This window comes from Haliotis rubra, unplaced genomic scaffold (genome assembly GCF_003918875.1).
Source record: "Haliotis rubra isolate DU_JTF1 unplaced genomic scaffold, ASM391887v1 Scf75, whole genome shotgun sequence".
Taxonomy (NCBI): domain Eukaryota; kingdom Metazoa; phylum Mollusca; class Gastropoda; order Lepetellida; family Haliotidae; genus Haliotis; species Haliotis rubra.
Genome location: NW_025767468.1, coordinates 1,491,983 through 1,636,161, shown reverse-complemented (window position 1 = coordinate 1,636,161; position 144,179 = coordinate 1,491,983). Strand labels below are relative to the sequence as shown.

Here is a 144,179-nt window from a genome sequence, read left to right as displayed (position 1 = left end):
TACTGGAAAGTTAAATCATTAACTCTACAATAACTATGTATGTGATAACTAATCCAATGAATAAATGCTTTGTCTTCACTTACCTATTTCATGTATCGATGTCAGTGTCACATGTGTTCTCGTCACGATATAGCTGAAATATTGGCGGTGTGACGTTAAATAATAACTCACTCACTCACTCAATCATTCCTGAGTCCCTAGCATGGTGATCTACCATCAGTTGCTGGTGATCTCCAGCCCGTTTTTATATTGTATTGTCTGTACTATTTGTCTAATTTTAAAAGTTACTTGCTCGGTTTAATTGTCTGTGATACTCTATTTATTTTACTCTCCTTTGTCGACAGTGTTGTTTGGGGTTTTGGGGTATTTTTTTATATTTTAATTGCGTTTATTGTTAATATATAACATTTTACATTCATAATATCGCTGAAATATTGCCTATGTGACTATAAATATTAACTCACTCACTCAATCATTCCTGACGAGGTAAGAACATGTATACGATAGAAAGACAGCTGCAACTATGCATTAACAAACATTGGATGGATGGTTGGTTGGTTGGTTTGTTGTAACTCCATATTCCGGCAATATGGCGGCGGTCTGTAATCGAGTATGGACCACACAATCCAGTGATCACCAGCATGAACATCGATCTCCACAATTGGGATACGATGACATGTACATGTGTCAACCAATTCAGCGAGCCTGACTACGCGATCCCGTTATTCTACTCCTATGACAAGCATGGGTTGCAGAAGATCAGTTCTCGGATCTTCACGGATATGATCATTTCTAGTGAGTGAGTTAAAGTTTTAAAGCCGCATCGGCAGTATTTCCGCAATATCGTGACTAAGAAAGTTGTAAATTCATAAATGAATAAAAACAAATTTCCTGAATTTAGTTACGTGTCTGCAAAGGACAGTAAAACAACTAGATTATCACAGATATAAATTTAAAACTAATAATTAAATCTAAAATATTTTAACTATAAATGACAATACAATGTAAAAACAGGCTATAGATCGCCAACAACTGAAGGTAGATCACCATACTAGGGACCATGGGGACTTACAGTACATTTGCTACCTGCATGGACCCTACCTGCACTGATCATCTCTAAGTAATGATATGTCTGTGTACTACATGAGCAGTTTCACTTCAGGTATAAACTCCAGACTTGAATAAGCGTGATGTTATCACTGATTTCTGGTTATCCCTGCATGTACGCATTACCCATTTCTCTCTTACATCTAGGATCAGTGGGTAGCCATGTGGTTAAATCGTTCACTCGTCACGCCGAAGACCCGGGTTCGATTCGCCACATGGGTACAATGTGTAAAGACAATATTTGGTGTCCCCCGAAAACTTTACTCGCTGTTACACCTAAGGTTTTCTGTTTCGTCAGATAATCGAGATAGGTTATTTTCTCGCAAGGTCATTTTATGTTCGTATTATTAATAACCAGGCTAGCTATTCTCGAAACGTTCGTAGCCCTACGAACTTCTTAAGCCCATACTTAACACATTGGCTACGATCAAAGTTAAGAATTCGTAGGGTTACGAACGTTCCGAGAATAAGGGCCCAGCTCCACACCTAAAAGTTAATAAAAGATGATCTTTATTTTAATGACTACATGAAGATTTGAATTGTTCAAAATATGGCATATAAAGACATTCAGACAATATATTGCATATACACTCTTCAAAAAAAAGAAACGCACGCACGTTTTCATCAGTTTATTTCTATGTATTTTGACAGCAATCGTTATTTAGAAAATTCCTATGTTTGAATCCCGCTAATCATGTCGTGGTTGTTGTCTATTGCGCGCAAACGTATTCCAAGATATGTTTGTAAACGTTCGTTATAAAAAAAATGTAAACAATACATGAAAATTGCATTCAGAAAAAAGGTTTTCCACGTAGTGCACGTGCAATGTGCCGGAAACATGAGAAAATACATTGACTATAAAAGGAAAGCAAATTCATCACTTCATTGCGAAATTTACTACCTAAACGAAAATTTTAAAATGCCAATATTGAATGCTACTGACTGTAATATCGCCATTGAACGTTTGGAAGCAGGGGAGTCACAGTCTGCCGTTGCAAGGCACTTCAACGTCCACCACAGCACCATATCTCGATTATGGCATCGATAATACCCTGGCTTCATATGGCTTCAGTTCGGCCCAAGATGGTCCCAGAAGTAGGAGACCAAGAATGACTCCTGCTCAGGACCGATTCATCCGGGTGTTTCACCTACGTCAGCGATTCGCTGCAGCAGCGGACACTGCATAACATGTGCTAGGTCTTCGAAAAATTTCCGACCAAACCACCAGAAATCGTCTAAGAGAAGTGGGAATTCGAGCATATTGACCGAAAGTTGGACCTGTCCTGACGCGACTACACCGACAACGACGTGTCCAATGGTGCAACAACGAATCGCGTTTCCTCCTGCAACGACGGGATGGGAGACAACGTGTGTAACGACGTTGACACGAACGCTTTGCGCCGAACTGCGTTCGACAGGTGAACAGATTTGATGGAGAAAGCGTCATGTTGGGGATCCATGTCCGAATAGATCAGAGCTAGTGGTGGTTGAAGAAAATCTTACATCAAATCGCTACACACTCATTCTCAATAACGGGGTACAAATGCTGTCACCGCCAAAGCTTTTTGTCATTAATTGGGGCTTAGAATATCTCTCTTCATAGCATATTACTGCAATGCATAGAAAATATTACATGCGTAGAAATAAGAGTAAAATGTCCGTTTCCGCCGCCAAGTTAGGGGACTATGCTCTTTTTTCACGTAGTTTACGTTACATTTAGAAGATGAAGTATGCCAGATGGGAAAAAGAAAACAATATATTCAAAGCTTGTGTGTGGTTAATTATAACTTACTGCTTGATTTGCCAGAGTATGTAATCTCCGTTACTGAAATGTTCGTTACGCGGGGATTCGAAACTACATAGCTTGTGAAGTTCTTATACTATTTTGCAAATATCATGTGACTCCTATCCCATCTGAGAAGTCAAAGAGGATGTATGCAATGACCAAAGACTTAAAACTGAGAGCCATCTGAAACAGGAAGTAACGATGTAACGAACATTTCATTTCAAAATATAAAATGGACACCATCATAACTGTCTAGTTATTAGTCACATTTCGGAGTTTACAAAGTAATGTCACTCTGTCTATCCAAGTAACGGATATTTCTGTCGCTTCGATTGCATTAAAATTGAGCTACAGTCCTATTGATTCCAAAAGTTTCGTTGCTAGTCTCATGATAATAATTACCGTATCATTATTTGAAATTTATACCCCAAAAAGATTGCATGATAATAAGTAGACTTGAGAATAGTTTACTTTTCTGCCTTTAAACAATTACGATTTATGAAGATAATATAATATCGATGTTTAGTTTGCCAAAAAGAATAGCTCCCAAGCATGTTTATTAAATCTTTATATGATTGTTTTCAGTTTTCAATATCATGAAATTTGTCCAGTTTAAATCTATTTGAGGACAAGACAATGTTTCTGAAGACATGACGTTCCCTAAAATGTTCGTTACTGGTTTAAATATAATAACTTGTTTGAGTGGCATTTTATAAGTTGCATTGCTGTCATCCACTGTTGAATATCACTGATACAATGTTCAAGCTGTAACTTGGAAGCAACTACTTGGGTAGGTTTTGTTCCTATATACAACTGGTTGTCGTCTGCGTATCCATGGAAGTTGACATTGTGCTGTCGGATGATATTTCCTATTGGCAGTATGTAAATGTTAAAAAAGGAGAGGACCAAGGACAAAGCCTTGTGGGACACCACAGCGCAGCTCACATTCTTGTGATCTGGATCCATCAATTTGAACTTGAAGGTATCTGTCAGTGAGGTACGATCTGAACCACTGAAGTGCAGAGCCGCCAATACCAACTGTTTGTTCCAATCTCTGAAGCAATATGTCATGGTCAAAAGTATCGAAAGCTGCAGAGAGGTCTAGCAGAACTAAGAGAACTGTTTCCTGATTGTCCAGTGAATGCATGATGTCATTTTGGACAGACAGTAGTGCATTCTCGTTACTTTTTTTCCTCTTATAGGCAGACTGGAATTCTTCTCCAAGGCTGTTATGATTAAGATGCTCCCTGAGACGTATGGATACAATTCTTTCCAAAACTTTAGCAAGAAATGGGAGATTGGATACCGGGCGAAAATTGTTCAGCAGTGTTTCATCTAATGTCACTTTTTTATGAGAGGAGTAACAAGTGCTCTTTTGAAGGATGAAAGAACTGTTCCTGGGTCGAGAGAACAGTTTACGATGTCGGCAATAGGACCAACCAAGGGATCCCTACAGTTCTTCAGCACAGATGTTGGTAACACGTCCAAGGCGCAGGTTTTACTTGCTGCCTTCACAACGAGACTGTCGATCTCTGTGGCTGTGACAGGTCTGAAGACTTTTAGTGTTTGACCTGGGAACTGTGGATCATACTGTAGAGGCGTTACGCTTGGTTCACCGGCAGATAGAGCAGAACGTATGCTTTGTTCGATTCCCCACATTCTGACAAATGTATTTCAATGTCTTGGTTTTTGAGATCAGAGTCGCATCTTCTACCCAGTGACTGTGTTCCGTTTTCCAAGGTAAGTCATGAAGAAATCCATGCATAATCCTCATTCCAAATACTGCATGCATAACGCATCTTGCATCCCGTGACTGTGTGTTCCGTTTTCCAAGGTCAGTCATGAAGGAATCCATGCGGTATCCACAATCCTAATACTGCATGAAAGCCCAGCTAGTGAGTGAGTGACTGTGTGTTCCGTTTTCCAAGGTAAGTCATGAAGAAACTCATGCATGATACTCATTCCAAATACTACATGCACTGCATGTTTACATCTTGAACTAAAACAATAGCACCGAGCTTTGGTTTACACATTTTATCCCTTTCTCAGTTCACAATTCACAAAATCTAACCTGGCGTCCTATGACAGATTGTATTAGCTTTTCGCCAAGATGAGCGAGGCATGATTCGGGAAGACAAAAAGGAAAATATGGAAACTATCTAATTATCGCAATTTGTTCATGTTTATTATAAGTGACGTACAACAGCTTCAGACTTATGTGTCCACATTTCTCAACATGTGAGGTACAATCAAACAGTGAGTGAGTGGCAAGTGAAGTCAAGTGTGTTTATTCACCCCTTTGGACCGTTGGCCCATGTATACATGTACATTGCAATACATAATTCATACATAATATTTAGAATAGTTACACATTCAATGATGTTTGCCTTCTTTTAAGGCTATGAAACATATATTTATATACTTTGAGCATTTGTGTAACTATCATTGTCTGTCATCATGAGGATCTTAAACTTGAAGAAATTTGGATTATTACAAAAATACAATGGAAAATACAAAGTATAATGTTCACACGCAAGCAGAAAATGATATTCATTTTCACGTCTAATTCACAAAGTGGACATATTCTTAGACAAGAATCCACATTCCACCATCTGCTTTCATTTACTTTTAGCCTTAATAAACCATCTTGTATACAAATTACGATATTTCTTTACAGTGATGGCAGTAAAATATTTTTCTGGAGATAAAAGACTTTTGTACTCCTTATATAATCTATATCTTGTGCAATTTTGTAAAATACTATTCCAAGATTGATAAAACCTATTATAGCAACATCTTTAAAGCGTCGAAGAAATATTAAATTATTGCCAACTGATTGGCTAATCCGTACAAAACCAAATCCAAGAGTAAACAACAACATACGTATTGATGAAGCATAGTTTGAATATGAATGATTATCTAAATTAAACAACATGTCATATGCTTTCTTAGGTATTCTATTATTTGGCATTTCAATCAACTTCAGACAATACTTCACAGCCCGACATAAGGCATTGATATATAATGCATATCGGCCACATTCGCCGTAAGCTATAGCATTTGGCGTTTGTCGACCAACATTTAGAAATCTTTTACATGCGATAATATGTACATTTTCGATTTTCTCAAATCTATTAAGTCCCCACACCTCAGAGCCGTATAATAAGAAAGGTTGAACCTGTGAATAATTTTGTTTATAAAATACAGTAGGGTCAACAGTATTGAATTTATTAATTATTTAATTTAAGTTATGGAGAATTTCCATCAGTGCACGTTTACCTCGGAGAGCTAGATCAAATGCGCATAGATTCGTTTTAGAGGTAGAAGAAAAAATAATACCAAGATATCTGTATGTATTAACAGTTGTAATCATTTCATTTTTATAGAACCATTTTTCACATTTTGCCAACCACCAGCCCTTCTAAATACAATAATAATAGTTTTATCTAGGTTGACACTTAATCCCCAAGTGTCAGCAAATTTTTCTAAAATATTCAGTTGTCTCTGCAATCCAGAGACAGCATCAGATACTAAAATGACATCATCAGCAAACATCAGAAATAATATTTCAAGCATATCAGGAAATAATTTAACACCATATTTTTCATTCAAAACAATATCATTTGACAATTCATTGATAATAAGGAAAAAAAGGATTGGACTTAATATACAACCTTGTGAGTGAGTTTAATTTTACGCCGCACTCAGCAATCTTCCAGCTATATGACGGCGGTCTGTAAATAATAGTCTGGACCAGACAATCCAGTGATCAACAATACGAGCATCGATCTACGCATGGGATACGATGACAGGTCAAAGAAACACTACGCAAGACTGCACCTATAACGGTTACAGCATCCCAAAGGGCACACTGGTAGGTTTCCGTAATGAGGATTGGTCGGTTGGTTGGCTGTAGTTGTCTAACGCCGCACTGAGCAATATTTGAGTTATATCTATATAGCGGCGGTCTGTAAATAATCGAGTCTGGTCCAGACAATCCAGTGATCAACAGCATAGTCATCGATCTATTAAGGTATTCTGCCTTTCTTGTTACTCTCCAAGGTCTACAATACCAACCAAACATATCCTGGATATCCAACATAGGCTTATTTCAAAAGCTTGACCATAGTTGGAGCTAAGTGAATGTTATTGCCGCTACTACCACATTATACATGTTTTACCACTGGATTGAAAGTGTGCTGTCACTGAAGTATTCTCTGTCAATTAATTGTGTAAGGTCATTGTAAAATCATTATTATTTGTCAGTGTGTTTCTGTTTGATTACTTTATTAATTTCTAACATTTCACACTGAATTCTTTGAATATAGAAATCCTGGCCGGGATCATACTGATCCGTCTAATTACAGACCAATTTCTTTAACGAGTTGTGTCTGTAAAACCATGGAACGAATAGTAAATAATCGATTAACATGGTATCTTGAAACCAACAACCCTAATAACAAATATTCAATGTGGTTTCAGGAAAAATCGTAGTACCATTGATCATTTGGTACGATTAGAATCCTTTATCAAAAAATGCTATAGTCAATAAACAACATGCAGTATCGCTATTCTTTGATCTCGAGAAAGCGTACGATACCACCTGGAAGCATGGCATTTTAAAGGATTTTCATGATTTTGGTTTAAGGGGTCGTTTACCTCTTTTTATATCACAGTTTTTAAAAGACAGGCAATTTCAAGTCCGAGTGGGTTCTACCCTGTCTGACCATTATAATCAGGATGAGGGTGTCCCACAAGGCAGTATTTTGTCTGTCACATTGTTTAGCATTAAGATCAACAGTTTATCCAAGGTTTTAAATGATTCCATCGATGGATCACTTTTTGTGGATGATTTTAATATTTCTTGTCGTGGTAAGAATATGCATACCATTGAACGACAACTACAGTTGTGTTTAAACAAAATAAATAAATGGTGTCTTGAAAACGGCTTTAAATTTTCTAAATCAAAAAACTAATTGCATACATTTCTGCCGTAAATATAAACCACATAAAGACCCGGAACTGTTTTAAATGGCACTCCCATCAAGGTTGTAAAAGAGGCCAAGTTCTTAGGTCTCATTTTCGACTCCCATTTAACTTTTCTTCCGCATATCAAATCTCTAAAAACTAAATGCCTGAAGGCACTCGATTTATTGAAAGTCGTGTCTAATTCAAGGTGGGGAAGGGATCAAGCTACGCTCCTATACCTTTACAGATCACTGGTCCGCTCGAAGCTTGATTATGGCTCCATCGTATATGGTGGAGCCTGCAAAAGCAACCTAAAACTACTGGATTCTGTCCATCACCAAGGCCTAAGACTTTGTCTTGGGTCTTTTAGAACCTCTCCTATTGACAGTCTTTATGTCGAGGCAGACGAACCTTCTCTTAACCAACGCCGTATAAAATTATCATTACAATATATTACAAAATTATATTCAAACGAGTCTAATCCTGCATTTCACTGTGTCTTTAATCCTCTTTATGAGGATTTGTATAACAAAAATCTTCTCTTGTTCCTCCTCTTGGGCTCAGAATTAAGCCATTTATTGCTGCTGCCGGCATTGAGCTGGAAAATATAGCTCCTTCCCGTCTTCTTTCTTCTCCTCCTTGGCAATTGGTTAGGCCACAAGTCGACCTAACACTCACTAAATTTAAAAAATCAGAAACTAATGACTTACTATATAAACAAGAATATAATCAATTAAAAAGTACATATAATACATATAAATCCTTATTTACAGATGGGTCCAAGGATGGTGGCGCGGTTGCTTGTGCCACTGTCATTGGGTCCAAAACAATCTCTTCCAGATTACCCGATGACAGTTCAATTTTCACAGCAGAAGCAAACGCAATACTAACAGCTCTTAAATATATAAATAGACACCCTAAATATAAACAATATATCATATTTTCAGACTCTCTTTCTTGCCTTCAGGCTATTAAAAATATTTCTTGTAAACATCCACTTTTAATAGAAATTATAGAATTATATAATGATCTTGCAACTGGCCAATACGACATCGTCCTCTGTTGGTTACCCAGCCACGTTGGCATTTCTGGGAATACAATGGCCGATTTTGCTGCCAAGGCAGCACTCAACAAATCTGTGACACCACTTCTAATTCCATACTCTGATTATAAAGCCAGCATTAGAACATACATCCGCGATCTGATGCAAAAGAAGTGGGATGCCCAAGTAGGTATCAATAAATTACATGCAATCAAACCAACTATCGGTTACACTTACTTGGGTTGTCAGTCCAGATTTGAAGAGGTCATCATACGACGATGTCGTATTGGCCACACAAGATACACTCATGAATACCTATTGAAAGGTGAGGATCCTCCGTTTTGTATCCCTTGTGATGAAGGAATCACGGTCAAGCATGTCCTGCTTGACTGTGTTGAATATTCCATCACAAGGGATAAGTATTTTAATGTCAAAACATTGAAGGATCTCTTTTATAATGTTAACTATCATTTAATAGTTGAATTTTTAAAAGAATTAGATTTGTTAACTGATTTGTAAATAGATAAATATTGTATTATTGGTAATTTAAATTAGTGACTGAGATTGTTAGTGGCTGTACCCTCAAAGGGGGTTGAAGTATTGTAAAATGATTGTCCTCCTGAGAGGGTACGTAAGTCCCAAAACATTTCAAGTACATTTAAGTATACCAGGTGTTTTAATTGTAGTATTTTTGTCATTTTAGTGTATGGCTTATTCTCGGTATAAACGCCAATGGCTGAAGGGATGGTATAAATCCAGCTAGGGTCCATGCAGGAAGCAAAAGTGCTGTAAGTCCCCATGGTCCCTAGTATGGTGATCTACCTTCAGTTGTTGGGGATTAATAGCCTGTTTTTTATATTGTATCGTCTTGTATAGTTTATATGTTTTAGATTTTGTTACTAGTTTTATATCTATATCTGTGATAATCTAGTTATTTTACTGTGTTTCGTTGGCAGAATTTTATAATTTCACTTAACTTGTTGATATATTTATAACTTGCTTTAGTCACGATATGGCTGAAATATTGCCGATGTGACTTAAAATCTTAACTCACTCACTCACTCTTTGAATATAGATTTCTTGGTTAATCTAATATTATAATCTTATATAACAGTGATTCATTAACAGATGATTTTGATATTTTCTGATTCGTGCAGTGGACAGAGATTTCTTATGGCGATGGGAAGAATCTTGTAGCTCTGTATTCTTGATTGGGTTTTTATGGTAAATTTTAGCTGATTTCTTTTCTTTTCTCTCTCAATGACATACAATTATATTATACAATTGCAAGATATTATACAATTTGACAATGTGACAAATGCACATTTTTCTTGAAGGTTCGGTTAACTAATATGTTATCTGTGTATGTATATCTGTGAATAATATATGTCCGTATAGTATTTTCAAAGCATTTTAAAACAAAATGAAATGTCTTGAAAACATGTTACGTCAATCGAATATATGTTCTTTCAAAATAAGTTAGGGATTCATGAAAAATGCATGTTAATGTCGAATATACGTGTTCCAGTTAGTGAAAGTTAACATGAAAACACATCTGATAGTTTGCACATGCCACGATTGTACCGTCACACTCGTGATGTGTCAGTTCTGATTTTAACACTTTCAAGTAAGGTCGACTAATCTCTTGGGGACCATTATTTCTATCGATTCTGCTTACCTTAGGGGGCGGTGGGTAGCCTAGTGCTCTAAGAGTTCGCTAGTCACGCGAAAGGTCCCTACAGGAGTACAATGTGTGAAGCCCATTCCTGGTGTCCCCGCCGTGATATTGCTGCAATATTGCTTAAAGCGGCTTTAAGACCATACTCACACACACTCACTCACTCACTCTGCTTACAGTAGAGCTGTGATTAACTAGATTCCTGTCCATAGTCACAAATCAGTTGAAGTTGAGCAACGTTCAGCGCGAAGAGTCTTTGGATGGGTGACCGTGTTTGGCAGCTTGACTCCTGAAAGTTTCTGGGTCGTCAGTCCTGCCCCACAACGAATTCCATGTGAGTTTGTTCAAACATGCCTCTGTTCGCCTAGCAGAAAATGAATACCCAGTGGGATAAGCCATGTGACTACTAACCTTCCAGCGGCTCACATCAGCTTGGGCTATCCGGGGTAATAATAATAACGCTATAAAAGTGGACTGTTATTATTATTATCTTATCAATATCAGCGATTACAGGTTTAGGTTAAGATGTGTTACAATTCGCGCTTTGTATTTTGATAAAGGTATACAGCTACGCTGCTTAATCATCTAGGACAATGGGTGACTACACGACAGAACACTTGTCTACCACTTAGGAAAAATCTCATCGCTTATGTGTGTCGCACATTGCAACTTTCAGAGTCTCGGTTTGAACTGCAACTTGTATGGAGGTGGTTGTAAGAGAAATTTACTCTCATATGTGCGGGGGTCGGATGAAGGGAAAGGCTCAGATGGATCAGGAGTCAGGTCGAAGTTTTGCAGGATGGACGTCAGTCCAAGAAATATCCTGACTCGGGACAGCTTCTCACCAATACAAGAACGCTTTCCGATACCAAACGTCAGCAATCTGCAATGAAAGTCTTAAAATCATGTACGTTCATTTAAATAAATCTCCGTATATGATTTTGGTTTTAACGATCTTTGCTTGAAAATCAGCCTTTTCATCAGTTTGGCAAATGTTTGGCAAGACCAGTCTGTCTAAGCTTTCATTCCCCCATCTGTGTGATTTAACTGAAATCATGTTCTTTCTTGTCTCATGCATGTTTACCTCTTACGCTTCTCATCCTCCGGTGGAAGCAGTTCGCCATGTTCATCCAAGAATCTGGTTGGGTCAAACGTGAGGGGATTGTCCCAAAATGATTCGTCGTGGTGTACACGCCATACGTTGTAAATAACCTTTATAAAGAGAGATTCAGATCAGTTTTGTTAGCAATGTAATGTGCCTTAATATCAAAGAATAAACTTGTACTGCAATACTCTAGGGTAATCTCATCACCTTTATCAATCTCAGAGGAGTGAGTGTGTGAGTAAGTTGAATTTTATGCAACTTTAACCAATATTCAAGCAATATCAGGGCGGAGGACAAGCTCACGGACGGTAGTAAAACCTTTTTGTCATTGCATGGTGTAATGATTTTATAAGATTGTGTTAGATAATTACACGGTAATATGTACTTGGACAAATGTGGTTGTCATTTAGGAAAGTATTTTGCGAACTGTAGCCCTTCATCATTACAGAAACCTACCATTGTGCCCTTTGGGATTCTGTAACCATTATAAGTGCAGTCTTGCGTAGTGTTCCTTGGGCCTGGCAAACTGACAGGAGTGTAGTAACGATGTGATTCTAACTCCACAGCCCTAGTATAGGGCATTTTGTTCCGGTCCTCCAAACCCGGAAGTCGGCCTTTCCCAACCACCCTCTGGATCTCCTCCTGGATCTTCTTCTGGACCTCAGGGAAGTTTACCATTGCAGCTAGGGCATTGTACATGGTTGGTTTTGTTGTGAAGATTCCTGTCCACATAACAGAAAAAGGTAGTTTGGACCTGGAGCCTGTGAACTATTAATGTCAGGGGAATTGATCATCTTCCTTTCATAACAGGAAAGGGTGCAAAGTTATATCTGCACACAGACAGTTTTAGTAATATTTGTCCAGTATTACCTCCAACAAGGGCATCCATCAGAACTCCTTTTACATTTTCATTCGATATCCTTCCCTCCTCACGTTCTTTTAATAGCAATGTGTAGAGACAATCGGGCATTGTATCTTTGGATTCCTACAAACAGGAACAGCATTTTGAAATTATGAAACGCGTTGCATACGATCCCTTATATACTACAATATTAGATGCATTTCTGTATACAATGCTATTGTCTCCACAGATTCATTCAGACGTCATTCACTTGAGATAATGGAAATTTCATGGAATCGGTTTGTGACAATTACCTGTGAAATTTTGTCAATTATCTCAGCAAAATAGTTGAATCCGTTCTTCATGGTTTGACAAGCTCGTCTCAACTTTGGCATTAACTTCGTACTAAACGGGACATTGTCCATAAGAATCTGGTTCTTATAGTGGAAGAGATACTCAAAATCAGCGGCAACATTTTGACAAATCTCCAGTGTCTGATGGCCAGGCTGAAATCTTTGTCCACAAACCTGAAAAGAAATATACTTAGTCCAGTTGAATGCTTCGGTTATAAGCGTAAATATCTGTAGCAGATAGTCAGTTAGTTGTACTACTACTAATATGTTTCCTGGTTACCATAGATTAAGTCTTCAGGTGAAGTCAACAACTTACCAAAACCAAGATCATGTTGCAGACATATTGATTCAGATCATCCCACGGGTCAAAAGAGACCCCATTTCGTTCTCTGCACCTTTTGATCATTTCTTGTATTTCTGCTTGGGCAAGATGCTCAACATTGTTCAGTGCAGTTCCATATTGTTTTATTCCTCGAAAGGTCAGTTTTCTCAGGTATTGCTGTCTGTCACTGGCCGTCTGGAAAATCATATCATTCGGCAGCAAATGCTTGCTAAAATAGCTGCTCACCCTTCCACTGAAGATGTCAGCATATGGAGGAGAAAGAAGGAGGTCCCTAATGGTGTGGAACCGGTCCAGAATGAGTGCCGGCGTCATTAGGAAATGGACCGTGAATATGCCATCGTATTGCGAACCCAATCGAGTGAGGTCGTTGACCATTGTAGCTTCCTTTATTTCTAGGAAATTGCCCATTACTAGCAGTGGTTTTGGACCTGGAGGCATCTTGCTATACTTCCGTTTCCACTGATAAATGTAGGCTATAAACAGCACAACAGCTACCCCCAGTATAATCTCAGTTAACATCGTGTTACGGGGTCGCGGATTTTGTGTATGTCTAAAACAGAAAGAGGAAATATTCATGACGGACGTGTTTGCGAAAACATGACAACTGGAAATGAACTAATTTCACTATAACTGCGCATAACCTTCTTATGAAGCTGGCAGGAGACATTCCAGTTTTGAAACTAATGTCGAAACATGTCGAAACATGTTGACCCTGATAGCATGAAAATATAATCAGTAAAACGTTTCACAGAAAGACTTGTTTCAGACTTGTTTAAAATGTCACACATTATAAGGTCGGGTGATCAGTCATTATTCCATGAGATAAATAACAAATTATATGCCAATTTGACTCTTGGGAGTCATATACATACATATACAATACACACAAATAGTTACCTGTCCTTGTCTTCGTTCGTGACAACCAGCAAGAATAAACGTCGTAAAATAGCTTTGTGCTGCGATGTTTGGCCCTTACATCTGTGAAGGTTGACGCAGAGATTCTGGTTCGTTATCTTTAAACACGTCTGAAGAGTGGACCCTATTTATGTACCCAATTTTCTATGACACGTCTGTAATGTGCTCCCAGTTTATTCACCTCAGAGCTGGTTGGGAAATGGAGGACAGCAACCTCATAATCTTATCGTGAATTTATATTTTTAAAGCTGCATGGCAGTAGTTTGAGCTATAAAATGTCTTGTTGCCAAAGAAAAGCCTACGAGCAATAAATATATTACTGTTTCTCTTTAAAACTAGTTTTCGACTAATTTTGTGATACGACTATGACGCATGCAACAATATAGAAATGTTTACACCATTCATTATTTGTTACGAGGCAGGAGTGCAGCGAAAGGGACAGCCAGGTGTACGAGAAGCACGAGCACAAGTGCCGACAAAGTTATGGAGTCATTTACCTGTGCTGTTCTTCTCTTTGCACTCCTCCCTCGTACCAAATAGTGAACTGTGTAAATATTTTAATTGATATAGTTCTTTTCTACTGATATCTGGTTGAACTGATATGTTCACTTTTTAGCTCTGCCATTTTAGTTCTAATCTTTGTAGGAAATCGCTTGTTTTAACAGGAGCTCCGTCTGTGAACTCCAGTCTCGTTGAGTGAGTGAGTGAGTGACTATTTTAACGCCGCTTTTAGCAATATTCCAGCAATATCACGACTAGGGACACCAGATATGGGCTTCAAACATTGTACCCATGTGGGGAATTAAACCCGGGTCTTCGGTGTGACGAGCGAACGCTTTAACCACTCTGCTACCGCACCGCCCAGTCTCGTTGAGAGTCCCATGTTCAAATGATATATACAATCAGTGAATCACTGAAGGCATACTGGTGATAAAAGCATGACACAAACCTCAAACTGCCAGTTTGTATAAAACCAATCACGTCTTTCAAACGATGTTAAGTTACACGGGCAAAAAAGACATTTGAGACTGAATGTTTGATAATGTGAGTCCGTTACAACTGCAAAGTCCAGACACACACACATATGCTTGGCACTAAAACTATAATCCAAATGTATACACAAAGGAATTGCAATCTTATCTCTTTTTAAAAAGATGTTCATTATTTAACAATGACTGCGGTATACAAAAGCAGAAGAAGATAGTGAATTTATGTCAACTCTTAGTTGTTATTGGTTTGTTTCAGATATGGCCACCTTCGCCTCTGTGTCAAAGTCAGTACTTTGTATGGCTACCATTGGCAGCAATTACTGCTCGGCACCGTCTCGGCACAGACTGGATAAGTCGACTAAGTCGCTTTTGGGGAATTCTTCTGGTAGTTGAAGTGTCTGGGGCGTGTTTCCACGTTGACGTACACGTCTATTGAGTTCATAGATGTTCTATCGGGTTTAGATCTGGTGATTGGGAATGCCATGGCAAGACATTGACGTTAGAATTGGCAAGGTAGCGGACCGTGACGCGTGCTGTATGTGAAGTAGCGTTGTCATGTTGGAATAACTAACTCTGTCGTTCCATAATCGGAAGCATGTGACGTGCAAGGACTTCGTTGATGTACCGATTTGCTGTCAAATTCCCCCGAACCACCACTTAATCAGATATTTATGTGCTCATCCCACAGCATGCCATTGCTTCCACCGAATCTGTCGACCTGTCGAATGAAATTAGGGGCAAAACGTTCATTACACCGACGGTAAACACGCTGTCTTCCATCTCGCAGGTGAAGAAAAATCGTCATTCATCACTGAACCAGACTCGCCTCCAGTTTCTAAGGTTCCAGTTCCGGACTCTACGACACCACCGCAAGTGATTGCACCGATGGAAGTCTCTCAAAACAGGGGCGACAACTGGCCGTCTTGGTCGAATTCCCACATCACGCAATCGACTCCTGACAGTTTGGTTGGAAATATTTCTCAAACCATGGATGCCTTGTGCCGTCTCCATGGCTGTGTCAAGACGATGACGCAAGTGAGCAACCCGGATGTAGCGGTACTGGGCTTGGGTAGTAACTCTTGGACGGCCGCTTCTCGGGCGATCTTGGGCGGAATTTTAAGAAACTATCCCAAAGGCGGGATATGGTGCTCTAATGAATATTAAAATGTCGGGCAACTGCAGACTGCGAATCTCCAGCTTCAAGGCGGCCTGTGGCGATGTTTCGATTCGCGGCACTGAATCGTGGCTTGATGAGTTCCTCTTTTCCAGGCAAAAACGAATGGCACAATTAAATACAACGTTTTCCTTTTTAGTGATCGATACCGCATACTTTTCCCGGTTACTTGCACGTGCATTTTGCTTTGCATGTTTTCTTGGTGACGTTTTGTGAATATTTCCTCAAGCGCTTCTAAAACAAGGGAAAAAGTTAAAATTGCCGAGTTTTGGCGAAGAAGCTGTCAACAATCACGCAAAGATAGCGTTTTGGAAAGAAACAATATATTTGTATTGTTTTTGCCGCAGCTACACGAGTCCAATATTCTAAAAATCGCCTAAGCGTTTCTTTTTTTGAATTTTGAAGAGTGTATTACTGAAGGTTTCATAGACATACATCGTTAATAGAAGAGAATGGAAAAGTTCAAGAGTACTACACACAAGAATGTATGCTTGGCGTTTTTCGATCCCATCTGTGTGTTGTATAGGGGCGGTGGGGTAGCCTAGTGGTTAAAGCGTTGGCTCGTCACGCCGAAGACCCGGGTTCGAATCCCTCACATGGGTACAATGTGTGAAGACCATTTCTGGTGTCCCCCGCCGTGATGTTGCTGGAATATTGCTAAAAGCGGCGTAAAACCAAACTTCAGTCAGTCAGTCAGTGTGTTGTATAAGACAAAATATTATGGATGTCAACTTCTTCTTTATTGTATGCACAACGTTTCTGGGCTATTCCTTGCCCCTTCGTCAGGGAATAGCCCAGAAACGTTGTGTATACAATAAAGAAGAAGTTGACATCCATAACATATTTTGTCTTATACTTGAATACCAACTTCTGTATGCCTCTCAAGAACCTCATCTGTGTGTTGGTTGGTTAGTTTGTTGTTTAAAGCCGCACTCAGCAATATTCCTGCTATATGGCGGCGGTCTGTAAATAATCGAGCCTGGACCAGACAATACAGTGATCAACAGCATGAGCATCGATCTAGGCAATTGGGATACTATGGCGTGTGTCAACGACAGGCATGGGTTGCTGAAGATAAATTCTAACCCAGATCTTCACGGGTAGAATCTCGGAGCAACATGGACGGCTAGGTGATGCACCTTTCTTAAACAACATCTGCCAATTTTTAACAAATAATGTTTATTCTCATTATGTCTAAGAAATTTGACATACATTGGTATCATAATTTCCTCTGCTCTACTACAAAGCCAGACCAAAGCGTTTGGCATAATCATGGTGGAATTTGCCCACGGTGTCCGATGAATGGACGTTGGTGAACTGAGAGAAGAACGTGGACTTGGTTTCTGGGCGGTATTTGGAATGGAACTGGATCGCCGCTGCAATGGCATCACCTGAAGGAGGAGGAAACAGGTTTCAGCTTCAGTGATCAACATGATGTATATTGGACAGGTGCGCAACTTTCACAATAATCAATCTATAAACAGGAAGTCAGTCTATAAACAAGAAGAGAAAGTCATCAGTATCCCCCGCAACAGTACAAACTTTGACATGGCAATCAATATTTATAAGGAAATCACAACAGGCATGCATATCAAGTGTGGTAAAGCTAGCATGGAGAGTTTGGGAGATTTGCTCCGGACAAAATAACTTCTTCATAGAGTCACAGTTCAAGTCACGTTTCCATGGAAACACACAAAATAAAATTCACACTCTGGTGTAACAAAAGGCACATCTATGGATCATGGTGAACATGTGTACCAAGTTTGATAAAGCTAGCATGTATAGTTTGGGAGATCTGCTCCCGACAAGATGACATCCTCAGAGTCACAGCCTTAGTCACGTTTCCACGGAAACCACAAAAAATAAAATTTGTATCTGGGTCTAACCATCAAATAGTACATCTATGGATCATGCTTGATATGTGTACCAAGTTCGATAAAGCTAGCATGTACAGTTTAGGAGATCTGCTCCGGACAAGATGAATTCCTCATAGTCACTGCCTAAGTCACGTTTCCATGAAAACCGCACAAAATAACATTCGTATTTGGGTCAAGTCATCAAATGGCACATCTATGGATCATGCTTGACATATGTACCAAGTTTGATGAAGCTAGCATGTATAGTTTGGAAGATCTGCTCCGGACAAGATGACATCCTCATAGTCACAACCTATGTCATGTTTCCATGGAAACAGCAAAAATAAAATTCATATCTGGGTCTAACTTCCAAAATGCACATCAGGGATCATGGTTGACATGTGTACCAAGTTTGGTTACGCTATCACGAATAGTTTAAGAGATATGCTTCGGACAAAATGTGACGGACGCACAGACGGACGGAACTCGTTTCTATATCCCCCGCAACAACGCATCTTCATAATAATGTAAGCAAATCCTTTGGCGACATACTTGCTACAAAATAACAAGCTGACTTATTGCTTCCACGAAAATGTGCTTGCATATATGCGCTGTAGGCGAGTCACCGAACTAAGTGTATCTTTCTATTTTAACATTTGAAGGCTTTGACAATAATTCAGTGTGCCAGAGCGGGCTCGATTCCTTATTGTAACATACCTCCATACCATATGGTCGTTTGGGTATTCTTAGTCAGAGACTTACCAATTTACAGACTTGATCACAAACAATCTGAGCTCGAGATTGTTTTCTTATTGCATTGTAGTATCCAGCAGTGTCCGAAATAGCCACTGGCCCGCTAGCCCGTGGCTAGTAAAGATACAGTCGGGCCAGTAAATCTCCACAGTCACAGGCCCGAATGGCAAGCTGCGTGGATTGGTGGTCACTGAAATTCTTATTTCGATTCGGTCAGACCGCCGTCGTGGTCCAGTGGGACAGAGTACTTGTTGTTGTCTTTCAGTCGACTGAACAAAGTATGGTCGGCTCGAAGAGGTGAGGTGAGGTGAAATTGGGTTTAACGTCTCGCTGGAGAATATTTCGCTCATATGACGACGTGCATGCGTATGTATGTGTAGGTGCGGTAGCTTGTACTAGCCCAGACTGAAGCTGGTTTTATAGTGCTAGCCCACTGAGATACCATGCCGCAGTGAAGCATGAATACCCCACTCAGACACATTATACTGACTCCAAGCAAACTAGTCCTTGTTGTACCCATTAATGCCGAGCGCCAGGCAGGGACCAACAAGTACCATATTTTAACGTCTTTTGGTATGACGCGGTCGGGGATCGAACCCGCGACCTTCCGCTCTCCGGGCGGACGCTCTAACCACTACACCACGGAGGCGGTCGTTGGTTCGAAGAAAGTATGCTGGATCTCTATGTACAATGTAGGTGCAGTAATCTGGAACCAAATCTTAAACCTAAGACTCCATTTTTCCCATACTGAAATCATACAGTTTTGCGTCAAATAAGAAACAGAAACACTAAAACAGCTAAAGAAAGGTGCTTTGTTTGACCTGACTGAAATAGATAAACCAATGGTAGATAGCATGAACACAAGGACTGACAGGTTGTCACCAGTTCTGTTGCCAGCTGTATAGATGGCCACCATCTAATCCCCGTTGCGTCGCCGGGGCGGTGGTTCACAAGCATTTGCTCGTCACGCCGAAGACCCGGGTTCGATTCCCCACATGGGTACAATGTGTGAAGCCCATTTCTGGTGTCAACAACCGTGATATTGCTGGAATATTGCTAAAAGCGGCGTAAAATAAAACTCACTCACTCACTCCGTTATGTTGCCCCAAAAGAGTCCAGCATGAGGTGCATTGCATGTATTCGGCCGCGGCGGTTGAGATGATGGATTATAAACCTACCTTCGGGTTCGTTAGGGAAGTCGGTTTGGTCGTAGGAAAATGGTATTTCCACCGTGTCAAACACTTCCTGACCGTACACGCCACTGTCGAACGTTGTTTTCTGCAATATATTATTATTCCCTGTTTAGTAATATAAATATATATCATAAACTTTTAATATAGGAAATGTCATCGATATGATATGAAACTCTCCATAACGATATGCATCGACAACTCTAGGGCAATATACCAGCAGTGACGCAGGTCTCACACGTTTACCGTATTGCTAAAACCTTCGGGCACGGTTGGTGGGTTGGTTTGTTTTTAACACCGCACTCGGCAATATTCCAGCTATGGGCCAGACAATACAGTGACCAACAGCATGAGTATCGATCTACGCAATTGGGATATGATGACATGTGTCAACCAAGTCAGCGAGCCTGCCCACCCGATCCCTTTAGTAGCCTTTTACGACAAGCATAGTCGCCTTTTGTACCAAGCATGGGTTGCTGAAGACCTATTCTAACCCGGACCGTCACGGGTCTACGAGGACGCGTATGGTGCTGACAAACCTATAATATAATCGGGGCGAACAGGGATTCGAACCTACGAGCGTATGTTTCTGGAGTGCCCTAGTCACGCAACTGTGCTCGGCGCTTTAGACCAACTGTGCCTTACTCGAGCTGAAGGTCTTGTAACTCAAGGAGTGTCTGCACTTAATAAAACATTTTTCGCAGCTGAAAGTCTTAGGATTCTAAGATATATCGATCCCTCACTCGCAGGAAGGCAGCGAATTGAAATCTAGATCTATTCAAAACTTTCGCCAAGAGAGACATTTGGGCATGTTGTTGACGCAAAGATCATCAATGTGCTAAATCTGTTATACTAGATGTTGATGACGTCACCTGTGATGGCGGACGGGTCCAGGATATATATACTGTTATATCATGACTAAGGATATATAACACACTGGATAATCGAGAGTGAAAAGCGGAAGATGAAGGATCACATATATTTGTCATCAACCAGGTCCCGTCACACTTACGGTTTCCGTACAGTTGATTAAAGTGTTTATAAACAGCTGCCACCTTGGTTTGTAGTATCTGAAACCACACGAACAAACCATTAACAATCATTATCAATTTCTTTTCACCACAACTTTATGCTTCAGATCTAGTTTAAGTAGAACATCCGACAAAGTACATTCTATCCCACCTGTTTATCAGTCCAGACCACATCTTACAAGCATAATCCATGATCTGAAAAAGAGCAAAATATCATCACTTGAAATGTATGCGTTATTATATTTGTTGTGAAAATCAAAATGCCTATAAAATTATCAAACAGTATATAATATTTCACAATTTAATCTACATACTTTTGACACCAATAGATTGCGAATGGCAGAGGTTTAACAGTTGGGAGAGTAACATGGAAACAAGGAAACAGCAGATCCTGGCACGACTAAGGAATGGAACCGTCCAGCGGATTGCTTCTCCTTAAACCACTGGGACACCCTTCCACACAGGTGTGATATGGATTGGTGAGACAATTGCTGTGCGATATCGGTACTATCTCTGTTGTGTAAATGACAGAGCTTCTCTCGGAGAGAGGGATTTCCTTGACTGAAGATAGTACTTCTCAATTCTTTTTACCCTGTCTTGCCCCCGGTATTAAGGGTTTGAAACAAGGGACAGTGTGATATGGATTGGCAACAAAATTGCTGTGCAATATCGGGACCGCTGCCGTGGTCGATCTGACAGAGCGTCTTCCGGGGAGAACAAGGTCTGTGGTACGATCTCTAGACTGCGTCAGGACGTTAAAAGACGTTAAAAGATAGTACTTGTTGTTATGCTGTCTGGCGCCCAACAGAAGGGTATAAAAAGGAACGATAGACTCGGAGGTGACTGTGTCTTTGCTGGCATGGTATCTCAGGTCCCCAAATCTTCAATTTCCTAAGTACACAGAATACATTACACCTACACACTTTAACACCGTCATAGGTCCGTATAATTGGTACGAGTAGACATACACATATTCACACGTCGTTATATAACTGCAATAATCTTGGACGTGACGTTAAACCACATTTCACCTCATTACGGCGCGACCTCTATGTCTTCATGGCAGTCCACCAGTGAAGATCCGGTTTAGAATTGATCTTCAGCATCTCATGCTTGTCGTAGGAGGCGACTAACGGGATCGGTTGGTCAGGCTCGCTTATTTGATCGGTCCATGTCACAGAGCAGTAAAAAACAAACAAACCTGTCCAGACGGCCCCCACAGGGTGACCTGGTTCCTCGAGTTGTAGTCATACAAGGCCTTCTCCTGGGGTGTGGAGAAGTGTCTTGCCGCGTCACTGGTCCACGTGCCCAGCAGGAAGTGAACGTCAGTAGCCAGGAGTGTGTCAAGGTCACTCAGAAGGTCGATCATCTTGGCGCCAGCAGATCTATGCACATTATATATTTTCTTATGTAGCTTGGATCCTGATTTAAGTGTTCTTTTGACTGATTTCTGATCACATGCATAATAAATCAATCTATGAGTACTTGGAAAACAAGCTAGTGTCATCGAGTTTAAGTGATTGAAAATGTCACATTGGCAGTAAAGGACGTAACGTGTATGGAGATAGGAAACCCCTCAAAGACGAAGAGTCCTGAGCAAAGTGGTCATTAGAGTTAATCGGCGAAGTTTAAAAGTCCCTTTTTACAGTGAATCAGTTATTTAAGCAAATGGTACTGGTACAATAGTCCAGTAGATTCGACGAATGCTTCACAACAAATTCCTTCTAGCAGTTATTGATACCCAACTATGCTTGGATATATCTGTATACAGCCTTGCCCTACCTGAATCAGTGAGTGAGTGTTAGTTTTACGCCGCTTTTAACAATATTCCAACAATATGGGGACACCAGAAATGGGCTTCACGCATTGTACCCATTTGGGAATCGAACTCGGGTCTGTCCTACCTGAGACTGGCTGTGTCGCTCTTGTTGTAGGCTGCGATGACATCAGAGTAGTATTTGATGGCGAGCACCTGCAAGCTGTTCCTGGACACGTCAACCAGGTCGTACCTGAAAAACATCCATGTGTTCATGTATTGTTGCTTAGGGCTGAATCATGTTTTTTTGTTATTGAACGCCACACTTAACGATGTGACGGGTCACTGGTAATAATCAAGCCTGGACACGACAATCCAGTGATCATCAGCAACGATTCTCACCGTAGTACGCTTCAAACAAGCCTCCAAAGTGCTCCCGAACCATTTAGTCGCTTTTACCATCAGCATGCGTTGCAGGGATCTTCTTCTAACTCTTACCCGCACCTTCGGATGACACTCACCTGAACAGAGTTTGTGCATGGAGCGCCGGCGTTGTAAACGTGGCGGCCACCATATTGTCCCACGCCTTGTACAACATCTCGGGATCGTAGCCCATCTACACGGCGTCAACAATGAAGGATTTATACTACTCCACTTTTGCCAGGGACAATCAGGTATGTCATATATGTAAATATACAATCGATATATAATGCGAATTTTGTTTTTATTTGACTGAAACATATAAATAATCAAAACATAGAAGAAAATATACCCCAACGTTTAACATTAACCTTAATGGGAGAAGGTCCCCTTTGAACCTAAACATTTCAGGTCAGTAGAGGAACGATGTTTAACGAAGTTTGCGGTTTCGTTATGATAGTAAAGATACTTGGCTAGTGTGGACAACGTGGATAGTGGAGATACGGGAATAGTAAAGATACCTGGCTAGGGAAGATACGTGGATAGTGGAGATACGGGAATAGTGAAGAGTGAAGATACGAAGGATAGCGGAGATACGTGGATAGTGCAGATGCATGGATAGTGAAGATACGTGGATAGTGGACATGCGCGGTTAGTGCAGATGCAAGGATAGTGGAGATACGTGGACAGTGGAGATGCGTGGATAGTGCAGGTACAATGATAGTGGAGATGCCTGGATAGTACAGATATGTGGATAGTGGAGATAAGTGGATAGTGCAGGTTCATGGATAGTGGAGATACGTGGATAATGGAGATACGGGAATAGTGGAGATGCTCGGATAGTGCAGATACGTGGATAGTGGAGATACGTGGAAGGTGGAGATACGTGGAAAGTGGAGATACGTGGATAGTGAAGATACGTGGATAATGGAAATACGGGAATAGTGAAGATACGAAGGATAATGGAGATGCGTGGATAGTGCAGTTGCATGGATAGTGGAGATACGTGGAAAGTGGAGATACGTGGATAGTGCAGATACATGGATAGTGGAGATACGTGGAAAGTTGAGATACGTTGATAGTGGAGATACGTGGATAGTGCAGGTACGTGGATAGTGGAGATGCTCGGATCGTGCAGATACGTGGATAGTGGAGATACGTGGAAGGTGGAGATACGTGGAAAGTGGAGATACGTGGATAGTGAAGATACGTGGATAATGGAAATACGGGAATAGTGAAGATACGAAGGATAATGGAGATGCGTGGATAGTGGAGATACATGGATAGGGGAGATACGTGGATAGTGCAGATAGTGGAGATACATGGATAGTGCAGATACGTGGATAGTGCAGTTGCATGGATAGTGGAGATACATGGATAGTGCAGATACGTTGATAGTGCAGCTACATGGATAGTGAAGATACGTGGATAGTGCAGATACGTGGATAGTGGAGATGCGTGGATAGTAAAGATACGTGGATAGTGCAGATATAGTATAACAACAAACATATGTTCCGAGCCTGGCTGCATGTTCTCACCGTTTCGTGGCTGCCTATAGACGGCCGGTGAATGATGGTGACACCAGAAGGCCCCGACGAGTAGACGCTTTGCTAAAGGAAAACAGAAGGAATTGTTTAATAAGATGCTCACAGTCAAATGCTTCTTATGTTTAGTGGTTATCAGGTTTGAATATTGCTCAACACAGCCTTAAATCGTAGTTGCTCGCATGTTCATAGTAAGCTGGGGCATAGGTAGCCCACTCGAGGCGCCGCAGAGTTGCGTACCCATGCCGGAAATCGATGGCTGTCTGTTCGCTTCCAGATTTGCTCATTTTGTTTCAAAGTTTGTCAGCACTACAGTCGTGATTTTGGCTTTCTAAAAAGTGGTAACTGTGTGAGTGAGTATGGTTTCACGTCGCTTTTAGCAATATTCCAGCAATATCACAGCGGGGGACACCACAAATAGGCTTCACACATTGTACTCATGTGGGGATTGGAACACGGGTCTTCGGCGTGACGAGCGGACGATTTAACCACCAGGCTGCCCCACCGCCCCAATAACTGTGTGAGAGACCTCGGGTATATTTCGAGATTTCGTCCCTTTAGCTGACACACTGTGGTAAAACTCGAATACTGGCCAAAGTAGTAATCCCACCTCACTCACTCTAAGCTGAAGTAGCTATCTGAGCTCTGAGTTAGCACTCATGCACGTCAGATAAACATGAGGTATTTCAGGGAACTTATTTTGTCATGGATTCTTCACAGTGGTATTCTAACACGACACCTACCCTGAGATAACCCCAGGCGGCGGAAGTGTTCGTGTTGCCTCCCCCGTATCGCTGTGCTTGATACTGATCTATCCTGGAAACATGTTAAAACACGAGGTAGTATAAATAGCATTACGTTGTTCAGATCACAGGTTTGTTATGAAACGCTGATGTCTACAGTACTCCAGCTATATGTGTTTGACAAAAATAGAGAGAGAGACAGTTTAGTTTTACGCCGCTTTTAGCAATATTCCAGCAATATCACGGCGGGGGACACCAGAAATGGGCTTCACACATTGTACCCATGTGGGAAATCGAACCCGGGTGTTCGGCGTGACGAGCTAACGCTTTAACCACTAGGCTGCCCCACCGCCCCTGACAAAAATAGAAATTCTGCAGTAACTGTTGTCTAATGATTCAAACAGGTCGGCTATCCTTGACCAGACAGGCCAGATTGCTATGAAATTGATTTCAGGACTGACTTTACATGAATATTTATGTTAAACGACAAAAGAAAGACACATTTTGCAAGTATGTGTGCATATGTTTAAGCTGTTCCGATCAACGCACAATTCTAATCAGTCTTCGAACATCTCACCACTCGGTTGTGTTGACAGGTCCTGGCCTCCACCCCTGTTCATTCATAAACTCGTACATGACCTCGTTCTGGTTGATGCCCTCTGGGGTGAGACCTGTGCCCACCATGGTGCTGTTAGGGAAGGACCGGCCAGCTGATGGACCCTGCAACGTTAAACTCTAGCTTAAAGATATTGGCGATCTTGAGGATGAGCAGTGACACTTTGTTTTCATTCACTGACCAGCCGTCATATAGATGGAATATTGCTGAGTGCGGCGTAAAAATAAACTCACTGACTCATTCACTGACCAGCCGCCATATTGCTGGAATATTGCTGAGTGCGGCGTAAAAATAAACCCACTCACTCATTCACCGACCAGCCGCCATATAGCTGGAATATTGCTGAGTGCGGCGTAAAACTAAACTCACTCACTCACTCATTCACAAACCGGGTTTATGTTATGTTTTGAACAAGGTTTAGGTTATAGATTTGGTGTATTATAAATTTACAAACAATTTTAAAAGCAGGGAGTATACGAAATGTGACAATGGATTCCAGGCATTGTACCCATATGGGAAGTCGAACCTTGGACTCTAACCATTAGGCTACCCCAATGCACCGACAGCCACTAAGACCCTGAGGACCTTTTCTCAAACCCTTAAGGGGTAAAATGTGTATGTGACCCAGCTCATCCGCAAATTGGGCGGAGGGGCAACCTAGTGGTTAAAGCATTCGCTCGTCACCGGGTACGATTCCCCACATGGGTACAATTTGTGAAGTCCATTTCTGGTGTCCCCCGCCGTGATATTGCGGGCAAATTGCTAACAGCGGCGTAACACCAAACTCACTCACTCATCCGCAAATCCGTGTACGCCGTTGCTTAATATGTCGTCACCTTCAGTATTGGTCATTGGACCGTGTTAAGTCGGTTCCACCGAAAGCGCGAGTAAAATCTCTAAAAGTCTCATTACAGACTATTTATTGATGCCGTTAACTGTTGGAGCTACTATGCGGATCTAGAATCAAACAGATGCTACAGAGTTACCTGGTTGATCTTGTCCAGCTCGCCGTACATGTCGTTATGTCCGCCAGAATTATGCATCATGCACCAGATGAATGGTTGACCGTAGTAGGAGTGGGTGCGGGGGAAGATTGGGGTCTGCTCGGAGTACAGATCCAGGATAATCATCTTGCCCTGTCGATTGATTGATTTTCTATTTTGAAGTGAGTGGATAGCGACGGAAACCAAACGTAACAAATAACCATAGTCCATTGTGACCATACAATCCACATTTGTGTCGCTTCTTATTACAAACGTAACATTCATTGAAATACTTGGTATCATTGTGAGAATTGGTTTCTATGTAATCATAGGTAATTAGGAATATCATCTTGTACTGTACTGACGAAAATACCCGTGAAGATCCGGGTTAGCTCGGTAAGATCATCGATTCTTAATTGAGTAGATAGATGCTCATGCTGTTGATCACTGGATTGTCTGGCCCAGACTTGATTATTTCCAGACAGCCGAGATTTAGCTGGAATTTTGTTCAGAACGGCGTTTAACAACCAACCAACCAATGATTACTTGATACCTACAACCATTTACTTTTATTTGTCATGCAGTCCACTTGAAGTAGAGCATGTCCAACAATAGTTGAGTGCGGCGTAAAACTAAACTCACTCACTGACGAAACTTCCTTCGCGTGTACTTTCTCAAGAAACAATGGCGAATGTCTCTCCTCCTCTCGACTGGACAGTAATATAATATTTAGTGTTAATAACCTTTGGCACAGCGGTAAGAAGGGCCTTGATTTGAGGATCCTTCCAGAAAGTTCCGAACACAAACAGCCAGCCCTGCATCAACCTGTTGGTATAACAGTGGAAGGCTAATCTACTGCAGCGTACTAAGCCGGTCTTAGCCCTACGTACTAGCTATGATGATGCGCAGTGTATATACACCTTCAGCACTTGGAGATACTTAAGCGTTATATATCATCAATAATTAATTATGACATGAGAATAAATAATGTAATTAAAACAAACAAACGAAAATTATTTTAACAAACACAAGAACGACGACTGGTGTACAGGATGAAAGTTGTTATGGAACTACGACTGTCCTCACCAAATAGCCTGTGAATCTCCAGCAACCATGGCGTTATACACCCCTCGTGCCGCCGAGGCCAAGTACGCTGGGTCGCTGAAACCAACACACTCCAGTCCTACATATATCACTCAAAATAATTTAAGGACCACCCGATTTATGGTCCTGTCCAAGGTTCCATTACAGTCATGAATGTGATATGAAACAAGTGTGTGTTATCTTACTTCTTTTGAGGGGTAGAGTTGGTTTTAATACTGACCCTCCCTTTTGTATATCTAAATTGACCATAAACAATGACGTCAATAAGATGACACTGCGCCTGTTTGTGAGTGGTATACACTAGTGTTGGGAATTGGTTCAAATCTCCTAATTAATGATTGGTTCATTACTACCGATCAATCATCGAAAATAATTGGTTAGTGTCATTTATGAAATTTGTTAATGCACATAAAAATAAGGAAAAAAACATGTAGTTCTTTAAGGGTTTTTTTGGCAATTTTTTAACATCTTTAAAGGTTGACTAGTATGTTGGGAACATAAATTTCTTGGAATCTGTAAGATAAATTTAATCATGACTTGAAACGAGCTTGCAGTGCTTACGAAATGTAACAGACAAACCAACCATGTGAAAAATATTGTTAATGAAAACAAGTGTTCCAGAATGAATGTCTGTTACATTTCATGACCACTACAAGCTCGTTCACAGTCATGGTTGAATTTATCTTAAAGACTCCAAGAATATGATGTTCCTAACCTACTAGTTATCCTCAAAAATGTGAAATTTGCAAATGCATTTTGTGCAATTTGCAAAAACACCAAAGAACTACATGTATTTTTCTTTAATTGTTTGTCCATTAACAAAAATAATCAGGAAGATTTCATAAACGACGCTAACCAATTATTTTCGATGATTGATCGGTTGTAATGAATCAATCATCAATTATGAGAATTTAACCAATTCCCAGCACTACTCCAGGAAGGAGGTATATCTATGACATCACAGAGCCGGCCTATAACACTCACATGCACACAAACTCACCTCGAAGCTGGCGTCATCTCGTTGAAACTATCTGCGTTGTAGATATGATCAATGCCAAACTCGGCCTCCATCTGTGAATAAGCAAACATACTGGTACCACGTCCTAGTTACGGTGCGCACCATAGCCACAAGATGGCACCAATATACCCTAATCCGTTCGTGCCAATATCTGGTAGTACCGATGTGGTCTAATCGGGTAATGAGTGTGTTTGGCGCAACGCCGCTTTCAACATATTCCAGTTATGCCTGCTTAATGTGGATGGAGAGGACGTTTAACACTTGTGCCGACAAACATAGAAACATAACCAGGCACCTTCAGCTGACCGACTGACTATGGTTTTACGCCGCTTTTAGCAACATTCCAGCAATATCACGGTGGGGGACACCAGAAATGTGCTCCACACATTGTACCCATGCGGGTAATCGAACCCGGGTCTTCGGCGTGACGAGCGGACGCTTTAACCACTAGGCTACCCCATCTGCGATCACAGGCGTAACCACGGAGGGTGGTGAAAAGCCGCCCTATACAGCGACGGCCCAAACATAAAGACAGCGCGAACTACGTCACATGTGGACCTCTTCTGAACATCCGTGACCAACTCGTGTTATTCCGGGATAAGCCGAATAGCGAGTGTTCTTGGAGGTTACGGAAAGGGGCGAGTGGTGACGAATGCTACTGAACGAGATTGAAACCAACATAATTTAAGTGAAACATACGGCCTTGATGAACTTGGAACCGATTGTAGTAAACAGAGGGTCATTGAAATCCAGTAGGTAGGTTCTGAAAGAAATAAGGACGAGAAACCAGCTGTTATCACATCTGCTGTCCCCAAAAATACAAAAAACATTATCTGCCTGCAACCATATACAACGCTATACTATATATAATGATTATTTTTCTGTCATATGATGATTAAGTAATGATGACCTTGTCAGTAGATATGTAGGGAGAGAACCCACATTGACGTGAAGAAACTTACTCTGAATAATTGGCATTGAAGTTAGCCCAGCTCCCGAGTCGAGTCACATTGGCTTTGGGGAACACTCTGAAAAAAGTGTTTATGAAACATGAAGAAATTAATTAAAACAACGGCATTGTAATGGCGACCGTAAGGCAATATATAAATGAATGCCTACAAAATATTGTTATCGCGACAATAAACAAACACGTTGTAAGATAACGTACGTGCATAAACATGCAAGGGCAACTTAAGAATCACAATCTTACAGATGTATTCATGGTTGTATATTGAAACTTAAATAAAGTTTAAATTTGTTTTCATTGAACTTTTCATGAGGCATTGTTTGGATTTTTCCCTAAAGCATAGAAAATAAATAATTATATTTACGTGATTTGATAAAAGAATTTTCACTTAAAGTCTATTAATGTATTGGCAAACCACGAGGATTACCTTGTAATGGCGGCTGGCACATGTCCGGCAAAACCCGGAAGTACTGGAATAATGCCAAGTGACCTCATCCGGTCCAGTATCTTGTGCTGGAGAGCCAACTGTCTGTCCATCCAATATTCAGGCAGAGGGCCGCCAAAGCCACGTATGTTTCCCATCCTTGACCTTGTCATGAGATATTGACGTGTAAAAATACGACATGTTTTTTATTTGATGAGGATGATATTTGTCGTGAGCAAATTGTTTGATTTTATTTATAATCGGCTTCGGACCTTCTGAACCTATTAGGGTGTCATCACTGGTGGAAAGATCCTGTGACATATTTAGTTTAGTTTAGTTTAGGGGTATCGGGGATGACGATGCTGATATGTATATATCTACATATGAAGGAAAAATATTCATACCAAGCTAAGAATGCTGGGCCGCCGAAATGAGCCTCCATATCTTGCACCGTGAAGCCCATTGACAAATAGACCTAAAGATCAATGGTAGATAAAGCAATCTCAGATACATTATACTTTCTGCAACAACGTAATGCTAAGATACACCACATACATCTGCTGTTACCCACACTAGTTAAACTTTAGCCCTTAAACAACACACGCTTTGTGAAGGCCATCTGTTCTACTACCTGTGTCCTGTAAAGAATAATGGCAGGTTGATTCAATGCAAGGCCACCCAGTCTACTTACCCTCTGGAAGATGGCCTCCTGTCTGAAGGCCAATGGCAGGTTGATTCCCTGCAAGGCCGTCCAGTCTACTTACCCTCTCGAAGATGGCCTCCTGTCCTGTGAAGGCCAATAGCAGGTTGATGCTTACAAGGCCCTGCTGTCTACATACCTTCTGGAACATGGCCTCCTGTCCTGTGAAGGCCAATGGCAGGTTGATACCCTGTAAGGCCATCCCGTCTACTTACCCTCTGAAACATGGCCTCCTGTCCCGTGAAGGCCAATGGCAGGTTGATACCCTGTAAGGCCATCCAGTCAACTTACCCTCTGAAAGATGGCCTCCTTGTCCCGTGAAGGCCAATGGCAGGTTGATTCCCTGCAAGGCCACCCCGTCTACCTACCCTCTGAAAGATGGCCTCCTGTCCCGTGAAGGCCAGAGGCAGGTTGATTCCCTGCAAGGCCCTGCTGTCTACTTACCCTCTGAAAGATGCCTCCTGTCCCGTGAAGGCCAGAGGCAGGTTGATTCCCTGCAAGGCCATCCAGTCTACCTACCCTCTGAAAGATGGCCTCCTGTCCCGTGAAGGCCAGAGGCAGGTTGATTCCCTGCAAGGCCATCCAGTCTATATGACGTTCCCACTGGTCCCAGTCCCACCAGGCGAAGGAGTAACTGACAGTGCAGACATTCTGGTAGTACCGGAACCTGCAAATTGATGAGGTGAGGTGAGGTGCCAGCATAACGTGCGTGGTTTGTGTGTTTAGCTTGGTAATTGTGTGTTTGCTGCTTAAATAGATCCATAAATGAACACACAATGCAATTTAAACAGTGGCCAAATGTAGCATATGTTATATTTGGGATTACACTTTCTTAGTAAAGTACATATTCTAGTACGTCTGTTGGGTTGAGTCCCATCTGGTGGCTGAGCGGGTTAGGCGATTTGTGTGCTGGCGATTAGGTGCCTGACTCTGAGGGTGTGGGTTCGAATCCCGGATGGGACTTAACAAAAGTATTAGAATCTGTACTTTACTTAGAACACGTAATACCAAATACAACGTTTATATGTTAGAGCCATAAATGCTTGAGAGTGGATCAGATAATCCAATGACGGACATCATGGGCAATGATCTGTCCAATCGGGATACGGTGACATGACACGGTCATCAAGACTGACCACCCGATTCGGTTAAAAGTGTCTTAACTCTTAAGACAAGCATGGGTTGCCTTAGACCAATTCTAAACCGGATTTTCAAAGTAGCATCGCTTGGGCAGTTTGGTTTTCATATCTGTATTTCATTATCCAAACCGCTTGAATAGCCTTATCTTGAATACCTGCAATACATAATAGACATTAGTCTGGCCTATCAGCCTATGTCGCCTATCTGTGGTAAGTCTATCGGGCTTCCACGCACCTGTCATTGGAGGTTATAGTAACCGCGGACACTTTAGGTAATTCTGCTGGCAGGGCGATCTGTTGCCCCGCCCAGGTGAACTGACCCCCACAGTAGTACTTGATGTAATAGTAGAATCCCATGGCAACCGCCACACCACTGGTCCCTGTGATGGACAGCTTCTGCCCCGACTGTACCAGCTGAAACAAAAGGACTATTAATTAGTCACTCTGAACGCGATGGGCCATTGTTTAGTAGGAAAAGAGGCGGGATTTGCCGATGTTCCATTTGCCACAAGGCAAGGCAATTTTCCGCCTTAAATTACACGGGAAGATTGGTACAAGCGGGTACCGGGGTTTGGGACTATAGGTGACTCTGACCATGATAGGCTATTACATACAGAAAAGATGTTTGCCGATATTCCACTTGCCACCATGTCAAAACACATGCAAATACAAGTCAATTCAGGCCCACCATACAGACGGTGAACAAATCCTCAAAACTGAACGGTCGTAAGCGTACAAAACGGCAGTCATAACATCCCGAAACGGCATACAAATCGTCAAAGATGGCGGCGCGGGGAGACGAACAGGCTTTGGTAAATAATGTTTTTCGTCACTATGAGTCTAATCTTGAAAATTTGATATTGGGATGTAGCGCATTAACCCCCTGATGTAGTAAGCTTCAAACCTATGTTCATTCTTCTCAGAGTCAGGCTTGCGATTTTGCACAATGTGGTCCCTCGTTCGATACTAAACAGCTCTGTCAAACTGAATAACTGTTGCGGCATCAAACTCACCCTTCCACCATTGACACAGTAGCACGGCGTTGTTGTATTCCCTTCAAACACATGAAATGTAAACTCACTGTAAAGGTGTCCCTGTCTGCGGGGCCACTGGTGGGGTCGACGTTGATGTCGAAGTCTGAGGATCTGTCCCCCACGATCCTCCTGATGAGGTCAGTGGCCGCCGTGGCCTGGACATCTGGCGAAGTTCGACTCCGAAGATGGTCGAGTGTTAAGAACTCTGTGGAAGATCAGTTTCACAGGAGGAAGTGCGCCTCCAGATCACAGCTAAACGTTGAGAAGCATTGTACAAAGACAATGCATTGACTGATACTTGGCATTTTACATTTACCAGTTCCTTTGTTCTAGGGGCGGTGGGGTAGCCTAGTGGTTAAAGCGTTGGCTCGTCACGCCGAAGACCCGGGTTCGAATCCCCACATGGGTACAATGTATGAAGCCCATTTATGGTGTCCCCCGCCGTGATGTTGCTGGAATATTGCTAAAAGCGGCGTAAAACCACACTCAGTCAGTCAGTCAGTCCTTTGTTCTACTGATAAAATGTCGTGTACACGTTTAGTAAGTATAATTTGTATCATGAGAAGTTGAGGATGGTGTTGTTGTTTTTATTTGCGAGTATGTAGATCTGGTGGATGAGTGAGTGAGTGACTTTAGTTTTACGCCGCTGTCAGCAATATTCCAGCAACATCACGGCTAGGAACACCAGAAATGGGCTTCACACATTGTGCCAATGTGGGGAATCGAACCTGGGCGAGCGAACGCTTTAACCACAAGGCTACCCCACCACCCCTCTCGTGGATGAAGGGGGCAGGGGGCCCTTGTAAAAACGGACCTAAACGCTAAGGTAACTCCCGGATTTTAATATTAGGCTTTCGATCATCCAATCTCCCTCTTTTTTCAGGAATAATATTTATGGTGACTGAAAAAACAAAACAAAACCAAAACAAACAAACAATCAAAAAGGTAAAAGACTAATTATTGGTTGACAAAGTTTTGTTATCGTGTAATGTACCCCTTCCCATCATGTTTCCAGGAGGTGTATCCGCTTGAATTAGCTTGTTTAATAGTAATAGTTGGTACAATGAGAGATTACTTTAACCTCCACGGCACAACTCATTCAAACATACCGATCGCACAGGTTAGCTGAACTATAGAGAGGACCAGGGCCAAATTCTGCAAAAGGAAAGAATATAGTATATTATTTGAATGAAATCGTTTCAGAACATCATGTAGAAAGATTTATATGCTGGTAGTATACTGCAGAGATAAATTGAAAAGGGTCACTTCCGGTTCGACCAACATGTGTTTGAAGAGTGTTCGGAGTATGTTCACTGTGCAGAGTTGCCCCCCGTTGGTGTTCTGGAAACGTATGATCGTTGGTTCCATTGCCGGATCCGGGGGTTAGGGGTTGGGGTTGGGGGGATGAGTGGGTGTGTTTCGACTCCCCCTTTTGAAAATGACTTAAGACCACATAAGACCACAGTTAATGTTTTGCACTGGCGGAGCTGAACCCCCTGACACACACACACACACACACCCCACCCCCTAAAAATTCCTGGATCCGCCTATGGGTTCGAATCTAAGATGCGCACTGATTCAGTTCTAGTTTTTTCGGCTTCAAACCCATTTCATAATGTGAACATTTCGTAATCAAAAATCCGACTGTTATTTCAACAGAAGACACAAAATGTGAAATCAGTAATTAATGAGTAAATATCCAAGTTTTTCGATGTACAGGGAATAGTCTTAGGCTGTCAGACACGAACAATGTGTGCACTAGAGAGTGGCCTTCACACATCGTGCAATATCTACTACATATCACTGCTGTAAGTGTTTACAGTTTGTGTAGATAAATCGCACCATACATATAACACAACAAGCTGTAAATAAAAGTTTGATTTCTATCTCTCTGCGAACGTACCTTCAATGAAGCCATGTCTCGAGCTATTCCAGCGCTCACGAATTAAAAAAATGCTTTCCAAGGTTTTGTCTAGGTCACGTTCAAGGTCTGGTATTTATCTGTGTTATCAATCTGGGTTACACAGCAGGGAAATGACCCAGGGTTCCACAACTGCTAGTCTAAGCTTTGGTGGAATTCCACCATATTTTTCGACTCCTAAATAACATAACTTCAACGATGCCTTAAAGATCCCCATATGTTTTGTCATTAACCTGTATTTGAGAACAATATTCGTCTATTACCGATAACCATCTAGTTGTGTTTATCATAACTGTGCCTGGAGTTTCCTATAGCGATTGTCGGATCGCTGGAGTTTCCCATAGCGATTGTTGGATCGCTGGAGTTTACCATAGCGATTGTCGGATCGCTGGAGTTTCCCATAGCGATTGTTGGATCGCTGGAGTTTCCCATAGCGATTGTTGGATCGCTGGAGTTTCCCATAGCGATTGTCGGATCGCTGGAGTTTCCCATAGCGATTGTCGGATCGCTGGAGTTTCCCATAGCGATTGATGGATCGCTGGAGCTTCCCATAGCGATTGTTGGATCGCTGGAGTTTCCCATAGCGATTGTTGGATCGCTGGAGTTTCCCATAGCGATTGTTGGATCGCTGGAGCTTCCCATAGCGATTGTCGGATTGCTGGAGTTTCCCATAGCGATTGTTGGATCGCTGGAGTTTCCTATAGCGATTGTTGGACATGCTCTACTTCAAGTGGACTGCATGACAAATAAAAGTAAATGGTTGTAGGTGTCAAGTAATCATTGGTTGGTTGGTTGTTTAACGCCGTTCTCAACAAAATTCCAGATAAATGCCGGTGGTCTGTAAATAAACGAGTCTGGGCCAGACAATCCAGTGTTCAACAGCATGAGCATCGTTCTACTTAATTGGGAAACGATGACATGTGTCAACCAAGTCAGCGAGCATGACTACCCGATCCCGTTAGTCGCCTCTTACGATAAGCATGGGTTACTGAAGACTAAGGGCCTATTCGATTATGCTAAACCGGTTTTGGTTTCTGGAAAACCATGCACTCGTTTATGTCGAAACCTAAAACTGGGTTCTAAAACTTCGAAACCATCTCCGAGGCAGGATTCGCAGTTTCGGTTTCGCGTTCTCTCACAACAAACATGGCGGAAAAGATCTTGGTGGCAAAATAGAGCAGCAGTTTCTGTAACCAAAATAATGATAAAAATCAACTGAGAACTAGGAAAATATTATTTAAATCCCCAGTCTATTGAACATGACTATTTTATGTAACTTGTATACATATAATTACTTGTAACAGTATAATTAAATATATTTACTTCCAAAAGCATCTCATCTCTTTATTTAGGAGATAAACGTACTCATTTGAAGCCGAACGCGTAGCGTGAGGTTTCAAATGATTAATTTAGAGACTATCAATTCGGTCTAAGATTCATCTAATTTCCAAACACAGTACGTTTATCTCCATTCTACCATAACTGATTTAAAATCGAACTTCCTCGTCCTGCGGAAGACACTGCGTAATTCGGCATGGGATGAGAGGCGAATTGAACTCGTCTGATAAAGGAGTGGTAGGTTCCTTTCGTATTTTTGTTAACATTGCAACATAAAAAATATTCTGTCCAAAGAAAACATACTACTGTGTATTCAATGCAATAATGTAACACATAAGAGCTTGGTTTTTATAATCATAACCCCACAAGACCGAAACCAGCCTATTGTTTTGTGTGCCGTGTTACTGTACCCCCCTGTCCACACTATAATGGAATCGTCTGACCTACTTATTTTCTTGGGAGTAGACAGTTACGCAACAGTTTGAAATGGCGGACGAGCCAGTGTTTACATTTTGCGAAAGGTTGAAATTCGAAGTGACAGTGGAAAATACTTGACTGACTGTCGAACCTGAACCCTGCAGAATCGAAGAATAGATCCTTTTCTGATCGACCTATGACCTGTAAGTCATCAAAGACTGTTAATTTTTATGACCGGGCCGGCGAGCGTCGATCATGATTTCACGTACGTGCCGCCACCCCGGCATGCGAGGAAGAGTGACAGAACTGCTGCTTTGTGTACCTTCGACTAACTTGGGATTCCTTGGAACATTGTTCTCGTCATTTGGGACTGGATTGTGGCCAAGCTTTTCAAAGTGTACGAACATAGCTGCAGTGACAGCCTTCGGGGAAGGTTGAAGAGAACTAAATTCTCATGGTTACGTTTTTGACATTTTGAACGATGCAACGGGACATGATGGAGTATGAGTGGCAAATTTTGTGTTTCGCCTGACCGTTATCTTGCGAATTTCCCATTCTAAAGGGAAACAAATATACCATTTACCTTCAAACGTTTTGCCGCACAAATAGGGATAGATAGGGATGTATTGTTACAAGGTTTTCTGATTTATATGTTAGATATTGTTTGTTTATGTGTGGGGCTGTGTATTGTAATTGAGTTTGAATATTTTTATAATAGAAGGTAATAATTATGATAGTGAGGTCCCCTAATAATTGTGGTGGAGAAATCGTATAATTGTATTTTTTCGAGTTTTAATAAATGTTTCATCAGTATTTCCATCACGTCTGTTGTGTTGATGTTAGTCATGTTGGTGGCCAAGCTGAAGTAGTGCGGCAGGGTTGTATACGTGCGCAGTGAAGCGCCGTGAAATCAGACGCATTTTCAATCCAAATTGATACCGTCTGATTTTGTGGCTTGACCAATCAAATTCGAGCATTTCACGTAGCCATGGTAGAATATTTGTTAATTCCCTAATAAAATGACCAAAAAATATTACCTTTGGCAATGCTGTCATTCAATTCGTTCCTCATATATACTCAGCAGCAAAAAAAAAGGTCAGTACGAATTATAAATAAGAGAGGCACTGTCATCAAATCATTACAGAAATGGACATAATAAGCGGATCAAAAAACATTTTTGTGTGTACAATATCTTGACACATCAATAAATAACTCAGCACAATTTCAAGACATTACGTGAACGTTTGCAGTTCATTCAGACTCCTTAAATCAGGACTAAGGGCTGACCATTGCATAATGTTGACACCGTTCTCCTGTAGGAAGTCCCGTGTAGCTCTGGCAGTATGGGCCCGGGCGTTATCATGCTGGAAAATGTTGTTACGGTGACTTATGAAATGTGGTATGACGTGGGGTCTGAGAGCTTGGTCGATGTAACGCACCACTGTGATGCCGCCTCCTCTCTCTGGACCAAGGTTCCAGAACACCACACGACCCACTCACTGGTTCAGGCCTATTCCACCCCATACCATGATACTTGCACCACCCTATGAGTCTCTTTCCATAACTCATTGGTCTGAGTAACGCTGGCCACATCGTCGCCATATTCTTGTTCTGCCATCTGCAGTTGATACGCAGTACCGACTCTCATCTGTGAACAGAACAGTTCTCCATTGCCTGTATCGCCAGTTTTGGTGTTGTAGGGCAAACAGTAGACGTTCACGCCGATGACGAGGGGTGAGGATAGGTCCCCGGTATAAGGTCTAAGGCAATGGAGGTCCCTGCTGTTAAGACGTCGGCGTACTGTATCAGTACTGATTAGTCTTCCGTGTGTTCCCACTGTCTGGCGTGCTGTTTCGGATGCCTGCATGAAGGGATTCTGTACATGCTGTCGCACAACATGGCGTTCTTGTCGTCGTTTGGTCACCCTTGGTCTGCCAGTACGGGGGCGATCATTTGTGGTGTTGGTGGCCCGGAAACGTTGCTGCAGCCTGTAGATGGTCCGAACGTTGACCTGGAAGTGATTGGGAACGGCTTGTGCAGTGTGGCCAGCTTCAAGTCTTCCTAGCGCCTGGTTCCTCTGAGCTGTCGTGAGAAGGGGCATCCTGCTGACGTTGTAATGTGAATGTTTCAACCAGGTTTGGGGGTGTATTTTATAGGGCTGGTACTTGTGAACAGCACGTGCAGCATGAGTTGCATGAAAAACATGGAGAACACCGTACCATCTCCGAGATCAGGTTGCGTTTTTGAGACCAATTCCTGGGTTCCATTCTGAGTTTGGGAAGGAATGTCTTTGCTCAGGTTAAGTTGGAGATGTTGTCAAAAATATACAATCAAAACATTAAATGAGTTTACAGTTATCCGTTTCTGCGAAGGAAAATTCCAAACTGACGTTTCTGTTGCTGCTTAGTATATAATAGCTGAGACATTTAGTTTGTATCGATTTTGAAACCGGATGGTGAAACCATCCACTCATTTATAAAACTAGAAACTAGTTTCACTTTGAAACCATATATCCGAAACTAGACACTCGTTTATGACAGGAGAAACCAGTTTCGCAATAATCGAACTGGCCCTAAAATTCTAACCCGGATCTTCACGGGTTGTCAAGTATTGATCCTCATTGATATGGTTGGGGATAAGAAAGATTTTGAAACCTATTAAGAGAGCTTGAGAGAAATTCAACATTGAAAACTGACTAGTAAAGAGAAAAAAAGCGCTCACAAATCTTTTAAAATCTGATATCGTCATGTCTATTATAACTTTGGTGACTTTGGTTTCTAGGCTATACGAGTTACCTCCCTTACCCATTTCCCTTTTTCCTTATCTCACATTTTGACTGGTCAGTAAAATGTTATGGAAATTTTAGGGAGGGTACCTGCGATTGCCAGAACAATGGGAACTGATCCAGGGGTCGGTGTAGGTCTTACTGAAATGCGTGCCATGGGGATATAAAAATAGATCTTATCTTAGTTAGAATGCCCGCTTAAAATTACACTCAGAGTCGGATACAGTGGAAACTGCAATCACAGAAATAAGACAATTCAGGAATAAGATTTACATTATTTGAACCAAGAATTGTACGTTCCGCTAGGTCACATGCTATTAAGCTCAAATATCCATATCAATACTTTAAATCTGAACAATCGTATCGCACGCAATCAGTGCACGCAAGAACAGTATTGATAACCATTCAATACTGTTATCACAGATTTTTACCACTAACATACACGCAGTTATACAACAATCAAGGTTTGAAACGTTGCCGACATCTTCAGCCATCCAGTGCCTTTATGCCATCAGTTATGTAATTTAGGTCCCTATGTACAAGGGTGACTAACTCTTTGTCCGTCCGACTAGACAGATCAGCCGCCAAACAATAGCTTAGTTACTAGGACCTTTACTGCATGCGTGATTCGGTATATCCGCTTACTGTGTTATGGAACCTAAAACCTTTCGTCGAAATCTACCATAAGCAGAGCCAAGAATTTAAACCGATTTGCTGGTAGACAATAGTTAGACCGTTTGACAACAATAGGCAGATTTCAATGTGGACTGGTCGCCCGTTCCTTAACTGCAGTTATGATTATAGCATGTCTGAGGTTCACTTTAGTTCAGAAGCTGTTGACGAACCTTCATTTGTGTGAGGCTGTTGGTGTGTTTAGGAGATTTAAAGTTTGAAGAAGGGACACCAGAGGTTGAGATAGCGTTCTGTGAATTGGATTCAGTCTGTGCATTGGATTCATATTTGAAAAGAAGCTGTTGCAGTTGCGGAATATCTGAAGGTGAAATATGACTCTTTAACGCTTCTTGTGTGTCATCTATATCTTCCACGGAATGTTGAAGACTGATTGGTTTAAATTTTGACAGTAGCAGAGGTTTTATCGAGGATAACGACATATTTGAGGAAAAAGAACTGTCAATAGACCTCTGTAAGGACAGATCTTACACCACAATTTTGAAAACGTCCTGGAAGAGTAGTAGAGACCCGAACAATTCAACCTTGACATTGTCTTCTTCATCATACGATTGTGCCCGACAGTGAAATCGAGAAGACAGATTCAAAATGGCGCGCAGACAATCCATCTTACGTAATGAACTGCCGGGGATACCCAGTCCCCACCCCGGGGATGACAGAAGGAAGAGTCTGTTCCCCATCCTCCCCAATCACAGACGCAGCAGCGTGGCTGGAGGAGTTGCTGGGTTTTTGGCCGCGAGGAAGTTCAAGAAGATGGGGAAAACGGAAGGTTCCCCCAGCCAAGCCCAGGTTAACTATGAGCCCACGTACAGAATGGAGCCCAAGGTCAAGTTCACCGTGTTCACTGTCCACAGTATGTTGAAGGAGATTCTGGATGAGAGGTTGAACGGGTTCAGTTACAACCCCAAGTTCTGCGTGACTATGACTCAGGTGAGAATGATAGGTTTTTTTTGTTAATTGCTCTTTCATAATGTAGTTTTTGTTTTGGTTAACACATGATTACCGAGTCTTTGCAAAATACACATTGAGTATTCTCATGTTTGTTGAAGAACAACAGAAGATCCCTATATTTTTGGAGTAACAAGGCATTCCCAAAAGACGATAACGTGGGCCCATTTTGATCAACGCACATGTTCTTCACATCACTGTATTTCTGCACCTTATGGTTTTGTGGAAACAGGCTAGGTTTTCCACAGTGAATATTACTAACAGGCTACTTTCTGTATGGTCGTGCATGTTATTTTCAGGCGAGGAATCAGTACCCGACTCAGATAATGTTATTGTATCAGAATGTGTTTGAGAACACTGGGTACTATTGTCAAGTAAAATTCAGTCGATTTGGGTCGTTTAACGAAGTAACAATCAATTGTAGATGAACATTTTGCAGATTCCTTATTCATTTCTTCACATGACTAAAGATACAATACTTAAAAGACGAAACAATTTCAAAGAATAGATCAACTATGTCTCCTACAGAACAAACGATTTCGGAATGTTCAAGTGTCAGCCAGTTTCCAGACATAATCTATTGCATAGTGTAGACACAACATGTTTTGTCCTTAGATGATCCGCGAAGCAAGTTGCGTTCGGGTGCCACGGTACTATACCAGAAACCACCCAGAAAACATGAAAACAAATTCAAAGTTATTTTTTGAGCATCTTGAATCACAAAAAAAAATAATTCAGTTTCAAAGCTTAAGCATGTGCTTTTTGTGTTACGCTGTAGCTAAGCACCACTGTTATCACGGGAACAATGGGGTCTGTGCCTTGGTATTTTGCTGCTCAATCATGACATGCCAGGTTCATACTGGAAATCGTTTGTGTGAATGTTAAGGCGATGTTAAACAATATTCCAGTTTGTAGATATTCAGGACGAAGCTAATTAAAGCAGTGGACGATATCATGAGCAACGATAAAAGACTTAGGGTAACATTCATGCATTATTGGTAAAGTCTATCTTGAACAGATTGTCTATCTAAAAAAACAGATTTTTTCATACTTATGATGCAGAGAAATAGAGATCCTAATCTGTGACAATTTAGGATTTGAATTTAACAACCTATCCTATATGGCAAAGGCAGGCTACCTGCTACAACCTCTGGTCGAATAAATATTAGTGGCCTTCTGATCGGCTCTATAGTACACTATACGTATCACCTCCGGATGGTGTGAACTGCTCTATAGTACACTATACGTATCACCTCCAGGTGTGATCTGCTCTATAGTACACTATACGTATCACCTCCAGGTGTGATCTGCTCTATAGTACACTATACGTATCACCTCCAGATGGTGCTCTATATGAACTGCTCTATAGTACACTATACGTATCACCTCCAGATGGTGTGATCTGCTCTATAGTACACTATACGTATCACCTCCAGATGGTGTGATCTGCTCTATAGTACACTATACGTATCACCTCCAGATGGTGTGATCTGCTCTATAGTACACTATACGTATCACCTCCAGATGGTGTGAACTGCTCTATACACTAAGTACACTATACGTATCACCTCCCAGGTGTGAACTGCTCTATGTGTGAACTGCTCAGGTATATCTACACTATAATTACGTATCACCGTATCACCTCCAGATGTGTGATCTGCTCTATAATACACTATACGTATCACCTCCTGCTCTATAGTACACTATATACGTATCACCTCCAGGTGTGATCTGCTCTATAGTACACTATACGTATCACCTCCAGATGGTTGTGAACTGCTCTATAGTACACTATCACGTATCACACTATCGTATCATCAGGTGTGTGATCTGCTATATAATACACTATACGTATCCAGATGTGATATACTGGTGTGATCTGCTCTATAGTACACTATACGTATCACCTCCAGGTGGTGTGATCTGCTCTATAGTACACTATATCTGCTATATAATACACCTCCTCAGGTGTGATCTGCTATATAATACACTATACGTATCCTCTCTATATAATACACTATACCTATCCTCATCAGGTGCTTTATGTGTGATCTGCTACACTATACGTATCCTCATATCTGTACACGTATACGTATCATGTGTAATCTGCTATATAATACATATACGTATCACCTCCAGGTGCTGACTGACGAGATCAAGGACCGCATGAAGCAGATGAGCTGGGACCGGTACAAGCTGGTGGTGGTGGTCATGCTCGGGGAGAGGAAGGACCAGGACGTCATGGTCACCAGCAGGTGCGCCTGGGACCCCAAGGTGGACAGCTTCGCCACCTACACCTTCACGAACAAGACCCTGTTCTGTACAGCTTCCGCTTACGGTATCTACACGGAATAGAGTAGGCAACTGCTGATGTCATCTGTTTGCTGCAGACTGAGGACAATACGACAATATCTGCCACTATCTGGGTAGCATGATACATTAAGTCATCGGGTGTAGAAAAAGAGGCAGATGTTTGTAAATGTGTATGTTAATGTGTACGAGGGCAGCCCGTCGTATCTAAACATATGTTCAGTATACTGGTGACACTGGTGCAGTCTAAGTAAACTTAGGCTCAGTATTATTCGTTACACTGCTATACTGAGTCTAACAAAACCTAGTAGAAGGTCGCGTCAGCTAACCTTCAGTCAGTCACAACACAGTTTACCAAATCGCGAAAGTTAACATCCGCACATACTGTTTGAATCTTTACCTCAAAAACTCGAACGATTCCGAATGCTATTTTCCGCACGATCGCTTCCGAGTGATACACGCAATGAGTAAACAGTCGCTGAAAATATCTTTTTTTTTCAATACTCAAGGATGTCATCTTGCGATAATAGTAACCATGACATTAGAAACCCATAAGCGTATATGCTGCAGGTCAAATATCTGTGTTTTATGCGGATTTTCGTTTACTGAGTTTACTTTGACTGGACACTGATGATACAGCCATACACCGTTGTGTGGAACTCTGTTGTTTCGAACTTCTGGTTGTGTCGAAGTAAAGGGTTGGTCCCTGCGTATACCTTATTTAGTCATTTTACGGTTGTGTCGAACATCGGATAACTCGAACTATTTACGTACGTCCCTTCAACACAACGGTGCTGACTGTAGTTGCGTGTAATGGGCGATGGGAAATGTCAATGCATGCTCGACTTACATCCCCTGGAAGCAATCGGTACTATCTATCCGTGTATATTTTACATATCACCTCGTCTGGATCTGTCCAATGCTATTCTGTTCAGCCCTGCAAATGAGACAGATGCTCCTTTAGTGCCATGTAGCCTGGATATACATGTACTATGTGGATGGTATGACATTGGATATATGTACTGGTCCCTCAGCAAATTTGAAAGTCAGGTGACAGTCTGTATTATACCACTCTTGTCAGGGGATAACAGATTAACTCTTGTAATATAAAAGAGGAGGGTGGTGTTTAACTTCGTTTCAGTAGTATACGTAATGTATAACGCTTGACGAGTAGCTCCAGCCTTGCTCCAAGGCTGTACTGAATCCTGACCCCATGGATGTATAGCAATTTCATCCTTGGAAGAGGCAAGTCTAGATAGGAGGGCACTGTACGGACCCCTGTCTGTTATCTATTAATATTGTTTTACCTTAGAGACTTGTGCAAGTCTAGGATAGCACCAATACATGTACAGGATTTACATTAATACATAAGACGATTGTGAGCACCCTGGTTATGTGAACATTGAAATAACGGTTCAATAATATGAATTCATGCCACAACTAGGCCAGGAGAGTTGATGGCATGATACTAATAGTAATAAACGTTCAAAGTGTATTTCGTGAATTGCTTCATGTCTCTATCAGACGAGTGAGTGAGTGAGTTTAGTTCAAAGCCGCTTTTAGCAATATTCCAGCAATATCACGGCGAGGGACACCAGAAATGGGCTTCACACATTGTATCCATGTGGGGAATCGAACCCGGATCTTCGGCGTGACGAGCGAATGCCTTTACCGCTAGGCTACACCCACCGCCCCTCCATCGTACGAAGAGTCAGTGGGGTGATGTACTATATACACCCGAGTCTCGTAGTGGGATTCGAACAATTGGTCTTCTGAACCGGGGTCCACATGTTCACATGACCAAACCGCGTCATCAAGGTGACAACGTAAGAATTCCATCCCCAGGATGACGCCACGCCCATGGCACAATCATGGGGACACAACAATAATATTCTAAATTCACCACTAATGTTTCATAACTGCATGAAAGACTTTCCATGACAGCGAGTGTGTTCAATGCCTATTACGCCTATATATATTTGGCGAGAATCAAAATTGAGTGAGTGATTGAGCTTAGTTTTATGCCACACTCAGCAATATTCAAGCTATATGGCGGAGATCTGTAAATAATCGAGTCTGGTCCAGACAATTCAGTGATCAACAGCATGAGCATCGATCTACGCAATTGGGATACAATGACATGTGTCAACCAAGTCAGCTAGACGTACCACCCGATCCCCTTAGGCGCCTCTTACGACAAGCATGGGTTACTGAAGATCAATTCTAACCCTGATCTTCACGGATCCGAGAATTACAAACATGCGAAAGGGCGTAACCCTTTGTTAGAATGAGGGGTTCTGCTCACAAGTTCCACTTGCATTCCATGGAGTGCCGGCCAAGCAGACGTTTCGAACTAACACTGATGAGGATGTATCCGTTCCTTGAACATGTACCCACTCAAATATGAGACATATGTCGCTGTGGAAATCAAGATCACGATTAATTGGGGTCTGGCACTTTCAAGGAAGGTAGCTCTGAGACGCTTTACATCTCATTTTTGCAAGAATATAATTAAACCATCCTAAAGCATAGTCTGTCAGTAAAGCATAAGTAGCCTATTTGCCCTCATCTCAGATAGCTCAGGAAGAAGACGAACGGTGACGCTTTGGTTACGGCATTCGTCACCACTCGCCCCTTTCCGTAAATTCGCTATCTCCCGAAATAACAAGAGTTGGTCCCATTCGTCACCACTCGCCCCTTTCCGTAACCTGCAAGAAGACGCTATTCGGCTTGTCCCGGAATAACACGAGTTGGTCACGAATGGAGTTGGTCCATTCCATTCGTCACCACTCGCCCCTTTCCGTAAACTCCAAGAAGACGCTATTCGGCTTGTCCCGGAATAACACGAGTTGGTCACGAATAGGTCCATTCGTCACCACTCGCCGCTTTCCGTAAACTCTCGCTATTCGGCTTGTCCCGGAATAACACGAGTAGGTCACGAGTTTGGTTACGGATGTAGACGAGGAATGCGGATCATAACTTTCGAAACAATCGATGCGGTCATAATACAATAATACAAATTTTTTAACCATTGTTTCTGACAGTATTATTTTAGGAAATTCTTAAAACTTACACGCTCCAGTCTCCGATTATAAAGAATATCGTAACTCTAAACACCCCCTCTGGACCCGCCTCTGTATACTGGCCGAGAGGAGACATCTCTTTCTCGCCTTTCATTCCGGCCGCGTGAAAGTCCTAACAAGAAACGATAGCACGAGACGAAAACTGATATTCATACATCGCTTTCTCGTCTCGCGCTATCGTTTTTTCTTCTCTTGTTATCGCTTTCTTGCCGTCGTAACTGAAGGAGAAAATGTGATGTCCTCTCTCGGTGACCACACGTAACTCACTATGATGAATGTCACTGACACAGACATAACACGCTGGACAAACGATAGCCTTGCTCCGAGGCTTTACTGAAGGGTAAGCCCATGGATGTATAGTAACTCTGTCCTTTAAAGGGGCAAGTGTAGATAGGCGGACAGTTCTAAGAATTCTTTGAGGAAATGTTCATTTAAACTAGATCACAAAAGAGACTTGACTGTGCAAGTCTAGACATATGATGACGATTCCCTCAATAACATTCAGCAAAACTAATAGTAGAAACTTTACAATACGGTGACACAGTCGCAAGTTGTAGGTGAAAAATAAATGTTTTGTACAATAAAATATTCATAGACAAAAGGACAAATTATTGCGCAATCTCAAGGATGTGATTTTACAGGCGCACCGCCACTTTCACGGACACTGTTAGCGCCAATTATCAGTGATACTTGTTGAGGGGCGGTAGGGGAGCCAAGTGGTTTAGGCGTTCGCTCGTAACGCCGAAGACCCGGGTTTTATTCTCCACACACTTTAATTTACACTGTTAAAAAAACAGAAACGCATACCAGTGATTAGGAGAATATTGGATTCATGTTGCTGCAGCAAAAACAATACAAATATACTATTTCTTTCCACAACGTCATCTTTGTGTGATTGTAAACAGATTGGAAAATTTTAACTTTTTCCCTTGTTTTAGCCTTTCTTTATGACTTAATTCTGTAAGTAGGCCATCGGCCCATGTACAAAATATCAGTTTAGACAAGGCAATATGCAAGGTTACACATTATTTACACACATTTGATCTGATCACGAGGGCATGCTTAATAAACTGCACAGTTTTTAGAAGAATACTGGTATCATTACATTGCATTAATTTTTTAAACTTAATGATAGTTGATCAAAATTTGGTAAATATACACTACGTAACGTTACATATGCATCACAGACAAAAAGAAAATGTAATTCATCCTCTGGGATATTATTGTTACACATTTTACATATTGTTGAGGCATATCTATCATCTTTTCGTCTTACATTACAAAGAAGGGGTAGGTGATGAAGTCTAAGTAAGCATATATATCGTCTATATTCTTTAAAATGTACATTTGAAACATACAACTCTACATCTAATAAAGATTTAATGGTCTTGTAGTAAGCTAAATGCGATGATTCATTAATTCTACTCAATATGCTTTGCCCCTTAAGCCTTTGTTTGAACATGGATATAAAATGATTAATATTGCCAACATCATGACTAAACCACACAAATCCAAACCCGTTGATGTTTAACAAACCTTTTACATTTGATGCCAAAGTATATCTACCAGCTGAGTCGAGATTTTTCATCAAAATATAACATTGTTTAGGATTCCTGTCTTCAGACATATGAAGTAATATACACCAGTAACGTACACATTTAACATAATAATCAACACTTACACAATATCTACCACAATCTGCTAATATAGCATTGCAAGAAACATGCTTACCTACACCAAGAACATATTTACAGAAATTTGTATGAAATTTGTTAATTAACTGTCGTTCTTGATAACCCCACACTTCTGCACCATAAAGTAAAATTGGCTTCACTTTGGTATCAAAGAGCTTAAAAAGAATATTAACTCGAATATGTGGATACATGTAGATTAACTTCTTAATATAAAATAATGCCTTGTTTGCTTTGGTTGATAGTGTCTCTGTACATGTAGTCCATGACAGACGTGTAGAGAAGAGTATTCCAAGATAGTTGTAGTATGTAGAAGTTTTTAACTGTGCTCCTTGAAGAAACAATTTTTCATAGTGACGTAATCTACCTCCGTTTCGAAAAACCAATAGCTCTGTTTTACCAATGTTAAGTTGTAATCCCCACGTTGTACAGTAGTCGTTTAGAATGTCAATTTTTCTTTGCAGTCCAATAACAGAGTCATCGAAAATACATAAATCGTCAGCATAAAGCAAAAGTAATATTTCTAAAAATTCAGATCCAACAAATATTCCTCTAATTTCCGCGTTTTCTAGCATTACCTGTAATTCTGATATAAACATCGTGAACAAAAAGGGGCTCAAGACACATCCTTGTCTAACTCCGCTAAGACAGTCAAAGTATTCAGAGACTGAGGTGTTTGTTATTCGGACAGCAGACATTATTTTGGAGTACATATTCTTTAGCACATTAAAAATTCGTCCATGAATATCTTTCTTTAATAGTGTATACCAGAGATGTTTTATATTTATAGAATCAAAGGCTTTCTTAAAGTCCACAAATAAACAATAGAATCTGCCACTTCTCCTTGATAGGTATTTCTGGATTAAACATTGTAACGTAAAAATATTATCAGTTGTGTTGTAGTTTTTCCTAAATCCTGCTTGAGCTTCTGGATCTTGTCATAAAGTGCTGCAAATGTTTGTAGACGGTTGTTTAGAATAGAACAAAATATCTTTCCGAAAATGTCCATGAGTGTGATACCTCTGTAATTGTTGACCAAGTTAATGTCGCTTTCCTTGTGGAGTGGTACGATTAATCCCTTGGCCCATTCAGTAGGATATTCTTCATTAGTTAGGATGGTATTATGTACAATTACTAGATATGGAATTAAAAGATCAGCACATGATTTCACCATCTCTGCTTTGATACCGTCCGGACCAGCTGCTTTACCTGATTTCATGTCTTTTATGGCTGCTTCAACTTCTTGGGGCGATACGTCTCGGTTCAGTAGATACATAATATAACTGTCACTACACACATCGCATGTAGATTCACAGTGGTTGTCTAATGCATGATCAGCTTCTTCTAGTTTTGATTCATCCACTGTATTGTCTGTGAAGTTAAACGTATCTTTAAAATAACCACTCCACTGTTCCTGATTTATTTGTGGTGTGCTTTTCCTGTTGCTTGTCATCTTATTTAGGTTTTGCAGGAATACTTTGCTGTCCTTGGAATTGTCCACTAAATTATGAATTTGGAACTCTTCGTATTTTCTGTCTGCATAAATATCTGTAATTATTTCTTGCATGAACATATTCCTTTAATAACTCTTTGCTTCCAGTTAGTCTAAATGGTCTAATAATTTGAATTTCTGTGATTTCAGGATTTCACATTCTCTGTCGTACCATACAGTAGAGTTATAAGATTTATCATATTTAGGTCTCCTTTCCAAACTACACAACGCAGCAGTGCTTTGAAGAATGTCAGTGAGGTTACCAACTACAATGTCGATGTTGTCGTTAGCTTGCATACGGAAAGCATCCACGCTCACTTGTGTTAGAAATAAAGATATGCAGTTCCTGAATGTTCCAATTCCAGTTTCCTTCCACACATATCCGGGAATACTGTTTCCGTTATTGGCCTCATCATTTGCAAGAGAAATATCTATAGTCACTTAGCCTGACCACCTAATCAAGTTAGTCGCCTCTTACCATCAGCTTGTGTTGAGTTAGGCATACATTTTTACCAGGAATAGACGAGTCAAAGACTTTATTCCGCGTCTTGTTGCCATATTACTATAGAAACGTACAGACATATTAACAGGTGCCTCAAAATAGCGGACGAATGACTCCCGCGTCAAACTTTATGCTACACTGAACATGCTAACACCTTAATCCATAATCTCAAAAGGATTTATGGCCGATTAATTATTTCATAGCGGATTAGTATGTTGCAAGACATTGATTCCATTGTGGCACTGATTGATTTGGTTGTATTTAAGTAAGTAGAAAGCCAGACGTATACAAGGGCTTATGGGAGTGTTAATCCCATGCTAACACCTCGACACAGGGATATTTGACTATGTTCGAACATTTGAAACTGGATATCCACAGAGTGTGTACCTCTGGAGCACAAATTCGGTGTATATAAAGAACAAGATAATATACTAAAGGGGAAACGCCTTTGGAGAGGACACTGACACAAAGATTCTTCCAGTAGGCCTACCTTGTTTTGCCTTCTCTCGACTGACTTTGACTTGAAAGTTGATATTCAGAGACATTCATGAATTGAATCAGTTCAGATAGACTTGTGACGATTTAATAAGAGTCGTTCGTTTTCGTCAGTCATCCGATTAAAGTATTTGAAATGATGAAAAGCAAAGAGCAGAAGAAACCGGATCACCTGACTCCGAAGGTTCCAACCATTGTTTTGGATTCTTCCCTGGCAGGTAAGGATGACCAACACCCAAGCGACAAATCCAGGGTAACGGTCCAAAGCCAGCAGAGTCACCGTGCAAACAACGATGAATCGTCCGTGGGGTTTCTGTCCAAACGTATGTCAAGACGACACATGAGGAGAATGAGCGAAAGAAACGACAGTGTTCACGGGTTGTCTCATGCCCCTACCGCTCCCCAGTGCCGAAGATGGAACCAACGTACCAGCTCGAACCTAAAGGAATGTTCAGCTCGTGCGCGGTCGAAAAAATCGTGAAGCGCGTGCTGCACGAGCATCTTGACACGATTAAGTACGATCAACGTTCGTGTGGTAACCTGACACGGACGTTGGCGGATGACATCAAAGCACGTGTCAAGTCGTTGAAATATGAAAGATACAAGATCGTCTGCAGCGTCACTCTGGGAGAAACCAAAGGTCAGGGTGTCATGACAACAAGCAGATGCGCGTGGGAGCCCAAATTTGACTCTTACGCCTCGTATACTCTGACAAATAAGGATATCTTTTGTACAGCTTGTGTTTTTGGAGTCTACGTGGATTGATACGTCAAAATGCAATTCAAGGTACATTTGCTGGATGTTATTTATGAACACAATCAGTCGACAATGACTTGAGTCCTCACGATCATGATCGTCTCTCAGTGACATACCGGTCCTTTTCAAGTTCCACAGAGTGTTAAAGATTAAAGACTGTGTATCATCCTTTGGAGACATAAATGAATATTGTTCAAATCTGTGTTAATTTCAGATGAATTGAAGGCTATGTAGATATGTTCATATATTTCTTTTCGTTCTAAACGCTTTTTAAAAATGATTTAACTGAGCATCCCTTGCTACTTATGTGTATTGTTTATTGAGTATATCCTTACAAATTGTTACTCTTTGTTCGCTACAGTTTTGATTCTATTGAATATGTACTGTTTCTACTTGGAATACAACATGAACGTATTCGGCTTCTTGTACTAATTTACCCGTGAAGATCCGGGTTAGAATTGGTCTTCAGTAACCCATGCTTATCGTAAAAAGCGACTAACGGGATCGGATGGTCAGGCTCGCTGACTTGGTTAACACATGTCATCGTATACCAATTGCGTCGATCGATGCTCATGCTGTTGATCACTGAATTGTCTGGTCCAGACTCGATTATTTACAGACCGCCGCCATATAGCTTGAATATTGCTGAGTGTGGTGTTAAAACAATAACCAAACCAAACCAGATCTTGTACAAATTACAAAAAAAGGTAAAATGCATGTATTTCGTTTCTCATTTCTTCCGCCCCCGTCCAGCCTGTGGGTCAGTTCTGTTTCCTAAGGCTCCATGAAGATGTTAGTGTTGATCTTCAGTAAACCATCCTAGTTGTGTGCGATGACGAAATCAGACCAGCTTACTTAGTTACCATCGATGATGCTCATGCTGTTGATCACTGGAATGTCTGGTCCCGATTCGATTATTTACAGACCGCTGCCATATAGCTTGAATATTGCTGAGTGCGACGTAAAACTAAACTCACTCACTCACTCACTCACCATCGATGATAATAAATCGATTGTGTCGTCGATACTCCATTAATATGACTGCAGTCATAAAGTTTAAATTTTACTTTGTACGGCGTTAAACTACAAACTTGTCAGCTTAGCAAGCCGTGTGCATGATCCTAACATTAGCCTCATGCTGCGTCTGTGCATCATACTAAAGCAAATTAATAAAATAAGAGGATTTTAGAGGCGTTACAAGAGATTATCATGTTACAGTATCATGTTTTGTCATTGAAAATAGCGAAGGAAAACATCTGTTATGAATGAAAGTATGTGCAGATTTTAATTTATACCATAAAGATAATCACAAAAGCTTCATATATGTTCTTTACCCAATATACCGGTTCTCAGAAATAATATTGCAATACGTATCGTTTGAAAGGCGTATTGCGATGTACCGGTAATACCGTGCAGCCCTGCTCACTCACTCACTCATAGTTTACGAAAATTAAAGGTTCATAACGTTTTTGAAAGTACAGTCAAACACTATTATGTCGAACTTCCGGTTTTCTCGAAGTTAAAGCGGCATAGAACCGTGTTCACTCACTCCTCATTCTACCATCTGGGCAGTCTTCAGAGGAAATTCATAATCAAACGTAAATCACAGGTTTTACCCGTTCATTATCACACAACCCACGATGGCAAAACTCGTGACCAATTTTTAAATGTTTCTCGATATATACCTCGAAAAAGAAACGCAAAAGTGTTGTATATATATACTAGATTTATCATAAAGATTTTCAACAGATCCTAACAAATTGTTTAAGTTTGTCACTGACAGGTTCATCCTGGTTCACATCGAACGCAAAGGGGAAAGTTACCTGTTCCCAATATCTTGTACGAACCCAATGAGAGTATAGAACTGCCTGGAACCAAATCAGATGCAGTTGTGTCACGTGGTACCGGATCTGGGTGGGTCACGTGTTGACCCTTCCGCCTCATAACGATTTCACAGTCTAGTAATGGTGCTTGGCAATGCGTGAAAAAACACAGTCGGCCGATGGCGTTGTTGAGTTTCTTTTCAGCAGAGCATAAAACCGCAAGCCAAGTTTCTGTCAACCCTGAAAAAGCACTTCTTCTAAATTCGCCGTCATGTAGGAACTGCAGGCGCATAGCAAGCCAATTTGTTTCGTGTAAGTCAGATAGGTTGCAAAGTTTGATATTTAGATAGTATTCAGTGTTTAGCAACAACCATGCATGTGTAAACCTGGGCTTTTGTTTATAATGGAAGCTACGCCCCTGAACTGGATTGTACTAGATAGTAGGAATCCGTGATAGATACACACACGCGCATAGAGAGGGACACACACACACGCACGCACGCACACACGCGCGCGCGCGCACACACACACACACACACACACACACACACACACACACACTATTACCTACACACAAACCATATACACACTCCCACCCCACACCCTATCTCCCAAAATGTAACAGTCCACCCCCAACTGTTTCTCAAGTGACATATGTCCTTGACATGGTCCCGCCAAGCGTTTTTCAAGCATGAGAGCCTTCGTCTTCATTGCATTGAATTACACATTCCGAACTGCCAAAACTTAATCCCTGTTAAATTACCTCTACTTACACCACATAAACAACAATAGGGAACTAAAAACAGTTCCCTTTGTGAAATCAAATTAGTCTGTGTGGTTATCAAGTTAGTCTCACAATGTCATGATTTCACCCTTAAAACGACCAATACCGCTCTTCTCACGCCATCTTGGTTTCGTTTAGGTCAAACGTTTTGAATTTCTCATCCTAAAATAGTTTTCAAAGCAGTCGTGCAAATGAGGACTATCATTCATGACAGTTCTTCCGTTGTTCTATTAAAACACGTCGCAAGCGATACACAAACTATTACCAACCTATTGTTGTTTTTCTCCTCGGAGCATTTGTCGGAACACTCCTTCGGGGGTCTCTCTGCAATCAAGTAAGTACCAGGAACAATATAATACCACTGTTTACATACAGACTCCAGTCATGTAAACCAGCGACCTCTAGCGGTGACACTGAACGTAAACATTATTGACCTTCTAAACAAAGGGGGTTATAAACGTATTATTGGCAGGATTTGATTGCAGCGCATGAAATTGTTTGAACTAGAAATTGAAAATAAATATTTCAAAGTAAATCTCCTGTGTTTCGTGGAGGTTATGAGGGCAGTGTTGGAAGAAGTGATCAATCAGTGAAAAACGTCAATTGTATTTCATGGCCGATCGTGTAAAACAGGGTATTAACTGACTGATATCGGATAGCAAGGCACACCCGAGGCATTGAATCGTGTTTATATTTCAGAAAGCAATCACGATATTGATGTATTATAAATCAGTACAGATCCGTGCTGTGCATTAAAGAACAAGTACTGACTAGACTGAGATACTATTGTCTGCTGTGTGGAATATATTTCATTCCGAGTCTGCATATTGAACGTTTGTTTCCAGGTAAACAATATATAGGTTACATATGTAAATATTACATTTCATGTGAATATAATACCTATATAATCTCCCTTGGCAAACCAGAGTATGGATCAAGAGTATACTAAAAAAATTGGGTTTGACCAAAAGCATTAGCTAACCGTTACAAGTTGTAGGACTGAGTGACACTGCAAACCTTAGGGCCAAAACACAACTAAATTTGGAGACATTCCTGTCAAATAACACCACCTTCGAAATACCATTTCTATATTATTTCATGTTTAACCACACTCAAACATGACCTGTGAAGATCCGGGTTAGTGTTAAGATCCCATGCTTGTCGTAAGAGGCAACTAACGGGATCGGGTGGTCAGGCTCGCTTAGTGGGTTGACACATGTCATCGGTTTCCATTTGCGTAGATGGATGCTCATTCTGTTGATCACTGGATTGTCTGGTCAGTCAATTATTTACAGACCGCCGCCTTGTAGCTGGAATATTGCTGAGTGCGGCGTAAAACTAAACTCACTCACAAACAAACATGGATGCATACTGTTTTTTGGCCGGTAATTTACCTCATGTGTATTTAGAGGAAGGTGTTTTTTCGTCACCATATGCAATGGGACCTCGCTATTCCGTACATCCTCGAATCCAGATGCGCCACCAACCTACAGTTTGAAGCTAGGAACAATTGACAATTCCCCTATAGTTGTAATAAATGGTAGTATACATTCAGTAACGGACAGATAACAATTTGATCAGGTAATCCTCGAATGCTCGTCATATCCTGAGTTACTTTAAATGGTCTTGTGCAATGAATGCATGACCCCAAAACGCAGTTGTAGTAAGCGTAATTGATATTTTTTAGTGTTTAGAACAGATATGTAAATCAATAGAAATAATGCTACCTGACTTATGGTGTTTCGTCACACAAGTTTGTCTACTAAGGTTCTGGGCGGAGGGGTAGTCTAGTGGTTAAAGCGTTCGCTCGTCACGCCGAACACCTGGGTTTGATTGCTCACATGGTTACAATGTGTGAAGCCCATTTCTTGTGTCCCCTACCGTGATATTGCTAAGGAGGCGTAAAACTCACTCACTCACTCAACTGTGATAACATTGTATTAAGCCCCGCTGTTATAATACGGCGATATTCGAACATTGACATAAACAGGTATTACTTCACTGGAGGAGTCTTTGCTGTTTTATTACGTTTCCCGGGCATAATTATACTTCAAGAAGTATTTTTAACAAGGTTATTGTTCTTATCAACTCGGGATGGATCTTTTATACTTAGAAATAGAAAACAGGAAGCGGAATCAATCTACCTCCTATTTGATTAAAATGCCTAGACTCTGTATCGTACAAATTAACAATGTATATACCATACTCTGTTTTCTAAAAACATATAATACCTCTCATATATGTCAGAGGGGGTTACTTCATGAGGGGAAAGGGGGCGTTATTTGGGAAGGGCATGTGTCGACTTAAAGACCGCTTCAACTCAATAACAAGCCTTTACTCAAAGATAAAATAAAACCAAGGTAATTGCAGCATACACTTCAGGAGTCTATCAAGTGCGATTCTTTTCATCCTATGTTCTTAATACCCAACGCGGGTGCAACTTTAACAAATAAAATGAGGTCTTGACCTTTCCCTGTCAATTTCCGCTGCCAAATTTATTGCTATACGCAACCCTGGTCAACCGTCATATCCCCGTTTTAACGCTGAGTTACTCCCAGGAGACTTTGTTTTGAGAACGTTATAAATGCTATAGATATATTGATTTGTATACATCATATTCACAACGGATGTCGTATCTCATAGTTTATAAGACAGAAAGTTGGCTTGTCGTATAAGTGCAATATTGAAGTACCACGCATGTGTTCCGCCCAATGGCAAGTGTCACCAGATTTTCAATGCAGTCGAATTATTCCTCGACACACGTGTCTATGAATATATGGCGCTTTCAGTCGCACTTCATTGGCGCTATTCAGTGAGCCAGTCAGTTATAAGAAAGCACATTGCTCGTAGATACTGGCTTTCTATTATTGTATTACATGTAAAAGCCATCGTATTGATCAAACAACAATGTGAGTCATGTGATCTCGGCCTTTGGGGAGCAGACGACAGTTGTTTCTCCGGTCGCCAAGCGAGAGGGACAGTTTCACAGACTGTTTAGCTCCAAGCATATGAAATAACGTAGAGGACATTTTCCCCGAAACTTGTAATCATGAATCGGAAAGGTTCAAGCGTCGCCTCTCTCGGAGCCCCATCCGAAAACAGGAGGATGTCGATGGCGAAAGGATTTGGTGGTTCCAACGAAGCTTTGAGAAGGGCTAGCAATGCCCCAAAACAGAGTGTAAGCAGCGGACCTTCTTTGGTTGGTCTCTTGGCTTCTAAACGCCTGGCCAAGAGACTGACCTCAAGGTTCTTTGACAAGAGAGGGAAATATGGTTCGCGACTCTCTTCGCAAACCCAGATGCAAGTTCCGAAGGAACCGAGTTATCGAATGGAACCACATAAGAAATTTTCACCAGAAAAGGTACACGGTGTTATCGAAGAGGTTTTGAACGAGAAGCTTGGGCGTTTCAAGTATAATCCCAAGTTCTGTGCCAATATTAGCAAGGTTTTATCGGATGAGATAAAGGACAAAGTGAAACTGTTGGGGTATGACCGTTATAGGATTATCTGCCAGGTGCATATTGGCGAAAAGAAAGACCAGAGCATTGTCACCTGTAGCAGGTGCGTCTGGGACGACAACCTCGATAACTACGCCACCTACACCTTTCAGAACAACTTCATATTCTCCACGGCGACGGTTTTTGGTGTGTACAGCGAGTGACGTGGTCGTTCTTGTTCGTATGTATTTCTGACATTGATCTGTATGCATCGTAAAAATGGACAATTCATATCATTGAGTTGAACTTTTAATGAAACAGTGTCCACTTTCGTCTATTTCGTATAATGTTCGAGAGAAACATTGACATTTCTTTTCTGTTGTGTTTTGGTAAAACATATACTTTTTTATGATACGGGAAGGACAGTGAAGAAAGTGCATCACTCATCTGGAATAGAAAGTGTTGAGATGCATTGTATAACATCACACATCCCGTGCTTTTAATACAACCATATTCATAAAGTGTCTGGATACTTCTGTATAGCAGATATGTATGAAGACAACAACCCAAGCTGTTGTGTGTGTGACGGATCCAGGTTTTGAAAAAGGATATTGGAGAGGACTGAAAAGAAGACAGGCAAATGATGTCACGCTTCGTTTGTTTCCTGTTCCGTGTTTCAAGACTCTGGATGTAAGGGAGGCGAAGGGAAATATTAACCTGTTCTTTATACAAATCAGTATGACATTTTGCTGTACAGTGAGCTACTCTGTTCAACAGTCGTCTCGTGTTAGTTCCGTCATTCTGAGTAGTCGCCCACGATTGTTTTGACTTTAAACTTCGATAGATACCGGACTGGGATTGTCAGTAACCAAACAACTTGATCTGAGCAATGGTTATCCGATTATTATGTGTTTAATGCGGGTAATGTAGTTATGTTTTGCATTTTAGGATTTTAAGTTTGCTGTGACGTCTTCTTTGTAATGGTTAGATAACGTTTGTAATGTTATGGTCAAATCTAATTCTATTAGTATAGTTTTGGTTCCAATCCAAGGCATTTTCTTCTGTTAACTGTCTGTATTTCATATAATTCTATTTTTGTAATAGAATGTATTTTCTTTTAATTCATTTATTAATTATGTATTATCATTTTACATATGTATTTATTATTTTTTAAATTTCGTTCTCTCTTTATTTATTTAATTAATTTTTTAATTTATTTATTTAGGTGTTTTTTTGGTTTTTATTTTATTTTATTTTTTTATTTTATTTTTGGGGAGGGGAGGTTGTGTATACTAAGGATCAGTATGAAGATCGTTTTGGATCGTCTGTCAGCTCCACCTGTTTCACTGTAAATGAATTTGTAGTCTTCAAACCGTCACGTTCTGTGCCGTTGTGAGGCAGCTTCAACTTTAATAGCTTTTAATTTGACACCTAGATTTATACCTAAAATCAAATTAAATCTTATCCCTTTAACATTGGTCGTGAGTATTCAGTGCATAATGGAAGGGTTTATTGCCCTTGCTTTAACAGTGTGTGGAGTACAGATGAAATAATATACCCTTATTAAACGCCGCAGTGTTTGGAGTACGTGGTGAATTATATCTCGCTATTTCACAGTGCATGTGCTTAAGAATGACACGCAGCAACTATTATTTGCATAAGACGATAATAAATGAAAAAAAATATTAAACTCGATGTTTACAGAAACCTTCAGTGCCATTTTTTCTCCATGTTTCCTTTAATTTGATGTAGTGGTTTAGATTTACCCCAAATCTGACATGTGAACCGGCATCAGTAGGGCACGAATCTCCTTGAATATAGATAATTATACTTTATCGTGCAGTGTTCCATAGAATAAAGAAGGGTAGGGGCGGTACCACACTAACACCAACGCGCTTCCCGAGTACTCGTGTCCCACGCGCCTGGTATTCCTTGACTTAATTACTGTTTCTGATAAAACTCCACAACCGTGTACGTGAACTTGTAACCATTTTAAAGGGTGTCATCGATTGGTACCCAAAGACTGGAAGTCCTTACGATGCACGTGATCTAACGACGTCGCGCCGTCCCATTCCCTTTCTGGACACCACCGTCAGTGTATGTTTGGAGATTTAGCAGTGCTTGAAATGAACTCGCAATGGCTACCTTTAAAACCTATTATCTACGTAGCTAGGGGCGGTGGGGCAATCTAGTGGTTAAAGCGTTCGCTCGTCACGCCCAATTCCCGGGTTCGATTTCACACATGGGTACAATGTGTGAAGCCCATATCTGGTGTCCCCCGCCGTGATATTGTTGGAATATTGCTAAAAAGCGGCGTAAAACTAAACTCACTCACTCAGTACTACGTAGGTATCACTGAAGGGACATTCCTGGGAGAAATAAAACAACGTTTTACATCTAAAGTAATTGTTATACCCAACTAAGGGTGATGTAGTTGCCTTTAAAGCTTCTCACATTGCGTCGAAAGCTCGTTCGACTTTCCACATCGATGGAATGTTGGAATCCCATTTTTTGTTTTCCCAGCCATGATATTGCTGGAATAGCAGACTTGCACAAGTCTCTAAGATAAAAATTGATAGTTTAAATGATAATTTCTAAAAAATAATAAATAACAGACTGTGGTCTTTACTGTCCGCCTATCTAAAAAAATCAAAGGATAGAATTACTGTACATCCATTGGCTCAGCATTCAGTACAGCCTTGAAGCAAGGCTACTGGAATAGTGCAAAACCGACTTATATCTCACTCTCATTTACTTAATGCGACAAAAGATAGTCTACTGTTATGTTAATGTTATGTAATGTCTACGTTATTCAACCCCATCCCATCTTAACCATCAATCGTTTCCCACAATGTAAATGAGAAATAACAACCCATCTCCCTCTCCCATTATCGTAGATTTCTCTTTTATAGCGCCATGGGTTATTAAGTTAAGTAGATGTGGCGATATATTTGCTGGCGTATTTTCCCATTAATATGAACTGTATTATCGAGTGCTCTATATCCCTTGTATGTTTGTTCTTACCGCGCGTTTTCATAATCATAAACATAAACAACCCACAGTGTATAGTCAAACATGCGTTAAAGGGGGACCACGCTCCACAATATTTTGCCAATTTCAGTAATGGCCTTAGACGCTGCCTGTCGGGACAAGTGTGAAACCGAGAAATATCCCTCTTTTTCATGATGGAAATGTTTATTTGCTATGTTCATCCGTGCGCAATTAATTTGTGTCGACATAGTTACCAATCAAAACACATGACGTTTGAATTGCTTGACTAAACATGCTAGGCTGTCAACAGCCTATCATGTCCCCCTTTAAGTTTAAAATCATCAGTTACTAGATTTCCAAGTCAATACTATGTGATTAACTTAGTCTGTTTTGGGTGTAAACAAAGCTGTGATAATTGCTTTTTCTGTGATATACATGTGAGTAACGTTGCTTGTTTTGTCCAGTGCTATTGTGTGGTGTGTCTATTGTATATACAACAATGTTGTCTCTCGTGGAATCGATTCTACATACATACATTGTACAAAGGGCTTGATTACTACCTTTGAATAAACATTTATCCACGTTTTATTACGTCTTTCTCTTAACTCTGTGATACTGCGGAGTTGTTTACTGCAATAGTTGTACCTGGGATATCTCGAAAGTATTCATATGTCGAATTCATTTTGTAGACCTATTCTTGCAGCCAATATAATAATACAAAGCGATTATGAATCTACAGAGAAATCGATCATGTATGTATTTGTATAAGTACTTACTTTTTTTTGAAAATAGGATTTCCGAAAACCTTGAACGAGATCTAAAGTCAAGCTTCATCTTGCAGAAGGCTATTTGGTGCATAAAAACCGCTTGTATTCTCTTATAGCGAAATCCAATGAATAATGTATGCTTTTCATATCCGTAGAAACGGCTTGAGTTTAATGTATTGCCGTGGTATAGCACATACAGATTAATGACATTTATGTGTGCCATATGTTAGTTAGTTAGTGTTTTATTGTTATGAAAATGATTTAAACCACAATCTTGTTTTCGCGGTTAATCTATTCCAAATATAACGAAATTTATATTTAATTCTAAAACATATTCATACAAAAGTACCGAAATTTCAACTGCGAGAGAACATTAATAGTTATTTCCGTTAATGATTTCCTTAAAACGTAAAATCAAAATATGTTTTCATCCATATGTGAAATTGCCACTTTCATGTTCCTCTGAGATTTTTATCAAAAGAAATATAGAAAACTTGAAAACACAATTCCTTTCAGAAAGTAGTCAAATGTAACATAAAACTTATGCTATATTTGGGATTACACTTTCTCAGTAACGTACAGACAGAGTAACGTACTTAACTACCGTCCAAAAGAACGTATACCACTAGTTTCGAAAGCCAATTAAAAGACAACAAAAAAGATTTCAACAAAATATATTATATTTCATTAGAGTATTCATTCCTGCATTATTTAAACATAAACACAAGTCAGAAATAACAATGATAAAGAAATGAAAAGGAAACAAACACATGAGCCATCAGTTGTGAATACGCAGAACCTGCTCTCATCCGAAAAGAGGACACGTGACCAGTCTCGGACTTGCCAACGTCGAAGTTGCCTTGCCCACTGGAGCCTGTTACGCCGATGTTGTTGTGTCAGTACCAGCCAATGGCATGGACGTCGTGCTCGAATACCATGTTCACGCAGTCGTCGTGATACTGTCTGTCGACTGATACGATGCAAATGCCGTTGTTGCCGTTGCTGTTGCCTGGATGAAGCGGTTCCTGAGGTGGATTACCCAGATGTAGCGGTCCTCCTGGGGCGTGGTCACCTGCGGTCTCCCACTTCTCGGCCTGTCTACTGTCTGCCCTGTCTGGCGGAGACGCTGAAACAACCTGGTGATGCATACCCGGGTGCAGCCAAGGTTCTCGCGATGAAGGCATGTGACCCTCCTTGTTGGGTCATTCCTACGGCTCTCTCTCTGTGTGTACTGCGGTCAGGCGTGGCATTTTTCTTGTGTGCTTTTTTATTCGGTGACAATGCCTTGTGTCATGAGCTGCTTTTATACGGTTTTTATATGCGTTCATTTTGTGAAGCACGTGCATGTTACTTTTTCAGAAAATGAGCGTTTGAGCAAGACAATTCGCGAGACGAGAAATTTGTCATTACAGCGGCGTAAAACTAAACTCACTCACTCGTTGGCGGGTGGGGTAGGATTCCTCACACGGGTTCAATGCGTGAAGCCAATTTCAGGTGTATCCCGCCATGATATTGCTGATATATTTCTAAAACTCACCCACTCAAGTGTTTCAGTATATCAAATTAGGATAAAATTTATATATCATGTGTTCAAGTAGTTATGGAAATTTGCACTATCTACGTAGTATATATTATATATCCACCACATCGTCCCAGTATAACACTGTAGAGAAAACAACATTGAAAGCTGACGGGGCAACAGTTGCACTGGGTTAATCCCGGTATAGTGTGAGCATGCATAGATCACAATAGCCCGACCCCAGTTTACTGTAGTAGCTGCCAGGCTTGTTAACTGTGAATACACACCGACACCAAGGATACCAATAACTCACGGAGAAACACAAGTCTGAAAGGAGTTAATTCATTTCTGAGTGACGACCGTTTGACCTGTCTGTGTGTCTGTTGACTGTAACTTGTAAGGCAGGCCATTTTAAAGTGTCATCAGTCACTACACTGTCGGAGCTGACACTGAGGTGCCAGTATTGTGAGGTGACTGATATTTGGCCCGGGGGTACTCTAGATGTGTTCCTGTGTCACGGATATATTGGGTATAATTATACCGAGCGATGGAATCAAAGACAGCTTGATAGTGCATATATATGTGTGTGAGAACCCGAGTTGCTATTTCACTGAAAGAAAGGCCTAAAAAACCAGGGAGCCTTTTAAATTTGCATTAGGCAAAGGTTTCATTGCATTGTTAGGTTTGATATAACCGATTCTCGCCATCTCCAAGGCGCTAAACCGTCGTTGCAACAACAACAACAACAACAACAACAACAACAACAACAACAAATGCCGTACGAACCAGCTAATAATACAAGCACAGTTCAGATATGATAATGATATATAAACAAAATATACATAATCACAACATTTTAAGAAAGTCTTAAAGTATAAAAGAACAATAATGTTTCTGACTGATAATATTTTGTCTGACAGAAAAATACAGTGTTGCACGATGTTTTGGAAAAATGCCATGCTCATGGTTTGTATTAAGAAATATGACTTTAACAGATATGCAGTCCTAATAAAACATAGGTTTTCAAGCCAATACGAGCTTTAAAGATAAGCCTCGTTCTTCTAAATATCAAAAAATAAACAATTTGCCAACCACACTTGACATTAAGAGTATTGTCGGGTGTGTTTTTTAAATCAGAACCAATGTAGCTTCACTCAATAATGATTGAATGAATGAATGAATGAATCTCTTTATTTCCTCCAGATTATTTTCCGAAGATCATTATAAACATGTACATGAAATATTTACAGCAACATAATCACAGCAATATATTCACAACACATTCATATCGTCATATATATGTACAAAGAAAAGATGAAAGGTCTAGAATGCACAGTTAAGTGAGGGAAGCAAGGAATATAGGTATTTACAGAAGAGGACAATCATACATCTCCATGACATTTCATCAATATCGTTAGTAACTAGTAGTTCACCCCCAGAAAATAGTGACAACATTTCACCTTCAGATAATAATTGTATTTGTACATAAACATCCACATTAAAGAGATCTATAAGTTTTGAAAAGAAATTATTTCTGTTGTACATATAGTGTTCACAGTGTAAAATTATATGGCAGTCATAATCATTACAATATCTTTTTGCAGAGTTCACAATGTTTTGAGAATTTTCCCTTGAGCTGATTTGTACACAAAACTTTAATATATCTTTAAACTGTGGGTAAAAATACATCAAACAATACAATCTATGTACACCAAAGAAATTGTGGGTCAAAGCGATATCTATTCATATCGTGCCTTACACACACGTGAGAAATCCATCGTTCAGTTTCAGATTTATTTATGCAATTAATAGTTATTCTTCGCCATGACGATTTACATGGAAACCTTCAAAAATCGAGATAGTCACTAAGATAATTGAAGAGATTGTATTTTAAACTGGTTTGAATAAGTGTGTCACATATACTGTGTAAGACAGCTGTTCTGTTTTGAAAGGTGGCTAAATGTACACAGAAAATATCCTTAAATGAAGAGTTACACTTGCTGTTGCACAGCTTGCCGAGAAATAATAGTCTACATTTATGTACAACTTCTAAATGCCACTGAAAGACTACATTTATCTATATAACCATCCATGCTCCACAATCCAAGGTTACCTAGCACTGAAGCAGAGGCAAAGCGCTTACCGAAACCCTGAATGCATCTGGCAAAATATCTCTGTGTACTTTCTACCAGGTCATAATCTTTACCTCGAAGAATGGGTAAAAGTTCACAACCGTAAAAGCTCGTTGGAAGTATCATTCTTTTCCATATTTTAACAGAAGAAGTAGGGTGGAGATCTTTACAATTTAAACCAAGACTTTTTAGAGAATTTACAGATTGTCGTGCTTTCTGGCAGTATGAATATACTCTAGATTTTGGGGATAGATCAGACGAAAGTAAAATGCCTCCAGACTTAACACAATCACTTATTGGTATTTCTGAATCACCAAATTTGAAAGAATAATTACCAAGACGTTTCTTATATTTGCAGAAAATGACACAAGTGCTTTTAGAACCGTTATACGTTAGACGCCACTTACAAGCATAGCTATAAATAGTATCAAGTGATGATTGAACACCTTTTGGAGAGGTGGAAGCAAGTGTTGTGTCGTCAGCCAATAGAATACATGGGATATTAATGCCACTTACACAAATGCCATTGTTCAAATCTCTAAGTTCACATATGAAATCATTAATAAAAACAAGGAAAAACCAGGAAGACAAGACTCTACCTTGCCCAACACCTTGCTTGATAACATATTCATTTGATGGAAGGCTAAAAAAAAACATGGAGCGTTTTATATTTGCATTAGGCAAAGGTTACCATTGCATTGTTATGTTTGATATAACCGATTCTCGCCATCTCCAAGGCGCTAAACCGTCGTTGCAACAACAACAACAACAACAACAAATTCCGTACGACCCAGCTAATAATACAAGCACAGTTCAGATATGACAATGATATATAAACAAAATATACATAATCACAACATTTTAAGAAAGTCTTAAAATATCAAAGAACAATAATGTTCTGACTGATAATATTTTGTCTGATAGAAAAATACAGTGTTGCACATGGTTTTGGAAAAATGCCATGCTCATGGTTTGTATTAAGAAATATGATTTTAACAGATATGCAGTCCTAATAAAACATAGGTTTTCAAGCCAATACGAGCTTTAAAGATACCTCGTTCTTCTAAATATGGCTGGGGCTGCCAAAAATAAACAATTTGACAACCACACTTGACATTAAGAGTATTGTCGGGTGTGTTTTTAAAATCAGAACCAATGTAGCTTCACTCAATATCTTTAGGGTAGGGTAACGTAGTGGTTAAAACTAGACTCACTCACTCACTCACTCACTAAATATATTTGCTATCAATAAGAAGTTTAATTTTGCATACCTGTAAAGATAGGTTACCTACTTGTAATTCTTTATCAGTGTGGTTATATCTATAGGTTCAGATTCTACTTTTCGTACTAAGAAGTCCGAAAGGATTACATTATAAATATATATTTTAAAAGTAATTCAAATTCTTTATCTTAAAAATATATTCATTTGTCAATTCTCAACATCGAACCCTCATCTCCTTACAGAAACCTGTCGTTGGTATAATGTACTAAGGGAAGTTTATACACACTGTTGGTATTGCAGCTGAATTAGAGTTAATTGCTGTGTGACTTTAAAAGTACAAGCGACGCTTTATTGTACTGTTAACATTATAAAGACCACATCATGAGAAGATCCGGGTTAGAATTTATCTTCAGTAACCCATGCTTGTCGTAAGAGGTGACTAACGGGATCGGGTGGTCAGGGTCACTAACTTGGTTAACACATGTCATCGTTTACCACTTGCGTAGATCGATGCTCATGTTGTTGATCACTGCAGCTGGATGTTCTGGTCCAGACTCGATTATACAGACCGCCACCATATAGCTGGAATATTGCTGAGTGGGGCGTAAACTAAACTCTTTCACTAAAGACTACTTCATGAAACAATGTAAACAATTTACCACATTTATGTCACTGTCATCTTGATTAATTATTTAGATTGTATGGTTGTATGCTCATGTATCGCCGTTGGTGGTTCCATTGGGAAAATGATTTGACTGTAACCGCCGCAAGCTGAGCGTTTAATCGTTTATAGAGGAAGAACATAAAATGGATAAAAAGGATTATTCCATTCACTCATCGATAATGCGATGCTTATTAAATGTGTCATTTTGATTATCAATGGACAGAACGGTTGTAAAATGTTTTTCTTCAGTTTCAATATTTATCACTAGGCCAAGCATAACCGGGAGTATTCAGTGAGTGGCGATGAAACGAATTTGATCACTTAGATAGTACGTGCAGATTATTGTTACGTCATTGTTACCATGACGTCACAATCAAATGACATCCCTCTTCTCTGTTTCTGAAGCCGGTTAGCTAAGCATTTTACACTAAGCACACTGGGAATTTCGGTTTACAGACTGAGACGTTGGTGGAATGGTTTTGATTGTCTCTTGATATCACAATATATCAACACACGTCAATGAAAAGTTCCGAAAAGTTTAAAACCGTATAATCTGAAAGTAAACTTTTTGAGCGAACCTATTAAATACTAGTATACTGCTATGAAGTCACATAACGGTGATATAGTATAATATACCAAACCCGGTCGAGAGAAATAACGACCTCAACAGAAACAAAAACACTGGTTTGACCTTACTTGAGTCACACAATGACAGAAATAGATTCGTGCATAAGTGAAGGTAATAACTGGAATCCGCTTCCGTGTTAACTAGACTTCAAATTTTCACTATTCGGTATTGTGACGTCACGTCATTGTTACAGAAGTTTCGTCAGCGCGCTATGCGAAACGTGCTGTTCTATTCCTAGTCACTTTTACTGAATCGCGTAAGTGATATTATCATCATAAGATAATGGGGAAGAAAGCACGGAACCGTGAGGCTAGACGAAGCATCCGAGAGCGTGCAAGGCAGTGGGCTTCAAATGTTGCTCGCAGTTTTCTGAACCGCTGCTTCCCATGTTTGCGGAATATTGAGGTAGGTTTACTCAAATATACAGGAAACACTTGTATGCCCGGATGATGTCCATGTATGCATTCCTCCTTATATTAACTAATTTTGCCAACACAATGAGACAGTCGTATTCAGTTCGATAAAACATAACATTGAACCTATAAGTTTGTGTCGTTTAAATTGTACATTGGTTTCTATTTTATATTTTGACAAAGGAGGGACGAAGATCACAATGCAGTGTTCACTGTTACCTATAGGGTATAACTTATGTTTTTCAGAATGGTACTAAATTTAACGACCATAATGGCATATGCTTTGCCTGGAGGACACTATATATATTGTTTTAATTCCTTGTGAGAAAGCAATTCAGAAAAACAAGAAATCTAGTTTTTTTCTTTTCACCTCAAACTGCGTCATATGTGTGTGTGTGTGTCAGCACTAATTCGTGTTTCTCTGTACCATAAAACTGAGATAAATCGACCTCAGTTAACGGAACATATCCCGATGCGTTAGAGTTGCCGAGGTTTAACAACATTCATTTATGTAAATCAGTCAGAGATTCCACGAAGATTGTATAATACAAAGGTGGATTTCCTTTAAATTCCCTGATTCACCAGAAAGTATTCCAGACTTCGAAAACATATTATTCACGCAAATGAAATATAAAAGCCCTGAGTGTTTTCACTTTGAAAAAGAAAAATGTATCAGTATATTGTCGCCGACTTTTCTCATGTTTTACGCGAATTCAGTCATTTGATATTTTTGCAAATTCATAAGCATTTAGTTTAAATGTAAGTACGTTTATTTGTATATTTCTATATTGTTTTAGGAGGGCGATGGGGCCTACTATAAGGAGAAATCTGAAGACGACACGACGTGAGTTGAATGCAATACCATACTAATTTTGTTAAATATATATATGTAATTACATGTCCATGTCCATTCTAGGATTTGGAATTTCATCATTCAGTCTCGTTTATCAGCTGGGAAAGAAACGATCTTGTCCAACCCGCTACCTGATAACAGAATAAACATTCCGTGCATTAGTTTTGAAAACCAAATATTTATCATCCAGTTTAGTATAATTGTGTATACATACCAAGAGGTGTTGCCAACTGAAAACTTGAGACAGCAATGCCCTCTCTACTTCACAGATCTCCAAAACTACCACCAGTGCAAGAGGAGGTAGCCCCCATTCCAACTCATCATGTCAAAACCCACTACTTAAACCTGAAGGGTGTGTTTCACCCCAGCCGAACGACTACACCTGGTCGGGAAACAGTGGGCCGTGTGGGTGTGGGGGCATTGGGTACCACCCAGTTATCACTTCCTGTTCAGACCTCTTGATTCAGGATCATAGGGATACCATGCCGACCCGTTCCAAGTCCGCCACAACACAGGTCAAGGACGCCGTGACCTCTGGAGGCTTGCCCGACTGCCGCTATTCCGTCATGGGTAATTTCAACCAGGGAACAATTGCAGGGATCGCTGGACCGTAAGTGTCACGTGAATAATAGTTGTATTATGGAATATGTTGGGATTTACCTAGTCTGTCATACAGACCCTGAAGCAAATATATCCAAGAAAGCCCACGCAAGTCTAGATTTCCACAGGAAGTCTTAGGTCTCCTTTTCATTATATTTTTTTTTACTATGAGCGTTTTTTTCTGTAAAATGTGTTCATTTCAGAGACTATTTAGTAGTTGATAGTCTAGGATTTACCTCGAGAAAAGCTGTATAATTATTTATCTGGACACTTTTATTGTGCTTGCATTATTTCTAGGACATTGGTGGTCCATCCCGGATCAAATCTCTTTGGGAATTTACTCTTATGGATAAGGACTTACTTCCACAAACCTACGTTGTGGATGTTATTCGTGTAGTGGGACACTAATAATCTTAATCGTCCAGAGATAGACGTGTGTAGCCGTGAGTAAAGGAGGTAAGCAGCAAGTGACTTAATATAGTACTGTCTTTTCCAGGGCTGAGAATGCAGGCACACAGTGCACCAGCATGGCATATACGGCTGTAGTGGTCAGTGCCTTCATCCCGGTGGGAATGTGGTCCAGCAATACACTAAATAACATCCTTCAGCTCGGGGATCAACTCCATGAACAGATTCTCACAGACATGGGAAACAACGCTCCACAAAACAGGTTTCTGGCTTTCGACGAACTGCCTCACAAACCCAGAATCGGCACTTTCAGATGGCCAGTCAAGTGCACGTTTGGACCGGAGCACCAGGGTGTCATATCGGCAAATGGAGACCACAATTCTGAAATTGAAAGACATTTAAAGGAAGTCTTCAGTGAAGGATGCAAGGGCTGCCTGATGACCTTTGATGGCATGACATCAGCTGTGTTGCAGAACAAGGACGAAACATATTCAGTCTTTGACAGCCATGGACGGAATGTCATGGGGATGATCGATGGTGAGGGTGAGGCCAGCTTGCTGAGATTCACCAGCCTAATTGATGTAGCAAAGCACGTTTCAGGCCAAGCCAGAGACGTCAGCCTGTATGGGTTGGTGGGCGCCAAAGTCAAGACCAGGGACACGCCATAAGCAGGAAGTAACCTGCTGTTCCCGGCGTCCGGTCTGCAATCATGGACGCAAGTCTCAACCGCAGTCTCCCTGATGCTAGTCAAACGTGCTCTAGTCCGAGAGGCTACACTGGCAACATCATTCTTCATCAGCCCAAAGGCCAGCCTGGTTCCCTGGGTCTGTTGCGCCTGCGCTAACGCTCAGACTGACGGAAGTTTAGCGCAGGCGCAACAGACCCATGGAACTAGGCTGCCCAGAGGCTCCTTGTCATCAGATGCAAGGACCCGTAGGTAGTGTCCCCATCAGACCCAAAGTATCTTGTGTAGTGTCTGCTATAAGTTTTGAGGACCCCTTGGTAGTGTCCCCTATCAGATCCAAGACGTCTGGATAACGTCTGCCATCAAATGTAAGGATCCCGTGGTAGCGTCTGAGGACCTAGTCTGTCACATCTGAACCATATTATTATCCCTTCCAAATAAAGTATTCCTCGCCTCTACATATGCCTCCTCATTGGGTATCCTTTTCAGTTCAAATGCAGAAATTTGTTTCTCCCAAAATTATATATTTTCAGAGATAATCGTTCCTGAACCTAGGACTCCTTGGCAACTACGATTTATAGCTAGATGTTTCTTTGCCATGTACTGCCATCGGTATCTTGGGAACTTATTGTCATTAATTTCACCAACACCATGCATCTCTCTAACCATCATCCTTAGCCTCCTATCTCCAATGGATATCTACAGTAGCATATAACAATTATGGTTATAAACGTTGGAAGTCTATGCGTATCTTCTAGAATCATGCTGTTATTGTCCATTGATATATGTAAAATGTTATTATCCATATTTCATACTCACGTATCTAGAACAATGTCGGAGAATCTATGTAATTATATGCATTTGGTGCTACTTTAGCCTAGCGTGTTGTTACCATTAGCAGTTCATTTGCACCTGAACTGTGATGTTATTACAGCCATATTAATTGTCTCTGTACATGTACACGTCATCTACGTCTATGTTAGTCCCATCGTAGTGATGTGTTGATTTCTAGTGGTAGGTTGTAATCGTAGAATAACGTTAAACCATGATATGTTAGTACCACCAAGTTGGTATAGTATGTATTATTTGAAAGCCAAAGTTGGCATTTAATTTGCCATTTTGTTTTAATTTCATTTTTATACACTTTGATAATATATATTTGTTGTATTTGAACATAGCGTCTTACAAAAAATATTTAAACATTTTGTTTAATTAAAACTCATGTTTCATTCATTTGAACATACGCTTGTTTTGTTAGTAGGCACCTATTTTAAAAACAACATTTTATATAATTCATATGCCTAAATATTTTATTCCTTCTGTTACACATAATGTATCTGTTGTTTACTAAATACGTTATCCTTTTGCAGAATTTATGTTATTTCTTTATGCACATGATATACATTTCGGTCAACACACCTGCAATATTGCCGTTGGACATCCGGCTCGTTACTGGACACGTTTTCGGTGTATGGGCGCAATACCTATATTCTTATCCCTGAGAGGGTGAGTGAGTGCGTGAGTTTTAGTTTTACGCAATATTACGCCCCTTACGGCTTGGGACACCTGAAATGGGCTTCACACATTGTGGCCATGTTGGGAATCGAACCCGGGTCTTCGGCGTGACACGCGAACGCTTTAACCACTAGGCTACCCCACCGCACCGTATCCCTGGAGACAGCGGTAACTAACGGACACATACTCGTCACATTTATACATCAACTGATCACCTCCGTGGTGTTGTGGATATAGAACGAAATTAATGATTAGTTATCTTAAAAATAGTTTTGAAAGAATAAGAATGTAAAGTTTGTTTTCAAATCTAAAGCTATAGTTTGTTAATAACTACTTGAAAACAGGCTAAGACAAATATGAATAGGCAATCACAATTAATGCCATTTAGAATGCCATATACGACAAATATGTTTCTCTTATCTACTTATCAAGACTTGGTACCGTTGTTAAACATACTGCAGTCACCGACCACTGGAAATCATAACATACGTATGATAGAAGTGTTTCTACATTCGGAACGATTTGTGAATGTCGCTAATGCAGATTCCACAATCGAAATAACCCAAAGGACGTCAACACGTCACCTCCCTTTATCCACATCATGGGTATTCGAGACACAATTTCGTTGATAATGACTAGTGTTTCACAGAGGACTGTGCTCGGTGAGATCGTAAAGTGGTAATACATACAATGTGTATTTATACACATGTATAAGTAAATCATAATAAGAAGTACATTATAAATGTATTACTATCACGGAAAGCTTCAAGATTAGACAAGATTCGTCTTGTTTATTTCCAGTAAACTATGCGCACATATAATCTGTAAGCCCGCCTACCAACAGTATTGGTGTCGATGTTGTTACAAGTAGAACGTCACATTATTAGATAAAATATATATAACACAATCATATTACTCACTGCATTTCTCTATATCTCAGATCAACTGAGCCATCAATAGGCATAAATCAAAAGATTGACTTTGTGTTTTGTGTCTCACAACGAGAGTGTGACCCGTGAAGATTCGATTTTCAGCAACCCATACTTACTAACAAACTAACTTGTCATCGTATCCCAATTGCGTAGATCCATACTCATGCTGTTGATCACTGGATTATCTGGACCCGTGAAGATCCGGGTTAGAAATGATCTTCAGTAACCCATGCTTGTCGTAAGAGGCGACTAAAGAGATCGGGTGGTCAGGCTCGCTGACTTACTTTGGTTGTCATCGTATCCCAATTGCGTAGATCGATGGTCACGATGTTTGAACTCTGGATTTTCTGGTCCAGACTCCATTATTTACAGACCACCTCCATATAGCTGGAATATTGGTGATTGCGGTGTAAAACTAAGTTCACTCACTCATTCTTCCTCTCTAATCGAGTAAACGCTCAACTTGCGGCGGTTACAATCAAATCAAATGGAGTGGAGCAGGATACAAAAAACAAAAAAACAAAAACGAGGGTGTGAATTTGACTCCAGGATAGGACTCAACCCCAAAAGTACTAGAATTGGTAATTTACTAGAAAAATATAACACATATTACCGCAATAGCTCCAGCATACCCTTAGCATTTCGGGAAATGTCGCAGACGACAGATCACCTTGTCAATGCCTTTGATCCCAGGCCATTTCTCTATGTGCTCAGTTACTCTAGACGCCGCTATATAGCTGGAATATTGCTGAGTGCGGCGTCAAACTAAACTCACTCACTGACTACACCAGATGTGCGATTAGTTCAGACGTTTTCGTTAATTCCCGAAAGACATTACGTGTTTGTTGTTTGTTATATTGTCGTCGCATGCAGTGTTGTTGCTGCATGTCGCCCCATGCAGTGAACGTGGCCCGACAGGCTATATTACACATGGTGAGTGGTTGTCACTTGTGCTGTTGCTGTCGCCCCAGGCAGCCATGTTGTTTGTCTCCATCAATGAGTACTGTCGTCGCTTCCCTAACAATGTAATGCACTGTTTGTGTCAAATTACATACGCGATGTTGCTGTTTTGACGACAGGTTTCACATATAGGCTGAATGCAATCAATTGAAAATCAACAAAATTAGAAATTCAAACTCAAAACCATTAAACACACGCATGAACGCACTCGAAAGTCTCAAAATTAGAAACCATCCAACACACGCAGACGGCGCACGCCACCATGATGTACTAACAAATAACCACTGTCCTTGCCAACGGCTAAATGCAAGAATGAAGTTATGGCCAGAGAAAACCAATATATATTCACACCAGTATTTAATAAAACTGTCATTTGCCTATCAATAAGGTTATTCTGACATATAATGGTGCACCATTATCATTTGACGATGTCCTTAACGAGAGGCAACCAATTTAGCCTGCCATATGTATATTGTGTCTATTTATACATAGCTCTTTACTCGTATGCACACTCGCGATTGATTATTCAGTCAGTTTGGAAACATGCTAATTAAAAAATGACAACATGCCTATTTCAGTAGACAATTATTAAACATAGACATCAGGACGATGAGACGAGTTCGAGGATACCACTAGTATTGATGGGCCGTTCATAATTTATGGTAGGGGTGATAATGATTTTACCGGAGAAGCATGTACAATGTTAATGCAACCCCCCAATAAAAAATAATATTATGCAAAAGGTAAGTGAACCCCACCCTGCATGTCATGTACAAAAATGAATCAACTACCCCCATTTTGTGTACAAATTGATGCCATGTACAACCCCTTCAAAATTGATGCCCCACCCCTTTCACAGAACAAAATTTGTGACCCCTTTCTTGAAATCATCACCACCAAACACACCCCACCGCACCCAGCCTTGATTTTTTAACGGTCACTAATCCCATGAACTGTTCAAGCATTTAATAATATGTACGAACTACTCAAATACTAAACAAATCATAATACAAAATAACACCATCGTGTCGAAGCTGAAGAACAATAAGTAAATAGTTCGAGTTATCCGATGTTCGACATAACCGTAAAATGACTAAGAAAGGAATACGCAGGGACCAACCCTTTACTTCGTGACAACCGGAAGTTCGACACAGTAGTGTTCAACTGTACTTTCAAAAACGATATGTACCTTAAGTTTTCGTAAACTATGAGTGAGAAAGTATGGTTTTATGCCTTTTTGAGCAATAAACCAGCATTATGACGACGGGTGACAACAGAAACCCGGGTCTTCGGCATGTCGGCGTGACGAGCCAACCACTAGGCTACCCCACCGCCCCTCGTAAAAAGTGATCGAAAAACTTCAATTTCAAAGTCTGCTTTAACACATAAATAGTGTTATTGATATATCATAGGCGGGTCCAGAGGCGCTAAAACACCGCCACACACACACGCGCGTGCGCACGCACGCACGCACACACACACCTTTTTGTCCTGAAAGTTAAAATGACCATTGAAACTCTCAAACGGGTGAAAATGAACTGTGCACCCCCCTTTTCTCTGTATATTGTGATTTATTGCTATTTTTATGATATTATATAAGATAAAATGGAAGTTTTAATATTTCCATGCATATATTTATATGTTCAAATAAATAAACGTGTATTCGAAATTTGAAGCCACAGGAGTTCAGGGACCTCTATATAAACTTGCATTCCATCAATGATCATAAGAAGTTCCGAAAATAATTATTGTAAACCGGTCGTATGTATTGCACACCATCCGGTCTGTCATAAACATAAAAGTGAAGTATGTCCTGTAATAAAGAGTTCAACATTTCATTTTCTGCAACTTTATCGGAATTGCACAATAAATAAATGATCAATATAGAACTGACAATTAACACACGTGAGTGCTGAACGCTGAAAGCGCCATGTACTCAGGGGCAGGTAACTCTAAAACACGATCATTCGACCGGTGTGGGCTGTTACTACCAACATGGTGTACGAGGTGGGCATGTTTAGATGTGTTTTGTGCAAGTGATAGACGAAACTTAGTCCTAACAATGTGTTATATCTTCTTTGGAAAGGTTTATGTTATATTCCAAAGGATGTATGAACATTAAATGTGGTATCGTTAGTTTTTATCGAGCTTTAGCTTACTGACTCAAAGTGCAAAGTTCATTATCAGTAATACAATGTATCACAATCATACGTATGGCTTTGTTCATACGACTGACAGTGTATGTAGTACTATGAATCTTCAGTCGCTGCTCAGTGTAGATGTTTGCCAACGACGTGACGGCAACGTCTAACAGAAAACCATCTATACTTTCTCATTCTCACGCTGACCATATTCATATATGATATTTCCATAACTTCATAAAATGGTGATAGTGGGTGCCCTTACTTGAGGAGTGATCCTTGAACAGAAAACGTTTTTGTCGTTAGTATTACTTTAATTGGTAATACATAAGTCATACTATGACAGAAGATATGTTTAGTTATTATGCTGATGAGCCTGGCAACTAGGAACAGTGAGTTTATGTGAGGTGAGGTGAGGAATGATGGGTTTGGTATAACGTCATGCTTGAGAATATTTCGCTCATATGACGACGTGCACGCGTAAACACGTTTGCTGCTGCTTGTACTAGCCCAGACTTTAAGCTGGTTTTATAGTGCTAGCCCACTGAGATATCAAAATCGCAGTGAAGCATGAATACCCCAACTCAGACACATTATACTGACTCGTTTTCCGGCAGGATTGTCCTTGTTGTACCCATTAATGCAAGAAGCCAGGCAGGGACCAACAAGTACCATATTTTAACCGCTCTTTTGGTATCACTGATGGATCTGGGTGATAGATGATTAGAGGAGAAGGCCCTTCATTAGCATACAGCCAGAATGATGGGTTTGGTCCCTCAAGGAAACATCCTTAGCCTTCCTACTATAATGCTAGATATGCATATTTGTTATGAACACATTGCTGATCAGCATGGCAGCTTAGAACATCGCGACTTTCATCTACTTAGAACAAGGAGTCTATATGCATTTGATGCAAACTACCAGGGCAAAATAGTGAAAATATTGCATATAGCCAGAATCATGGATTTGGTTCCTCAATGCGACATCTCAAATACAGCAGCATATTACTGGAACTTCTAAACTATTCATTCATATATATGTGAGAACTAAACAAAGTGATTTCTTTAACATGCATGTGAAAAACAATGAACTTGACTTATCTGGTTATTTGAGTCTAAGCAGAGGTGAATGTTCTAGTCAAACTGTGAGCTTTGGAAGAATTGAGTGAGTGAGTTTGGTTTAATGCCCCTTTTAGCAATATTACAGCAATATCACGGCAGGGGAAACCGGAAAATGGGCTTCATACATTGTACCCATGTGGGGAATCGAACCCGGGTCTTCGGCGTGACGAGCAAATGCTTTAACCACTAGGCTACCCCACCGCCCCGGAAGAATTGAGCGATATAACTGAAGGGAAAGCTAACTCATATCACACTGTGCAGAGTTGTGGTTACCATTTTCATCACCGTTTTGATCCTAGGCCTGTGAATTCCTCATAATCACAGAATCATCAATGCCTCCAACCTGCATCTGTACATGACACTAGTCTGAAGATACATAATTTTAATTGAAACAAATTATTCCTATTACATTTTAAGACTTGCTTCATTTAGGGCTTTAGCATAGCAGAGGGCTGGGCAGAAGGGAAAACAATGCAGTTCAGGAACTGTAAGACAGACTACATGAGTGTTCCTCCTATATCAGTCAGGGGCGGTGGGGTAGCCTAGTGGTTAAAACATTCGCTCGTCACGTCGAAGACCTGGGTTCGATTCCCCACATGGGTACAATGTGTGAAGTCCATTTCTGGTGTCCCTCGCCGTGATATTGCTGGACTGTTGTTAAAAAGGTAGTGAAAGAAAACTCACTCACTCACTCCTATATCAATCATGTTGTTCCTGATCATATGTTAGACGGATGCAACAGAGTAGTGTTAAGTGCAAACTTGTAATCTGTTCTGATCAAATTTGTGACCCCGTGAAGGTCCAGGTTAGAATTGATCTTCACTAACCCATGCTTGTCGTAAGAGGCGACTAACGGCTTGCTGACTTGGTTGACACGTCATCGTATCCCAATTGTGTAGACCGATGTTCATGCTGTTGATCCCTGGATTGTCTGGTCCAGACTCAATTATTTACAGACCGCCGCCATATACCTTCAATATTGCTGAGTGCAGCTCAAAACTAAACTCACGCACTCACTCAAATTTGTTCAATTCATATAAATAAAGTTATTCCATTGAATTAAGTTTCTTCTTCCATGATTGATCAGCTTTAGTTTCTAGCCAAGCAACCCATCCAGAAATCTGCGCCTCATTTGCGTTTCAGTTCATTTTAAAGTGATTGTGGTTGAGCACATTGAGTGTGGCATAAAGTAAATACCAAGTCTTGTTTCCTTGCTGATGTGTATGACAGGAAAATATGATCTTTTAATAGAGTGTTAAAATATAATTAGATGCATTGTTTACATGAAGGATGCTAAGAAAGGATGAAAAATTGAAAAATCATTTTCTTTATAGATCACTCTTAGATACTTGGGTGAAAGATCAAAGGCGCCGAGAGTACTTTATCAGATGATAATATACACTTTTTGCATTACGTCACGATGTATTGGCGCCACTGCGCCATTCTAGTCTGCCCCCTTGTAATCGAACATACCCTTGGTAACCGATACCACAATGCATGTCATGCATCCCTGTGCTTTAACAATAATAGTTCAGGGCGAAAGAGTGCTTTATTACTCGCCGTGCAAGATACTGCTGTGTAATATTTTTACGGCAATATTGTAATATAGCTAGGTAATATAGCATCATAATTTTTTTATAGTGATGACAATGACACAACAATACTGATACCTCTTTCACAATGTATTACACCTTGTTTGACTCGTGCAAAGCTGAGAGTCGTCACACTGTCGGGAGTTTCTATCCAATTATGTTGGAGAGTAATAAACAGAATGCTAAACTTGCTTCCTAGACATACTATTTTTATTAAACTCGTGAAAGATTTAGTATCAAACTTGCTTTTGCTCGTTTTATACCAAATCATTAACTCGTTTAATAAAAATGGTATTACATGGAAGGTTGTTCAGTATCCTCTATTTATTACACTATACATGGTGGTAGAGTGACCTGTATTTCTTAAATAATTGATCCTTGATTGCTTTTCCAGCACAGAGTTCAATGTTGACATTTTAACCAGTTCCTAGCACTATAGATATGGTACAACTGGGACCCAGTATATGTTCTTGGCTGTCGGGTGCGGTGGGGTAGCCTCGTGGTTAAAGCTATTCGCTTATCATGTCGAAGACCCGGTTCGATTCCCCACATGGGTACAATGCGTGAAGACCATTTCTGGTGTCCCCCACCGTGATGTTGCTGGAATATTGCTATAAGCGGCGTAAAACCCAAGTCACTCACTCTTGGCTGACATGAGCTATGATTTAGATTCAAGGGTTTTCATTTTAAAATTATTATTTCAGATCCGGGTTACCGACGCTAGGTCATCAAATGTCCTAGCAACAATTGCAACGGTAAGTTGAAGTGTTATAGTTGGCCAGGCCAGGATGTGCTGGGTTCAAATCCCAACTTTTCCCAGGTTTTGATCCATAGTTTGTCAACACTATACCATTATGCCATACTAGTTGGTTGCACCTAAGTGGTAATTCTTTACAGCATCAATTACCTGTACCACTGGACCTCCTTTTTGGTCTAGTGGATAGAGGCTCTGTCCAGACAGCAGAAGATTCATGGCTCTATCCCCTTTCCACGTAATAACCAAAAATGTTAAAAAATGATACTTCTTGTTAGACTGCCAGATGCTTGGAAATAAGGGGTCATAAGACAAGGAATGGCTGGCTTGGAGTCTTTAGTATGTGTCAGAGTAAGGAATTAATGTTAAACTGTGATTGGGGTGCCTGTATATATGTTAAACTGCAAGTAGGTTTTATGTGTTAAACTGCAAGCATGGTAAATGGGGTATATATGTTAAACTGCAAGTAGGGTATATATGTTCAACTGCAAGCATGGTAAGTGGGTATATGTGTTAAACTGTAACTTGTAAGTAGGGTATATATGTTAAACTATAAGTAGGGTATATGTGTTAAAATGTAACTAGGGTATATTTGTTAAGCTGTAAATAAGGATATATTTATGTTAAACTGTAAGTGGGATATATGTGATAACTGTAATTGGGGTATATATGATAACTGTAAGTGGGGTATATGTGATAACTGTAAGTGGGGTATATATGATAACTAAGTGGGGGTATATGATAACTGTAAGTGGGGTAAGTATATAACTGTGATAACTGTAAGTGGGGTATATATGATAACTGTAAGTAAGTGGGGGATAAATACTGGTAAGTGGAGTTTATATGATAACTGTAAGTGATAAACTGAGTGGGGTAAATATGATAAATATGATAACTGTAGGGTATATATGATAACTGTAAGTGGGGTATATATGATATGATAACTAAGTGGGGTATATATGATAACTGTAAGTGGGGTGTATGTGATAACTGAAAGTTAGTGGGGTATATATGTGATAAATATGATAACTGTAATTTGGGTATATATAACTGTAAGTGGGGTAAATATGATAAGTTGGGATAAATATGATAATAAGTGATAACTGTAAGTGGGGATATATGATAACTGTAATGTGATAACTGTAAGTGGGGTATATATAATAACTGTAAGTGGGGTATATGTGATAACTGTAAGTGGGGTATATGTGATAACTGTAAGTGGGGTATATGTGATAACTGTAAGTGGGGTATATTTGATAACTGTAAGTGGGGTATATATGATAACTGTAAGTGGGGTATATATGATAACTGTAAGTGGGGTATATGTGATAACTGTGTGGGGTAAATATGACTGTAAGTGGGGTATATATGATAACTGTAAGTGGGGTATATGTGATAACTGTAAGTGGGGTATATTTGATAACTAAGTGGGTATATGTGATAACTGTAAGTGGGGTAATTATGATAACTGTAAGTGGGGTATATATGATATCTGTCTAACATGTCTACAGTTTCCTTTGTTACACAGGATCATGTTTCAAAACAGAGCTGCGAAAAGTTCCTAATGCGGATTAAGGCAACGTTAAATACCTATGTGTTTACTTTTTGAAAGAAACTCAGCATATATCATAATTATGAGTTAACTTGAGTTTAGTCTGGGTTATATTTTTACGATGTAATTATGAACATGAAACACTGTTTATGTGTATTATCCAGCTGTCTCCGACTGCCACTATTGCTGATGTGAAGAGAGCCTTTGAAAGAATCAGTAAGTACAGGTCATCAGATGATTTATAGTGTTTACCTGCAATACCTGTAATTATATTCCATTTTGTATCATAGACCAAAGTTACCACATCACAGCTGAATAGTAAAGCCATAAGTAAAATAACACCAGCAATCTGGCAAAACTGTGTACAGAAAGTAGAAAATGAAATAGAGAATCAGTACTGGAAGAAAGTGGTTTCGATGATGCCACCATTCAACCAGTCATCATAAGTGTACAATCTGAGAGTAGTGAATGTGAATCAGGAATTTCCTCAGATTCCAGACCGGACGAGTTTTGATACAACCCCTAAATGTTGACATCCTAAACTTCACGTGCTTCCCACCCTTGAGGCTGTTCCTGCAACTGTAGTTTCTTTACCCTCGTAAAACCTCACACAGAAAATCAACCAAATATAATAGTTTGTTAAGTAAAGTTTTTGTTTTGGAGACAAACATTATGAAACCCTTTTCCAGAGTTGGTCTGATGTTTTCATTACATTCTGCGTTGAAATGAATGTTTGATCATCATGATCATGAACCGATTTGGAGTTAGATTGTGATTCATCGGTATCATTTTGACCCAAACAGACTATAGCTATGTACAATGTAGATTTTGATAACCAATGATAAACTGGACAAATGAGCAGAGCTACAGATAACTTTTTTGGTCATTGAGTTATGTACTCGCTTGTGTTCATCTCAACTGGGTATCCTAATTTTCCTTTGAGTAACCAAATAAATTGTACTCACCTCACTGAAACTCAATTGGGTATTTTAGTATTTACCATTTTCCATTAATCTTAAAAATATAGTAAAGTTTAAATGTTAGTGTTTGTTAGTTATATTTGATCTGTAATATGAGATGCGATGAGAAAGACTGCAAGTTGTCAAGTTCATGTCCTGAAATAGAACCTCTCAGTATACCTCAGTTATTTTATCTGTCCACCGGTACACAGGCTAAAATTTGACATTTTTGTGTGTAGGCATGTAAGATTACATTAATTGAGTACATGTATTTACAAAAATTAAAGTGTACTTGTACACAACAGACATAATAGGAATTGAGTTTTGGCATTGCAGTATGTCATCCTGTTTGAGTATTTATTACATCATGAGAACAACAGAACTGTTTTTTCTTTAACAGGATCAAAGTATTACCCTGACCGGCAGTCATTTCGTACTGAACCAAGTGAGTAGAGTGTTACCATGGTTGATAAAACAATCAAGACTTGATCTCTTGAAGAATGTGTAGAATCTTTGTTCACAGGTCTTGCATATATTGCTGTGCGATATGAAAGTGTTGGAAATGAATGCATGTAAATGTTACTTTCATTTCTTGTTTTAATGGCTATCATATTTTTATTGTAAAATGAAAATTATGTTTGCTTTAGTGAGTAAACATGGTATGGCTATAAGTGTAACACCCGTGGAGATCCAGGTTAGTATTGGTCTTCAGTATCCATGCTTGTCGTAAGAGGCGACTAACGGGATCGGGTGGTCAGGCTTGCTGACTTGGTTGACACATGTCATCGTATCCCAATTGTGTAGATCTATGCTCAAGCTGTTGATCACTGGATTGTCTGGTCTACACTCGATTATTTACAGACCGCCGCCATATAGCTGGAATATTGCTGAGTGCGGTGTAAAACAACAAACAAACAAACCTAAGTGGAACTGTTTTCATTCCAGGGGGCAAATCATTAAAAGATGACCAAACTCTGGAGAGTCTTGGCATGAGAAGTGGTGGAGAATTATTCTTCAAAGATTTAGGGCCTCAAGTCGGCTGGACAACAGTAAGTGAATGAGAAAACATTTTATTTCATTGTGTGAGGTCGCCAGTTTCACAGATATTAGAGGAAACGAAAACATTTTATTTCATTGTGTGAGGTTGCCAGTTTCACAGATATTAGGAAACTTGTTTTCGAGACACTGGTGGTGTCTTTCTGTTGATTGATGTTCCTTTGACCCAGGGGTGAACAGAATGTCTTTGTTTGTTTGGTCTTTGTATCTAGAAAACATTGTACCCCATTTTGTTGAATGGAGATCATTATATTTTTTCAAATCCAAGTCCTTAAGACTAGCCACTTAACAATAGTCTCAGTGATCTTTGGTGTGTAGAGGTGTTGGGGAAAAATAGGTTTCTAATGCCTCAAATTTGAGGTGAGAGGGACAGTTGGATAGCCTGTGGTTTAATCTTTAGCTCGTCACGCCGAATTCAATTCCTAACATGGGTACAATGTGTGATGCCCATTTCTGGTGTCCCCTGCCGTGATATTGCTGGAATATTGCTGGAATATTGCTTAAAGTGGCGTAAAACTAAACTCACTCACTTAAGGGGAGAACTTTTTTAAATGGGAATTCTTCAGTCTCGGGGTTGCTTCTTGTGGCCATGCAATGCTTGGTTGGACAATGAGGATACAGTGAACAGAATCGGTTTGACACGTTTTGTGACCTTCCTGATTCTGTGTTGACAGATCCTGCCATTGCTCAAGCCAACTCCTGGTTTATATTGATTGGGTAACAGTGCCGTTAAACAGGTGATATATTGCTCTCTGAAGTTGAAATCGATATTCACTCATGTCTATATTTTATCCAGGTATTTTTGACTGAGTATGCTGGTCCTCTAGCTATCTACCTCGGGTTCTACACACGACCTGCCATCATCTATGGAGTTGAGGCAGCGCTACAACCAAAGCCATTTGTTGTGGAGTAAGTGCAGTTGTGAAGCAGCACGCTTTATGCTTATATCTGTGGTGGGGTCATCCTCGATAATCTCCAGGGTATGTGTTACAATCACTCTCCACTATACCCTGGATGTATCCACGGCTTGGCCCGATAATTATAGTACCTCCCTTTGCTGCCTCCGCATTCTCACAGTAGCCAATCAGCTAAGCCGCCGTTACAACCGAGCTTGCCAGTGTCAACAAAGATAGCTGTTGCAGTCGCGAAGGTTTGTTCGCAGTACTACTCAGATTTTGGGAGAAATGATATGGACAAATTGACAGATCTGAAACTTTCAAAAATATATAAAAGAACTCCTTCCACATCTTTCAGAGTACCTCTGCATCAATTGTTTAAACGGTTAGATAATTAAAGAAGCAAAAGTGAGTTGTGATTGGTTTGCTCAACTTCCCAGCGTAGACACCTGATTAGATAAAAAGCCAGCCAAGGGAGGTAATAAAATCATCAGGCCAAGCCGTGGATGCATCCAGGGTATAGTGGAGAGTGATCATATAACGTATACCCTGGAGATTATCGAGGATGTGGTGGGGTAGGCAGGCGGTTAAAGTATTTGCTCGTCACTCCAAGACCCAAGTTCGAGTCCCCAAATTGGTGTAATGCATGAAGCTGGTGTCCCCAACTGTGATATTGCTGGAATATTGCTAAAAGCGGTGTAAAACCATACTCACTCTCATTACCTGTGGACAGAAAAAGCAGTTATTACCATTTGTCTTACCTAACACATAAATGTCGCTTTCTGAGCTGATCAATGTATCCCGTTTACGAGCGAGTAACATTTTCTATGTTACCTGCTGGGAATGCCGAACAGTGGGAAATTATTTGGTTCATTGTGTTAGTAGTGTTTTGGCTGTTGTTGGTATTAGCTAATTGCCTAACTCTGGTACTTCTTATTATGATCCGATACACATGCATCAAACAGTTCAAACTTAACATTGAGGTTATCGGTAAGATAAATACGTTGTTCACTGGTCCCTCGGGTTGTTGTACCCTCTATGTTTGTTTATGTTCCTTGGGTTCCCTGGGGAACATAAACATAAATAGAGGGTACATCAACCCATGTCCCCTGAGGGACCAGTGAACAGCTTATTATGTGTTTTGTAGCTAGGGAAACATTATCTGAACAAATGTTATGTTCTATGTATTATACTCTCAACAAGTTAAAGAACACCATTGGCGAAGGGTTGTGTGTTGCCATGCCCACAAGCCATGAGATAGTCAAACTTAAATTTGGATGTTCTTTAAACTATTTTTTGAGTGGTATATTTTGCTTCTTAGTATTGTCTGAAACACATGAATATGTTGAACAGAAAGGATGAATGTTTGATGTGGTGTTTTTGATACAAGGGCACTCCAGCCCTTGGCTAAAATCAGATTTTGAAAGAATGACAAAGTGAAGTAACGAAGTAACGTTTTACCTCACTCGTACACAGGGGCAGTGAGGCAGGCTTATGGTTAATGCGTTCGCTCGTCATCACCCCCGAAACCTGGGTTCATTTTCCCACATGGGTACAATTTGTGAAGCCCATTTCTGTTGTCCTCTGCCATGATATTGCTGGGATATTTCTAAAACGGCTTAAAAAAACCTACTCACTCACTCATTCACAGGGAGTTAGATATTGTAAAGTTATTTGGGAGATTCGGTGTGCACACAATTACAGTAGAATCTGTCTATTACGGACAGGCCTGGGACCGACTCATTTGTCCGGATTGTAAAGCAGTCCGGATTAGACAACTTTTGTCTGTTACCGTAGACACTGCCACGATGAGTTACCGTATATTACCGTAGATAAACCGATGTCTTTACAGTATAGCTGCAGCTTGTTGGACATTCCACTATGCCAAGCGGCTCTTCGAGACAGTCTTCGTACACAGGTTCTCTCACGCCACCATGCCCATCTTCAACATCATCAAGGTGAGTCATGTATCCCTTCAGCTCTCACAGATATGGACCCCAAATTTTGACAGCAAAGTCAGTGTTTTAGGCATCAGGTTCGAGAATGAACCACAAAATACCAGACCCGTGAAGATCCGGGTTAGAATTGGTCTTCAGCAACTCATGCTTGTGGTAAGAGGCGTGACTTGGTTGACACATGTCATGTATTCCAATTGCGTAGATCGATGCTTATGATGTTGATCACTGGATTGTCTGGTAGAGACTCGATTATTTACAGACCGCCGCCATATACCTGGAATATTGCTGAGTGCCTTTAAACAACAAACAAACAGACAAACACAAAATACCACTTGGCAGAGATCACTAAACAGGGCCAGAGGTGTAATGTTCCTGGCTCTCCTTCTTTAGACAGAGGGGTAGCCTAGTGGTTAAAGCGTTCACTCCTCACGTCGAAGGCCCGGGTTCGATTCCCCACATGGGTACAATTTGTGAAGCCCATTTCTGGTGTCCCCTGCCGTGATATTGCTGGAATATGGTTAAAAAGGGTGTAAAACCATACTCAGTCAGTCAGTCTTTAGACAGACACACACATACTTGTTAAGCTGAAATGTTTTATCACATTAATGGACAAAACATAGGTAGTAGTTGCTGAACTGTTGTGTATCAGAAAGGTAAACATTTATTGGATGTTTATGTTTTTCATTTATGATGACTGAGTGTCACAAGGTTGATTCCTTGTAAAGATCAAGGAATCACAATCACATAATGTGATTCTTGAAATAAAACATGTAAGAGAGTTTTGTTATTTTTCATTTTCGGAAGTTGTAAACAATAGCACTCTATTACTAAATTCTGCTAAATTTGCTTATGTGCAAGAGTTGTTCGAAAAACCAAGAAATTATTATTTCGAAATTCAGTTATTTGCTCTTTGAATGAACTTGTATTCATGAGTTTTGTAATATGCCTTTCAGAATTCCATGTACTACTGGGGCTTTGCAGCGTTTGTTGCCTACTTCGTGAACCATCCCCTGTACACACCTCCAGGTGGGTGATTAAACTAGAGACTGGTTGAACCATAAGGCACTAAATTTGTCAAACATCTTGCATCAGCATTGTTGCCATTTTATGCTCGAAAAAGATTAATATGTTTAACTTTCTTATTGTGAAGCAATGAATACATGGTTGCTGTAATCATTATAATAAGCGCCCTGCTCTATTATGCCTTCCTTGACCGACGTCTGGACCAATCTGTGAGATGGCATTATATACTCTTAAAAAATGTAGTGGAACTTCATTTTTAATTTATGATTGAAACAACTGGGAGATATTTCAGAGTCAATCAGTGTTGATATGCTAGTAATGAATGTTTTGAGAGTGCATCACCACTTGCACTTCCTTATGACCGTAGTTGTTTGTATAGTAATCGCTCTTGAAAGATGATTGGTGTGTGACATGAAATTAGCATGTGTACGATTTTCATTTTCAAACAATAAATGGCTAGAAACAAACACAAACAACTGTGTGATGCAAGATGATTGTCAAAATTAATGGTCTACAGTGATTTATCGAACTTCTTGAAAACCATCAAAATCAAGAATGACACCCCATGCACGTGTATGGGGCTACTGCGTTGTGCACGTGCATCCCATGCGTTGTGTTTAGGGGTGGTGATAAAGAGAAATGGTGGTGCGTTCATAAGATGTCTGTCTTTGAAAAGTTTGTTAAGGCTTATACTTCCTATCCAAATTGAAAGTTCAGGTTCCCCTACATTTTTTAAAAGGATAGTATGCCTTGTAGAAGTGCACACCAAATCAATATTAGGAAAAAGATTTAGCTTCGTCAGTGTTTGAGACCGCCGTGATGTTGCTGGAATATTGCTAAAAGCGGCGTAAAACCAAACTCAGTCAGTCTGTGTTTGAGACTTGCTTCTCAAATATGTCATGCATCAGTAATAAGAGATTATTAATACTAGTCAAAAAAAGTTGAATAAAACCCAGGTCCTTCATTTCATTGTAGTTAATCTGTCATGGCTTAACTAATATAATATGTAGAACTGGGTGTTCTTTAATTTCATTGAGTAGTATGTTTTTGACCACTGTTCTGTATATTTCTCAGCATATGGAGACCTGCAGATCTATGGTGGACTCGCAGCTTTTGTTGTAAGTAGTTTTATACTGAAAGATCCATGACTAAACACTTCTACCAAGTTCTAGTGCACCACTTTATCCAACTCTTTTATACCATACTGTCTGCTTAATAAGCTATGGATGTCCTATTTTCAACTTCTGTGCATTTATTCCTATAAGACTGATACTGTTTGACATATTTGGGTAAAAATTCAACATATACTACAGGAGTAGTTCACGCCAAGGACCCGGACCCCTGATTCTCTGGTTCATATAACTATAGTTAATCTGTAAAGTCACTCAGTTGTCTTTAACTTCTTTGGGCTAGTATACATTGAATTATAAGCATCATTAAATGTGTCATATTGGGTTTCCTCATTTAGTGATATCATGTATCATATTGTAGCTATGGGGCATGGTGGGCGAGCTGGCTGAGGTGCCAGGCTAGTGATCCAGCGAGCTTGAGGTGTCGGCATCAAGCCCACCTGTGACCGGGTGTAAACACCTTGTAGTCAACTTTGTTTGCAGACTCTTTCAGTGTTGTCACAACCCTAGTGTACAGTACACAACCCTGTTCACTTAAAAGAACCCACGAATCAGTTAGTATATGACCAGATGGTGGCCATATGAATACGTGCAAACACCTAGTTGCGGGTACAGCAACGTGCAGTAAACTTGGACAAAATACTGTGACTATGTGTCCCAGTCAACCCAGCTGTGAATCGGTACCTTGTAAGGATGAGAAAGCTGCAATAACTCGGTGCGCCTAGTGGTTGCCAGAGTCGTATTATGCTCCCAGGGAGTTGAGATTGATATAATGATGTGCCGTTGAGATTGACATCCAATGATCGAGGGAAAAATACCAGTGCCTTGAGCATGTACTTGTGCGTGGATATGTGCTAGAGGGCTATATAAATATCCTCCCCAATGATATATGGAATATTGCTAAAAAGGTAAAAACCAAACTCACTACATGTATTAGCTAGAATCATTTGAAGCAGAAAGTGAGGAAAAGAGGCAGGTTCAGGGTTGTAGGGAGTAGTGGTGTTCCGATTAATTGAAATAATCGAAGATTGGTGCAGTGACCAAACGACCAAGCAATCGATCACATTTTCTCATAATCGAACATAAACGATTTTGGAACTACTGTTTTAGTCTTTGAAATACTTGACAATGGAACATATCGTAGAAGTTGTCAGGGCCTGAAAACTGGTTTAATTCTTAGAAAACTCACTTCACTAACTGAAAAGCCATGACTGAATATATTTTTTGAAGACTCCGGGAAGTTTATGTTCATGATATTTTAGTCATCACTTTAAAGTAGCAAGTTGCATCATGTTATACATATCTGCAATAACGACCTGGATAGGAAAATCTGAAAAATGACGCTAACCAATTTTTTTCGATGATTGTTTGTTGGTAATGAAGCAATCATCAATTGTGATATTTCAACCAATTCCCAACACTAGTAGGGAGGCTATGCCCTTTGTCCAAACTGAACATGCCATGTATACATTTATGTCGGTCAGTGTTGATACCTATTATTTGAAACAAAAATGTTTTGTACAACAATAATGTTAAACATTTTAACTAAATGATTCTAGAACATCACTTCAGAATACCCGTGAGGATCCAGGTTGGAATTGATCTTCAGTAACCCATGCAACAAACATAACGGGAATGGTTGACACCAAATCCCAGGCTTCAAAAGATGTTCATTCAAACATGCTGTTGATCACTATTTACAGATGTATTGCTGAGTGTGGAGTTAAACAACAAACATCCAAGCAACCAAACTTCAGAAGGCTTCAAAACATTGCATGTGACATTCACAGTTTCATCATTGTTTCTTCACGTCTTCATCTGTTAGAGCCTTCATGTTATTGGCCATCATTGTAAACTGATTGCTCTGTTTCTTCAAACTAATCAACTCACATACTTTAAGGTCTATTTTGGTACACCTTGAACAAAAGTGGGTTAAATCCTGGCTGAAGCACTGTTTTTATTATTCCGATCTCCAATACAATTAATGTATCAGCAGGCAAAAATGTCAATTCTGTTATGCTGAACAATAAAATATGATACCTAACAATTTCCGGGTGTTATTTAGTAGTACCTTAGCTGCACGTTTTGAATGGTTCACAGTTGACATGTTTGATATTTCAGTTTGCTGAGCTGGGCAACCTGTCAATCCACCTGGCCCTCAGGAACCTCCGCCCTGCAGGTTAGTGTTTGGGTCATGGTAGCTTACCTCCCTTAGCTGTGCCAGGATCAGCTGAGCATAAGTTTCAACTCTCACATTCACACTGATACAAACCTGATTACACTGCACAACATCTGTTTGAGACCCTCTTTGACTAAAGATGACTGGATTTTAAGCAGATGTTGAGGAGCATGTATGTTTGATCACTACCGTGTTTGTGTGTGTTAAATATCTACAACCTGCATTAATATCGACTTTCCTTTCACAGGAAGCTAACATGCCATGATGTTAATTAAATACTGTTCAATGTAACACACTCACTCATTATTCTATAAAGGACGTCCTGTTGCTCAGACATTTTGTCCTGAAAGTTAAAAATGGTGTCCATTTGTGTATCCAATCAAAATATCGTGTTGTTTTCTTCTAAGGACCTACCATGTTTTGCGAAAATAATGTGAACTCACAAGTCAAATGCCTGAAAAAAATTGATAGCTCTTCAGATTCCTGGGGTCCAAGCCACAAGATGTTCATAGCAATATGAAACTTGTAAACCTATAATGAAGTATATATTTATGATAGCTCGTAAAGCTGTTAACACTTTGTGGATCGGGACTCTGGATCTCTATTAAATGTTTGATTGTGCATTCTTATTCCAGGGTCCAAAGTGAGAAAGATTCCGTATCCATCAGCCAACCCATTTACGTGGTTGTTTGGGGTTGTGTCTTGTCCCAATTACACGTATGAGACGTTGGCCTGGGTCGGCTTTACTGTCATGACCCAGTGTCTGCCAGGTAGGTTATACACTCAGTCACATGGCATGTGTTTCATCTCATGATGTAGCTTTTCTCCTCATGACATAGCGTTTCTCCTCATGACATAGCATGTCGTCTCATGACATGGTGTCATAGCATTTCTCATGACATAGCACTTCTCCCCATGACATAGTGTCATAGCATTTCTCCTCATGACATAGCATTTCGCCTCATGACATAGTTTTCTCCTCATGACGTAGTGCTTCTCCTTATGACATAGTGCCATAGCATTTCTCCTCATGACATAGCATTTCTCCTCATGACATAGTGTCATAGCGTTCTCCTCATGACATAGCATTTCTCCTCATGACATAGTGTTTCTCCTTATGATATGGTGTCATAGCATTTCTCCTCATGACATAGCATTTCTCCTCATGACAGTGTCATAGCGTTCTCCTCATGACAGCATTTCTCCTCATGACATAGCATTTCTCCTCATGCATAGTGTTTCTACTTATGACATAGAGTTTCTCCTCATGACATAGTGTCATAGTTGCTGTTCTTATGCCATATCGTTTCACCTCATGACATAGTGTTTCTCTTCTTTGTGACAGTTTTTCTCCTCATGACATAGCTTTTCTCTCTCATGACATAGTGTCAAAGCATTTCTCCTTATGCCATAGCATTCTCCTCATGACATAGTGTTTCTCCTCATGACAGTGTTTCTCCTCATGACATAGTGTTTCTCCTCATGACATAGAATTTCTCCTCATGACAGTGTTTCTCATGACATAGTGTTTCTCCTCATGACATAGTATTTCTCCTTATGACTTAGTGTCATAGTGTTTCTCCTCATGACAGTGTTTCTCCTCATGACAGTGTTTCTCCTCATGACATAGCTTTTCCTCTCATGACATAGTGTCAGCATTTCTCCTATGCCATAGCATTCTCCTTATGACTTAGTGTCATAGTGTTTCTCCTCATGACAGTGTTTCTCCTCATGACATAGCGTTTCTCCTTATGCCATAGCATTTCTCCTCATGACAGTGTTTCTCCTCATGACATAGTGTTTCTCCTCATGACATAGAATTTCTCCTCATGACAGTGTTTCTCCTTATGACTTAGTGTCAAAGCGTTTCTCCTCATGACATAGCACTTCTCCCCATGACATAGTGTCATAGCGTTTCTCCTAATGACATAGCATTTCTCCTCATGACAGTGTTTCTCCTCATGACATAGTGTTTCTCCTCATGACATAGAATTTCTCCTCATGACAGTGTTTCTCCTTATGACTTAGTGTCAAAGCGTTTCTCCTCATGACATAGCACTTCTCCCCATGACATAGTGTCATAGCGTTTCTCCTAATGACATAGCATTTCTCCTGATGACATAGTGTTTCTCCTCATGACAGAATTTCTCCTCATGACATAGCATTTCTCCTCATAACATATTGTTTCTCCTTTAAACATAGTGTCATAGCATTTCTCCTCATGACATAGCATTTCTCCTCATGACATAGCGTTTTTCCTCATGACAGTGTTTCTCCTCATTACATAGTGTTCTCCTCATGACATATCATTTCTCCTCATAACATAGTTTTTCTCCTCATGAGTGTCATACTGTTTCTCCTTCTGCCATAGCGTTTCTCCTCATGACATAGCGTTTCTCCTTATGACATAGAATTTCTCATGTCATAGTGTTTCTCCTCATGACATAGCATTTCTCCTCATAACATAGTGTTTCTCCTTATGACGTAGTGTCATAGTGGATCTCCTTATGTGTTAGCGTTTCCCCTCATGAGATAGCATTTCTCCTTATGACATAGTGTTTCTCCTTATGACATAGAATTTCTCGTGTCATAGCATTTCCCTTCATGACATAGTGTTTCTCCTTATGGCATAGAGTTTCTCCTCATGACATAGTGTTTCTCCTTATGACATAGTGTTTCTCCTCATGCCATAGCATTTCTCCTCATGACATAGTGTTTCTCCTTATGACATAGAATTTCTCATGACATAGGGTTTCTCCTCATGACATAGCGTTTCTCCTTATGACATAGAATTTCTCATGACATAGTGTTCCTCCTCATGACATAGCATTTTCCTCATAACATAGTGTTCCTCGTCATGACAAAAACAACTGATCAATCAAGCAGCTTGCCAGTTAATGTGAAGCATAAATATGTGATCAGTGAAGCTTACCAAAGATAATTACTAAAGATAGTGTCACCAACACCCATGCTGGTAGGTGATATTCCTGTACAACAGCATGTACAATACTACAGGAATATTTTGTAATTTCAGCGGGTCTTTTCACCCTTGCCGGCTTCTACCAAATGACTGTGTGGGCATTTGGCAAACATCGAAACTACCGTAAGGATTTCAAGGACTATCCACGAGGCAGAAAACCCATTCTCCCCTTCCTTCTGTAGATCAACGGCTCAACTTTCATAGCACATTTATCACAAGCATATCTCATCACAAACAAAGGAACAAGGATAGGTATATGTCAGTCCTATCAGGATATTGGTGCAGACTTTTCTGTGCAATGGATATCCTTGAGCCCACTTGTACTGAGTTGCAAAACTATAATATTCCTCTGTAGGACAGTTATCATGATATTTGATTATGTTAGATATACATCTTCACTAAAAGAATGTAGTGTCGAATTATTATGTCTTGAGAGTGGGATGTTAGAACAACATCTCTTTGTTTATATCGATCATATGATGTGGCAAGATTTCTAGATGAAATCTCGCCCTGTCCATGTTGGTTTCGTTTTAGACGTGTCATAATCCTGACTTCATTTTTACTTTGTATATTTTGTGTTGTGAAATAAAGTCTTTCTGTCTTTGGCACAAGTTATACCCTTGTCTTTTGAGTGCTATGACGCCTATAATATAGGTAAAATGTAGTTATAACCTTTGACTCTGTGGTGAAAAGGTCCCTAGCAACCTGTGCTCATAATATCAGTCACTAGTTTGTCAGATCCAGACTTAATTATTTACAGACTGCTGTGTAATTACTGGAATATTATTAACTGCTGTGTGATCCACCCCAAAAGATGTTAAAATAGTACTTGTTGGTCCCTGCCTGGCGCTCAGCATTAATGGGTAAAACAAGGACTGGTCAGCTCGGAGTCAGTATAATGTGTCTGAGTGAGGTATTCATGCTAGACTGCGGCATTGTATCTCAGTGAGCTAGCATTATAAAACCAGCTTAAGTCTGGGCTAGTACAAGCAGCCACACATACACATACACACGCATGCACGTCGTCATATGAGCGAAATATTCTTAAGTACGACTTAAACCCCATTTCACCCACCTCACCTTAACTGCTGTGTTAAACAACAAAGATACCTTATCAACTACTAGATGTATTGAAATTGGTATGCACTTTAAATGAAACACCGAGAACAAGTAGTGTTGGTTTAAGTTTACGTTTTCATCACGCATAGCACATGCATTTGTTTCACTGTTCCATCTATTTGCGCCACCCCTTGTAATACAAACCAATAATAGCGATTTTAATTTATGATCGCTTTGTTAAACAACTTTTATCCTAAGTTGAATCAAATTCTGAGATTTAAATGTGCATTCGCAAGGTAAAACTATGAGGATTCGCAATCTTAATTTCACTTAACTTGATTTACTTTTTTGTTTAAAGTGAAATTCATTGGTACCTTTTCACTGCAAACAGACTATAGTTTGTGTGTACAAAATTGATGACCTCCCTAGCTCACCAGAACAAAATGGGTGACCCCTTAAAATCATCATCACCCCTCGCCATAAATTATGAACGGTCCCTTATAAAAGACAACTTTATGCCAAACACACTACCATAGTTCATTCCATAGTTTATCATGTCTGTGCATTTGAATGCCCATCTTCAAAGCCCGAGTGATCCGCCATATGACCGCCAATTCCAACATGCCGATTCCCATACAAGCTGGCCATACAAGCCTGGTACAGTGGCTGTCGTTAAATTTGAATAATATCAACATTTTTTGGCACTCATTTTTTATTTTGAGGCTGTTTCAGCAATGTTAAAACAAACTCATGTAAGAGAAATGCATTTTCAGTGAGTGAGTATGGCTTTACGCCGGTTTTAGCAATATTCCAGCAGTATCACGGCAGGGGACACCAGAAATGGGCTTCACACATTGTACCTATGTAGGGAATCGAACCCAGGTCTTTGGCGTCATGACGATCGAACGGTTTAACCACAAGGCTACCCCACCACCCCAAAATGCATTGTAGCATGACATTTGGAAAAGTGATACAGAAAGTGTAATAATTATGTACCTGGAACACAATCAGGGCCCATAACTGGGTTACATTCACTGCGGTTTGATATAAATGTATTGGAATAGATATTATTGGGGCTTGTCAACACCTGTCTGGCTACATGTGGATTTGAAACATTAAGTGTTACACTTTATATATACTGAACATCATTGAAAATGCACCACTTCAGATTATTAAAAGCATGTGTAAGGAATTGATATTTTTTGAGTGGATAATAACAGATGGATGACTGACAAAATCAACAACACAGAAAAGCGGTCATCCATTGAAATGTTCCACAGTCAGAAAGGATCAAACACACGTGGGGTCAAAATCGAAAAGTCAATATCGCGTGTGACCGCCATTTGCATTGACACATGCAGTTCAACGTCTCCTCATTGAGTCAATAAGCGTCCTGAATAGAGTTCCCGGATGTTTCGTGATCTGTTGTCGCCACAAAGACTTTGACCAATTTCGCCCCACAAGTGCTCCATGGGGATACATCTGGCGACTGTGCTGGCCAATGAATAACCTGGATGTGTTGCTGGGGCCAGATACTGCATGGAAAGTCTTGTTGTGTGTGCCCGTGCATTGTCCTGTTGAAAAGTATGGACATCTTGGTGGTGATTGAAGACAGATACGATGTGATTCTGAAGAATCTGCTCACAGTCATAAAGGAGGGGCGGTGGGTAGCCTAGTGGTTAAAGCGCTTGGCTCGTCATCTGGCCAAGACCCGGTTCGATTCCCCACATGGGCACAATGTGTTAAGCCCATTTCTGGTGTCCCCAATCGTGATATTGCTGGAATATTGCTAAAAGCGGCGTAAAACTAAACTCAGTCAGTCAGGCACAGTCATAAAGGGCATTAACTCTCCCTTGACAGACATGAAGGCAGTCCTGTGATTGTAATTTATTCCACCCCAGACCATGACACTCCCACCACCCAAAGGTCTGTCTGAACCACACACTCATCAGCATAACGCTCACCACATCTACGCCAAACACAAACGGCTGTCAGCATTACGTAGATGAAGCCTTGACTCATCAGTGACTACCACACCATGCCATTGTTGTAACCTTTACTGAAAATACCTGCTAGCCCATTGTATACGTTCATTACGGTGTCTGTCAGTCAGAACTGGTCAAACGTGAAGGACATCGAGCATGGAGCCCTGTAGCGTGTAGATGGCGCCGCATGGAGTCAGCGCTGATGACCCCCTCGCCAACCTTGAACTAGTGCAGCAGTCCTGGCAGTCGGCAGTGTTAGATCACTGATATGGACAAGGTCAATATGGCGATCCTGATGGAGCGTCGAACACGCTGTTGCCAAGGTCATTGAAGGTCACCGGTGCTGCCTGTCTACTGATGTCGCTCTATGAAGCCTTACGATGGTGGAGTGGCCAAGTCCAAGTTGTCGAAAGCAATATCCCTGCTGCTGGTGCCTACCTGAATCATGCCTAGTGCACGCTCTCTTCGCGGAGATGTTTACCTTGGCATCTCTGTCCTCGCTTCACAATCGTTAGTGAAGCAATGAGAATCAGTTCTCATACACCTGCTTTTAATGTCACAGTCAGTATGATTTCAGAATGAAATTTGGCTTTTCATGGCGTGGCTGCACGTTGATGCATTTGGAATTAAGAGTCATACTGTGGACAGGAATTTGTTTCTTAAGCATTTTTTCAACTGGACATGCCCTTGGACTTCATGTTAGTTATATTCATTGATCATTGTCATGCTGAAATTCATCTTGATGAAAATATGGACAATTTTAGACTGGTGCGTTTTCAATGATGTTCGGTATATTTTGACCAGTAGGTACTGCTTGAGCTGTGACATTTAACTGTGCTATAGAACTTTCACGTATCTTTATTGGGCAAGACCCTGTCAAGGCATAGCTCAGAAAATTAGAAATGCATAAATTTCAGTCAATATTCTACACATTAAGATCCATATGTTATTTCTTAGATATGTTATGCCTATACACTGTGCAAAAATGCCAGACACTTAACAAAGCAAAATTGTATGATTGTTACAACATACTATCACTTTATGACACTTGTGCAAATTGAAAGATATATTTCCTTAGATATATTCTACAGTATTGTAAACATGTTTTAAGCTAGTCCAGATATAATAGCTTCCAACCTCCAACTGTAACAGGGAGGCATGATACACTGTACTGTAATAGACTCTGTTTATATTGCTATACCAGTAGTTGAAGAAGAATACCATTTAATTGTCAATGTTTAACAGATGCATAAGATAGAATGTTTTCCACCATACCTATACCCATATATTGGTAACCCGTGTAAGGATAGTTTTGTTAGACTTGTGTCATCTAAGGATGATGTTTTGATAAGTATTGCTACTTTTTCTTTAGAAGGGTATATTATGCCTGTACATAAGGCAAAAATGGTTCCATAGCTTTCAAAGGCAATAATGTATGATTGTTACTGGTTTTACCAGCATCAAATGAAATGTAAAATTATTCTGTAATGTGGGCCATGGCCTTATATACTGAAATAAAACTGTCTGTCTGGCTGGAACATTGATTTTGCACCGCTGAGAAAAGGCGTAAAAGGCTCTGAAGCTGTGGGTCATTAGGATCAGGGGGAGTAGGGTAGTGGTTAAAGTGTATGCTCATCACGGCGAAGACCTGGGTTTGATTCCTCACACGAGTACAATGTGTGAAGCCCATTTCTGGTGTCCCCTGCCGTGATATTGCTGGAATATTGCTGAATGTGGCTTAAAATGAACCCACTCACTCATTAGGATCACATGATGCTCAATTATACCAAAAATGCAATCCAACTACATGTATATACTTCACACAATGGGGCTGCTGGAGATGCATGTACCCTCGTTTCCCTGATTGGGATGCCTGGTTAGGACTGATCCTCAGCAACCTTCACTGGTAATAAGAGGCAAGTTAGTGGATTGGGTGGTCAGATTCAACAACTTGGTTCATTGCATGTCATCGTACCCCAACAGTGTGGATTGTTGTTCACAATTTCGACCACTGAATTGTCTGGCTCAGAATCGAACCATTCCCCCATCATTTAGCTGGAATACTGCTGACTGCAACATTAAACAGTGAGTGAGTGAGTATGGATTTACATCGTTTTTAGCAATATTCCAGCAATATCGCGGCAGGAGACACCAGAAATGAGCTTCACACATTGTACCCATGTAGGGAATCGAACCTGATTTTCTGTTGTGATGAGCGAACGCTTTAACCACTAGGTTACCCCACTGCCCTCTGCATTAAACAAAGAACACACCCAAATGCAACTTCATATTAACAGATTCCATCTGTAGCAACTCAAAGGGCCTTGCATGGAATGAGAATCGTGTTGTTTGAAAAAACTATATATGTTTTATGTTAGGCCAGACCAAGTTTATTACTTGTTTCACAGATTTTTGTCCTCAGAAAACCTAAAGGCAGGAGGGAAAAAATAAAATTAAAACAACATCACTGGTCAAAGTAATATTCCTTCTAAATACTCAAAGTATGTTACTTTTGGCAATTTATGAAGTGAATATGGGGCAAAAAACAATCGAACAACATAATTTCTTGTATGTTTACATTTTTGGCCAATGAAAACATTAGGATTTTATTCTTTGAGCGGGGGAAAATAAATTATTTTTTTTTGTTTTTTTTAAAAAATATGACAGGCGGATCCATAAAACAAGAAATAGAATTGGTCTGGCCTTAACAAGAATATAACGACTACATCACTATTCAATGCTTTATTTCACAATGCTGATGTGTATAATAAAATGTGTATAACTTCTCAGTTCTCAGTAACACTTCTTCCAAAGTGAATGTACATGGACGGAAAACTTCACATATGTAAATTCCTATTTCAATACTTTTCATAAAACAAAAGTTTCAGAAGTATTTGCAGAAACTGCTAATATGTAAAAACACCAGCTTGTGACCCCAAAAATACTTCAATATGTTTAATACATACATTTCATGGCATGAAACGGGATACTGACACCATTGAAGCACAAATATAAATACTATATCACAGCCATTGTTTATACCTTCATGTAAAAATACTGACAGACTCCAATAAAATAGCAGAGAAATATTTTTTCAATAAGAAAGTTGCAGATGTTGGATTTGTATCAGTTTATCAATGCAAACAGGGACTTTGTTATATGGAATAAATCAAAAGGAACAAAACAGAATAAAACATAATTAAAACCTGTCCAAAATATTCAACTGACTTCATTGTATGTATATATTTCTTTCTGTAAGGATGTGAAATTCACATTATATTTGTCACAACACAATTAATACTTTCATTGGAAAATATGATAAAGATATTCGGTTGCTACACATATTTACAACTGTTATGGTATGTTACATTTAAAATATCACAGCCTTTTCAATATTTTATCACACAGCCCCCATTATTGGTTGTAATTTGGTGCCTGATGGCGGCCGTGATCCCATTTCAATTTCACTCATTTCATTTCTTAACCGCTTGATCTCAAATCTCTGCATTTCAATAATCTTCAGCTTTTCTTCCAGATCTGTCACCATGAGTGCACTTGGGTTTTTTGGCAGTGATCTGGGCAAGGGTTGCAGTATCTGCCTTCTTGTTGTTTTTGCTGTGAAGGCCAAGAGCTGCCTCAAGGTCGTGGATGCTTGTGCGAGCTATCTTCAGCTCTCGCCTCAGGTCGTTGATTTCTTTGATGAGGGACACATTTTCCTGAAAAGAAATGACAGATGTAAGGATCCACTGAACTTGTTGAAGGTGTAGACTGGTGAAATGAACTGATTGTTGTTTCAAGGGGTAGTATTGGGGAAATTTCACCATGAGCAACAACTAATGTGACAAATGCAGATCACACACTATACTGAATCCTTGTGACCTACGAAGATCCGGGTTCGAATTGGTCTTCAGCAACCCGTGCTTGTTCAAAGAGGCGACCAACAGGATTGGATGGTCAGGTTCGGCTTGGTTGACACATGTCATCATATCCCAATGGCGTAGATTGATGCTCATGCTGTTGATTACTGGATCATTTGGTCCAGACTCGTTTATTTACAGACCGCCGCCATATAGCTGGAATATTGCTGAGTGCAGCGTTAGACAATAACCAATCAACTGAGTCCTTGTTTTGTTTAGTCAGTTCTCGCTAGACTCGTAGGGTACTACATGGGAACCTACTCTGCCTGAAATCCAGACAGTGATTACTTAAAGGGATGAGGAAAAATCTTTGTGTGATTCAGCAGCCAATAGCATGGAACTTTAGCTAGCTAGTGGAGTCATACTGTTAAGTGTATTGGGTTTTATACACCTTTGAACAGTTTTTCAGTTATATGTGTCCCGTACTGAGGGGAGAAAGCCCCAGGTGATGCAGGACAGACATATTTGTCACTGGGACGAAGTCACAAGCACAAGTTTGGTATTGACAAACCATGGATTATACTAGAAGCCAATCTGGAATTTGATCCCTCAACCTAAATAGGCAAGTACATTCAACATAGCAACTTGGCAGATTTTAATATTTAACGGGCATACTCATGGTTTCAATTTGGAAAAGGGAAATAGTGTAAAACGAGCATGCTACACAACCAATGAATTGTGTTGCCTTTGGAAATAACCTGTGCCCCCTTTGTTGACTCTGCAAAACGAGCATGCTACACAACCTGTGCCCCTTTGTTGACTCTGCAACCTGTGCCCCTTTGTTGACTCTGCAACCTGTGCCCCCTTTGTTGACTCTTTATTGACTCTGCAACCTGACTCTGCAACCTGTGCCCCTTTGTTGACTCTGCAACACATGTGCCCCTTTGTGCCCCTTTGTTGACTCTGCAACCTGTTGCCCCTTTGAAGAATTCCAATCAAACTAAACCAATCAGCATATAAGCTTGGCATTTCTATTTGTACGTACCTGCATGATCCTGACATTGTCAGCTTTGTGGATCTCGGAATCCTTCTCCAGCTTCTTGCGGAGTGAGGCAACGGATCTCTCCAGGTGCTCTCTCTGTCTGCTGTACTCCTTCTGGATGTCCGCATCCACACTGGCTGACTCCGTCTACACAGGACGGACAAACAACATTACATGGGGACTTACATTGACCACTGGCACGACACCATCTCAAACATTGTTCCTTCATTACACAGATGATGCAATCAGAGACTGCTTTGTCATAATGGCACAACTAAATTGACGTACAAAAGAAAGTACACACCTTTTGGATTACTTTCCAAAAAGCGACGTAAATGTTTTGAAAAGAGTTTTTAAGTCACAGACATTCCTAATATGTTGCCAAAACACCAGATATCGTGCCCAATTGCGACGTTGCCAGTCAAAATCACAACACTTTTCAAATAATCCCAAAACACCAGTTGTGTACTTTCTTTTGTACGTCAGTTTATGATAAATAGCTCTCATCATTATTAATGCCCTGCCTGTATCTTTAAAAAGACACTGACATGAAGCATGATTCAAGTGTATGCACACACAGGCCTGTCGTTACTGTCCCCCAGAGTGCTCCAGAGTGTTTTGTATTAGTCCTCAAAGTACATAGTTATTGGCATGGCATTGGTAACTCAGGTACTTGTGTTGGATGGGTATCGAGTAGGAACCAGGGCCTAGATTTCTGAGCTCTCTTAGCGCTAAGATAGTCATAAGTGCCATATCTTAACATTAACTTACGACTATCTTACCGCTAAGAGAGCTTTGGAAATCTAGGTCCTGGTACTCACAGGAATACCCGGGCCCATTGTTTAAAGATATTCCCTATGACTCTATGGTTACTGTACATGTCACTAATGTTTCCATTTCTTTCTGAAGATGCATGCATTCCATTTGATTTACATATGTCTGAACAAATATAAAGCTTCTGTTAACTCCAACTTATGCATGCTATGATTGTTTTATGCATGTATCTAACTACATTTTGCAATGGCTCTGCAAAACAATTCCCAATCGACTGCAGTCGAGTAAATTTCAGTGGATCCCAGTTCTAACCTCTGTGGCAGATGGTATGTAGTACAAGTACTCACAATGTCCTCCTGGACGTGTTTCTGGTACAGGGCCTTGATGCTCTCCTTCAGCATCTTGGGGTCCTGGATGTAGCCCACACAGTTGTGGAGGTCGGTCTTGAAGCGGCGGACGATGGCCTCAACATCACGCACCTAGGACGACAAACGAGCTTGCTTCAAATATACATCTCAACTAAAGACATGGCTGCCCTTTATTGTGCTACTTTGAATACCGAAACCATGACATCTTATTTACAAGTTTTGGATAAGTAGATTGGAAAATATCTACATCTCAAATGTGTCTCTTTTTAGCTATCAAGCCTTTTAATAAAAGTAGTGTGTGTTTGTTTTACCCGATACCAAACTTTAGATCATCCTCCCAGCTCATCAGCTTGATATCACCTTAACACCCAAGATCCTACGTCCTATTTCTTGCCCCATCACTCAATGCACCACATATACTCCTTCCCACAGCCTCAAGGCAAGGCATGCTCTACCTACCCATACACTTGCCAAAGTCATCCCCAAGGTGCCCCCACCCCCCTACCTTCCCCTCACCCCCAAGGCATCACAAATCCTTCCGACCCTCACCCCACCCCTCAAGGCACCACAAATCCTTCTGACCCTCACCCCACCGCAGAATCCTTCCGACCCTCACCCCACCCCTCAAGGCATCACAAACCCTTCCGACCCTCACCCCACCCCTCAAGGCACCACAAATCCTTCCAACCCTCACCCCACCCCTCAAGGCACCACAAATCCTTCCAACCCTCACCCCACTCTTAAGACACCACCACATTCTCCGTACCTTCTGTCTCTCCTGGTGCATCTCTTTGTCTGTGGCCTTCAGCTTCTGTCTCAGCTCGGTGATATTCAGCTCCAGTTGTGTGTTCTGCTTGTGGAACCTCTCCAGCTCACTCTCCATCTGGAAGAAGAATATTGAACATGTTATCCCAATAACAAGACGCACAATACCCAAGGATGATTAACATACTACGTTGCTGTATCAAGTTCAGATTAAGAACTACCAAGAGATGACATTTTCTTCAGAACCCACCTCCTGGATCTGTTCCTTCATGTTCTTGATGTCATTTTCTCGGGGCTCAATCTGCTTCTTCAGCTCCTTGATCTTGTAGTCCAGAACAAACTTGAACTTCTCCAACTCTTGGTTCTTCTTCTTCAGATCATATATACGCTTTTCCTACAACACACATGCAGGAAACAGATTAAAGTCAGTTTTAAATTCTTTTCTCTTACATTAATTTCTGTCATTGAATTTGACCGAGCAGACATTACTGACCACAGTGTTCCATTTTCAAGAAGAGCCACAGACACTGAAGACACTGGGACTGACCTTATCCTGAATGGTGTCGTCTCTCTCCTGGATCTCCTTCTTCAGGCCCTGGATGTCCTTCTCCAAGTTGCGGATGATGTTGTTCAGTTTGTTGGTCTCTGCCTGGAACTTCTTGATCTCCTCCTTGTGGTCGTCGATCTCCTTCTGCAGACTGGTGAACTAAACAGATAGCAGCAAACACATTTATTCATTCGTTGGACCACTTTCACTTACAGATGAACACTAACAGCTCTGTATTTACAGGCTGGGGCTACATGGAAGACATGGCACCAAGCTGTGATTAGAATCATTCCAACCATAATGTGTCATCTCCATCCATTTCATAAATTTCAAATTCTGATGATGTCTCCTAATTTGATAATATGCATCCATACAAATTTGAATCCAGAAGAAAATGGTTCCTCACCTTCTTCTTCATGATGCCTGACTCTCCCTTGAGCTTCATGTTAGCCTCCTTCTCATCCCGGAGCTTCCTCTCATACTTGTTCTTCATGTCCAGGATTTCTCTGTCAGCATCCTCCTCAATCTGACGCTTGGTCTCCTCATACTCGCGACTCAGCTGGCGAGACTCATCGTTTGCCTATTCAATCAAAAGAGGATAATTTCAAAGTAAAACATCAGTGTATTTTTTATTTATTTCTGAAAATAATAATCATGAATATTGTTTATTGACAACACCTCATAATCAGCACATTAATAGCATTATCAAAAGGCAAAACAGTGTCTCACATCCCTAAACATTCTTCTCCGTCTGCTCTGTGACTGACCTGTTCCAGCTTGTTGGTGGCCTCCTGTAGCTTAGTCTCATAGTACTCAGTCAGCTCCTCCAGAGCATGCTCCTTGCTCTCTTCCATCTCCTGCAGCTGCCGCTCGTAGTCCTCCTGCATCTTCATCATCTTGGCCTGCTGTTCCTGGAACTTCTCATACTCTAGCATCAGCTTCTGGTTGTTGGCAGACTCTGCAGCAACAGAGAGGGACTGAGTAAGAAAGAGGCTTCAAAACAGGTTTTGCTTGGATGTTTTGAAAATGACTGAGATCAACCAGGAAACAACACTGAAACTATTAGGCCAGTGATATGAAACTGATGAAATCCTACACTCACCGAGATCCTGCAACTCCTTTGCATGTTTCTCCATCAGCTCGGACATCTCCTCCTCATGCTTGGCCTCCTCTTTATCCTTGTCTGTTTTCAAAACCTGCACAGCAAAATGTCATGTATAACAACAGTCTCTGATCAATATTACTAAACAATTCATAAGTTATAAATAAACATTCTAATTAAGTCCTGAAGGTTAGGTTACACTATATTCTTTAACTGATTTTTTGTAACAATTACTTTAGGAAAGGTAAGCTGCTGGTCCTGAGGACAAAAAATTCAAGGTCAGTTCCAATTCCATTATTCCTCCTGTTCTGAATGTTCCAGGTTGCATAACTGAGGAAACGGCTGGAATGAGTTGCTGCAGTATATTCATAAGAAGTCTGAGAAGTAGATTCATTCATCATCAGCAGTGCTGGAGGAGATGGCCCTGACTCACTGACCTGGTTCTTGGTTTTGAGCGACTCCATCTCCTGGATGAATTTCTCTGTCAGTTCCTTCATCTTCTCATTGTAGTTCATGTCCTTCAGGCGGAGCTGATACTCGTTCTCCATCTTCAGCTCCTCCACACGTGTCTTCAGCTCACTCATGTTGGAGTTCTGGAAACAATAACAACAATGCTCTATAACAAAGCTGAAACTGCCATTGTGTACATGTAGTCACAAGTATGATACAAATATTAAAACACAGGTATGATACAAATCTTAAACATACACACGAGCCAAACATTCTACCCTGTTGTTGATGTTGATGTTGGTAAGATAAGTATCATTTCTTGTGTGAAAAAAGGGTATCATGTTTATTGATACCATATTGTGGCATTTCAGAAAAATTGCTTCTTCTTTAGGGGCTGTTCATAATTTATGGCTAGGGGTGGGGGTGGCTGATGATGATTTTAAGGGGGTCACCATTTTGTTCTGGGGAGGTAGGGGGTCATCAATATTGTACACATGGACTGGGGGGTGTGTTTTGTCAGCAATTTTGTACATAAAAATGTTGAAAGATTATGCTTATAAAGTATGGGAAGAGGAGGGAGGTCATTGCCCTTGTACATACATTTTAAGGGGGTTGGGGGTTGGGGTCATTCACATTGTACATGCTTCTCCATTAAAATCAATCATCAGCCCCTAGCCATAAATTATGAACGGTCTCCTACCAAGTTCTTCCATATGTTTTTCCTTATCATCATGCTATATGGCATTTTTCATAATTAATTCCAAGCCATGCCTCCGATGATATATTAACAATGGGGAAAAACACAGGTGTTGCAATGATTTTGACAAAGCTTCACCTTCTCCTCAAGGTCACTCTTTGTGATGAGAATCTCTTCGGCCCAGCCCACTTCTTTGTCCCTCTTGAGGCCCCGCCCTTCTTTGTCCTGGATCTTCCATAGGATGATGGTGGCATCCTCTGATACTGTGATCAGGAACTGGTCATCAAATGTGATCTTCATCTGAAAAAGCATCAAAGATTGTGAACAACCACACCCACAATGCATACTGCTCAGTTTTCAGAGCATGCCTTCTTGTCAGCATGGAGCCCAAAATATCCCAGAATGTGATGTCCACTGTATGAAGACAACAAAGCAAGAAAAACGTCCAACATTCACAAAACCATTACCCAAGTGTAGTTTACAAGCTTAACAACTGTCTGGAGCCTGAATCTTAATACAGTTTCTTTATGTGAAGTTCGCACAGATGGCAATAATCAATATAGTAACACAAAAATGTACTGAACTGATTTAAAAGAATTGGGCAAGTAAGAAACATTTTGATGTAGTGTACTTATAGGAATGGACATTAAAAATGATTGCAAAATATTATATATTTTACAATATTCTGTGGTTTCCGATATATAGTCAAAAGGACATCATACCAAACCAAATGTAAAGAGACATTAGCTTCAGATCTTTTACCCTTTCAGAACAGACTGCTTTTCACTGGATTGTCTGGTCCAGACTTTATTATTTGCAGATCGCCACCACATAGCTGGAATATTGCTGAGTGCAGTGTTAAACAACCAGCCAATCAACCAAACTAAGGTGTGCCTACCTTGGTGATAGCGGCACTGTGACCTTGATGCTCCTGCCACTCCCCTGGAATGGTGAGTGGGAACTTCATCGACCACAACGTTCCCCGCTGAGTACCGGTGAACAGCATCCGGCCGGAGTGGGACAGGGCAACGTTTGTCATGGTCATTTCACCAGATGGGACTTCACGAAGAATCTAATCAAAAATACCTCATTTTGAAATTGTACAGAAACATGACAAACAAAGCTGAAAATAACATACATCATACAAGACCATTGAGGAAATTGCTTGAGGACTTGTTGGAAGAAATGCTGTTAGCAACATTTTGGGATTAAGCAGTACTTGACATGAGTGATGAATGGCTACCTTTAAAGGAAGACAAGGCTCAGGTAAAATATCAATCCAAGCAAATTTGTTTTAAATCATATAAATATAATTTAACATTTAAATTTTTTATACGAAAACCATGTGGGTTTGTCTGTTTCGGAAGCAAATATTTTAACGCAGGAAAGGATAGCAGCCAGGGAGCACCCCTGTCTTAACCTGTTATCAACTTTTACAATAATTCATATCATTCTAACATTTCGTTTTTTAATACTAAACTTTGCTCAGGGATAGAGCTCTTGATAACAGTTACATGCAGGTTTGAGTAATTTCATACACTGATTGAATATGTTCAATGTGAGAATGTCTCTGAAGAAAATATACTCACAGAAGAATCGGCTATCTCTTTGAGGCTTTTGTCAGATCCTACAGCGAATGTTGTTTTGCCATCATTGTTGACAGCTACGCCAGTGTAACTGCATGACTTGAGGACACTTTCTGCCAGACGCTTGCCGCTGTAAGGATCCCATTCATATACAGCACCGTCCATGCCGCAGGAGACGATCTTGGCATCATCGAAACTCCAGACAATGGATCGCACTTTGCCGTTGTGACCCTTCAGGTTGGAAACGTTCTCGAACGTTGTGGTGGAGTAAATCTGAATGACGTTGCCATGGACAGCAGCAAACAAGTGGCCGCCATTGCTGAATGCACACTGAAGAAAAAGTAGTTTCACCCATGATAAATGAAGATGAAAAAAAGAGTTCTGTTGAAGTTTACAAGAGAGAGAAATAGAGTGTTTTATGATCTATAGAGACAGTCTGATGTTTTTGTCAATATGAGCTTTTATAGAAAGAAATTTGAAGCCTCAATTATCCTGAAGGATACTGAAGGAATTTTATGAATGGATGCTGATGAGTGAGATGAGGTTAGGTGAGGTGAGGTGAGGTGAAATGGGGTTTAATGTCGTACTTGAGAATATTTCACTCATACCACAAAGTGTATGAATGTGTATGTGTGGCTGCTTGTACTAGCCCAGACTTAAGCTGGTTTTATAGTGCTAGCTCACTGAGATGCCATGCCGCAATTCCCCACTCAGACACATTATACTGACTCCGAGCCGACCAGTCCTTGTTGTACCCATTAATGCCGAGCGCCATGAGGCAGGGACCAACAAATATCATATTTTAATGTCTTTTGGTATGACCCGGCCGGGGATCGAACTCACGACCTTCCGCTCTCTGGGCGGACGCTCTAACCACTACACCACGAAGGCGGTCGATGCTGATTTGTAACCAAGATATACAGTACAAGTTTGTCTTTATTTCCTGGCACTGTAGCACTAAGATGATGGTAATTCCTGTACTTAAACTTAGATTTAGGACAGCCATAGCAATTTGATCACACTGTGAAACAGGCCCTGGAAATAAGATATGAAATGACAAAGAATTTTTTCCACTGCCCCTATTCTGAATTTTTATTTTCAAATTAAAAGGTACAGTCTAACAAACCAGGACATGAGTAGCAAGGTCAAGACTAAAACCCAGTCAACTCATCTGAGTTTGTCAATGTCAGGTCCACTAAGTGCCTTAATGCCCCTATGTGAGAATTCTGCAACACATGCTGTAATCCGCAGTTTTTCCGCAGACATTACCGCATGCAAAAAGAATTTAGTTAAAAAAAAAGTTATAGTGAAAAATATTCTAAGTCAGTATTGCTGCACTGCGGTAATTTGGGCTTAGAAAAAATGAGAAGGGTTTCCAGATGATGTCAAATTCAGAGTTGAAAGCCGCAGAAAAAAACTAAATTAAAAAAGCCGCATATGTTCCGCAAAGAGAGATGCGGCTTGATGCGGATTCACTAAACCACATTTTTTCCGCACTATTTCCACATCTACCGCAGTTTTTCCACAACTTTGCCGCAAGTTGCTACAGTGATGTGGCATTCTCATGTATGGGTCTAAGTGGTAGAAAGGGTTAGAATTGGTCTTCAGCAACCCATGCTTGTCGTAAAAGGTGACCAACGGGATAGGGTGGTCAGGCTTGCAGTCTTGGTTGACACATGTCATTGTACCCCAATTTGCATCCATCGATGCTCATGATGTTGATCACTGGATTGTCTGGTCCAGACTCGATTATTTACAGACCACCGCCATATAGCTGGAATACTGCCGAGCGCTGCGTTAAACAATAAACTAAGCAAACCATGAAAAATATCCTGAAATTTAACCATCACAACAAAAGAAATCAGTCTAGTATCTCATGACACCCACCTCTCTGCATCCTCTGACAGTGAACTCCTTGAACGTCCTGATGTTCGATGAGAAGGTTCATGAGACGAAGCTTGTCACTGAAGCCAACCAGGATGTATAGGCCAGACGGGTGTAGCGCAATGCTGAACGCCTCCTCCGCAAACTCCTTGTACAGCTCCAGGTTACTGTAAACAAGAGGACCAAACTGATGATTCAGAATTTAGTCAAATAATCATCATCTTCCTTGTTTACCATCTATCTTGAGCATTATTTAAAAGAAAATCAAGAATTCTTCAGCCTCATTACAGTTTTCATTTTCTGACCATGAAAACAACATTTTGTACATTTTCAAAGCCTGTCAAAATAAAATAGTACAGAATATAAACAGTACTTCAAATCTACATTCAGCCAAATATCTTTCTCTCTTCATATGCAACACAGTAATGGTGCACAGATGAAGACGACTTTATCAGATGCTCATATAACAATCAGGTACTACTGACCATGTCTCATAGTTCCAGATTCGGACGGATCTGTCAAGGGACGAGGTGGCAATAAGGGGTTTCCTTATACACACATCCAGGCCCATGATCTGGCTGTAGTGGAAGCTCTGGGCCAGCACCTCAAATGTCGCCTGGTCTCCCTGGTACAAAAACAGTGTGTCAACAATTGGTTTCATCATAATCTGATGGCACAAACTAAAGTACTAGGGATTTCTGTTCTGGGAGGTAGGGGGATCAGCAATTTTGTACACAACAATATTAAAAAATTATGCATAAAAATTATGGGAAGGGGTAGCGGGGTCATTGATTTTGTACATGAAATCATATACCAAATGGTAGAGTGATGCTCATGCTGTTGATCATTAGACTGTCTGGTCCAGACTCGATTATTTACAGACCACCGCCATAGAGCTGGAATATTGCAGTGTTAAACACCAAAAATAATTACTTAATTCCCACTCAATGTAAAGGAATCTGTATACAGTATTTTAGAAAGGGTACTCAAAGCTAAAGGTGTGTATGACAAGTAAGTTACCTTGCCGAGATCAGCACTCGAGAGGGTGAGGTAGTACAGCTGGCTGAGATCTGTGCTGGCCACAAGTGTCTCCTCAGATGGACTAACGGTCAGACATCTGATGATCTGTTGCTGGGACTTTGTGGGGTCGGAGCTGTTAGGGTCAGCTGGGATCTGAAAAATGACCATGATAACAATGACAACAAAAAGACACACTAAACATTATATATATATAAACATTACATTTATTCACCAAGCAGTCATTAATACTCTCATGTGCTGAGATGAATTAGTCTTTGAAATTACCGTTGGAAATATTCACTCTACAACAAAACTGTCTGAAATAAATGTAGAGATAGGAAATTTAGATGAAAAGAACTTTGATACCTTGATGTCCCTGGCCTTCTTGAAGAAATCCTTGTCATCAGTCTTCTCAAAAAGATGAACAAGGCCAGGTCCACAAGCACACGCATAACCCTTGGAGTAGGCCACGATGGCAGAGATCTGGGGTGGGCCACTTGGCTGGCTGCCATCATCTAGACTATCTTTCCTGTAACCAGTCAATGATGTCATTGGTTGAAATAAAGAACACATTTATTCAACAACAACATGTCACACATCAGAGGCGTGTTCAGAACCGTGAGCACCTGCACTATTGCCTCCTGTGAGCGCTCGCGTCAGCCCTGGGCCTATATTTTCGAAGCTCTCTTAGCGCTAAGATAGTTGTAAGTGCCATACATTAACATAGACTTACGACTATCTTAACGGTAAGAGAGCTTCGAAAAGCTAGGCCCTGAACGGACGCGGAGCGCATGGTAACATTAAACCATTCGTGACCAACTCGTGTTATTCCGGGACAAGCCGAATAGCTTCTTGTCTTGTTGGAGGTTACGGAAAGGGGCGAGTGGTGACGAATGACATTAAACATGGTCGCCATCTTGGTTCGCTTGGCGAGGCAGCTGTGAGGATGGTTCCCGTGTGCTCGAACGGGCACATGCGTTCAGGATCAAGCGTTCGCGGGCACTCGCGGTTCTGAACACGCCTCAGGTGTTCAAAATATTTCAGTAAACAGCATAAATGTAACATCAACCACAAATATTATTAAAACAGTAACATCATGTACCAGTGAGTTTTTATATGTAATGTTGTCAGAAGATTGTGCTGATCAATAAATAGAGAGCTGACAAATATAAGGGGACATACAGTTTACCCTATTCCCATCTTGGAATAATGAACCGTGAAGATCTGGGTTATAATCAGTCTTCAGAAACCCATGCTCATCGCAAGAGATGGCTTAATGGTATGGGGTGGTCAGACTTGCTGATTTGTTTGACACATGTCATCGTATACCAAATGATAGATTGATGCTCATGCTGTTGATCACTGGATTGTCCGGTCCAGACACAATTATTTACAGACCACCACCAATTATTTTGAGCTGGAATATTGCTGAGTGAGGCGTTAAACAACAAACAAACAAATCATGGAATAATGCAATATCAAGAGTAAGTCATATAGCATGGTATTATTTTCGTAAGTATGATAAAGATCATCATCATGGCTTTCCACATTTAAGGTGATACTGAAACAGGCAGAATAATGTTGGGTTGAACTCCTTACTTTTCCTCCTTGAGAGCTCCAGCATTGAACTCATTCTTCAGTTCTCCAGCCTCAAACAACAGGAGTCGGCCAGTGTCAGTGCCAACCACCACCCTCTCCTCCGATACCCAGGCATGACACAGGAAGTTCTGGGGTTCCATCTTCTGGAAGGGGAAGGGCTTGAGGTTGCCCTCACTGTAGCGGAAGTGACGGAAGATTCCATTGCCAATGACGCACAGCTGTGTGTTGTCTTGAGGGTTGAAACTCACCTGATCAACAATGAAATTGCATGGGTTTATGATGAAGCCTTCTTGTGTTATACTTGATTGGCATCAATTAATCAATATAGAGGATACTAAACGACATTCCGTGTAATACCATTTTTAGTAAACAAGTTAATGACTTGGTATCAAAAGATACTAACGCTTTCACAAGTTTTCTAAATGGTATTTAATGGAAGCTAGTTCAGTATTCTGTTTATTACTCTCCAACATAAATTGATAGAAACTGCAAACTGCATGATGACTCTCAGCTTTCCACAAGTCAAGCATGGTCTAATACCATTGCTACATAGGTATTAGCATTGTGATGTCATAACTGTAAACCATTATCACGTCATACGTCCGGCATCCTGCAATGTTATGACATTTCCTCTGGGATAATAAAGTTATATCTTATCTTATCACACATTATGTGTACCAACATTGTAGATTTATTAAACAGTGATATCTTCAACGGGTGAGTAATAATACTGCACATGTAATTCTTTAATAACACAAATTACATGACACCTGCTCCAAATCTGTGCTTTCAGTGGTTCTTGTAGCAGATCCAACTTAAGGAAGTACTACTTTCATAATCAAGCCAGACATTAACATTTATATAAAGAAAACTCATTCTTACCAAAACAAGAATTCAATGATTGTTTTATCAACAACAAAATCATACATTGTATTGTACATGAATATCATGTCAAATGGATTCAGCAACATTTTTAATCATGAAGAATACCAGTATATTGGTAGTTATATTTCCAAAAGAGTTATGCACAAACATATATACCATGTTAAACATAATACATGTATGTGCATTGATTTAATGAAAGGAAACATTCTCTTATATTCACAGTGTATGAAAAAAGTAAATGTAAAAGTCTAACCTGGTACACATCAGCTGTATTTTGAGGATTGGATGTTTTAGCTGTGGCCATCACTTTAGACTTCTCCCATGTCCAGTACAACAGAGTCCAGTCAGGCTTACCACCTTGTGCTACCAGGTACTTGGAATCTGGAGAGAATGCCAAACTGACATACTCCCCAGACTGAACATCTGGTGATGTCAGTACCTTTTTCTTCCTCAGGGAATGGAGATCATATATTGTGATGGTTGGTTTCTCTCCCTTTTCTGCGATCGCAACATACCTTCTGTTTGGGCTGACAGCAAGGGCTGTCATTCCCTCAGATTTGTCTGTTCCTGGTATGAATTTCTGTACCTTTTGGTCCGTATTGTACAGGATACAGTTGGATCCAGAGGGATATACAATAGTCTGCTCATCATGGTAGCATATGTTTCCTGTCACACCTGGCTTCAGGCCAAAGATGTGTCTGGCCTGGGCGATGGCTATCGACATTTTGGATGTTTATGGATTTTTTCAAAGCTATAACAAAACAAAAACACAACCTGTACTTCATCCTTGCACATGCCCGAGTAATTTATATCTATTGAAGCATTTGCATCAACAAGATGAAGATTAGAAGTTGTAAAAACATTTTGTAAGTGAGAACATAACCCATCTGCTGACAAAATTTAATATAACCATAAATAATGTAGTAAACGAAAGGAAGAATCTAACATACTCCCCACCAAATTGGCGAAAAGGTATCCTTACTCTGCAATCTAGGCTTTCACCTAAATAGGCAAAGGTATATAAGTGATCTTGGTCAATAGATATCAGTCATTATGCATCTGCTTTCCAGCATGTAAACCATAAATTCGGGAAACAGTTACTTGCTAGTGTCTCAAGTCTAAACAGGGTTCAACAACTAATTATGTAGCTATGCATACCTATTGCAATGTATTTTTCATGTTACAAACGAAACACATATCAAAATGAGAAACATGGACTGTTTCAATGATGACAGCATTCACTGTAAGAACAAATGCTATTCTCTATGCGTTATTTCCGTAAACCTAACACCTACCGCTATGGTTATCTTGTTAAAATCCCAAAACAACCGACTGCAGTTGAAGAACTGCATCAACAATCGTTGACATCCGTTGCCATGAGTAACTGCGCAGTGCTTCATGGCGCACCGGAAATGTAACATTAAAATCCGGATATAAGGGAGTAATAATTGTAAGTATAATGATATAAAGCTATTTGTTTTCATTTATCAAAATGACGAGACATTGTATGTAAAATTAAAATTAAGACTAGTATAGGTAATTACATATTGATGTTGAAATAAATAGTAAATTATTTGTTCTGTCTGCTCCATTAGCACTACCTTTTCCTAATAATATATTATTCAAGGGTTACTCAGAAGTCGTTTACTTCCGGGTTGTGACATGTGCGAGAAGTTTAGACAGCAGACGAATTAAGAAAGGTTCTTACAAGTTGAAATGGTGTTATACACAACACAGGGTGGTTTTTGCGCTCGGTTTGTTTATAAAATTGAATTGGGTCAACATGTGCTGAAGATCCCGGATTAATGGGTAGTCGTGTTTTAGTTTATGTTACGGACGGGGGTCAGCGCTCAACTGGTGCTACAGCCTGTAGTATGATCCATGTACAGTGTACATTTAGTCAAATCGGCAGACATGTCATCCGTAGATATGTAATTAATATGATGCCAAAATATATAAAATACCCCAAAACAAATGTGACAAAAGAAAAATGGAGACATATTCATCCATAAAGATGACATGGAAGTAGCAAGGGTATGTGCAGCTCAAATGCTGTATCCCAACAATCCTGCAATACTTTGATCATTAGCAGGACTGTTTAGGTAGCTTGCAATTCAAGTTTAATAACCTGGGTTTAGTGTATCAATAACCAACCAGACAATTGGGTGCAGGCATAAATGACACCTCAGCAAAAACGCCACTGATTTCATCGGGCATAAACTACAACTGAAGGTCAAATGAAAACAGTTTCCTGTATTTATCATAAATATAAAAAAATAATAGGTAGTCTAGGCAGTGGGTCAAGTTCTCATTAGATATCCTCATCCTTAAGTCAGAGAGTCAAGTAGCAAAAACACAGTGTGTCTGTTGGTCTCATTTATCGCATTACCTAGAAAAAAGGCTACATTTTCACTGACCTTCTCACATAGAAACATCAGTGCATCATTGTGAAATATGATCTGACAGGAACCTGTTGTGCATGTATATGATTGCATATATATATCTTCATTTCAGAACCAGTGTCTGACTGGACCAAGTCGAAATGTCAGCCTTTGTTTCACCTGCAGTCAGATGTGCTTTAACCAAGTCAGTACTGAGGTCATGGTGTAAGTCGAGACGCCACCTAGTATCATGTGGCTCACAGACATTGCACTACAGCACCAGGAACAGGTCCACTGTAGTAGAAGAAGCTAAACCTTTCCATCGGTACCTGGATGCTAGCGATGCTGCAACTGATGACATCCTGGCCAGAGATATGATCATCCATGAAAACTTCCTGTCTGCAGAGGAGGAGAAATGTCTACTTGATGAAGTAGAACCCTATATGAAACGTCTTCGTTATGAACAGGATCACTGGGATGATGTGAGTAGTTGATTATGACCCTAAGGAAATATGAATATTTTGGGTCATTATGAGGATACAATCCTGTTGACCGTTGCCAGTACCCCAATGAGTGTCTGGGTTAATATTGGGCTCCACAAACTTTGTCATCGACCAAGGCAACTTTTTGCAGGTATTTATTGGCTTCAAAATATGGAGTCATAAGAGCAGTTAATTGGATAATGGATGAAACAAATTGAGGAGTGTTCCATGGCATGCTTATTTGACTTCTTGTTACATTTCAGGCAATCCATGGTTACCGTGAGACTGAACGGCGTAAGTGGAATGAGAGGAACATGGCAATCCTACAGCGAGTGAAAGATTTATCCTTCCCACCTGGTACCCCTCAACTAGCATACATTCATGTCCTGGACATCTCCAAAGAAGGCTACATAAAACCACATATAGATGCTGTCAGGGTAAGATGAAATAACACCACTTTCATCATTAACCATTTCTTCAGTGCCATTAAATACCTACAAACAGTAAATCCTGGACTGACTATGGAACTTAACTCCTGAAACAGTACCTCAGACTACTGTGACTCCCATATTCATCTTACCGTATATTACCGTAGATAAGCCAACCTCATAGATAAGCTGACCCCCAAACTTGACCCTTAAAATCAGTATCAAAATGGTATGTTTCGTGCTTGTGTGCTTAAACTCTTCTCATCAGTAGATTAACATTAAACATAAAACATATGTCAACAAGAAGTCACTGTTGCATTTATTATGTTTCGTTGTACATTTTCATTGAGCAACATATATTACAAACTGACTACTCTGCTAACAAGAAGTTTGTATCCATGTTCTACTGTAGTATTGATCCCTCACTTGTTAGATATTAAATAAATTAATTAGAGAAGAGAAGAGAAGATGTCAAGACCCCATCTCATCTTCTGTTGGCACCAATTCATGCATAAGAAGGGTTTATGGTTTCTTTGTTAACTGTACATTTATTCACAGTGCAATTTCTTTGGTATATTTTGTTTAATGCAGTATTACCCTGTAAGTGCTATTTTTGTCATATATGTATATTTGTGGACCAATATATTTTGAGGAAGAATTTGGATTTGAAAATGAATGCCTAGAATGGTATTCAAAGTATGAAAGATTTTATGATTGAAAAGATGTGACATGTACATATTGAAATAAAATATTTGCATAAAAAAAAAAATAACATAAAACTAGGTAAGTTCCAGTTTGGATCTTAATTATCAATATATTTTAAGACTGAGACTAACAAAGTAGATTGTACGTTGCAGTTTTGTGGCAATACAATTGCCGGCCTGAGTCTGCTGTCATCGGCTGTGATGAAGCTGGTACATGAGCAGGACAAGGACAAATTTGCCAACATCCTCCTCAGACAGAGATCACTCTACATCATGAAGTAAGCCATGTACAACAGATAAACCTATATACTATTCATGTCAGTGATGGAGGGGTGGTGGGGTAGCCTAGTGGTTAAAACGTTCGCTCATAACGCTGAAGACCCGGGTTTGATTCCCCACATGGGTACAATGTGTGAAGCCCATTTCTGGTGCCCCCTGCCGTGATATTGCTGGAATGTTGCTGGAATATTGCTAAAAGTGGCGTAAAACCAAACTCACTCACTCATACACTCAGTGATGGAAATTACTTTTAAAAGCGTTCAGTTTGGGGGCTAGCTATTTCCTGGGAGATTATATAACTACCTACAAAACATTCCTGAAAAGAAAGGATGTGGTTGGATAAGGATCTTTTTTAAATTGTACATTCAGATGATTGACAGGTTGCATTTGTTCATTCAAGCCTGGGCGGTGGGGTAGCCTGATGGTTGAAGTGTCTGCTCATCACACTGAAGACCCGGGTTCGATTCCACACATTGGTACCATGTGTGAAGTAGTTCTGGTATTGGCATACAACCTCCATTACGATACATCACGATTATAAAACTTAGTCACAACGATATATTGCCAAAGTATTGTGCACATAAGCTGTGATACGATATGAAGCCTGATACAAGGGCGGCGATACGATATGTATCCCGATAGTAAAATCTTCAATTCTAACACCAACTATAGAACACCTTAAGATCAAAACAAAACCATTTTAAAGTATTTTGTCCAATTCCGCTAACGTTGTTCAATGCTCATTCAAAAACAAGATAATTAAGTTTATACACAGACTTTGTGAATGCGAATGCGAGCACTATGTCCGACTCAGTTCTTGACACAAGAATTTCTGAAAAAATGTTTACTTAGAAAATAAGAAAGCATATATTTTAATCATCCAACAAAAGTAAGTCTTTTTTTCTTAACAGATATCACGATTCAGCAATATTCAAAGTTAACCATCAATGTATCGTGGCCCAATTGAAGTATCCTGTCAGGATATACGACAATGTAAAACTTTGTATCAATTCACTGTATCGGCGGGCCATGCATCGATGCGTCTCGAAGTGTGAAGCCCATTTCTGATGTCCCCTGCAGTGATGTTGCTGGAATATTTCTAAAAGCAGCATAAAACCATACTCACTCACTCATTCAAGTTTTGAGCTTCTGACAAAAAATCTGAAAAACACTTCAGTATTGCTGATATAAGTTAGTTAAACTCATTTAGATCAAAACTCTTGCTCATGTAGAAGTGTACAAACTAGTAGCTCAGAGTATTAGCAGATATGACACACTGTCAGCTAAGTAGGACATGGCAACCTCCTGGGTTGTACAAAGTGTTTGTTTTAAAGATATCTGTATTGTATCAATAATACCGTTGTATGTACTTAAAAATAACGGTCATATCTCTCCACAGAGATGCGGCCAGATATAACTACACTCATGAAGTTCTCCCGGAATCCCAATCCATGTTCCGGGGCCAGATGATCCCGCGAAACAGGAGAATGTCCATCATCTGCAGGAACGAGCCCTTGCCAGAACACACAAGTGACAGTTGATGAACCACTACATGCATGTGCAAAATACTAGACAACCCAAAGTGCTTTCTTTATTCATGATTATTGTAAAATCAGTGCCAGTATTTACTTCAGTTTGATTGGTTGAAACACCCTAGGTTGCACTGGATCACAGAAATCCTTTGGCCTTTCTACTGTGTGTGAATACTTTTCTTAACTTCTTTGAGAGACATTGGAGCAGAAAGGAAGGGTAACAATATATGGATGAACAGTTTCATTATTATTACAGTGAGAGCTGAAAACAGGTCATCAACTACTCTCACTGTAATAAAGAGGTTGTTCATCCATATATATGGTTATCCTTCCTTAATACATTTCTTGTTATATTTGTTTTTCTCAGTCATAAACTTGTAAACAAAGACATGTCAAAAGGAATGCCACATTCATTAGATATCAAATTTGATAAATATATGGTCTGAACACCTTTAGTAGTTTACTTTGACATGCTGACAAGCGACAGGCTCATTTGTCATGGAAACATGATATCATCCTTTGCATCATGAGGTCCTATCATTTCAGAACGACATCTCACAAATGTGATAAGTCCCTGATATTCCTGCAACTCTGAAAGTAACTGTTGATATGTAAATATCCATAAAAATGTTAAATGGCCTAAAAGTAGCATATACAATATGATGTGACTAGAAATGTTGGTTGTTTTTTTATAGTTTTATAGTTAGAATTGGTCATCAGCAGCCCATGCTGGTACGAGGCGACAAACAGGATTGGGTGATCAGGCTCACTGACTTGGTTGACAAACATCATCGTATCCCAATAGTGTAGATCAATGCTTGTGCTGTTAATCACTTGATTGTCTGGTCCAGACTCGATTATTTACAGACTGCCACTACATCGCTGGAATATTGCTGAGTGCGGCGTTAAGCAACAAGAAAGTAAACTTTCATCAAGGTTGGAGGAGTGATTGAGAACATTTTCAATCAACTATGAATATATGTATCCACTGATTAAAGTTACTGCATATGTACTGTAATCAGTTGCCAGTAACACAACTGCCTTTCAGCACTCTATTCTCCAATTGGAAAATATTTTGTTTCGATATATTACAGAGCGGTCAAAGAACATGTTCGTAACATAAATGTATATAATGCTTCTGTCTATATAGGACTGTCTTCTTGTCATGTAATCATCTTGGATGATTTTAACTTTGATAAACTAGAAGTACTTACAAGAAGGATTGTTATTGAAATTATGGTGTTCAAGATATTCACCTTAATGAAATGCTTTTAATAAAATATTTTGATATCATTTGTGATCATGTTTTTATTTTACTATTCAATAAATTCAATTGGAATGATATTTAAAGAATATGGCTGAGTAATGTTGTACATTTGAGCATTATATATTTCAGTAAGGATATGTGAATGTTGTCACAATTGAGTCAAGGATAATTATTGAACAGGATTATATTATATTATCCACCATGTAAGTGTGCTGTGCATCCACTGAAGTTTGTAAAAGCAGTGTAAAACTAAAATCAATCTTTTACTCACTCAATCATTTAAGTTGATGAAACTGACATGTACAGGATGTGCTGACAAGGGAGGTAATTCTTGGTAGGGCCATGCTTGTCTCTGAGATGTTTGGATTGGTAACCCACAAATATAAGCATGTGATGCAGAGAAAAATTGATTTACATATTTTTGTCAACCCTACAGCAATTTAAAAATATCGAAAGGTAGTGTATGTATTTGTTGTTTATTTTGCTAAAGGGAAAGATAGGTATAAGATTGTGCATACAATTGGGAAAATGCAAGAAAATACATCACACTTGATTGTACAAGAAAACAAGCTTGTATTGCACAAATAGCCATTCTGATACCCTTTGGAAGAACAAAAAGATCAAAGACAATCAAGCAAGATCAAGATGCCATTACGATGAGTTACCACAGAATTTGAAAAATGTCTGAACTATGCACTACAGTTGTCAAAGCTACATATGGTATAGAACATGTCGACCAGCAATATCTGTTCTCTCTTTTCTGCCTTGGAATAAAGCTGAGTGTTAAACAACACAAACAACTTCTAAAAGAAGTTAAACACAAACAAAGCAACAGGCGTTATCACCAGTAGTAATACTTGCCCTTTGTCTATTCTTGAATTTTTGAAAATTTGAACTTTAAATTCAAATTCCTAATTATTAATAGAATTTCTTGAAATCATACAGTATTATGCCTACCATATTTATTCGTAAACTCGATTCCAAAACAAACCATGCTAAAATAATTCTCTAGAAAGTTTAAAGGATGTTAGTCATATGTCAGAAACAATTTAGTAATGTGGTATTTCAAAATATAATGTTTGGAGAAATATATGCTCTCTTTATTATAAACAGTCCTAGAACAAAATCTGGTTTTCATTTTAATTGACTCAATCATCACGGATGATATTTGTCATGAATACACATTATATTTAGTTGCATACACAGTCAACAACTTCCATCAACAAACCTAATAAATCGCACATAAAATCATTACTTTTGTGATCAAGGGGCAGATAACTTCTTGTATTACAAATTAACTCCCTTGTCCTGAAGGTCATCACCATCGCCGAGATGGCGGACAAACCGGTCGACCCAGTGCCTGAAAAGGCATGGCAAAAAGATTTACGCCTGAAAAGGCATAATTTCTACAAAGGCAGCCAGTACCCCCCTTTCTCCATCGAGCCTCTTCCATACGACCGCCAAAGATTGAGCGGAGATGGCATGTCTGAATCTGATCGAGCGCTTCGGCGTCAGTGGGTGAAAGACCAAGAGCTTTCTCCCCGTGAACCAAGAATAATCGAGGAAATTAAACCGAAGAATGTTTTCAAGAGGATGTATAACGCACCATGGAATGCGGTATTTGGTGCTTTAAAACCAATAATGGTAGGAACTTTATTCTTATTTCTGCATGTGGCACGAACATATTTTGATAGTATTTATTTTGACCTCCATATTTGATCATGCTCAGGGTTTGGGCACTCACTGCTTTTGACAAAGTTTACCTGATAGTAATAGACTGTCATTACAAGTAATCCAAAATTTGGTAAGAGTTCCTCCCGTTCCCCAATCCCAAATAATATGTATAAATATTCTAGAATTATAAACAAAACTTAACACAACAATTACTAGAGAACTCACAAAATGATTAAAAGTCCAAAATTTAAGTTAGGGCTAGGTTTAGGGTTAGGTTTAGAGTTTGGTTTAGAGTTGGGGGAACGGAAGGAACTCTTTCCCAAAATTACTTGGATTAGAATAAATATTTTAAATGCTATATAATGAAAGTTCTGGTATGTTTGTTTTTTGTGTGTTTAGAACTATGGAGATGACCCCGTTACCAGCTTAATTTATACCATGGTAACAGTTATATTAGTTGTTGACATTGTTACTCTGCTTTGTGCTCAGCAAAAACATGATATAGCGATGAAACGAGGACTGCTTTGGGTAAACATGCATTACACTGGACACCTACCTACCATATTGGATTAGGTACCTAAACCCTTCAAAATCATCCTAATTTAGATATAAAATAATTTGACCGAAGCTGCGATAAATATTATATGGCAGAAGTTTTTGGTGTAATTCATTCTTACCCTGCTTGGAGTCATTATGCACTGTCAAAGTAGGGTATTCATGTTAAAACTGCAGATATCAATATAAAACTGTCTTTATCCCAACAAACAGTCACTGACACACTCATACATTTTTGCCTCTTTACAAAACATGTTAAACATTGTAATCCAGGTCCGTTTTTTTAAAACATGACATTGTCAACCAGAATCCTTATGCATTCAGGCCCTCCCATAATGTACACTAAGGGTCATAATTATAGTTTGTGTTTGCAGGGTGAATTTCCTGCAACATTGGCAAGACTGGTTGTTCCAAGGACCTTGATCTTCTACAGCATCATACTGGTTTCTTACTATCAACTAAAGTACCATCCAAATGTAAGACCAAAAGTCTCTGTAACCATGGATACCATCCCTGGAACCCAAATCCTTTCAACCATGTTAGCCATCTCTGGAATCAGTTGTTCTGACCTTTGGTCAAGTGTTCACAGAGCTGCTGATGCTACTCTTCATTTTATTTCGTTAATTACGTCGCAGTTTGCAACATACCATTTCTACATATCTGTCATCAAATGTAGCTTACAGTCTATCCTGCAGTGAGGGCGACACATGGTTTCTGTGCAACGATTGCATCCTTTAGGTGTACCAGAATCAAATGATAGAAATAGCTGTCTGCCTGCAAGCCATATGCCCATAAGGGGCGGTGGGATAGCATAGTGGTTAATGTGTTCACTCATCACTCACTCCTACACTCAAAAGAGCCCAGGTTCCCTACATGGGTCATGCTGATGACCCAGGTTCGATTCCCCATATGTGAACATAGTGTGAAGCCCATTTCTGGTGTCCCCTGCTGTAATATTGCTGGAACATGTTCAAAAAGACTTGAAAATTAATGTCAATTTCTGTTTCATCTTTATGATTTTTGAGCTTCTGTATCTGTCTTATTTTTTCAGGATTGGACTAGAGTGACTGGTTTCCACATTTACACTAACAAACCAGCAGTCTTTGGTGTAAGTAAATGTGTCTGTGTCTTATGTCATCTGTGTCTGTCAGAGTTTTACATAGCTCTTCGAAACTAGGAGTCCTGTGGACTCAGGGCATATGTTTTTTAGAGTCCATTTCCAAAATTGGGAGTCAATCAATTTCCATGAAATCAATGATAATGGATGCTTCCCATTTGATAATGATTACGTTATGATATGTGTTACTGTTACTTTCAATGTCATTAGAATAATGATTGTAAATAAAATGTTTACCTATTAATATGGGATGTCATTACAAACTCAGAAAGTTCTTTCCCAGAAAAAATTATATTGCGTCCACAAGGACTCACAGGATTTTAGTTTTGGGGTACTTCACCAAATTTCTGCATCCAATATGCAGGAATCTTGCATCCTGTAAAACCATGGTCTGTGTCATCATGCCCAGCAACCCTTTTGATTTTGGTAACATCGCTGTTGTGATTTAGTACATGGAGTATCTTACCAGAGAGGGGAAGGTTGGTGGCTCAGTCCGAAACCACATAATATCAAAAATTGTTGGTGCATGTTGTCACCCTGCCTCATGCTCAGACATGACAAGGTCTGGTTTTCTCTGTCAGAATACTGAGTCCAGAATAGTACAAGCACACATCTCAGTGCAGTAAGCATGGACACAACCTCAAAACCCTCTTTTGTGTTTGATGGTGACTTGGTAGTAAGTTGGTAATTCAGTGTAACTATAGTGTTGATCACTTGTGGTGTGACCCGTGAAGATCCCGGTTAGAATTGGTCTTCAGCAACCCATGCTTGTTGTAACTTAATGTATGAGGCAACTGATGGTATCGGGTAGTCAGGTTCGCTGACTTGGTTGACACATGTCATCATATCCCAGTTGCGTAGATTGGTGCTCATGACCTTGATCACTGTAGTGAATATTTACAGACCGCCACCATATAGCTGAAATATTGCTGAGTGCAGCATTAAACTACAACAACAATCATGTGTGGTGTGGCATGATAGGACAGACCAGTCCTCAAAGTTATGGGTGCACTAAAAAGTGATAGTGTTTCATTCCTGACATGAGTGCAATGTTTGAAGCTCATTTAGGTGTACCCTGCCACGATATTACTGAAAGTGGCCTGGAACCTTTCTCAGTGATATGATTTTTCTATTCAGTTTCTCTTGGTCATCGCATTGCTGACTACTGCCTAAACTCTTTCACTCTCACCTTGAGCTGTTTATGATCATGCTATGGTATGTCAACTTCATTTCATGTCATTTTTTTTCAAAGGACCAACCACCTCCTCCTGAGAAAAACTCCCCTAGTGATTTCTGTGAGCGAGGCTTCAAGTCTAGGAATGTACTTTTGGATGGAAAGACAAGCCGTGTTCCATGAAGTATAGATTTAAAAGACTCATATAGACATTATTGTGTGTGTGTTAACAAGAATGTCAGTGTTTAGCAGCAGATTATCATTTGAATTTAAATTCTGGTAAGGCAGAAGAATTTCGAGCTGATGAAGACTGACTTCACAATACATGACTGTATATACCTGGAATAAACGTTGCTACAGACAGTGGGCCGACTTGTTGATGTGTCATGCTTACAACACTGTGAAGTTCTGGAGCTTTATTAAGGAGAGAGGGGGTGATGGGGTAGCCTATTGGTTGAGGTGTTTGCTAGTCATGCTGATGACCCAGGTTCGATTCCCCACATGTGAACATAGTGTGAAGCCCATTTCTGGTGTCCCCTATCCTGATATTGCTGGAATATTGCTAAAAGCGACGTAAAAGCCAACTCCCTAATAAGGAGAGAGTTGGCTATTGGAAAGTGATGTCATGTTTTCCTCTGGGGTCTCTAAATATGACAGTTGATGCAGCACGTTTCATCAGTTTGTTCTGTTAGTAGTTTAGTTGAGAAAATCAGTGGAATAAGTCTTGCTTTTATCACTCATTTACCTGTCATTGTCTGTTGATGGCATGAGATATGGAATTTGGGTTAACAGCGCATTGTACAGCTTAATGCCAGTGGAAAGCCCTAATTGATTCAGCTCTGCGACATTTACACTTCTAGTGACTAACTATGTTTCTACGCCACTTTTAGTAATATTCCAGCAATATCAGGGCAGGGGACACCAGCAATAGGCTTTACACATTGTACCAAATTACCATTTCTAACGACATTACCAACAAGCACAGTTATGCTGCTGTCAAACCAGGAATCATGATTAGGGTAAACTGTGATTTGAACCTCAATTTTAGGTTTCTGGCATTTTGAAAAAATGCAAGTCTACTTAGTGAAATGCCTTTAAGTTGCCATATTTGTTACATATTTTGTTCCTTAATTGCCAAGAGGACTATTCACACGATTGTTTCATCATAAGATACGATTGGTGAGGATATCTATATGACGGCATGGTGATTAATTTCAGCCAATATCTTATACAATTCTTGTATGATTTCACATATAATGGATATCTCCACACTCACCATACAAAGCAGCATTAGGAAATGACTTACTAACATTTAATAAATATCTGCCAAAATGATCGGTGAACAATTTCTAGCTGCTTCATTTCCTTGAATCCCCATATTTCGCTACCATACATTAAAATCGGTACAATTTTCGCATCGAAGAATATCTTAAAGGCATCTGTAATATCTATATTATATTTGCGAATAAGACATTTCAAAGGGAATAAGGCTTTGTTTGCTTGTTGCGATAAAACGGTACAGGCTCTTGTCCATACAAGCTTAGGGGTCATCATGATACCCAAATATTTATATGCATTAACTACTTCTATTTGTTCATCATTATAAGTCCACTTTTCATATCGTGATAATGGTCCCCCCGTTTCTGAAGACAATCACTTTTGTTTTGTCGAGATTGATCTCCATGCCCCATTTCAAACAATAATTATGTAGGAAATCTAGCTGTTTTTGCAACTTCAGAGGGGTATCAGCCACTAATACTAGATCATCTGCAAATAGTAATGATAACACATTATACATTTCCTCTGATATAAATACACCATTGTCAAAAGTTTGACTCATTGTTTCCGAGAGTTCCTTGATAAATATCGAAAACAACAGGGGGCTAAGAGCACAACCTTGTCTAACTCCTGTAGAGCAAACAAAATAATCAGATAATTTATTTCCACCAATAACAACTACAGACTTCACCTTATTGTACAAATCTTTGAGAATATTAAATATATTTCCATGTATACCATTATTTAAAAGGAGAAATAAAAGCTTTTGTCTATTAACCATATCGAAAGCCTTTTTGAAATCAACGTATGCACAGTAAAACCTTCCTTGTTTTCTTGTTGTATACTTTTGGATAATAGATTGCAGGATAAAAATGTTATCTATTGTCGAATGGAGTTTTCTGAAACCACCCTGATATTCTCCGATAAGGCAATTACTCTCAATGTAATCATCTATTCGCCTGTTAATTATATTTGTAAACAGCTTGCTCATAGTATTATCATGGGATAATAATTCATACAAAATTCATTATTCATTATTACCACTACAAGCAATATATTAGGATTCAGATATTAGGAAAATATAAATATAGAATATTAGTAATAGCTTAGAGAAAGACTCCAGTCAAAAGTTGTAAAACTCATCTCACAGACATACTATTGAAAAAGGTATAAATCACGGCTACACAATTTCACAGATATCCAAGATAAAATCCTAGCCTAAGGTATTGAGGGACTCAAGCTGTTAGCAACCCTTTCAGTAATTCAGAGTTATGACCAGACGATTAAATGCATCTATTGTAATCCAAGCACCTGTAATTGACACATCAGATTAGGCTCATTGAGATCTAGCCCAGGGTAAGCATCCAAGCATCCAGTAAAAGTGCCATCGAGATTAGTGCCAGTTAAACTAGGATTAACAAGGATTAAGAGTGATTGCCCTGTCTGGTCATTGAAGGACCCACCCCATTTAGTATATTCTGTATTTGATAGGCTAATGTAGGTTTTGTATTTGTATCATTATCCAATCATAATCTCTTTATTGTTTTAATTGTAGATAAAATGTCTCTATCTTCATTTGTCCATCAGTAGGGGTTTAGACACCCCAACACAGGTAGCTCTAGCCCTCAGCCCAGATGGTTGTCAGACATCTGTGGCCACCCCAATTAGTTCTTGTAAATAAATGAGTGATCCACAACTGTGACAGCACTCTTTGCAGAGTTAATTCCCAAGCAGACCCAGGATCAGTTAGATAAGGTGTTTCACCAGAACAATCACTTGGACCCCAGACCCTTATCATAATAGTTAAGGTAAGGAATCCAACTCAAGAGAAGAAAGGCATTCAGGAAAGCTCAGCAGGACCAAGTACAACTGTTCCAAACCAGAAACAGAGCCCCCCAGGTCCAAGTAACCCAACCAAGAAGAAAGGAAATACAAACAAGGGAAAAAGAGGACTAAACAGCAAACATCATCAGCCAAAGTCAAGGCCACAATCAGGATCAAGTCAGGTTCAACAACCAGCACAACAACCAGCGTCAAGCAATGACGCCAAGGTTTTCAATCCTGATGACATTCACTCAATTCTTGCTTCCAAGAGAGCAAACAACAAAATATACTACAGGGTGAAATGGACAGATCCAGAAAGAGGAAACACATGGGAATATGGCAGCACCATTCCAGACTCAATTCGGAGAGAATTTCACGTGAAGAAAAATATGTCAGGAAAACGACGAAAACGGCCACTGAAGAATCACAAGTTCTTTAACCAAAGAGAGTCAGCACAAGACAATCAATCAGTCAATGTGCTGTCAAAGAATTTCAAAAAGCAATCGACCATTACAGAACCAGAATTAGACGTCGAACCATATCCAATGGTACCAAGGCACCTACGAGAATTCGATAAAGATGTAAAGAGAATTGTGGGCATAGAAATAGTTCAAGGAGACTGCTATGTCAAAGTCTTGTATAGCTATGACAGAAATGATCCTCATATCCGAACAACTTATTTTGAAACTGTTCCTCCCCAACTCATACAAGAGTACATCAATGACAGCTGGAATGATCTCTGTGAGTGGTTCGAAACTAACGACCCTGGAGATGAGATTGATCCAGATGTATATCCAATCTATGAATCCAGACGTACAACATTACCTAATGGCATGTACACATTTGAATACTGTGTATCACACGAATGTCACAGACCCATGGTACCATACCATTATTCACTCCCGATATTTACCTGTGGTCGCCAGATAGCCATATACCTGCAAAAGGTACAAGGTCTCCTCAATAAACTGCACTGTTAAGCTCTAGGTAGGTAATTTTGTGTCAAGTCATTTCACATTGTGTTACCTGATGACACTAGTTGTGAACAAATGGCATCAGCCTGATCATCTGAGTTATTTGCATCACAACAACTTTTGAGCATTGATCTGATCAACCAATCTCAAAAGCAAAGTGAACTTATACAAACTTAGCCAACGCGAAACAAACGCGAAATAAATCGCGCCGAAGCGGAATAAATATAAGCAACGCGAAACGAAAGCGAAATAAACCGTACCGAGGCGGAACAAACTTAACCAATGCGAAATGGAAGCAAAAATAAGCCGCACCAAACAATAATGCGCAAAATGCTGTAAACCAAAAGTCAGCTAAGCGTACAGGCTGAGCTGAATTACAATGAACCAAAACTGAGTGAAGTAAACTCAGACTGATAAATCAAGGTAAACCTAAACCTAAAATCAAATAAAATAAAACAAAATAAAAAAATCCCTAAACAAATTAAGATGTTTAAAAGACTAACACAATCAATCAAATTAACAAGGTACCTAACAAATGGTTCTTAACACAATATGTATATGTATGGATTCAATGAACTAATGCACTTGTTAAAAGCACAAGCACATGTATATATATTTGCTCATACATGACATTTATGTGTTTATCACCCCATGTACGTTGTATTAACTGCCCATGCATTATTCCAGGTCATGACTTCAATACATAAAAGTCACCTCTTACAATGCACTAATAGACAATTTATTTGCAGGGAAAAGTATCTTTATGTACGTATTCCGCACAAACCAAAATAGTTACATGTATATTGTTGGCAGCAAGCTAACTCTCTTTTGTTTTGAATTTTTCATGTAAATCATCTGTCTGCATGGGATAATGGAGAAGTCAACTCCAAAATCAGGATGTGGAACCATCACAAGGCCTCCTGGAAACATAAAGAACCAGTACACAGAGCCATGACAAGCCCGATTCCACATCCAGACGACCAGATGACAGCAGAAGGAACTTGTGCCCCAGTACCAAAGAGACAATCTAATTACCATTTACTATTCTACCATTGTCCATCAACTAAGTTTATACCATTGTCCATCTAAAAATTTTTTTTGTCCAAGTTTGGGGACCAAACTTTTTCAGACAGTGGGGAAGTTATCATGGGATAATAATTCATACAAAATTCATTATTCATTATTACCACTACAAGCAATATATTAGGATTCAGATATTAGGAAAATATAAATATAGAATATTAGTAATAGCTTAGAGAAAGACTCAGTCAAAAGTTGTAAAACTCATCTCACAGACATACTATTGAAAAGGTATAAATCCACGGCTACACAATTTCACAGATATCCAAGATAAAATCCTAGCCTAAGGTATTGAGGACTCAAGCTGTTAGCAACCCTTTCAGTAATTCAGAGTTATGACCAGACGATTAAATGCATCTATTGTAATCCAAGCACCTGTAATTGACACATCAGATTAGGCTCATTGAGATCTAGCCCAGGGTAAGCATCCAAGCATCCAGTAAAAGTGCCATCGAGATTAGTGCCAGTTAAACTAGGATTAACAAGGATTAAGAGTGATTGCCCTGTCTGGTCATTGAAGGACCCACCCCATTTAGTATATTCTGTATTTGATAGGCTAATGTAGGTTACACCCATTTTTTGTATCAGTCAACCAATCATAATCTCTTTATTGTTTTAATTGTAGATAAAATGTCTCTATCTTCATTTGTCCATCAGTAGGGTTTAGACTCCCAACACAGGTCAGCTCTAGCCCTCAGCCCAGAGGGTTGTACCGACTCTCTGTGGCCACCCCATGTTACTCCGTTCTTGTAAATAAAAGTGTGATTAGCTTCTTGTGACTTCGGACTCTTTTGCTGAGTTAATTCCCCCAAGCAGACCAGCACGCCAGTTAGATAAGGTGTTTCACCGGAACCATCACTTGGACCCAAGACCCTTATCATAATAGCTATTGCTGCCTCTACTTCACATATAGTTATAACATCTGATAGATCATTGTCACCACATTTGCTACAATTATGACAATCATGTTCATTAACAAAAGTTTCAATATAGTCATCAAACACACTGTCGCCATTCATGTTTAACATAGGGTTCAATAAATCTTTAAAATACGAATGCCACATTTCTGCAGATATATTACAGTTATTATTTGATTTAGATGAATATTTCTTAACAAGACTCCAAAAGCTTTTATAATCATTACTCTTGGATGCTTCAGTTAACGTTTTGGAGACACTTTCACAAAATAACCTTTGTTTCCTTTTACACAGCTGTTTAAAGCCCTTTTCTGCTTTGATCATATACACTAAAAGTAGCTGTAGATGGATATTGTCTAAGATGATCTAAATATTTATATTTGGTTTCCTTAGCCAACTGACATTCTAAATCAAACCACTCTGGCTGTTTTCTTTTATGATTCTTACTTCTTGTAAGCATAGACTTTCCACTGTAGTGTAGTATATCTACCAGACTACCTGCAGCTCTCAATGTCATCATTAGAGACATATTCCATAAACTTACTGAGACTATTACATGAATAATCTGATTTAAAATTATCAGTAAATTCTTCTCTATATTCACCTTTCCATCTATAAAATAACCTGTCAGCATATTGTGGTACAGTAGACCACACCCTCACATCTCTCTCACTGAAAAGGTTAATGGTCAGTGTTAGAGGGAGATGGTCTGACTCGCTGCGTGATATAACGTTAAAATCAGTCACAGTTGGGTACAAGCAAGATGACACGCATATGTAGTCAGGAGTACTGAATCCATTTGGACCAATATAGGTAAAGTCACCAGACGCATTAGACCATCTTCCATTTAGTATATTGATATTAAATAGTCTGCATAAGTCTAAAACTGCTTCCCATAATTATTGACAACATTGTCCTTGTTAACACGGGGTGGAGGGGGTGTTGTGGTAGCATCGTACATAAAATCTTCAAGAGGCAGGAAGTCGATACTGTCATCTTCGATATGATCCAGCTCGTTACCAGTTCTGGCGTTTAAATCACCACATAGCAAGATGTCACTGTCTGGATAGTCAGTCTTGAGGTCAGCCAGACGAGCTCCAAGAGTCTCTATTCCATCCAGTAGTCGCTCGTTTCTGGCGAAATGTAGATGAACAGCAGTATCACTACAGAATTATTTATGTTAGGTATTTTACTGATAAAACAAACACAGTCGCTCCAGTGGGGCTTGACTCTAGAAAATAGATCATTTAGTGTGCCTGAAAGGTATACAGCGACACCACCACTATACCTTCCAAAGTGTTTTACTTTAGGGCGTACCGACTGAAAACATTTATATGATATAAACGCATTTACAAAATCCTCAGTGTTCTTTGCCCAAGTTTCTAATAAACATATGATATCGAATTTATTTAAGAAGGTAATGAAATCAGGGTTACTTAACTTATTATGTAACCCATTGACGTTCCATGATACCAGGGAAGTACAGGACGCATCAGTTGTTTGGTTCTTAGGGTTTGGAAATTGAGGTGAAACGTCCGTAATATCATCTTGAGGTTCAGGGTCAAGGCCGTTGTCCTATTTGCTGGTAACGGGGTCCCGAGGGGTGGGTCTGGAGGCACCTCTACACCGTGCTATGTTACGGTGGACTAGACTACTTGAATCCCTTCCTTTGGTGTAATTTAAATGTCACTATGCATCTAGAATAGAATAGAATAATACTTTAATGCCTTTTAAGGAATTTGTGTTACATCAGCAGAGCTACTGACACATTAGAGAGATACCAAACATTTACATAAATTCTTTGATTTAGGTATCTTCACATTTGTTTAAGAGAGATATGGTACTTGGAATAAAGGATGTACGGGCTCTCTTAGTTTTCACAATTGGAACTTCGTAGCGGCGGCCTGAAGGGAGGAGGCTGTATTCCGAATTTAAGTAGTGAGTACGGTCAGATATGATTTTGACAGCTTGATTCACGATTTGCTGCTCATATATTGATTCAAATCTGACGCCAGCGATTTTACTTGCAGTGTTAACAATTTTGTCTATTTTAGATTTGAGATGAACTGAGAGAGACCCGTACCAACAATGGAAGGAAAATGTTAAAATACTCTGAATAAATGCTACATAAAAAGATGACATCACAGATGGGTTAACATTAAAAGACCTCAGTTTACGCATGAGATGAAGACGTTGTTGACACTTTTTGTATAGGGCTTCAGTGTTAGAGTTCCAGTTCAGCTTAGAGTCAATGAAGGTTCCCAGATACTTATACTCCGACACTGTCTCAACACATTCATTGTTGATTATCACTGGAAGCGTTTCTGTGGGTTTACTCCGAAAGTCAATTATCAGTTCCTTTGTTTTTGTGACATTTAAGATTAAGTGGTTTTCTGCTCACCAAGTCGTAAAATGATTAATGTCCTCTTTATACAGTTTTTCAGAATCAGTGTCATTCAGTTTGCGGACAATTGCTGCATCATCTGCGAACTTTACAGTTGAACAGATTGAATTCGAGCTTGCACAATCATTAGTGTAGAGGGTGAAAAGAACAGGCGATATTACACAGCCTTGTGGTGCACCAGTGTTGGTGGTCCGTTTACTCGATACAGCCCCGTTAACTTTCACGTACTGTTGTCTACCAAAGTATGGATAAAGTTACAAGTGGTCTTGTCATCTGGAGTGCCACGATTTTCTGTCCAGAGTTGCATGCACTGGTCGTACTGCAAACTAATGATGCTTAGATTCAAATGCTTGCTTGACCCACTTATGTTTTTGGATTGTCAATACTATACCTGTGTTTGGTAGGTTTAACGTAAGCGGTAAATGTCAGAGGCCTTGACCACTCTCAACTTTACTGCCACATTAAGTCGACATCGTGAGTGAGTATGGTTTTACGATGCTTTTAGCAGTATTCTAGCAAAATCACGATGGGGACATCTGAAATGGGCTTCACACATTGTACCCATGTGGGGAATCGTACCTGGCTCTTCCGCGTGACAAACGATAGTTTTAACCATGAGGCTACCCCACCTCCCACATGAGGAAAGAAGTGTCAATAACAATATACAGAAAGTAAAACTGTGAGGGTGCCAATCACCTTGGGGGTATATATTTCATAATAGCAGTGTGTGCACTTCAGTTCTAACAGAGGAGAGTACTAAAGATAAAAATTTCAGGACCTGGCAGGACGTAGACCATCAGAAACTACAGAAGGAAGTTATTGGCATGCATGACAGGGATGTCCCGTCGCAAAATCGATGCTAACTTGAACATTAAGCCACACGGTTATCCGTTTGGTGAGGAAGCACGTGGCCATCAGAGGAAGCACGTGGCCATCAGAAGGAAGCACGTGGCCATCAGGAAGAAGCACGCGGCCATCAGGAGGAAGCACGTGGCCATCAGGAAGAAGCACGTGGCCATCAGGAGGAAGCACGCGGCCATCAGGAGGAAGCACGTGGACATCAGAGGAGGCTGCTGGTCTGAAGGACGTACAGTCCTCCGGTCAAGACCCCCCTTCTTCACAGACACAGGGGCTTGTAACGCTAAAAACTGCCATCGAGGTAGGCCTATATACTGTCACTGACATCCAAAGCCAACTGACGGGGTCTTAGTATATAGCACTAAGACCCCCGTCAGTGACCGTATATTCCTTGATGGCAGTTTATAGCGTTACAAGCCCCAGTGTTCACAGATATGCACGGACAGGAACGTGGAGAAGGCTGCGATCGCGAGGCATATCAACTGGAGATGATAAATGCTGCTGAACCCTTTGTTGGTGACTCCGTGATGGTGTAGGTTTGCGTTTGCCTGCAAGTTGGGTCTCATTACACTACCTGGGACACTCAATGGTCACTGTTATCAACAGGGCGTACTCGATGCCGCCACATTTTGACAACCTTCGCGTTGTCAGTCGTCTGATATTCAAGGATGACAACGCCGGACCTCACCGTTCTCGAGCAGAACAAGGCCATCAAGTCATTAACATGGAGCATCTTTGGGACTATCTTGAACGCCAAGTTCGAGCTGAAGATCCTCCTGTTCAAAATCTGCTGGAATCGACGCAGGCATTCCATGAGGAATGGCAGCGGATTCCGATGCTGAGAGTTCGACGCTTGATTGCCGATAAGAGAAGGGGCCGGCACGAGACTTCCACTAGGTACTGATAGGGTCGCCAGTGGTGGTTCATACAGTCAATACTTGAAAACTGCGCAACAATCGGATCTGGCGTTGTCATGGTGACCATACTTTCCGGCATTGTTGATATGGTTATTTGTATTCTTCTCAGATTGCAAACAAATTGTTGCCGAAGTTCAATTTTAGTTTTGTTTTTGTTCTAATCAAAATGGAATATGTTAAAAGTTAATATTTTAATACGTGGAATTTGGTTTTCAAAGCATATACAACAACATGTAGTGTTTTCGTACGTGTATAGAAAATAGGTGATGATTGATGCTCTTGAATGTGTATATATTACTATTTGTTTAATCACAGGAAAACTGTAACACCAATAGGACTGCGCAACATATAGGAAGACTCGTCATTTTTCTCTGTGTAGCGCAACCCTATTTGTGCTACAGTTTCCCTGTGGTTTAGCCTTATGCTACCCGTGAAGATCCGGGTGAGAACTGATCTTCAGTAACCCATGCTTTGCTTGTAAGGGGCGACTGACGGGATTGGGTGGTCAGGCTCGCTGACTTGGTTGACACATGTCATCGTATCTCTATTGCGTAGATCGATGCTCATGCTGTTGATCACTGGATTGTCTGGTCCAGACTCGATTACTTACACACCGCCGTCATACTTCATATTGGCGTTAAACAAGAAACACAATCTTAACTCGCCAGGTCTTAAGAGGAACAAGTAAAACTAATTAGTCGGTCTTGCCAGTGAAACGTTTACAAAACTTCATACCCGGTCATAGTCGCTTCTATCACTCAAAGACCCGTGAAGATCAGAGTTAGAATTGATCTTCAGCAGCCCATGCTTGCCATAAGAAGCGACTAACGGGATCTTGGTTGAAACTTGTCATCGTATCCCAGTTGCGTAGATCGATCTCATGATGTTGATGACTGGATTCACTCACTCACTCACTTACAGGTTACCGAGTTTTAAGATCCAGACATTCAAGATACATAATTCATAATTGTCACATATGTTCTATGGGTTGGTTTTGTACATTGCGGATGAGTTCGTCTCCCCCTAACGTTAAGACAGACAGTTCATTTTCAGTCGCATTGAATGATTAATTAGGGTATGTTAAAGGGTCACTCTTGGGAAATATTGATGGTAATTTGGACAGTATCATGACTCGATTAGGTCATCAGTAACGCGACCTTGTCCATAACAAGAATTTCTTGGCCAAGGGATTATTACATTATTTAGTATTAACACCATTATCCTTGATTAGGAGTGGTGTCCAGATTAGAAACGATACCAGGTAAGACCACAAACCAAACACTGTTTTGGCCTTGAAGTCTGTCTGTGAACGCTGAAGAAAATGATGTACATGTATATGTAGTGAAAAACTTGTCTGATGGCGACGGCACTCATCAGCCAACATCGTAAACATCCAAACATCCTCTTCTCCAGACCTCTTCAGGGTTTTCCCTTTTACCTGGAAAAGGTTTCAGGCCCATATATAGAGATTTCAAAACGAGTGGGTGTTGAATATGGAAAATATTCCAACAAGATATTTTTACACGTTTTGATTTGCGTTTGAAAATATCTCTTTGGAATATTTTCCATATTCAACATCGACGGGTTTTGTGATTTATTTGATACACACAGGACGATGCCGGATGTAAACAAAACGAAAGGGAGATAACTCTGTCACGACTACTTTATAGATGAATTAAAAATATTCAATTGAAAAATACAGGACACCGAAAATGAACTTTAATTATCCACAAACTTAATATTTTGTTTGGTTGACATTTTTGGTCAAAAACTGCTTGAATGGAGTTATAATGTTCATTATAAATATCGAGGGTGGCAACAGAAAGTTCGGCATTATGACGTCACTAACGTTGAATCACCTAGTTTGGTTACACAACACTCGTTGGATAACTGTCGACTGGTTACGTAACACCTGTTTCAAATAACCAAGTACATCTCATAAAGAGAAACTCCGGGCACGCGTGTAACAAAGCATGCTACAGGTGTACAATTACAAATGACATTTTCTTGACAAATAAAATGAGCTTCACTGGAAATCGGTTGATGCGTCATTGTATAAGTCTGCACATGTAGATGCACATTACTGCTGCGTTTGGGCGAAGCTGTCCAATGCCGGGAACAACGTCACAACCCACTGCATTATGAAGCACAGCAGCGGTCCTTTGACTTTTATAGATTAAATAGGTTTTTATTCGTGTAGACCAACGGCCCATGTTCATACAGAGGGTCAGTCAGCACACGCACGCACGCACACACACACACACACGGATGTATTTCTAATCCCGGATGGAACTCGACCCCAAACTAGAAACTGCAAGTAACAGAGAAAGTGTTACCCCAAATATAACTATGTTGGGTTTGACCACTCTCTAAAAGGCACTGTGTATTCCATTAGGAGGTTTCCCAGCAGTTACACACAAGGAGAGAATGCCTTTTAGGTCCATCAGTTTGAAGGCATTTCATATTCATTGACGTGTTTACAACAATGGTAACGAAGTCTTGGAGAGGCACTTGGAAATAGGAGGAACATGAATACATTATACATTTTCGTGGATACCACATTTCAGGGCTACCTCTTGCACCTCCATCAAGTACAGGATGGACGAACAAGGGTGAGTGAGTGAGGTTTTATGCCACCTGGAATGGGCTTCACACATTGGTTTACTAGTCAGTAGCTACGGCAGCCTCTGCGTGGAACTGTACAGGGCTGACATACATTGTAGCTTCATAGGAGTAGTGAGTGAGTGAGTTTAATTTTACGCCGCACTCAGCAATATTCCAGCTATATGGCGGTGGTCTGTAAATAATCGAGTCTGGACCAGACAATCCAGTGATCATTAGCATGAGCATCGATCTATGCAATTGGGAACCGATGACGTGTCAACCAAGTCAGCGAGCCTGACCACCTGATCCCGTTAGTCGTCTCTTTAAAGGTCACATGCAACGCAAAACACAACTTTGCAGATTCTGATACCTTTCGGTATGGACTTAAAGTAACAAATTATCAAAAATGCAAATTCAACTTATAAAGTTGAAAAATAACGCAATGAACAAAATCCCGCGACATCGGAGTTCAAACGATTCACTAATTTCACTCATTGTAACCCGGACCTTCACGGGTTAGCTTCATAGAAGTAGCGAGTGTGAGTGAGTGAGTTAAGTTTTATGGTGCTAGGGGACAAGAGGAATGGGATTCACATGTTGTATCCATGTGGGGAATCGAACCCAAACGGATAGGAAGTAGCCCAAAGACCTCTTTACAATGAATGAAGAAGTTATCCATAAAATAGTGCAGCAACGGTAACGTTCTGAATGCATAGTGAGCAGGGGCGGTGGGGTAGCCCAGTGGTTAAAGCGTTTGCCGAAAGTCCGGTTTCGATTCCCCACATGGATACAATGAGTGAAACTCATTTCTGGTGTGCCTTGCCGTGATATTGCTGGAATATTGCTAAAAGTGACGTAAAACTAAACTCACTCACACAGTCAACAAATGTGCAACGAGCGGATATGTTCAGATGCCCGTTGTGTTACTCATTCCAATCAATGAGAATGTTTTATTAACATTCTGTATAAGACTGTCGCCAAATTTTCGCATAAATACGTCTTTAGCCTTATTTTTAGACGTTTTACACTTTCGGTAATGATGTAGAAACGCAACGTTGGTATCAATGGTGACTGCTTTGAATCCTTTGACTGATTTCCAGAGGAAATGAATCCCTGATATTTCAACTCTGTCAGGAAGAACGATCATCTTGCTTCTTTGTTTGGCGGGAAAAAATGCCTTGTCACGCCACACATATAACATACTTATCAGATGTAGCATTTGGGAGTCTGACTTTCTCTGGTATCCGCTTACATCTATACCATAGTCAAGGTTAAAGAAGGCATTCCGAAAAAGGTAAGCACTGGCATTAGTCTGTTTGCTGTCGTGTACGCCCTGCATGAGCTCATGCCAGTTCTTATGTTTGTGTGGGACAATAAATTCGTCTAAATCCTTCAAAATGAGAAATTTGCTTTTCATTTTATTGGCACAGAGGCAATCTTGTATTGAGACTAACTGCCCATGATTGTGGATGTCACGTACTGGTAAATTCCACGGTATGACTTTCACAATTCCTTTTTTCGTGTAGTGTTCTAAGACCGTATTGACCAAAGGGGTAATAGATTCATTGTAAAATATAAACCGATCTGCCCCAAGGAGCATATCCAACTCCACCATTTCAATAATGGAGTTCGGGTTTTTGAAAGGACCGTATAAAGCCGGAACACATACGGTAAAGTTGTATCTTTCGGATGAAGCGTAAGTTATATTCAGAGACGCTGTCGAATTTCCAACAGTTACGTTGACTGTTACTGGCCAAGTGCGCTCAGTGACCGGACATCGGATGACCATAGCACTATATCTGAAAAACAAAACAGAAAATGTTTCACTCTGATGGGACTCTACCCAAAAAGGTATTAGAATCTGTTCTTTTCTGAGAAAACGTAATCCATATATAACTTGTTACACTTGACCACTATGTATTATTTCTGATAAAAAAAGTTTCAATTGTTCCGATCATTGCAACTAATTTCTTTGAAGTGATAATTTGAGGTATTTTAAAATCGAATCATCGGTAGACTGGTAGAAACTATACGAGAACATAGACCAAAGTCTTGAAGAACAGAGAACAGAAAACACAATTGAAATGGTAAACTAACATTTACAGCCATAATTCGTGTCAAATGTCACATGATATTGATGAAGTTTATTATCATCTGCTTCGTTACCTCAGTTCCCTAAAGAAATCTGATGTGATATTTTACTGTGTATATTATGATCTTGACCGAAAGCCTCATCTGTCAAGTTGTTTACATTAATCAAACACCCGTCAGTAAATACTGATTGAGGCTGTACGTGTTGCTTCGCGGAGCGGGAGTAGCGCCGAACACAAGTCAAACCAGTCGAAACTAATGTCCCTAGTAAACAAATTTTAAATCTGCAAAGGAAACTCCAATTTATATTTCAATACTTCCAAAGTTCGAGCGTTGTTAGCCTTTTGTCCTCTTGAGAATTAATTAACTTCACGTATTTAGGCAAATCTAAACTACCGGGCAAAAGAAAGTTATCCCCAACTTCACTTGACCCAGAAATAGAAACAAAGACGTATGTGACATTTATGATAATTTTTGAACGAAAATAAAATTAATCATTTACCAATAATTTGACTGAAAATTTAATGCTGGTCTTGTATTTGTCGCAATTCATTAAGAAAGCCGTCAAGGGGTCAAAATTTAAAATTCGCCCTCCTCTACGTCGAAAAAACTCGTTTCTGACCAGACTGAATTTTTATTCTTAGGATGAGAGTTCATCAAACCGGAACTGCACAAATTGTCAAAAAATCGCTAACGTGCCGCTGGACTTCGCGCCCGCAGACCCCATAATGGACCCATTTTAACGTCTCTTCATCGCCGCAGCCGACTGGTGTGGGGCACCAGGCACATAAGGTTCAATTAAAGACAGTGGAATTCGGCTGTCTTCAGCGGCGAATTTCGATTCACATTGAAATTTGCCGACGACAGGGCCCGGGTGGACCGCAGGCGAGGTGAACGCCACGCTTTTGAAGTCTGCGTCCGTGAAGTGGACAGATTTGGTGGCGAAGCTGTAATGTATGGGGTTCGTTTTGCGCACGTTCTCCCCTTGTAGTCGTTCAAGGGAAATGCTGCCCAGTACAGGGATCAGATCTTGCAACCTGTCCTGCTTCCGTTTATGCAGAAAAATGGCCCAGGATTGATGTTCCAACAAGACAATTCTTACACATAATGTTCTATGAAATGCCGGTATTCAAGTTCTTATGGTGTCCTATAATTGCCATCGCGTGGCGCATAAAAAAGAACGACGTCGCGCTTTGTAAAATATATTTTGGCTACAAAAACTACGTCATGGGCGACGTCATGAGCGACGTCGGACTATATCGAGTGGTTATCGGCCTCTGAACGTGGCTGACCAAGGTTACGTCTAAAGAAGAATCGTTAAACGAAACAGGATTTAAAACGCAAAAATGCTTCAGTCACTCCCGATTAACATTTCTGTCAACCCGAAAATGTTTTTACACCTATATCCAATCAAATACCACCCTAGAAGGCCAGTGTTCATTGTATATAAGGCATACCCATCTGCAAATGAAACGATCTCTTCCCCACACTCTAAACATAATCACCGCCACTATTGTTCGGTCCGGCATGCCTCGGGCCGTCAAAAGCAGCTTAAACCTCACACATGTATCTTGAATTGCGTTTTAATTCACAGATTAGTATTACATCTACCTATATATCACTTTTCCAGCCCCTTTCTCTCTCCATTTTCACCCGTGAAGGTCCGGATTTGAAAGTGCCTTCAGTAACTCATGCTTGTGGTAACGGGAGCGGGTGGTCAGACTCGCTGACTTGGTTGACATATGTCATCGGTTCCGAAATGCGCAGATCGATGTTCATGCTGTTGATCACTGGATTGTCTGGTTCATACTCGATTATTTACAGACCGCTGCCATATAGCTGGAATATTGCTGAGTGCGGCGTAAAACTAAACTCACTCACTCACTCTCTATTTTCAACATAGCCTCAATCAAAAGTGTTAAGTTTCTGTTGGCCCCACTTGGCCGGAGCTGTCAAAAGCAACTTAAACCTCGCACATGTATCTTGAAGTCTCACAGATGAATCCTAGATTCTATTTACATCCAATGAATATAGTTATATATATCTAAATACCACTTTATAGACCAAGTTTTCTTTGTAACATCACAATGTGGCATTTAGGTAGATATAATACTGATCTATGGATTTAAACACATTTCAAGATACATGTGTGAGCTTTAAGTTGCTTTTGACAGCCCGGGCCAAGTCAGGCCGAACGGACTGAACACTTTTGATTGAGGCTATTTTGAGGGTGGGCAGACACGGGCTTCACTTTAACGGAGCAGTTACCTTTACATGTGGCATTTTGTAACATTTCAATGTGATATGTAGGTAGATATAATACTAATCTATGGATTAAAGCACAATTAAAGATACACCTTTGAGGTGTTAGGTGCTTTTGACGACTCGAGCCAAGCCGGACCGAACGCTTGTGACACTGTGTGTTTGTTGAGAATATATAGAAATGAAGGCTTCACTTCGAGCAACGTGTTTGCTTAAAATACTACGCTTTGCGACTCTATAAAGAAGTATTTAGGTACTAGTAGATATAATACCATTTTGCCTTTCATGTGTACTAGCAAATTTAAGCATATGCATACGCGCTGGCTATCGGATTTGGGCTGGTGTTGTTTACGGTTTAGAATACAATGAAAACACATAAGAATGTGTGTGTGTGTGTGTAAATGTATACTTTCTTTGATCCTTTATAACATATTACAAAAGGTTGTGATTTAGTATATTTCATTTAACATATATAATCATGTCATAATTTCCCATATAATATGGGGAGCAAATTATTTCGAAGCCATTGAAAATGTCCATGCATCTTATTTTAAAAGATTTCTTACAGAAGGTATATTTGCTTCCAATAAAGCCATACTTGGCGAAACAGGATGCTATAACATGCATATTGAGAGTCAAATGAGAGTTATTAGATACTGGATTAAACTTATAAGAATGCCGTGATTATCGCTACCCCCATCAAAGCTGTCAAATATTGTTATCACTGGATAAATGTGGAAAGTATTCATGGGCTTCAGATGTGAGAAATATGTTATTTTCAAGCGAGTTTTCTCATGTTTGATTTAAGCAAAATGTTGGTGATATAAAAATGTTTTGTCAACATTTAAACAACGAATAAAAGATATATATTCAGAGTTGGTACGCATCAGTCAATTCATCCAGTTTTCTTAGTCATTATTCACAATGTAAATCGATGTTCGGAACTGCAAAATATGTCAGTGTTCTTAATGATAAGTCCCTTTTAAGAATTTTTTTGTAAATTTAAAATCTCTCTTCATGCCTTAAAAATACAACGTTTTAGAAAAGATAATAATATATTGGAAGATTTATCATGTCCTTATTGTTCTTCTGGTAAAACTGAAGACGAACGACACTTATTATTAGTCTGTAAGACTTTCTCTGCCTGCCGAAAGAAGTATTTAAAATGCACTAATGATGCCCCACAAACGATATTCAATGTACTTAATTCTAATAATGCTGATATTATTAAATCTGTTGCCATTTTCATGAAACATTTGATGTCCATCCATAAATCACATGTAAAATCATAATTTAATGTCACGTGACCAATAGTTGTAATTGAGTAACTTCAATTGTACTCTGGGCCACTGGGCCTTAACTACTGAATAAAGCCTGTGTGACTGTCTGTCTGTCTATCTGTCATTGTCCAGGTACTCCATCAATGTCGGGTGGTTATTTGCAAGCCTGAACTTCAAGGTATCTAGTCGTTCCTCAAAATCTCTGTACTTCTATTTGGGGACAGTCTTTGGCCGGCATTGTACTGAAGCATCTTTGCCTCGTTCAGTCCTTGTTCATCTTCCAGGAACTTGGCCATCTCGAATAGGGTGGGATGTTGTTTTACCACAACCTTCATGAGACGGCCATGCCAATTGCAACCCCGGAGGTTGTTGTTTGTGCGGGGGCCGTCAGTATTTTTGGTACAGTCGAAAAGATTCACTTTGACTTCGCTGTGTACAGGTCCGTGGTTGGGGTCTCCAGGTACTTGGGAAATTATGTCGTTCACTGTTAAGACTGATATGCAGTCGTTCTGAATGCATCTCCACGAGATCCATTTTCCCCTTTTCTTCTTGTTCACAATAAACATATAACCATTTACATATATGTATGTTCCACCACGAGAAGTATAAAGAAACCTATTGTGCATTTTCCATAACTGAATTTGTGGAAATGATGATGAAAACTGTCAATTCCAACATTCTTATAGCTTGCACGTTTATGTAGGAAATTGAATAACTCACTACTAATGAACTGAGTGAACTAAACTCACTCACTAAACCCGCTGGTTCACATGTCAACCCGCTGGTACAAAAGTCA

General features: G+C 40.0%; 10 protein-coding genes across 14 annotated transcripts; 6 read left to right on the top strand and 4 right to left on the bottom strand.

Moving 5' to 3' along the window:
* Nucleotides 1-11,046: 11,046 nt before the first annotated feature.
* Nucleotides 11,047-13,535, bottom strand: LOC124260080 (cytochrome P450 2C31-like). The gene is made up of 6 exons (XM_046694329.1): nucleotides 13,449-13,535; nucleotides 12,842-13,054; nucleotides 12,557-12,671; nucleotides 12,143-12,408; nucleotides 11,666-11,793; nucleotides 11,047-11,464 (listed from the first exon to the last, which is right to left on the bottom strand). The coding sequence occupies exons 1-6, from the start codon at nucleotides 13,533-13,535 to the stop codon at nucleotides 11,254-11,256; spliced, it is 1,020 nt and encodes a 339-aa protein (XP_046550285.1). The 3' UTR covers nucleotides 11,047-11,253.
* A 3,928-nt stretch (nucleotides 13,536-17,463) lies between these two features.
* LOC124260055 (alpha-N-acetylglucosaminidase-like) lies at nucleotides 17,464-35,578 on the bottom strand. The gene is made up of 23 exons (XM_046694298.1): nucleotides 35,483-35,578; nucleotides 34,689-34,734; nucleotides 33,627-33,784; nucleotides 32,781-32,959; nucleotides 31,926-32,073; nucleotides 31,111-31,181; nucleotides 30,710-30,871; nucleotides 30,278-30,343; nucleotides 30,015-30,078; nucleotides 29,298-29,368; nucleotides 28,280-28,354; nucleotides 27,937-28,018; nucleotides 27,197-27,346; nucleotides 26,172-26,314; nucleotides 25,595-25,667; nucleotides 24,846-24,917; nucleotides 23,409-23,503; nucleotides 23,036-23,140; nucleotides 22,333-22,516; nucleotides 21,283-21,326; nucleotides 21,113-21,170; nucleotides 20,089-20,188; nucleotides 17,464-17,692 (listed from the first exon to the last, which is right to left on the bottom strand). The coding sequence occupies exons 1-23, from the start codon at nucleotides 35,495-35,497 to the stop codon at nucleotides 17,541-17,543; spliced, it is 2,313 nt and encodes a 770-aa protein (XP_046550254.1). The 5' UTR covers nucleotides 35,498-35,578; the 3' UTR covers nucleotides 17,464-17,540.
* A 208-nt stretch (nucleotides 35,579-35,786) lies between these two features.
* LOC124260079 (transformer-2 protein homolog) lies at nucleotides 35,787-36,218 on the bottom strand. The gene has a single exon (XM_046694328.1). It carries the CDS (start codon nucleotides 36,216-36,218, stop codon nucleotides 35,787-35,789), a length of 432 nt encoding a protein of 143 aa, XP_046550284.1.
* Nucleotides 36,219-40,950: 4,732 nt separating this feature from the next.
* LOC124260048 (dynein light chain Tctex-type 5-like) lies at nucleotides 40,951-44,229 on the top strand. Its single transcript, XM_046694286.1, has 2 exons — nucleotides 40,951-41,660; nucleotides 43,818-44,229. Exons 1-2 carry the CDS (start codon nucleotides 41,319-41,321, stop codon nucleotides 44,031-44,033), a joined length of 558 nt encoding a protein of 185 aa, XP_046550242.1. The 5' UTR covers nucleotides 40,951-41,318; the 3' UTR covers nucleotides 44,034-44,229.
* Nucleotides 44,230-57,427: 13,198 nt separating this feature from the next.
* Nucleotides 57,428-59,172, top strand: LOC124260112 (dynein light chain Tctex-type protein 2B-like). The gene has a single exon (XM_046694359.1). It carries the CDS (start codon nucleotides 57,664-57,666, stop codon nucleotides 58,273-58,275), a length of 612 nt encoding a protein of 203 aa, XP_046550315.1. The 5' UTR covers nucleotides 57,428-57,663; the 3' UTR covers nucleotides 58,276-59,172.
* A 9,035-nt stretch (nucleotides 59,173-68,207) lies between these two features.
* LOC124260050 lies at nucleotides 68,208-69,839 on the top strand. The gene is made up of 3 exons (XM_046694288.1): nucleotides 68,208-68,379; nucleotides 69,185-69,231; nucleotides 69,510-69,839. The coding sequence occupies exons 1-3, from the start codon at nucleotides 68,257-68,259 to the stop codon at nucleotides 69,700-69,702; spliced, it is 363 nt and encodes a 120-aa protein (XP_046550244.1). The 5' UTR covers nucleotides 68,208-68,256; the 3' UTR covers nucleotides 69,703-69,839.
* Nucleotides 69,840-76,272: 6,433 nt separating this feature from the next.
* Nucleotides 76,273-94,285, top strand: LOC124260109 (very-long-chain enoyl-CoA reductase-like). Its single transcript, XM_046694355.1, has 12 exons — nucleotides 76,273-76,347; nucleotides 79,899-79,949; nucleotides 81,665-81,716; nucleotides 82,860-82,904; nucleotides 83,405-83,508; nucleotides 84,312-84,424; nucleotides 86,264-86,369; nucleotides 87,323-87,395; nucleotides 88,467-88,510; nucleotides 90,644-90,701; nucleotides 91,337-91,471; nucleotides 93,736-94,285. The coding sequence occupies exons 1-12, from the start codon at nucleotides 76,336-76,338 to the stop codon at nucleotides 93,861-93,863; spliced, it is 921 nt and encodes a 306-aa protein (XP_046550311.1). The 5' UTR covers nucleotides 76,273-76,335; the 3' UTR covers nucleotides 93,864-94,285.
* Nucleotides 94,286-99,452: 5,167 nt separating this feature from the next.
* On the bottom strand, nucleotides 99,453-114,682 carry LOC124260104 (cilia- and flagella-associated protein 57-like). The gene is given in 22 exon segments (XM_046694351.1): nucleotides 99,453-100,290; nucleotides 100,292-100,441; nucleotides 101,628-101,771; nucleotides 102,746-102,877; nucleotides 103,533-103,649; nucleotides 103,782-103,925; nucleotides 104,079-104,237; nucleotides 104,485-104,658; nucleotides 104,846-105,036; nucleotides 105,181-105,274; nucleotides 105,618-105,773; nucleotides 106,466-106,627; nucleotides 107,226-107,399; nucleotides 107,917-108,243; nucleotides 109,801-109,843; nucleotides 109,845-109,964; nucleotides 110,283-110,422; nucleotides 110,818-110,970; nucleotides 111,184-111,346; nucleotides 112,417-112,664; nucleotides 113,555-114,052; nucleotides 114,597-114,682. Coding segments are annotated over 21 exon segments (3,627 nt in total). The 5' UTR covers nucleotides 114,026-114,052; nucleotides 114,597-114,682; the 3' UTR covers nucleotides 99,453-100,125.
* A 256-nt stretch (nucleotides 114,683-114,938) lies between these two features.
* Nucleotides 114,939-119,902, top strand: LOC124260066 (alpha-ketoglutarate-dependent dioxygenase alkB homolog 7, mitochondrial-like). Of its 5 annotated transcripts, none has more exons than XM_046694312.1 (5): nucleotides 114,939-115,001; nucleotides 115,816-116,164; nucleotides 116,428-116,601; nucleotides 117,450-117,574; nucleotides 118,975-119,902. In XM_046694312.1, the coding sequence occupies exons 2-5, from the start codon at nucleotides 115,844-115,846 to the stop codon at nucleotides 119,114-119,116; spliced, it is 762 nt and encodes a 253-aa protein (XP_046550268.1). In that variant the 5' UTR covers nucleotides 114,939-115,001; nucleotides 115,816-115,843; the 3' UTR covers nucleotides 119,117-119,902. The 5 variants fall into 5 exon arrangements, with proteins under 5 accessions (XP_046550268.1, XP_046550267.1, XP_046550266.1 ...); XM_046694311.1 differs by having other exon boundaries at nucleotides 114,952-115,110; XM_046694310.1 differs by having other exon boundaries at nucleotides 114,952-115,335.
* Nucleotides 119,903-121,663: 1,761 nt separating this feature from the next.
* Nucleotides 121,664-125,257, top strand: LOC124260067. The gene is made up of 4 exons (XM_046694316.1): nucleotides 121,664-122,018; nucleotides 122,978-123,079; nucleotides 123,655-123,711; nucleotides 124,973-125,257. Exons 1-4 carry the CDS (start codon nucleotides 121,707-121,709, stop codon nucleotides 125,075-125,077), a joined length of 576 nt encoding a protein of 191 aa, XP_046550272.1. The 5' UTR covers nucleotides 121,664-121,706; the 3' UTR covers nucleotides 125,078-125,257.
* The last annotated feature ends 18,922 nt before the right edge of the window (nucleotides 125,258-144,179 follow it).

What these genes read in the sequence shown, in the direction of transcription:
- LOC124260080 (XM_046694329.1), bottom strand. Translation starts at nt 13,535, where the DNA reads ATGACGCCGGCACTCATTCTGGACCGGTTCCACACCATTAGGGACCTC. An exon ending in CTGACATCTTCAGTGGAAGG is followed by an intron (nt 13,055 to 13,448) that starts GTGAGCAGCTAT and finishes ATTTCTTTTCAG; the next exon opens with GTTTGTGGACAAAGATTTCA. An exon ending in GATGGATGCCCTTGTTGGAG is followed by an intron (nt 12,409 to 12,556) that starts GTAATACTGGAC and finishes TTATGTGGACAG; the next exon opens with GAATCTTCACAACAAAACCA.
- LOC124260055 (XM_046694298.1), bottom strand. An exon ending in GGAGATTCACAGGCTATTTG is followed by an intron (nt 28,019 to 28,279) that starts GTGAGGACAGTC and finishes TTATACCAACAG; the next exon opens with GTTGATGCAGGGCTGGCTGT. An exon ending in TGGTCTGGACTGATAAACAG is followed by an intron (nt 21,171 to 21,282) that starts GTGGGATAGAAT and finishes GTGTGGTTTCAG; the next exon opens with ATACTACAAACCAAGGTGGC.
- LOC124260079 (XM_046694328.1), bottom strand. Translation starts at nt 36,218, where the DNA reads ATGTCCAACAATCGCTATAGGAAACTCCAGCGATCCAACAATCGCTAT.
- LOC124260048 (XM_046694286.1), top strand. Translation starts at nt 41,319, where the DNA reads ATGGCGCGCAGACAATCCATCTTACGTAATGAACTGCCGGGGATACCC. An exon ending in TCTGCGTGACTATGACTCAG is followed by an intron (nt 41,661 to 43,817) that starts GTGAGAATGATA and finishes TATCACCTCCAG; the next exon opens with GTGCTGACTGACGAGATCAA.
- LOC124260112 (XM_046694359.1), top strand. Translation starts at nt 57,664, where the DNA reads ATGAATCGGAAAGGTTCAAGCGTCGCCTCTCTCGGAGCCCCATCCGAA.
- LOC124260050 (XM_046694288.1), top strand. Translation starts at nt 68,257, where the DNA reads ATGGGGAAGAAAGCACGGAACCGTGAGGCTAGACGAAGCATCCGAGAG. An exon ending in CATGTTTGCGGAATATTGAG is followed by an intron (nt 68,380 to 69,184) that starts GTAGGTTTACTC and finishes ATATTGTTTTAG; the next exon opens with GAGGGCGATGGGGCCTACTA. An exon ending in AAATCTGAAGACGACACGAC is followed by an intron (nt 69,232 to 69,509) that starts GTGAGTTGAATG and finishes TCTACTTCACAG; the next exon opens with ATCTCCAAAACTACCACCAG.
- LOC124260109 (XM_046694355.1), top strand. An exon ending in CCAAAGCCATTTGTTGTGGA is followed by an intron (nt 84,425 to 86,263) that starts GTAAGTGCAGTT and finishes ATGTCTTTACAG; the next exon opens with TATAGCTGCAGCTTGTTGGA. An exon ending in CCATCTTCAACATCATCAAG is followed by an intron (nt 86,370 to 87,322) that starts GTGAGTCATGTA and finishes TATGCCTTTCAG; the next exon opens with AATTCCATGTACTACTGGGG.
- LOC124260066 (XM_046694312.1), top strand. Translation starts at nt 115,844, where the DNA reads ATGTCAGCCTTTGTTTCACCTGCAGTCAGATGTGCTTTAACCAAGTCA. An exon ending in AACAGGATCACTGGGATGAT is followed by an intron (nt 116,165 to 116,427) that starts GTGAGTAGTTGA and finishes GTTACATTTCAG; the next exon opens with GCAATCCATGGTTACCGTGA. An exon ending in AGATCACTCTACATCATGAA is followed by an intron (nt 117,575 to 118,974) that starts GTAAGCCATGTA and finishes ATCTCTCCACAG; the next exon opens with AGATGCGGCCAGATATAACT.
- LOC124260067 (XM_046694316.1), top strand. Translation starts at nt 121,707, where the DNA reads ATGGCGGACAAACCGGTCGACCCAGTGCCTGAAAAGGCATGGCAAAAA. An exon ending in GTGCTTTAAAACCAATAATG is followed by an intron (nt 122,019 to 122,977) that starts GTAGGAACTTTA and finishes TTGTGTTTGCAG; the next exon opens with GGTGAATTTCCTGCAACATT. An exon ending in ACAAACCAGCAGTCTTTGGT is followed by an intron (nt 123,712 to 124,972) that starts GTAAGTAAATGT and finishes TTTTTTTCAAAG; the next exon opens with GACCAACCACCTCCTCCTGA.